This window comes from Colossoma macropomum, unplaced genomic scaffold (genome assembly GCF_904425465.1).
Source record: "Colossoma macropomum unplaced genomic scaffold, Colossoma_macropomum, whole genome shotgun sequence".
Lineage (NCBI taxonomy): Eukaryota > Metazoa > Chordata > Actinopteri > Characiformes > Serrasalmidae > Colossoma > Colossoma macropomum.
In genome coordinates, this window is record NW_023494794.1 from 25,432,813 (window position 1) to 25,576,991 (window position 144,179).

General features: G+C 38.7%; 1 protein-coding gene across 5 annotated transcripts; it reads right to left on the minus strand.

The window, feature by feature from the left end:
* Positions 1-9,657: 9,657 nt before the first annotated feature.
* Positions 9,658-69,239, minus strand: znf618 (zinc finger protein 618). Of its 5 annotated transcripts, none has more exons than XM_036580670.1 (12): positions 69,087-69,239; positions 40,946-41,222; positions 39,051-39,128; positions 37,430-37,477; positions 35,695-35,784; positions 31,764-31,838; positions 28,194-28,283; positions 22,227-22,310; positions 20,022-20,066; positions 19,614-19,691; positions 18,569-18,688; positions 9,658-12,763 (listed from the first exon to the last, which is right to left on the minus strand). In XM_036580670.1, exons 2-12 carry the CDS (start codon positions 41,187-41,189, stop codon positions 11,232-11,234), a joined length of 2,484 nt encoding a protein of 827 aa, XP_036436563.1. In that variant the 5' UTR covers positions 41,190-41,222; positions 69,087-69,239; the 3' UTR covers positions 9,658-11,231. The 5 variants fall into 5 exon arrangements, with proteins under 5 accessions (XP_036436563.1, XP_036436564.1, XP_036436566.1 ...); XM_036580671.1 differs by having other exon boundaries at positions 40,946-41,275; XM_036580673.1 differs by lacking the exon at positions 22,227-22,310.
* Between the last annotated feature and the right edge of the window lie 74,940 nt (positions 69,240-144,179).

Here is a 144,179-nt window from a genome sequence, read left to right on the forward strand (position 1 = left end):
TAATTAGCTGTGTAGATGTTTGCGTGTATTATCATATTTTTGGGACCGATTTGTGACAATGTTAGCACAATGTTCAGGCTTTCTAGCATATATGGAGGGACTGTGTTTGTATTTTCTTTTGTCTTCATTAGAAGAGCTAACTTACTGCTAACTTAAAAAAAAAATAGCAAGAGATATTAGCCTCTCCGAAGTAAACAAAATGAGCTCTGAGCTTCTGAAAGGTGATTAGCTGGCAAGCTGGCATCGGTGTTAGCTAATGTTAGCTGGCTAATTAGCTGTCTTGATATTTGCTTGTATTTTCATAATTCAGACAGAGTGGTAGCAATGTTAGCACAATGTTCAGGCTTTCTAGCGTATGTGAAGTGGCTGTATTTAGCTGTTGAGTCTTAGCAGTACACCGATTTTAGCGGTATTCATAGATAACAAAAAAAAAATATATGAATTGCAATGTATATCGTGCTATTAGCTTCTAAAAGGGTACGTTTAGCTAGCTAGCTGGTATCTGTGTTAGCTAATGTTAGCTGGGTAATTAGCTGTGTTGATATTTGTTTGTATCATCATAATTGTGACTGATTTGTGGCAATGTTAGCACAATGTTCAGGCTTTCTAGCTTGTGGAGGGACTGTGTTTGTGTTTTCGTTTGTCTTCATTAGAAGAGCTAACTTAAAAAATATAGCGAGAGATATTAGCCTCTCTGAAGTAAACAAAATGGGCTCTGAGCTTCTAAAAAGAGATTAGCTGGCAAGCTGGCATCGGTGTTAGCTAATGTTAGCTAGCTAATTAGCTGTCTTGATATTTGCTTGTATTTTCATAATTTAGACAGAGATGTAGCAATGTTAGCACAATGTTCAGGCTTTCTAGCGTATGTGAAGCAGCTGTATTTAGCTGTTGAGTCTTAGCAGTACACAGATTTTAGTGGTATTCATAGATAACAAATACTGAATTAATGTACGTCGTGTTCTTTGCTTCAGAATAAACAGTTCAAAACACACAGAAACTCAATTTTGAGTTTCCTTTCTGGAAAAGTGATTTTTACAACTGTATATTGGCTCTACATTGAATTTTATTAGTGCCATCCAGCACTAAGCTAGCTAGTTTGTTAGACCTAGAAAGATAAAATGAATGAGTTATAACGTAGGTCATGTGGCCAAAACAAGACCATGCCCTTTTTTAGCTGCAGTGTTATAACCTATTATAACTATTTTTAGGTCTGACTGGCCAAAACAAAGCCATAATGCAGGTTCCTCTGGTATGAAACCAGACACCTTACTAAGGAAATAAACCAGGATTATGGCACTGTTTTGGTCAGTCAGACCTGGAGAGGTAAAATAAATTATATTTACAGGTATTAAAAGTCATATAATATAATGATAAACAGTGCCAAAATGTTGGTTCCCTTCCTCAGTAAGGTGTCTAGTTTCAAACATTGCTGAGGAAATGAACCAAAATTATGGCCCTGGTTTGGTCAGTCAAATTTGGAAAATAAACAATAAATTAGTTATGATAATAAAGCTTTTATGACCAAGACAATCCCAGAACGCAGGTTCTTTTCCTCAGTAAGATGTAAACTAAAGATGTGACTAAAACAATGCCAAAATGTTGGTTCATCCCTCAGTAGGGTACCTAGTTTCAAACATTACAGAGGAAATAAACTATCATTATGGAATTATGTTGGTCAGTCAGACTTGGAAAGGTAAAATAAATCAGTTATAACAGGCAATGAATGTCAAATGACCAAAACAATGTCATAAGGCTGCTTTTTTCCTTAGTTTTGAACATTGCTGAGGAAATGAACCAAAACGAAGGCTCCTTTCCTCAGTAAGATGCCTAGTTTCAAACATTAATGAAAAAATGAGCGATCATTACAGGATTGTGTTTGTCAGTCAGACTTGGAAAGGTAAAATAAATCGGTTATGACAGGTAATGAATGTCACATGACCAAAACAATGCCATAAGGCTGGTTTCTTTTCTAAGGTATCTAGTTTCAAACATTGCTGGGGAAATGAACCAAACTTATGGCACTGTTTTGGTCATTCAAATCTGGAAATGTAACACATCAGTTATAACAGGTAATAAATCTTTTATGAGCAACCCTCCCAAAATGAAGGCTCCTTTTCTCAGCAAGGTGCTTGATTCGAAGCATTGCTGAGGAAATGAAGGTGTGTTACGGGATTGTGTTGGTCAGTCAGACTTAGAATGGTAAAATAAATCAGTTATGACAGCTAATGAATGTCAAATGACCAAAACAATGCCATAATGCTGGTTTCTTTTCTCAGTAAAGTGCCTAGTTTTGAACATTACTAAGGAAATGAACGATCATTACAGGACTGTGTTGGTCAGTCAGACTTGGAAAGGCAAAATAAATCAGTTATGACAGCTAATGAATGTCACATGACCAAAACAATACTATAAGGCTGGTTTCTTTTCTCAATAAGGTATCTAGTTTTAAAATTGCTGAGGGATTGAACCAAACTTATGGCACTGTTTTGGTTAGTGAAATCTGGAAATGTAAGAGTTATAAGAGGTAATAAAGCTTTTATGACCAAGACAATCCCAAAATGAAGGTTCTTTTCCTCAGCATGGAGCCTGGTTTGAAACATTGCTGAGGAAATGAAAGTGCGTTATGGGATGGTGTTGGTCAGTCAGACTTGGAAAGGTAAAATAAATCAGTTATAACAGGTAATGAATGTCACATGACCAAAACAATGTCATAAGGCTGCTTTTTTCCTCGGTAGGGTGCCTAGTTTTGAACATTGCTGAGGAAATGAACCAAAATTATGACACTGCTTTGGTCAGTCAAACCTGAAAATGTAACAATAACTTAGTTATAACAGGTAATAAAGCTTTTATGACCAAGACGATCCCAAAATGAAGGCTCCTTTCCTCAGTAAGGTCCCTAGTTTCAAACATTAATGAGGAAGTGAGCGATCATTATATTTGAAGCATTGCTGAGGAAACGAATGTGTGTTACGGGATGGCGTTGGTCAGTCAGACTTGGAAAGGCAAAATAAATCAGTCATAGGAGGTAATGTATGTCAAATGACCAAAACAATGTCATAATGCTGGTTTCTTTCCTGAATAGGTTTCTAGTGTCTTCTTGCTCAATGCACACTAACAGTTCCCTGACAGATGCAGAGATGGCTCAGGGTTGACGGTATGAGGGTTCGGATCTGTTTAAATGAAAATGAATGTTGTCCTGCTGTGGCTGCTAGATTTCCTGTTTTGAAACATGCTCTGTAAAGTTAAACCACACAAAGTGCATCTTATGCTGCCACCTAGTGTCATGTTACCGCAACTGCTAATGCTAAGCGCCAGAGAAAAAACAACCCAAAACTCTTCAATGCAGCTTATGACAGTTGAAGCAGACAATCCAAGCCGGGTTGGTTTAGGTGCCGTTTCTGAGAGGGGGCAATAACGTGACAGGTGTTTTCACGGAACCAACCGGACCGGGACAGGAAGCGATGACCTAGAGGTAAACATGAGGCCCCTACGGTTTGCGGTCGTGCTATTCTGAGCTGGTAATGCAAGTGATGTCACGCATTAACGCAACACCATTACAACAGAATCATTACAACTAATGCATCTCAATGGCTGTTTTGGAGTATAACTGCGCTGTTAGTCATGACGGGGTGAGACGGTGCATATACTTTAGAAAGGGGAGAAAAGCAGTGCCCTCAACTCAAAAGGTTGGAGTGCTTGGCTGTTTTTTTTTTTTCTCTCCCCCAGCGGGAGTGCTTTGCCGTTCCAGGAAAAACAGAGGCGCTCGCCTGACAGAAATGCTATTCACATCTCTGCCGTCCGCCATGCATGAAGCAGAGCAGCTCCAGGCATTTACATGCTGAACGAAAACAAACTGCGCGTCCGGTTTCTGTCGCTTAGCCGTGTGGAAAAACTCACCTCGGGTGCGAGAGAGGCCAAGTTGGGGGCAAGCTGTGCATCAGAGGCTGCCGGTGCGCCTCCCTCTGGAGACTGTGGTGGGATTATTATGCAGGGCCGAGATGCTTGAAGGCTTCTTGGGGCCCCTACGGCCCCCTATCAACAAACCAACACGTTCAAAAGAGAAATGCAGATTTCCAGCAGACGTACAGCCGACATTCAGTTACATTTACATTCTTATCCTTTCAGAGGGTGTATCCTACACTCTTTTAGGGTTCTTAAGCAAAGGGAAAGGTTCTATTTAGAACCATGTGTTCTGTATGGAACTGTTACTTGCTTAAATCGTGCTTTGCATTGTGAAGTCGTTGTTCAGATTGATGGATGGAGTTTTTTGGTTTGAAAATGGTTCTATATAGTACCAGAATGGCTTCTTCTATAGTTATGATCTCAAGCTTGTACCAACAGAAGAACCTTCTTTGGTACTATATAGAACTTTTTTCAAAAAGGTTCTATATAGAAACATATACAACACATTCTTGGTCAATCTGAAGAACCACTTCACCATAAACATGAAATGGTTCTATATACACTCTGAAAAAGATGGTTCTTTAAGGGTTCTTTAGTAAACTAAATGATTCTTTATAGAACCGTGAACACACAACAAAGAACCTTTTGCATGATTAAAGTGTTCTTTGCAAGGTGAAAATAGTTTTATATAGCACCATAAAAGGTTCTTCTCTAGTTACTGTTTCAAGCTTGTACCAATAGAAGAACCCTTTTTGGTGTTATTTAGAAGTTTTCAAAAACGTTCTAAACAGAGTCACACACATCACATTCCAATCAATCTGAAAAACCATTTCGCCATGCAAAGAACCACTTAAGCATGAAATGGTTCTATACATACTTTAAAAAAAAAATGCTTCTTCAAGGGTTCTTTAGGAAAGATGATGGTTCTATATAGAACCATGAACACTGTACCAATATGTACCAATAGAAGAACGCTTTTTGGTGCTATAAATAATTATTTTCAAAAAAGTTCTGTATAGAACCATATACAACACATTCTCCATCAATCTGAAGAACCACTTCACCCTTCAAAGAACCATTTAAGCATGAAATGGTTCTATACACACTCAAAAAATATGGTCCTTCACAAGTTCTTTAGTAAAAAAAAAAAAAAACTAGAACCCTACGTAGAACCATGAACACTCAAAGAACATTCTGCATGCTTACAGGGTTCTTTGCAAGGTGAAAATTGTTCTACATAGCACCAAAAATGGTTCCTCTCCAGTTACCGTGTCAACCTTTTGCCAACAGAACCCTTTTTGGTGCTACAGTATATAGAACCATTTCCAAAAAGGTTCTACATAGAATCATGTACAACACATTCTCTATCAATCTGAAGAACCATTTCGCCATGCAAAGAACCATTTGAGCATGAAATAGTTCTGTGGACACTCTGAAAAAGACGGTTCTTCAAGGGTACTTTAGTAAAGACAATGGTTTTATATAGAACCATGAACACTCAAAGAACCTTTTGCATGTTTAAGTGGTCTTTGCATGGTGGAGATGCTGCTGAATGTGTTGTATATTTTTTAAAATGGTTCTATGTAGCAGAATAAAATGTTCCTCTGTAGTTACTATATCAAGCTTGTTTCAATACAAGAACCCTTTTTGGTGCTAAATAGAACCAGATACAACACATTCTCCATCAGTCTGAAGATTAATAATTCTTATTCTTATTTAGAATCTCAGAAATATTTCCTGAAAAATGAAAGCCTTGGAATTAAATCAGTCTTGACTGGAAGTTAAATAAATGAAGGTGGTCTATGACTTTTACTGCATGTGAGATCATTTAACAATGACATACATAAGAGCATCATAATTGAACACCAATCTCCAGCAACATAATCAAGCTTTTCAGTTACTTTTGCTATAATTCCACTCACAATGATGCATGTGAGCCCTCTAGTGGTCAGAGCCTGGAGCTGCAGCCTCTAAAGTCTGTAGGGGCTATACAGGGCAGCAGACCACAGAGCTTCGGGTGCTGCATGGCTGCGTTAGAGCTGGAAAGTTAAAATAATGACCTAAAAACAGTGCAGAATTTTACATATTTCTTCTTTTTATCAGCTTTTCTCAGTTTTAAATTCTAAAAATGTTCTTTTTTTCTTCTAAGTTTACAAAATTAAAAATCTCAAGTTTTCACTGTGGTCTCAAACCACTTCGTTTCTACGCTCATTGTTCATTTTATCAGCTCCACTTACTATATAGGTGCACTTTGTAGTTCTACAGTTACAGACTGTAGTCCATCTGTTTCTCTGATACTTTGTTACCCTGTTCTTCAGTGGTCAGGACTATTTGGGTGGTGGGTCATCCTCAACACTGCAGTGACACTGATGTGGTGGTGGTGTGTTAGTGTGTGTTGCGCTGTTGCGAGTGAATCAGACACAGCAGTGCTGCTGGAGTTTTTAAACACTGTGTCCACTCACTGTCCACTCTATTAGACACTCCTACCTTGTCAGTCCACCTTGTAGATGTAAAGTCAGAGACGATAGCTCATCTGCTGCTGCACAGTTTGTGTTGGTCATCCTGTAGACCTTCATCAGTGGTCACAGGACGCTTCATCAATGGACTATTCTCAGTCCAGCAGTGACACTGAAGTGTTTAAAAACTCCAGCAGCACTGCTGTGTCTGATCCACTCAGACCAGCGCAACATACACTAACACACCACCACCATATCAGTGTTACTGCAGTGCTGAGAATGATCCACCACCCAAATAGTACCTGCTCTGTGAGGGTCCATGGGGGTCCTGACCACTGAAGAGCAGGGTAAAAGGGGGCTAACAAAGTATGCAGAGAAACAGATGGACTACGGTCATAATGTTATGCCTGATCGGTGTATATATGATTTTTAGTTGCTGTTATTTACATGTGTGATATGGTTTTGTTCTAAACAAACCAGCTTAGTCTTTAATAGATTAAAACTTACCCACTCCGGAGGTGGTGATGGGAACCAGGGGTCGTCGTGTCTACAGCACAAATATAGCCAATTTTTTTACTATCCAAAACCACCAGTGAACCTACATGTCTTCTGAGTTCTCATACATAACGTTGATGGTAAAATAGCAGAAAATATGAAAATACAAGTTTTCATCTGGGGACTATTTTTCCTCACAACACCCTGCATGTATCTCTACACCACGAAAAGATTAATTGTAAAACAATGTCTCAGACAGCAGGCAGCGTATTCACAACGACTGAACGTGATAACAGTGAGGCATTAAACCCTTCAGACGTCTGGTTCCCATCACCACCACTGTGAACAATTCTGACATAATTCTATGTATAATTCTATGGACAACCACACAAAGTCATGATAATGCTCCAGAATCAAGACGCTCACAAAGACAAAGCTCTTGTTTCAGTACTTTTTATTCACACAGTACATACTGTAGCGAGTAGATAGATTCTGAGGACGTTGCACAGCACTGTGTGTACTACTGATAATCAGTAATGAGTTAAAGTTCTATCATCAACCATATATATAGATATATATATATAAAAATAGTGTTGCTAAAAAAGTATAAATTAGACCTAATGCTTGAACAACTTATACACAAAATCATGAGGGGGCAAATAAAATACCAGTTAAAATGAAATGCAATCTGCTATTTGCAGAAAAAAAAAAAGCAAAACGGTGACTCCATAAATAGGAACGAGTATATTTTTCTGTTTTTAAATATTGCAAATGTGAGTATATTGAAGAAAACTCAAACTATGCTGTACAAGAACATCTGTTGTATTACTTTAACAAACATCTCCCGTTTTATCAAACAGCGGAACGTAGGAACCCGAACATGTATTCTCGAGTATGTAAAACCAGAAACCAGAAAATAAAACTCTTCAGAGTGTACCATTTGCTGATGAACTTTATCAAACTGTCCAAAAGTTGAGTATAGAAAAAGAGGTATGACTGGTGACTCTCTCCGAAGCGAGAGAGCAACATTTCTGAGATACTTGCGCCCTCTTGTGGTTACTTAGAAAAGAAAAAGAAACCAAAAAAACAAAAACACAACCAACCGGAATGGACGTCATTAGGCCTGGAGGTCGTGGAAAAGAGATCTAAGCAATACAGAATTAAAGAACAAAAACAAAATGGAACAAAATAAAAAAAACAAAACAAAAACAAACAGAAAAAGTCTTACACTGTCTGCATGCATATCTTTATAAAAGCTCTACTCTTGGAGACAGGAGTGTACAAGGCATTACAAGACACAAACAGAAATGATAAAAGTCTCGCCACAGCAAGCTGTCGGGAAGGTTTCCTGCTTGAAGGCCATTTCATGAGTCAAGTAAGTTCTTCACTTTTGTTTTTTTTTTTATCTGTTACCCTAAAAACACTACAAAGACCACAATGCATCAGGACATGAGTGACGTAGAAAAATTAAACATCCATTTGGTTTGTAAATATTAAAGTTGACCAAAAAAATGTTACTGAAAATTGCCCTGCTTACAACCTGGGACCTTTTTTTGTCTTTAACAAACAGCAAGACAAAACAATAGTGACTATTAATGAAATCCAGTGCATCAGTTACAGAACAATAGTTGATACTTCCAAACAATAATGTAGCTGCCGTCTATCTGAACAGAATTTATTTATCCTGAATTCAAACAACCAAATAAATCTTTTTCTGTCTCCAATTGTTTGACTTTGAATTTTTTTACCTGAGGAACACCTCAGAATACAGAACGGGAAACAGTCAGGCGTCGTGGATTTACTGTGGTGCCATTACTGAAGAAGCAGAACCATTAGTCGTTTACAGCCCTGACTCAAGCCGTCCTTACAGTGAGACAAGCAACCTCTATTAAAGACCACTCCAGTTAGTAACTAAGGGGCAGATTTATTAACGCCACGAGCCATATTTTGGCATTAAAATGCGACTGACGTGAAAATCAGCACACACTCCTCTACACGCTGCACAATTTCTATTCATTTGCGGAGATTAACAAAAAATAGAATATAAAATATGCAATAACTTTTGAACAGGCAACATTTTATGTTTCACTTTTATACCCCCCAGTATGTTAAATTCAGCAAATAAACAGTATTTGTGCATTAAAATTTGTTCTCTGTGGAGGACGTGTTTACTTACTTTCACTCAGATCAACAAAACAAATAATTTGATCAGGAGCACAAACTCCATATGAACTTATCGGAGGGGATTATTATGAATTACCTACTCAGAGTAAATACTGACTGGATCAGACCGCTATTTAATGCCTGTAAAAAGTTTTCATTTTTCCATTTGATTTTTGGACGCTAACGTGCTGCCATTGTCACTCAAGAGGCCCTGATCCAACAAAATGGGAGCCTGTTTCTAACAGTTGGGGAAAAGTTGTCTGTTGTAATCAATGTTTTGACTTACAAAAACTTTGTTTTTTTTTCCCAAAATAATAACTTCTCAAATCAGTTGTACTATCACGAAGTCAGAATCTTGAAGGGGGAAAATCAGTTTACGAAGTCAAAATATTGAGAAATCAGATCATTATTTTTAGACGAAAATTTTTAACCCAAGTCAAAATTGAAACAGGGCTGAATGATTAATCGTTTTTATATCCAAATTGTCATTTTGAAATTTAATTTTAATCATATCAAACATTACCTGACATTAGTCTTAGAAAGTTTTAAGCTGGGAAATTTAGCCTAATAACATGGAGCTTGTGAACTGGCAGTTAAAAAATAACAGCCCTTTAGCCGCTTGCATGAAATATCTTTTAAAAAAAAAAATAAGTTAAATGCTTACAGAGCAAATTTAAATTTGTAAATTTAAAAAGTGCAGACTCTTACACTTAGCGTCCAAAGTTCATTTTACAATTATAGATTTTTCACTTTCCACCTACACATTTTCCTAAAGAGATTTTACACAGCTCACCCAAGTAAAATTTGACCGAAAATTCTGTAATCTCACCAAAATCGCAATATTGGTCAGAAAAATCGCAATTCAGAATTTTCCCTAAATCAGTCAGCCCTATAGCTGCAAGTTAACCACCCCCCACTAGCACCAACTGCCTGCAGACCGTCAGTAATCAGCTCTTCTTTAGTAGAAAGAAGCCAAATTTGGGATCAAAAGTGGCAAATAAGATCAAAATTTCTATTGAAAAGGCAAAAAATTTGCACACACAAACACAGGGCGTCAATATTAGAGTGAAAAGCAGAGTGTTATTCTAGTTCCTGTTCAGTAATGAAAGCACTGGCAATCAGACTGAACCAATCAGAGAGCCGATCTGGGCTAGATTTCCAAAACGGTTCTAAAATTACGTCATTTACTATATAAATACTCCCTACGATGAAACAATTAGCAATGCACGCAAGCCTTCAGGAAACGTCCCCTGATTGTACGTCTGCTCCCAAACCTAAAAACCACAAAAAATATATAAAAGACATAAATAAATTAACGTCACCAAGGATACATAATCTACAGAGCAGTTTGTTATGCGCTGAGTCTGTGGGTGAAAATGTAACCTTTTAATTGTGAGGGATTAACACATTTAGATAATTGATTCCTCATGCATATGCAAGGCAATCAACGTAATCTCATGAAAATGTAAATTAACCAAAATGTGATACTCGGCATCGCCGCTGGTCTGGACCATTAACATACCGATTTGAAGAGGTTATAGATTAAAAACTAATCAGTCAAACGAGTGGAACTGAGCAGCCAAGCAGGTGCTCAGAGTTGAGAACAATGAACTAAAGTAAAAAAAGAGGTATTTTCTGCTTCTAAAATCAATCAACAGCAATTCGAAAGACTTAAAAAAGATCGTTTTCAACTAAGGCAAAGTATGTCCAACGTCCATTTGGTGGAGGGGGGGGCGGGGGAGGAAATGTAATTCAGGTAGGAGGTATAAGAGGTAAGAGGACAGCTGGGGCACTGGAAATTAAAAGCAGGGGAAATAGAAAAAGCAATGAAACATACAGTGTGTCCATGTTTTGGTTTGAAGTAGACGATTCAAGCATTGACAAACGTTCATATCCATGTTTTCGGGCATAGCTTCTTTTTGTTTTGTTTTTTTTTGTCTCATGGCCAGTGGTAAGTTGAGGTTTGAGGTGTATGTAGGCTATATCTCTGCTGGACGAAGTATTGCTCCGTAGCAGACGTCCATGAAAAGAACCCTCCCTTAACGGTGCCTCGTTCATGGACAGAGATCCAGAAACAGGTTTTTGCTCCAGAATAAGCGTTCTAACTACGACATGACAAAAAGCTACAAAGTGATCCTAGAGCAGCGTCTAGATCCACTAGTGTCTCTTTTGTGAACAGTCTATAGAGCCATTGGCTGGTGGCCTTGCACCACCTCAAGCAAAATTGCACTTGAGGAAGACAAGTTTGTTCATCTCCTCGGCAGTGACCTGTCGCTTCTTCTTCATCGCTAAGGTCTGCTCGCAGATGCTGACACATTCGCTGCGGACGCCCACCGCGGGCACTGCCAGTAGCCACAGTGCCAAGCGGGACAACTTGGGGTATCTGTCCATGACTGAGCTCCAGTACTGGAACAGATCACCTGTAGCATGGAAGAGCGGTTCGCCCAGGTACTGGAACAACTCCTTCCGGACTTGCGGCTCCTCGGCTGCACAGGATGACCTGTCCACCCCGCAGTCCATACGGCTGCGCTTTGGACCTGCTGGCCCTTCACCATCCCTCTCATCTCCGGTGATCCCGGACGAGCCCCCACTTCCAGGTTCCCTCATGCTGGCGGCCATGTCGCACGCCCTGGTGATAATCTCCTCGTGCTGATACCCGGGGACAGGTCGCAGCTTGAGCTGTGGGTCCAAGATCATCGCCACTTGATGGACTCTCTCCACCTTGAAGTTCTCCTTTAGTGCTTCCAGAAAGTAGTGACAGAGCTTGCTACCTGCACCTGCTTCTCCAGCCTTGGAAGTGAACAGCTTCTCCAGGCGAATGTAGACGGGCAGTACTTGCTGGAGCGTGGGCCAACGGTCGGCTCCGAGCTCCTGAGCTGCCTGGCGCAATGGTGCTAGCAAGCACGCTAGTGTGCCAAGGAGGTGTTTGTTGAGGCCCTGCAGGAGAGGTGCCGTGCTCTTGCAGCGGCCATACGCTTCACATATTGCCTCAAAGTTCTCGTGGACCTTGAGCAGCGCCTCAGCAGTTGAATCCCAGCACGGCGGTGGCGGAGCCTCATCCGTGGTTTTGCTCTCACGGCTAAAGCTCGTTGTTCCAGCGATGTCGCGGCACGTGGCCAAAAGTTCTCCCAGTTCATGGAGGCCCCTGGCCTGAAGACTACGTCGGCCGAGAACGGCCTGAACAGTGGCTGCCAGCGAGCACCCTGCGCACCGCAAGCTAAGACCGGAACGGCCGCAAAAAGATAACAGTGACAAACGCGGTTCTGTGACGTAGACTGTGCGAATCTCGGACATAACGAACTCTGAGAGGACATTCTGGACCCAGTGGTGTACATGTTCAGGACCTTCTCTTATAGAGGCTTCCTTGAGTCCCAGCACGTAGCGTCGAAGCCGGACCCCTTCGACCTGATACGCGGTAAGCACATAACAGGAGTCCGGTCCTATAGTCTGAGAATGGCAAGTCACGGCAATGCCTAAAGAAGAGTTTGACCCCAGGGCACACGTGACTTTTACTTTGACCTGGTTGTACATGCGAGGAAGCTGCTTTAGGGCCAAGGAGCTCATGTCTCCGAGGGCATCACGAATGGAGTAGGCTCCATGGCGGGAGCCCGTGTCCACCAAAGTCTGGGCCAACTTGAGGAAGTCTTTACTGCTGAGAGCACCGAGGAGACCCAGGTCTGTACACATCATGCGCAGCAAGCGCTCAGCCACCTGCTGCCGCTCCTTCTCTGGCAGCAATCTGTTCTCTGCAAATGAAAAATGATAGAGAAACAGAATCAGGTGTGTTGACAAACGTTTTATCTTTCAGTGGAAGTTTAAACAGAAAAAGGCAAAATGATAGTAAAAGTTCACACAATCTGACTCTTTCATTTTTGAATTGGGCCACTCATATAATCGCTATTTCAGGGAGGATCACGCACCAGTGACATGCCCCAACACACAAATCTGATCTACCTGCGGTGTTCCAGATCTAGATTTAGAACAATGATTATGAGCTAAGCGAGCAGATGTTTAGGAAACTGTTGCTAAGTGCTGATGTCTAGGAAAATAAACATTATTAAATAAACAGAGCTACATTTGTTTTTTCGCAGAATCTGGTAAAAAATCCTTATCAAATGGTGTGGTTAGACCTTCCTAGTTCTCTCCTGAGCTGCAGGAAAACAGTCAAGTGATAACACTTCAGTCCAACATACAGTGGGGTCCAAAAGTCTGAGACCACTCAGAAAGTGTAGGATTTTCATTTAATCAAATTTAAACAAAAAGTTTTAGCGTTTAAAAAAATTAAAACAAAGAAAATGCTAAAACAAGTAAAAGGAAGAAAAATATTTAAGATTCTGCACCGTTTTTAGTCGCAACTTTTCAAATTAAAGCAAATTTGTGACACTGACCATGTTAAGGGCTTTGAACAAAAAAGGTCAGATTTAAAATTTTTTTTTATTTATTTATTTATTATTTTTTTAGACCTACACCTTCCATTCAAGCTCTTGTTCAGACAACTTTCAAGTGCACTTGATCTACTCAGAGACTCTTGTTACTGGTAGTGATCAGCTCGAGCGCACAGTCCTTAATGTAATGCGGGGGAAAAAACTTTCTGAAATTCATGTTACAATTTCAAAGATTTTCCTTTGTTTATTCAGATTATCTTGATAATACAATTTGTTATGAAAATCTTTGTTTAAAAAAAAAAAAATGGAAGCATTAGTGCACTAATGAGCTCTTTTGACCCCTGAAATATTTGTGGCCATTTTTAGATTAAGGCTGGACAATATTTGGCAGCATAGCTAGTCCCAAGGTCACCTTTCATTTTTTGGACTGGATAGTTCAGTCCAATCTTGAAACAGCCAATAAAGAGAGCACATTTGTGTTAAACCCAAGCCAAAATTCAAAAAACAATCCAAGGAATTTATATATAATACCATAATTTTCCGTAAGATTCTAACTGGAATCGAAATTAAACAAATCAGTCATCATACTTGCCTATTCACCACTCAAACCCTGACTGGACCTAATGACTGGTTATTTCAGTGCAGTTTTACTAGCATCAAACAATTAATTTAAAAGGTGAATTAAGCTAAAACTGTGACGGAAGGCAAGAACAGCCCTTGTCGGCACCAGTGGGACCCGAATATAACAAATTCCTGAGAAAAGTATGTAAAGTTTTGTATTTTCAAGTCATTAACATTTTGGGAAACTATGCACATGGTTCTCTGACTGACCTAAAGTATTTAAAAACGTTATAAAACGCTCTGTAAAGATGGCGACTCCTGCAGAGTTACATGTATGCCATAGCCATTAAAATTCCTGAAAATGTTTCCTGCAGATAATGCATGCACCAGATTCATTTAGCCTCCCTGGTCCAATCACTAATAACTGCAGCAAAGACTCCACTAGATGTAGAGCATACTTAAAGTGTACTATTTGCAAGAAAGATGTCAGTTTGGATGTAGTGGAAAGGCAGATGTGGACTCAGTAGGGGGCAGTGACAGTGGAAGAGGAGGGATACACTCAGTCTAGGAGGCATGGTCAACAAGCAGGGAAGATACCATTAGGGTACAGGAAGGCTACAGTATACCCATAATAAAGTGAGGAAAGTGGTGCAGTGGAGCGTGGGGCTAAACCGGGATGGAGGAGATATACTGATTTTGAAAATACACTGATCAGACATAACATTATGACCTTGTTTCTACACTCATTGTCCATTTTATCAGCTCCACTTACTATATAGGTGCACTTTGTAGTTCTACAGTTACAGACTGTAGTCCATCTGTTTCTCTGCATACTTTGTTAGCCCCCTTTTACCCTGTTCTTCAGTGGTCAGGACCCCCATGGACCCTCACAGAGCAGGTACTATTTGGGTGGTGGGTCATTCTCAGCACTGCAGTAACACTGATGTGGTGGTGGTGTGTTAGTGTGTGTTGTGCTGGTATGAGTGGATCAGACTCAGCAGTGCTGCTGGAGTTTTTAAACACGGTGTCCACTCTCTGTCCACTCTATTGGACACTCCTACCTTGTCAGTCCACCTTTTAGATGTAAAGTCAGAGACGATAGCTCATCTGCTGCTGCACAGTTTGTGTTGGTCATCCTCCAGTCCTTCATCAGCGGTCACAGGACGCTGTTGGCTGGATATTTTTGGTTGGTGGACTATTCTCAGTCCAGCAGTGACATTGAGGTGTTTAAAAACTCCAGCAGCACTGCTGTGTCTGATCCACTCAGACCAGCGCAACACACACTAACACACCACCACCATGTCAGTGTTACTGCAGTGCTGAGAATGAAACTTATGAATTGTAAACTTATGAAGTGCTCGTATTACAGGTGTTTCTGATATAAATGGTCAGTGAGTGCAGTTTTCACATGTACCAAAAACAGGTTAGTGTATACAAGGTCAACTTAAGTAGAGCAAAGGGACGTAGACCAGGGTCCAAAAGTGTGGGCGCATGAGTGAAAATGCTTTTATTTTGCATTCTTTTCTAATTTCAAAACTAATTTTTTATTAAATAATATCATTAGCGTAACAATTTGACTGAAAAGTAGAATCTTTTTTGAGTCGACGGTCACTGAGTGAAAAGTAGCCGCTATAAACTCCACAAGTTTGTGTGAGAGCTTCTGATGAGCAGATCAAATCCACCTGGGAGTCCTCTGTACTCGTGCTTCAATGTACTACACGGTTTTTTTTCCAAAAGCATGACTAACATTTTTTTTTTTGTTTTTTTTTAACTGAACATGCAGCATTTCTCCAAAGAGAATGTTGAAACACAAGCATCTGATTTTGTGACTCATGTTATGCTAAGTTTGCCCTTGTGGTGCTCCATACCACAATACATTAAATCCAACTGAACAAGACGTATTATGCTCTATTCGTAATGAAACACAGTTATTTAGTGTTATGGAATTACTGACAATATCAACAGTATTTTCGGAAAAATACACTGTGAAATATTAGGATGTAATTTATGTAAATCACGATTAGTATTGTCATATTGTCCAGTGCCGCATTCAAAAACATTCACACAGTGCTGCTCTAAATTAAATCGGACTAATTTTGTTTTCTTTTACAAAAATACGCACTTGGTCAGAGTTCAGTACTGATATCTACGATAAGAGAAGCACATATGACGATCATAAAATATCGTATTACCCACCTCTTCACAACAATACAAAAAAGTATTTGGACACCTGACCATTACACCTTTATGAGCTTGCTGGACATCCCGCTTTAAACCTGTGAGCATTAATACAGGATTAACCCCCCTTCTTTCCTAGCCTTCTAGGAAGGCTTTTTACAAGATTTTGGAGTGTGTCTGAGGGAATTTGCTCTTTCAGTCTAAAGAGCATTTATGAGATCAGCCACTGATGTTGGACGAGGAGGCCTGGCTCGCAATCAGCGTTTCAGTTCGTTCCAAAGGTGTTCAGTGGGGTTGAGGTCAGGGCTCTGTGCAGGACACTGGAGTTCTTTCGCAGCAAACTCACCCGAGCATGTCTTTATGGAGCTCACTTTGTGCACAGCGGTACAGTCATGCTGGAACAGGATGCTCTAATTTCACAACAACAGCGCTTACAGTTGACTGGGGCAGATCTAGCAGGGCAGAAATTTCATAAACTGACTTGTGGCAGAGGCGGCGTCCTACGACGGAGACACATTTAAAGGCACGGAGCTCTTCAGTACGACCCATTCTTGTCTATGCAGATTGCATGGCTGTGTGTTTAGTTTTACACACTTCTTAGCAGGTGAGGTTCGAAAAACCTGAACTCATACTTCAGGCTTTGTTCATACAGCAGGTAAAAGTGGCCCAAATCCGATCTTTTTCTTCATATGTGACACAGCTGTGTGTCTGTGTGGCAGTGTGAACAGATAAACATACTGAATCTGACATTTTGGCCCAGTCCCATTTCTTCTTTTTACCCCTACCCCTTGTTTTCGAGTGTCGCCCTAAGCCCTTGGAACTGAGTTAGAAGGGGTAGTGGTTAAAAACTTAAGACCTATGAAATGGGACAACCCTCAAAAAAAAAAACCATCGCTTCCTTAACAACCTACTAGCGACCCAGCCCGTCTTCAGTGATAGCAGAGAAGGGAAAGTTCAGTAACCTCGCTGCTGGGCTTCAGTTACATTTAGGGCATCATACGCCTTCAAAGAGGGGGATAAAACAATTATTTATCATCACCCACTCCAATTATTTGGTTATACGAAGTTGAAGTCAGATATTCGCTAGCTTCTTTTTCGAATTTTCCCGTTCCACCTTAAATGGTGCAGCAGTTACATTCTGGTGCTCCTGGCGTCAATACTGCCGGACTATTTAAGGTGGAATGGGAAAGTTAGCTAGCTACTGAGAAATTAGCATGCTATTAGCGATTGTTTTGTGCTTGTTATGAAGAAAACCACCATAATACACTGAAACGACATTAAACGAAAGATAATAGAAAAGTTATCGTATTTTTTTTAACGGAGAAAAGTCTCACATTTGTGGGTTTCTTTGATCGCTCGCGCAGCCATCTTGCTGGTTATTCTTTTTTCTCATAACACTCCGTTTAGAGTGAGCCTCTGAAAAATCTCAGTTTGGAGGGCCACGTAGCCCCAACACTTCGCCCTGCCCCTCTATCTCAACTAAAATTGGGACACCCTTACCCTAGACATGAACGCGCAAAACAGAGGGCTAAGGGCTAAGTGGTAGGGGCGAGGGGTGAAATGGGACTGGGCCTTTAATTCTGACTTGAGACACTTTCATATGTGGGACTGAACTCCGATACATATTCTACATGCGGCAAACGCTCAGTGTTCGGAGAGATTTTGAAAGAAATGGCCGAATGCGGCCGCAGGAGAACGAGGCTGCAGCGTCAAAGAAAAGTCTGAAAGCAACGGTTAAAGAATCCGAGGACGCAAACCAAAGAAGTGACCGCGCCCTTTTTACAGCGAGCTCGAACACATTCTGGGTGATGAGCCCAGCTGTCAGTCAGTGAAGCTTCATGATGGCTCCTGTGAGGCTGGTGAAGATGAAGCTAAACCCTCTGGGAGTGACTGGCGTTCGTTGGCAGTCGTGACTGTTTACCTCTGGATGAGCCGCGTGAAGCATTGTTCTTTTGCGCATGTAGGTCAGTTTAGGAGCTGATCTGTTCAGACTGGTGTCGCATACAGATCACATTTAAAATATATTGCGAACAGCCAAACAAAAAAAAAAAATTGGATTTGGCGAGTAAATCAGATTTGGGCCACTTTTACCTGCTGTGTGAACGTGGCCTAAGAAAAGACTCCACGTATTTTCAGTCATTAAATGCATTCTTGAATTTGTAAACATGGGACAAAATATAGGTTGGCTGTCAATATACAGCCTATTTGCAGGAAACACTGGGTCTCAGACTTCTCAGACACCCCTGTTGCTGGAGAGGGGGGTAAAGTGTGTGGAAACTGGAAAGTTGTCACTGACCATACAGAATGAGGAAGCACAGGCCGAGGAAGTAGAATGCGGTTCAATGACGGACAGACTTGGACATATATGGGCTATACATACAACGGCGGGTGAGGGAGACGGTGACTGAGCACAAAGCATGCACTCACGGTAGGAAGGCATGTGGTTCCTCTGTGCAGGCTGAGGGGATTTCCAGGTCTGCTCCTGAGGCGCTATGGGGGCTTGGCAGGGTTTAGCAGAGTCCTCCTTAGTGTGATTCTCATTATCCGCTGAAAGAAGACAAAACGTTTCACATCATTAAACCTGCTGTACACCTTCTAATTTCACAGCTAACAGAAAAAAACAGTCCATGCTAAAAACCTCACATACAGGACCACATACAGTCGCATGCAAAAGTTTAGGCGCCCCTGGTCGAATGACCTGTTTTGTTGGTTTTCTAAGTAAAAATTTAACCCATACTCTATAGACAACACAGTTTTGCAGATTTTAATTCAGCAATTGTGTATTTGTATTCAATATTTTGAGGAAAAAAAAAAAATGTGGCCTATGCAAAAGTTTTGCACCTTTTTACATGTTTTTCCAATATGTTAAACTCACCAAACAAAGACAAACTGTATATTAAATACTTTTATTTAAGTATATATTTATTTTTAAGGTAAATTTTATGTCGAAGTTTGTTCCATGTAAAGGTTGTGGTAACCTTGTGTGAAAAGAGATTCAGAAAAATCAACAAAACCTTAAAACCAAAATTTACACGGTGTCCAAACTCTTGCATACGACTGTGTGTCCAGATTCCTCAAGTGACCCGAATGAAGAGACCCTCTAAGGTAGATGAACATGCAGAAATGGTAAACTCAACAATGACTGACAGGAGTTCACACTGCCCATGACGTGCCATGCACCGTCCGTTAACGCATTAGGAAATTCCTTTAGACAAATGTCATCTGAGTGGAATGGACGTTAATGACATTCCATGTTCGTGAGATGGCAGTCGTTACACACTCGGTACGCATGCTTCTAAACAAGGTATTATTCTGGATCAGTCTTGCTTTATACCGAGTAACTACAAAAGTCCATAAAGAAAAGAAAAAGGAAAAAAACAAAAAAACAAAACAAAAAAAAAGCTATAATCTTGATCCCGGCTCAGCCCGTTAAGGTACTTAGTGACGGCAGGTCCGGGCGTGGGTGACTCACCGGCATGAGACTGCATGTGCTCCATGAGGTTGCTGTAGAACTGGAACTGAATGCCACAGGATCCACACGTGTAGGCTTCTAGAAGACAAGGCCCACGGTCTCGCTCTTAGAACACAGTGATGCTAATGCTAGCATGCTAACACAGACTAAGGCACTGCCTGCTGCTACAAAAAGTAGGTCACTATCAGGACAGAAGGCTGCTCGTGCTGGCTTCTGGAGAGAGATGGCAGGAGCCGTGCAATGAAACACTAGCGATGAGAATGACGGGGATATAAAATTATCGGCATGCTGATGAGAAAAAAAAGGGGCCCATGCTGATGGGGAAAAAGATGAAGGAGAAAAAAGAAAGGAAAGAAAAAAAAAAAAAGATAATGATGACTGGACTTAAATCACTAAACGCATACTTACTCTGTGATGTGGGGAAGGAGGTGGGCATCATGGGGCTTGTAGTATCTGCAGGTTAAATAAGGACAAAGTTGTGAGGAAACGTTTGTAAACCCTTTGGAATTATGCAGATTTCTGAATTATCTGGATTATCTGGATTGCTCCTAAAATGTGATCTGACCTTTACTTAAGTAAATAAGCACATTTATTATGAGTGCAAGTACAAAAAAAAGGAGCATTTACATTAATAAATTAAGGCAATTTTTTTTTTTGAAGAGGCTGTCAAAGTAATTTCAACTTATTTCAGAGGAAACAAACGCAGCGCAACTGGACCCAAATCTGAGCAGACATGGTAAAAAAAGGGGAAAACACTGTATTTTAGTGAGCCGCTCCATCCAGGCCTGATTGAGTCACATAATGCACCCGATTCAAATGTGTACCTCATTTCCACATGAATAAAATACATTACATCAACACAATCCTGTCCTTTGGCTTATATGGTTTATTCATGTGGAAATGATGTACAGATTTGAATCGAGTACATTCAGTGCATTACCTTTACTTTTCTCCATTATAATGCCTTAAAATGCAGAAAGTTAAACAGGATGTGGACATGCGTCAAAGGTTTCAGGATGTGCTGTGCATAGACTATGAGCAATAACTCATCTCACCGCCTTATTAAAATAATACAGCATGCTATATCTGCCGCTCTAAAGAGGACGACAGAAACCCTCATCCAACAAACGAGCAAATGGCATACGATCAATCTGACTCCCATCACTCCAGCTATGAGTACAACATTTCTATTAATGCAAGACTGCAAATGAGAAAGACACTGGAAACCAAACTATGCCAGGGGTACGTCAAAACAATGGCCTGTTTTCTCAAAATTTGAACTTATTATCTTTATAAATTGCATTTATGTCAAAAATAATGGCTTATTTTCTCATAATATTGACTCACCATCTCGAGGTATTGTTCAAAATATTTCATGAGATATTGCACTTATGTCAAAGCAAAGTCCTGTTTAGTGTGATTATCATTAACCGTGTAGTTTTTAATGCCTTAATTTCTCAAAACAGGGACTTAAGATCAATATATTTCTCTTAGGTTAAAATAACGGCAAATTTGATCAGAATTTGACATTAAGACATATTTGAAAATAATTCTAAAATGGTTATTTTCCTCAAAATATGGACTTATAATAATAAGACATTACTCCTAATATGTCAAAACAAAACATTTTCTAATAATAATATTTTACTTGTTATTAAGGTATTGCACTTATAATGTCAAAATAAAGGCTTATTTTCCCAAATAATGCAATTGTGATCAAAATACTGGTCTTATTATGTCAAAATAAAGATAAGATTTTGACTTACTTAGACATTGCACTTGGTAAGTCAAAATAATACCAAAATAATGGCTTATTTTCTCATAATTTTGACAAGATTTTGACATATTGACAAAATAATGTGTTAAATCTCATTAAAAAGAGAAAAAGTCATTATTTCTAGATAATAAAATAATATTATGAGAAAATAAGTCATTATTTTGTGCTAAAACATTTGACATAAAGCAGCCAGAAACAGAAAAAAGCTACAGATGATTCCTTTTTGTATTTCTCTTTAATTTGATTTCTAATTGCTTTAGACTTAAATAAGCTCAAGTTTGATTTACTTTTTTATATAAATGCTGCGACCAAACAGCAACATTAACAGAAGAAAATCTCAACTTTAATTTCCTCTGTTAACCTTTCTCACCTGCCTGTAAAGCGGTAAAGCACTCCGAGCTGCCACCGCTCTGAAAAGTGCTCTATAAATAAAGTTATTATTATGGTAATTATTATTTTCTTCTCTATCTGGTGGAAATGGGCTTCTACACAGGACAGAATTAGCCCAAGTCCTCAGACGAACTACTCCCTTACCAAACCGTCTAGCGTGCCAAGATAATTCCAGCCACAGGGCTGGACTTTTAATCTCTATGGTCAGCTCTGTAGGAAGGATAACGTGACCACCAATGAAAGAATGAAAACTTACTTAGAAAAAAATTGCAAAAAACTAAATAAATCTCCACCACATTAAATCCGAAAGCGAGCTGCATGTGTGTGTCTGCTGGAGGCTCGGAGGAAAAACCCCGTTCTCCAGCATTTCAACATAACCAAAGTTACAACGTTTCTGAAATTCCTAAAATTCTCAACGTTTCTCAACTCTCAGCAATGTGACTTACCGCTCGAGCTTTGGGAATTGTTGCCGTCTCTGAGGCTTGACTTCCCTGACATTTTGCCCTCCAATTTTAAAGCGTATGAGCTTTCTGCAAAAAACAGAAACAGAAAAGCTTAACCAAGCAGACACGTAGCTTTTTATCACTCTGGCACGATAAAAGCCGTCTGCAATTCCAATGTCAAGGTCAAGGTCAAGTGAGAGACCTTACTTGGCTGCAACATTAAACATTAGTTTCAAAAACTGATATTCTCTATTCTGTATGGATTTTTGGGAATACTTCATTCTATTTTTCTACTGTGGAGGAGAGAGCCGAGCACAACCCACACATTCTGTTTAAATAATCATTTTAAAAGTATCTGAGCAGGATCATTTTTTTGTTAATATAAACAACCTGAACATGCCCACAAATGAAAATGTAAACTCCTTTCCAGCATCTTCCATCTGTAAACAATTCAACTAAACGCAACGTAAATGGAGATGTGATAAAGTATCCCAAAGTTGGGCTAATTGTAGCAGGCCAGAACTGATTTTTGGTAAACTGATGCATAATTATTTCAGTTTTTATCTTGTTTGAACCAGCAAAGTTTTTTGGCAAATAAATACGCTAAATTATTATTTTTTTTATTTGAAAAGAGAAAAATAAGTGAAAAATAAGCTGATACAAATTATTTCTAACCAAAAGCATGACAAAACAAATATACTCTTTACATTATATCTTAAGACCACCATAAAAATACATTTATTTAAAAAAAAACAATATTCTTTATAAAAGAACCTACACAGTAAAATCTCAAGCAGTAATGCGGATATATGCGGACTACACTGTGCTTCGAAGTACTGTGCAAAAGTCAGAGACCACCCTTCATTTTTCTAATTTCCTGTCCAAACTGCCATTACGTACAAGTGAAGAATCTGCTTGCAAAAAAATGCTAAACGCCATCCTTAAAAATAAATAAATAAATTAAAAAAGTTAGTCTTTGCACATTGAACGCTGAATACTTCTCGTCACGTCTCGTTTTAAGCAGAAACAGTCAAACATCACGGCTGCTCTCCAGCAGAACCCAATAAATCCGTTCAGCCAATCAAGGCGCAGTATTCGGGTCAGGTGATGCAACACTGCTGCTGTTTTAGGCAGAATCTCAAACGGATCCCTTCGCCCTACAAAGTGCAGCACGCAGGTCTTAAAATAACGGCTACTGTATCTAAACAGAGCTCAGTGAGTCTAACAGAGAACCACTCTGGACTCGGTCATGTGAGCACAATTCACACTGGACATATTTGGGTGTTACCCTGAATTTACACCGGCAGCGGCGCGACAAAACGGCCAGAGGTCATTCATTTTCAATGAGAGCTGGCGATTTCCGGCGACAGGAGGCGGCGCTAACACTGGCGACGCGAAGTGGGTGGAGTCAGTGACGCAACAAAGTTTAGCGGAGTTTACTTTACGCAAATAAGGAGTGAAGCGATGTGGCGACTACCAATAGGAATTGAGCATTGAGCAGCGTAGTACGCGCTTTATCTCCACCACTGAGAAACATTAGGCTCCGCTTTTGGTTCCTAGATAACTGATCCTACTACAGGTGGAATAATGGCAAATAGACGATAATCGCAAAGACCAAATGGCGTTTTCCTCACAAACTGCCTGCACAGATACAGGGAATAAATAAAAATAAGCTCACATTTCTCACCTGCACTTTTATTTTTATCAGGAATGCATCTGATTTATGCTTGGCGTCAGTGAAACCATGGCAACCAACGGTCCGCTCGAGCTCTGAAACGCCCACAGGCGATGAGCGACCAGCGTTTTGGGCGACAAGAGGCGAGAAGTCACTGCCGTTGTGAATGCAGGGTTAAAGACAGTTGCATAAGTCACTTAGTGCACTATATAGTGAGCAGTGAGGAGTTTGCGATTCAGCCTTATAGATCTTACAGATGTTTAATATTGATGTTAAAGGGCTGTTTTGGTTGCAATTTTCAGCACTTTATCTGCTTGTATTATGCTAACGAACGTTAAATATTACACTTGTATCCATTACATGGCTTGTTTAACATGAAATCACCACTGGAGTCATCTGCTTTGGCCAAATACTAACTTTTGTTGAGTTATTTTTACTTAATCAAAACAACCCAACTGCAGTTTGTTGTTACCTGGAATGCACAAAAAAATATGATTTATGAAAATTCATTAAAATGGAGATGTATATTTAGGCTTATAGGAGACATTTCTAAGGACATGAGATAGAAGATGTGTGCACTTACATAAATAAGGAGATGATCACAGAAAAATAAAGAAAAAATATCAGTTTACAAAAACTGATTAAAGCTACAGAGAAAATGGGACTCCTAACAACCACCTGGACGACCTGGTCGACACCAAAACTGCCCCCATCAGATAAACAGCACTCAAAGCTCTCATCTCTGAGAGAGAGGAGAAAATCAAGCTGCTTCAGATCTGAAAACATCCACAGGTGTTTCTGTCCATCCTTCCACTGTGAGAAGACGACTCAGCGCTGTGGGTCTGAAAGGATGTGTAGCTGATCAAGAAGAACCTCACTGAGAAAACTAGACGGACACATCAAACAAAGAAGCTGAACAATGGACTGACCACCCCAGAGTCCAGGCCTCAACACCACTGAATGTGTTTGGGCTTATTTGGATTGTAAGAAGCAGAAAGCGCAACCAACTTCTAAGGCTACATTCACATTACAAGCCTCATTGCTCAAATCCGATCTGTCTGACATGATGGTTCACACTCGTGGTGCGAGACGAAGGAGAAAAAGGTGAGATGTGTTGCTTTTCCACCGTTTACAGGTTTTAACGTCAGTTCGGTGCTGCTGCCATGGTAACGCTGAATGATGGCGCACGCGCAGTGGGGAAAAAAGCACATGAATTCAGACCTGAGCTTCACATCAAGGTCGCATCGCCACGAATCGGATACGTATCCGATCTAGGACCACATATGAAAGTGGCTCAGGTCGGATTTGAAAAGATCAGATTTGTGTCCACACAGCCCTGAAAACATCAGATCTGAGTCACGTTAGGGCAAAAAAAAATCAGATTTGGGCCACTTCAGCCTGGTAATGTGAACGTAGCCCAAGACTGGCACTGATGAATGATTAGCTTGCACTTAATGGTTGTTTTGAGTGGAAATTCAATAAATGAAGTGTGGATTGACTTTTGCACAGTACAGTACATTTCACTGCACTCAACACTGGCCTCAGATCAACTAGCAAGGTTTTCAAAACACATTTTCAAAGCATGTGATATAACACAAACACATATGATAGACCATAAAAGCTTTCTGCCTACAGCACAACATCCCAACATCCGTCATCCACATACTGCACCTCTTTCCACTCAGCTGTTGCCAACATGTACAGGATTCCAGTTACTACTTTAAACATACATCTGTAATTCAAAGCTAATCGGAATTAGAGTCCTTCAGTAACAATGCAATCTCTCTGACCCACTTCTATGAACGCTCTGTACTTTAAATAGCTCTCCATGTCAGACTCCCTGGCTAAAGTCTTTTGTGAAAGAGTAGGAGATAAATGAGGGAGAGACAGAAGAGGAGACAAAAAAAGGGAGGGAATGTACATTTGGGACTGAGTTTATGAAAGCCACGTTTAAAGGGGAGCTCCATCGATTTCCACATTTCAGCAAAATTAACTGGTTTAGATGTAAACAAAGTCATTCACAGTGGTTTGGTGTGAAATGCTGCGCTCTAGAGAAACTTGTTGAGTCCGAATCGTTCACGGTGGTGGTGATGGGAACCAGACGTCTGAAGAGTTTACTGAACTCTAAAAGCTCCTAAAAGAGTTTTATGCCTGTTTTAAGTTGCGCTTGTGGCTTGAACATATTTTTAAAGCCATTCATGGTGGAAAAGTACATAACAGGGAACTGTAAGGCAAAGAAAATGTGTCTGTTTCAGATTTAGCATTATTTAGCTTTTATCAATATTACTTATAAAAACAGGAGACTCAAATAGATTCACCGCTTATTGCAGAGAGTGAACCCGAAGTGGGAAGCCACCGCTAGGAAATCTCAGGTGGCTGCTCAGGGGTTACTTGGACATTGCTTAGTTATCCCAGGTGGGTGCTAAGGTGTTGCTAGGGCACTGTCATGGTATATCAAGTGGTTGCTAAGGTTTTGCTAGGGCATTGCTATTGTATCCCAGATCTAAGGAGTTGCTAGGGCTTTGCTTTGTTATCCCTGGTGGGTGCTAAGTAGGTTGCTAGGGAATTGCTATGGTATCTCATGTGGTTACTAAGTTGGTTGCTAGGGCATTGCTTTGTTATCCCAGGCGGATGCTAAGTAGGTTGCCAGGGCATTGCTATGGAATCCCAAATGGTTGCTAAGGAGTTGTTAGGGCATTGTTACAGCATCCCAGATGGTTGCTAGGGTGTTGCTAGGGCATTGCTATGGTATCCCAGGTGGTTGCTCAGGTGTTACTTGGACATTGCTGCGTTATCCCAGATGGTTGCTAGGGTGTTGCTGAGCATTGCTATGGCATCCCAGGTGGCTGCTCAGTGTTGCTAGGGCACTGCTATGGCATCCCAGGTAGTTGCTAAGGGGTTGCTAGGGCACTGCTATGGTATTGAAAGTGGTTGCTAAGGTGTTGCTAGGGCATTGCTATGGCATCCCAGGTGGTTGCTAAGGTGTGGGTACATACAAAGTACATTAGTTCTTTATAGGCTCTACAATCCAGCAAAGTGTCGTGGTTTCTCTAGAAAGTCTGTAATTTTTTCACATCAAACACTCTGAATGACTTTGTTTACATCACAATAAATGATTTACGCAGAAACTTTGAAAAACTGGTGCATGTCCCCTTCCAATCCTTTAAAGAGACTGGAGAAAGGGGCAAAGTGTCCATTTTGAGGTTTGATTCACACAGGGCTGGTTTCACAGACGTACATTAAGCCTAGTCTTGGACTAAACTGCAGCGTCAAAGGTCAGTGACTACTGGACATTATTTTAGACCAGGGTTTCATCTCGGTCTGTGAAAACGGCTCCGAGGTTTGACCCTTAGGTATCAGTTTAGTATTAGTTGCTCTTAGATCAAATATAAACGTTATTTATAATGTAACTAAGCAAGTAATTAATCATGTAACTGTGTAATTACACTGAAATAGTACAATAAGAGAGTAATAACGCTTGACTTAAGAGTTAACCTTTTAAACTCCTTGAGACCACCGGTGGCTCCAAAACGCACTTCGTCATATTCTTCACAACTTTCATATTTCATAAGCTACATTCTAAAGGTGGGTGTCGTATGAGAGCTGTAACTGTCTTCTCTCCAGTCTAATAGATGGGTAATGTAATTTAAACCCTTATAATACAAGAAGCTGAACACTTTTTTTTTTCCCTACTGAAAGTCGACCCATTTTTTCCACAAATCTGGGTTATAAACTATAAACAGATGGCGTCTCTTCAGTGATCTGCTCTGTAAAAATGATTTTCATAAAATAATACAAAGAGCGTCTAAGATTTTTGGCTTTCAGCAGTAAATTGTAAGCATATAGCAGTATGTGTGATCATAAAACACATTTTCTCTTAATTTGAGAGGAGCTTTTACAAAAAATAAATAAACAAATAAAAATTTACATTTATTTCATGCAGTTACTGAACAATTTGCCTTACGATTTAGTCATGAAAATTCAGATGGAAAAACCAAAACATGCCCACGAGCATAAGAGATTAAGGAACACGGCTGAGGTAGGACAGTAACAGAAGAGGATATTCCGGAATAACAAAACATTTTCCAGGTAAATGCTCTAAAATCCAGATTTAGATCTTATAAAGGCTTGCAAGGCATTATGGAGAATTTACCAGGAACATCTAAAACTTAAACAATATTTTCTGTTTTTTTGGCAACTCTGTTAAGAAGTGCCACGTTCCGTCTATTGTGTTCCGCTCAATCCAGACTTAGCAGGGAAATCTACACTTGTAATGAAAGGAGTGAAAGCCTTACTCATTGGAGTGTGCAGCGCCACATGCTCCTGATAGGGGTTGAAATATTTGTATTGTTTTCCACAGAATTCACACGTGTAGCTCCCCGTTTCTGCAGAAGACAGCAACACATACTTTAAGCATTTCTACCATTTCAACCATAACACTCTACATGCTCTGCTGCGCCAGGGACGGCGATGCCCACAGATAACAGTGAACGTTATTTACAAACACCTGAAAAGTTTTGCAATGCTGAAAACGCTGAAGGCTGCAAATAAGCCTCAAATAACTCACACAGGGGCAGATTTATTAAAAGAGGCGCTAATTACTGACAGTCTGCAGACACTTTGTGCCGGGGGGCGGTGGGGTGGGGGCAGCCAATTTAGCATGTACCTGCTAAGAACCTTTCTGGAAATTAACACAGGCCCAAATTCATTATGAACATATGACCAATGGAACATAAAGTCCTGTTCTGCTCTCGTCCTTTTGGTATTGAAGCCTGATTTGGCCAAAAAAACGTTCACTCATAATAGCTTTTTTCTCTCCATTTCTGGCAGCAGTGTGTCCATACTGTGACTTTATCACAAAACAATGATTTTTCAGTGATATTTAATCTTAGTGTGTTAAAATAATGACTCATTTTGTTATGATTTTGATGTAATATGTTAAAATAATGTTACCACTACTTGAGCCAGTATAATTATTTAGAAATTTAGTCATTATTTTGTGAAAACAAGTTATATTTTGACATTCTAAGTTCGTTTCATCATATTGATTTAAAATTTGGTGACGACATACAGAAGGCCAACATTTCGTCTATGGTGGACGGGCATCTCTGAGCAACAACACTGGCAGTGTGATAGCACCAATCAGACAAGCTTTTCAGGGCCGCACACTTAATATATACTTCATAAACAGGAGGAAGCGCTTTATTGCAATGATTTTCTAACAGTGTTTCTGCTTTAGGAGGGAAATGCCAATGAGTGCATATACATACGCAAAACAGCAGCAATCGCCACTTTGGCCTTACTGTGGGTGCTACAGTCCCATGTGTTGAATGTATTAAACCACCACAGTTTTCATTGAAACACCAAAATATGGTTTGTTATGGCACCAAATGTCAGTGAATCTGCCCCTGAATGTTTTACTGTGAACATCATATCCAAATCTGAAGACACTGCAGGTGAGTGTTTTGTGTGTTTTGATGGACCACATGTCTGCCTTGACTAATCAAATGTTAAAATATTGCAGGCCAATCAATAAAGAGCTCATACATGTTTATCAGAGGTCCTCTTACAACATTTGTGTCCTTTTACGTATTAAAAACTGTCCTGATTCATTTTGACCTTTTTGCAGCCTCTCTTTACTCCTTAGAATTGAACAGGCTGCCTTTGTTACGGTGCCTTTATAACTGATACGTCGCTGCTGTCGGAAGAAAACCTCCTATCTCCATTTTTTTCATTTTTCAGTTTTTGGCATAATTTGAAAATACCTATTGCTCTTTATACTGTGTGTAAATTTCATGATGAATGGACCGAAAGAAACAACCCAAAATGACTTGGAAAAAAGTCTGGTTCCATTGACTCCCATTAAAAGTAAAGTAGGTTTTTTTCCTTTTCCTGTAAAGTTACCATTTTAGAGACACAAGGTTGTCTTCCGACAACAATGATATGTAAATGAGCTCTGTTGTGATTGGCTGCCCTGCATTACACCCTGTTTAAAAAGCAGTCTCGGCTAAAACGCTCCTTGGCTGCGTCCAGAAACTTATGCTACTGCTCATTCCACCTCCTCCCTTCCTACGGAGGAATCGAGGAGAGGAGGAGGAGGAATGGAGAGAATGAGCAGGAACTGGGGAAATGGGACAGCTGACTCCTTTCAACATTATGGAATTTGACGTCGACCACTGATTAAATGAGCTTATCACAATGTTCACTTGAAAGCACACGCTGAGCTGCTGCACCGACTCGCCTGTTCACGTTTGTGTGGTTTCTACTGCATGTTTTAATGGAGTACAAAATACACAATACAGATAATTACATAAACCTGGAGGAAACAGCAGTTTAAAGAATAGCTGGATTGCTCTGTGATTGTCCGTCTTCTCTGGACGTGCCTGCAGTCATGTCACTATTCTAGGGTTTCAATCACGTGACGTTTCTGTCATGGCCGCCATATTTGGGACCAAATTTCCGGCTTCGCTGCTCCGCATGAATGTAACTACAGGTGAAAGATGGCTAAAATTACTCTCCTTACTTTGCAAGAGAAAAACGTGACCTCAACAAAGTCGACAAAATAGTCTGAGACTCTTATACAGTTTCCTCCTGAACTCCTGATCCCACTTAAACTGGTGGAAAGCTACCAATTTTGTGTTTTCCTGACATTCATATTTATCTCATACTCAGCCCCTCTCCCTGTTCTGGAGGGTCTCTTACAGCATTTCAAAGCACAGAAGCCCACCGGCTCTTCACGTCAGGGTGGGTAAAGGATCCCATGGTGTTGCATAAAGAGGAAAATAGGATCATAAGAGGGTAACGACATCAGCTAATTAACACAGATGAGATCAATGCTCGCCTTTAGATAACTTTAGCTGATGTTATCAGCCGAGAGATGAACAGTCGTCCCCCTAACGGAGCTGCAGACCGCCGGTATAACTTTACTCTCTGTTTCTGATTTAAATGAGGTTTGAATGGAGAAACAAACATTAAATATCAGACTGAATTTCGTGGGCCGGAAAACGACGTTGTGTTTCGACAGACGTGATTCTGTAAGTTTGCTGGTGCAGTTAGTTCAGAGTTCAGCTCCAGTCCTGCAACCCCTCCACTGCATAACTGTGGTTTCCTGGTTAAAATACCTGATATTATTAGCTGAACGAGGTGTGAACAGCAGAGAGGAACACTAAACTGTACAGTGCAGGGGCTCCAAGCCTGGAGCGAAAACACTGAAGATCGTCGTTTTCGGCTTCAGTAGCTTCTTGCAGGCGAATTATTCACAAAGCACATCATGCTAGCGGAGTCACTCAAAATGGCGGGACTATATAGTGTGACGTCACGTGAAACGTGAGAATAAAATCTGTAAAACACTTCCTGGGCAGCATATATTGGTGGATCCTCTGCTTAAAGCGGCTCCTCCGGTACAAGCAGTAACTTGCAGGGTTTCTGGACGCAGCCCTTATAACCTCAACGCGGAGGGCGGAGCTAAACTGCTATAGGCTGAATAGCTGGATATATGCAAATGCACTGGCTTTCATGACATCATAAAAACAGTCAATGCAAATTCAATTCAGCTTAGTGTCCATCTCTGGACTGTTTGGACTGGAGAGCAAAACACTACATATCAAAAACTTAAGAGATCATATGTAAACATTTATTTCCATGATAAAGGCCATTTAATCATCACCACATCAAGGATTCACCAATGTGTTTAATATATTTACAACATATTACATTAGTTACAATACATTACAATTACAATACATTACATTACAATACAATACATTAGATTTATCAAACAACACGCAGCAGTATAATCACAATGCATGTTGTGCTGCCCTACTACACATCTTATAATTAGCATCATCTCCCACACTTTTACTTACTTGGTCCTATTTTCTGAAGCGGCTCAATCTCCTCCTTCACGGGTTCCTCCACAGGAATCACATGATCATAAGGATCTAGAGAGAAGGACAGAAAGCAAAGGAACGGGTGATGAACGGAGGTCAGATGTCAATCAGCATCTCAGCATGTGAAGGCTTTTTGGAAAAATCTTGTCCTCATCAAAGCTTTTTTTCCCCATTTATTACAGGCAACTAAACAACAAAAAGGACTTTCAGACATACTGTGGGGTCCGAATGTCTGAGAATCTGGGATTTTTCCATTTAAACTTTTTTTTTTCTAAAAGTTTCAGAGTTTTGAAAAAAATAAAAATGAAAAGGAAATACTCAAAATTCTGGCCTGTTGCCAGGTCACTATTCAAATTTATGCAAACTTGTGACATTGACCACGTTAAGGCCTTTGAAGAAGAAGGGATTCCACAGACGACTTTCAGGTGGACTTGATCTGCTCATCAGAGGCTTCTGCATGCATTACCATTAAAGCAAAAGGAGGGCGTTCAGCCAAATACCAAGAACTTCTAAAATTGTACTTTCACTCAAATTATTAGACTGCTAATATAATTTGCAATGAAAAAAAGTTTGTATTAAATTAGAAATTAATGCAAAACATGTGCGCTCAGACTTTTGGACCCCACTACTTATCACTGCCTGTCTATGCTAGAATGTCACTGAGTGCAATTCCAACCTCAATGTTGACTGAACTGGGCTGATGCCAGATCAGTTTAAATAACTGGCACGTAATATCAAAGTCTTATCAAAGTCTTATCTAACCCTATAACATTTTTAATTTTTTTTTTGTGCTCCTAGTTCAGCAAATAATCTAGAAAAGTCTACAACAGTCACTTTGACTCACTTTACAGGAAGGTTTTGGTCAAACACAGTGTGGAACACTGAAGTACACTGGCTCTTTCTCCACTCCGGTCAAAGAAAGGAGAGTTTTATTATCTATATTAACTATATTAAGGAACACTGACGTAAGACCCAGTCCGGTATCCATAACGACTAGTTAAGAAAGAAATAAACGGCGAAACAAAACATTCAGAAATACTTGAACAGTGTTGTGAAATTTGGCCATTTTTGTTCTGCGCTCACACAAAAATACTAGGCTGGTCCTTAAAGAAAAGACTGAGCCATGAAGCCTTAAAGAGAAACTACAGCAGTGTTTTCTTTCTAAACAGGTTAATTTTGGTCTTGTGGCCTCATTACATACACATACGTGTCCTGGAAATAATGTTCCACTGACCACTAAATGCAGATGTCTAGGCGGTCCTAATCTTGGGTCAGTATCCTCACCAATCACAAGGCTGATCGGGTTGACCCGCCCACACAGCTTTAACAAAACTGTGATCAACCACACCCCAAAGCGAGATGCGACTGTGTCAGACACTTATGAGAAAGCCAACATCCAAGCAAAAGCTAACCTGCTAACCCAGCAAACATAACTATGCTATGAAGCTCAGCTAGCTCATCTGTCTGCTGTCTGTAGCATGCCTGTTGGAATATTAGACCACGCCCAGACAGTTATTGGTAATGATCAGCAATTTATAAGCCACGTTTTATTATATTTCTATCTTATTATTTTTTTATTCAAACTTTGCTTGATGTTTTATACAACATACAACTTGTTACATACAAACTTTATACATATACATACATACATATATATACATACATATACATACATGTGCGCGCACGCACACACACACACACACACACACACACACACACACACACACACACACACACATATTTTGTCATATTTGCGTAAAGCATGCCGGGTATTATAGGTGAGAACATTCATGGGTGTGGACTGTCAAACTGATCAGGCTGAGGGATCTAAAGCTGCTCCACAGAGTCCTGCACAACATGAATAATAGCATTAGATGGTAGTTTCAGGCTGGAATGTCCCTTTAAAGCTTCAAGGGTATACAGCTCAATATGATCCAACACCGCAACTATTTATATACTGAGGACTCTCAGAGTTTCCTCTTTATGCTTTCTACTCCTACTGCACTGCATGCACTACTGTCATGATTAAGACATCGAGAGCAATCACTCCTATGCTGTTGTAGCTCAGTATAGATGGTCCAGTACAGATGTACACAAGTGCAATAAAACACAGCCTATTAAAATACATATACACACACAGACACAGTTCAAAGTCTGGACACACCCAGCCGTAGAAGAGGCTACTCATACAGTCTCATACAAAGCTATGAAATAACATACAGTGCTGTGATAAGTTTAAAACACCCTTCATTTATTTAAGTTCCAGTCAAAACAGTAATTAAGTACCACTCATTTTTCAGTGTCAGGAAATAATTAAACCATCTAACAGGAAATTAAGTAACTGAATTTAATTAATAAACTTTAAACTAAATGTATACATTTTTCACGACTCAGTGTGTCCACTAACCGCCTTCACCAGACTTTCTATTCTAGTTGGGAGACTCGCTTTGAGTTTTTCAAAGAAATCTGCAATGTTATTTTTCCCACACCTTCAAAGTCTTCAGCTACGTTCACATTACAAGCCTCATTGCTCAAATCCGATTTTCTGCTCAAATCCGATCTCTCTGACACGATGGATCACACTTGTTTAGTTAAGTGACTCAAATCGGTCATTAATGTGACGAACCGGTGACCTTAAATGACCCTCATGAGCTCATCCTACTCAGTAACGTCACGTGAATGAATCACTGCATCATCAACACAAACTAACGAGCAGAACGAGCTTCGCTGAGAAGATAATTAACTCTGATCAGCTCTCAGCTTCATTATTAGAGCGAGACGAAGGAGAAAAAGGTGAGATGTGCTGCTTTTCCACCGTTTACAGGCTTTAACGTCTGTTCGGCGCTGCTGCGCAGTGAAAAGACATGAATTCTGATCTGAGTGTTCACATTAAGGTTGCATGGCCACGAATCGGATACGTATCCGATCTAGGATCACATACGAAAGTGGCTCAGGTCGGATTTGAAAAGATCAGATGTGGGTGTCCACACAGCTCTGAAAACATCAGATCTGAGTCACATTAGGGCAAAAAATCAGATTTGTGCCACTTCAGCCTGGTAATGTGAACGTAGCCTTAGAAGCTGGATATCAAACACATTCAGTGGTGTTGAGGTCTGGACTCTGGGGTGGTCAGTCCATTGTTCAGCTTCTTTGTTTGATGTGTCCGTCTCCTTTTCTCAGTGAGGTTCTTCTTGAACAGCTACACATCCTTTCAGACCCACACCGCTGAGTCGTCTTCTCACAGTGGACAGATGGACAGAAACACCTGTGGATGTTTTCAGATCTGAAGCAGCTTGATTTTCTCCTCTCTCTCAGAGATGAGAGCTTTAAGTGCTGTTTATCTGATGGGGACAGTTTTGGTGTCTACCAGGTCTTCCATGTAAGGTGGTAGAAGCTCCACTTTCTCTGTATCAATCATTTTTTGAACTCTAGTTTTGGAAACTCCTGTTTTTTTCCACTTATTTTCCTTTGACTTTCTCCATTCTTTATGCAAGTGGATTATTTCTAATCTTCTCAGAAATATCTAAAAATAAACAACTTGTACTTAACGGTGTTTTGACTGGAAATGAAACCAATGAAAGCTCTGATTTTGCACAGTAATGCATGTGGAACTGCACAGTGACAAAAAGTGTTAAACCAAAACTTTTTCCCAATCTTAGAGTCTTCAAAGTAGCCCCACTTGGCCCTGATGCAGCTTTACACACTCGTTCACTCAAACAGCTTCAAGTGAAGCCACCTGAGATGCTTCTCCTTCAGGACTGAATAAGATTGAGCATTTGCTGGCTGGTAAAACTACATTTTGAAGGGGGAGGAATGAGAACTGAAGCATGTGCAGGATTTGGCCCAGCAGTCTGAGAGTTCATACCATGTTATAGAGGAGATGAAGACATGTGGGCACATAACTCACCGTCCACGGCGTGCAGGTCCCTGTGTTCTTGGAAGCAGCTGTAGTACTTGTACTTTTTCCCACATATGTCACATGTGTAGCGGAAAGAGTCTGGATTCAAACAGAGACAGTACTGAGTGAGTTCACGTGGCTTCGAGCGGCATCACATTCAAGCTTCCTAAATCATCCTGAAAGTAGCATCGAGTGCTAAAACGATCTTTGACAAAAGTTTTCCCAATGATCAGCTCGGAGTATTAAACCAGATATTTTTAACCCCTTTTAACTGTCGACACAGAATGCAATTTCAGCCCTCGGTTCAGCCTTGAATATTTTTTTTTAATTAAATTTTGATTTTAAAATAGATTTTAAATTATTTTAATCAGATTTTGAATTTAATTCTATTAATAAAAATATCTAATGAGCCACTTTCCATTCAGCTGGTGGGACTGCCGCTAGGAGGACTGCAAAAAGGGGTTAATCCAATTTATCCTAAAATAGATGTGCTGCATGCAGGATTAGCATAAAGCCAACACAACAGCCAATCAGGATGCACGTTCCTGTCTTGCTTGGAGGAACTGCACTGCAGACAAGAAGCTGTACAGGAAATTGGCAAGAGAAGACAAGCCTAAGCAAGGAAGTGGCTGACAAAATGAACATTTTAAAATAAACATGAAAAAAAAAGAAAAAAAAGAGAAATGTACATAAATAAAATAAAAATAATATAAAATATAATCTATTTAACAATATATTTATTCGCAATATTATTAGTTTGTGTTTTTGATAAAATGATACCGTTCCTTAGTGTAACAAAAAAATACAAGTAGGCTTATAATTATTAATAATTAAAAATGATGAATAAAATGTTATGTCCATGCTACAATTATTAATTTTAAGCCTGAACAGTTTCTGTATGGTTTCATACACATTTTATCAACATGACGAACATAACTAGAAGTTATTAAAAAATCTAAAAAAAAAATCTACATTTTGAGGACACGATTTCATTTGATAAAATAAATACGTCATTTTTTAACCTCTTTTTATTCCTCTTTTTGTTTAGACAGGTTTGAAGGTGTTGAATGTTGAGTGCTGAAGGCCCAGAAAAGGTTTAATATCATCCAAAATGTAGATTTTTTTATTTCAATTTCTTTAAAATTGATATTTAGGTTCATTATACAGGGAGATTCACTCGAAAGAGGCCCCGAATATTCTGTAATAAATCTCTAGGACGAAGCAATCTGAACGAAACAAATGTGCAAATGTGCTCCTCAGTATATGGAGCTTCGAACAAGCCAGGATGCCCCTGCGTCGGAGCGCTGTGGCAGGCGCCGAACAGCCATCGCGACGTTTAACCTCTCTAATGCTTGCCGGTACATTCAGGAACATAGAGAGCTGTGTCAAAATGTGTCTGGCAGAAAATAGAGATCACTTCCAGCATCGCATGTAATGCAATCGATTACACATACATCAAGGTATGTAACACATTTTTTTTGGTGCAGATTGATTCATCGTAACGGGATTTACAACAGAATATTCGGGGCCTCTTTCGAGCGAATCTTGCTGTATTAACAGCCGTTTAGTATATTACACCATATGATTCGCATGTTATTTTCATCAAGGTTCAAAACATTATTCAGGCTTAAAATCAAGCATAAAAATCATGCAAAATTATTGACAATATTTTTTGCTTTTTTTGGGTCCTATGGCCCAGGCCCACTTTAAATTAATTAAACTTTAACAACAGAAATGTACTTACTGTTCAGAAGGTGAGGTGTCCCCTCTCCGGCCGGCGTGCCCTCCGTCTCTGTACGGGACAGAAAAAGTGGAATTAGTCTTAACTTCAGGTTGTGAAATATCAGATTTATTAAAAAAAGGAAGCAGTAACAGACTGTGGCCTTCATTAATACAGAGACTGATGTGTACTGAATAAAGATGGAAGGATTTGAGGCAAAAGAACTGAGAGCCATCTGTTATTTCTGGCCAGACGTTTTGGATTAACAGTAAAACAAAAATCAAAAGATAAAAGTTAAGGGGAAGTGGTTCCAGATACTGCCACGCATGCTTAAGTCATGACAAGACACTTTGAGGAGGGTTTATCTTTGTGTGATCTGTCCATAAAACTTAGTTTCAGAACTTTTCTGGCTCATCGGCGCAACTTTCTTCCATGGTATCGCTGCCTTTCTGCTCTTCTTGAAGTCTTTATTCTGTATTAGAAGTTCTGTTTTCTGTAAACGGCAGACTGGCTCTGCACGCTGGACGCTGTTGGGGATTTTATATACAGCATGTTTTCTCTGGTCATGTTTCTATTATTACTTTCAATTCTTTTCCTTGGTTGACCATAACGTTACTCGTTGCAAAGTATACCCCGATCAGGTATAACATTATGACCACATCCTGTCCTTCAGTGGTCAGGACCCCCATGGACCCTCACAGAATAGGTACTATTTGGGTGGTGGATCATTCTCAGCACTGCAGTAACACTGACGTGGTGGTGGTGTGTTAGTGTGGGTTATGCTGGTCTGAGTGGATCAGACACAGCAGTGCTGCTGGAGTTTTTAAACACCTCAGTGTCGCTGCTGGACTGAGAATAGTCCACCAACCAAAAATAGCCAGCCAATAGCGTCCTGTGACCACTGATGAAGGACTAGAGGATGACCAACACAAACTGTGCAGCAGCAGATGAGCTATCGTCTCTGACTTTACATCTACAAGGTGGACCAACAAGGTAGGAGTGTCTAATAGAGTGGACAGTGAGTGGACACAGTGTTTAAAAACTGATCCACTCAGACCAGCACAACACACACTAACACACCACCACCACATCAGTGTTACTGCAGTGCTGAGAATGATCCACCACCCAAATAGTACCTGCTCTGTGAGGGTCCATGGGGGTCCTGACCACTGAAGAACAGGGTAAAAGAGGGCTAACAAAGTATGCAGAGAAACAGATGGACTACAGTCTGTAACTGTAGAACTACAAAGTGCACCTATATAGTAAGTGGAGCTGATAAAATGGACAATGAGTGTAGAAACAAGGACATAATGTTATGCCTGATCGGTGCAAATATCATTTTTCTCCCCTTTTCTATTTTTTTTTTCATTTTAAGTGACTGATTTATCCACGTCCAACTTCTCTGCTGTGGTTCTGACTGATCTTTTTAAACTGCTTAAGTCATACACACAACAGCAATAAAACCACTGACTCTGTGACCTCAAAAACAATGGCGGTAAATGTGAACCGGACAAAGCTTACTCGAAAATAATCCCCAAACAGCACTGCTGCTTTTTTAGGGAAGCAGCCCCTGAGGGGACGGTGCTTTAGAAAATGAGCTGCTTCTTGGAACAGCGCTTTATGTGGAAGTTCACTCTGACTGTACCTCTGTGGGCGCGGACGTGAGTCTGAAAGCAGTTGTAATACTTGTACTTCTTTCCGCATATTCCACAGATGTAGGAGCCTGTGTAGAAAAACAGAACAGCCTTCTGAAAAAACAGCAACACCACACTGCAATGAGCTGATACACGCCTGTTATCTGAATATATGGCTATTTGGAGTCATTCACAAAAGGCTTGTGGTCGTTTTTCAGTTTTTGTCGTAATTCGAAAATGCCTGTTGCCCTTTACGTTGTGTGTGAATTTCATGAAGAATGGACCAAAAGAAACGACCCAAAATGACTTGGAAAAACGTCTGGTTCCATTGACTTACATTAAAAGTAAAGCATGTTTTTTCCTTCTCCTGTAAAATGATCATTTTGGAGATACGAGGTTTTCTTCTGACAACAGCGATATGACTTATTTAATAAAAACAAAGAAAACAAAAACATACAGAAACACATTCTCATGCAGATTTATTACAGTTTTTAAACATTCATTTTTATTATTGCTTAGTTTTTCATTTTAGTTTAATTTTAGCTAGTTTTAAGTGTGCATTAATAGTTTGTCTTGACTTTATTTGTATGTAGGCTACAGTATGTGCTGTGAAATGAAAACGTCCGCAACAACAAAGTGGGGTTGGTAATTCAAGGCAACAAATTGGGTCATTTTTAGTCATTCGCTCCACTTTGGCACTGTTTTTTGTGATTTCATTTAAAAAAACCTGAGGCTACAGACGGCGTTCAGCGTATCCGCAGGAACTTTCCGTTCTGCTTCTGTCGTTTTGCTGTATTTTGCGTATCAAGTGAGATGTTTTTTTCCCCTCCAAGTGTTCTCAACCTTGTAGTGGAGAAGTGTTTGGTGTCTAACCTCCTCTGGATACGTGTAGTGAGTTAATATTACAACCGTCTCTAAACGTTCCTCACAGAAACTGTGAAACAGCTGCAAATGGTCAAAATTCTTACTGTTGATCTGATGCTGCTTAAACTGTTTGAACAGCATTTTAAATCACTATGATGAAGTTCATCATATGATGAACACGGTGATGAGACATTTTATAAGACCGTCATTTTTATTTTTTCAAACAGTTTTTTTAAAGCAGTTAAGGAGCGATTTTTTTTTTTTCACTACTTGTTTTAGTTAACTATAATAACCCTGGTCTCTGATGGCCGCAACTCAGCAGAGGCGTAAATAGAAATATTCTGACCAAAAAGAGGACAAATGAGTTATGGTTTTCTAGAATAATTGTTAGTAGTAGAAACCGAAAACTTCTCATGGTGTGTGTGAGTGTATATGGGGAACCAGCCTTGCTAAGATTGCCGGTTCGATCCCCTGAACCGACAGTACGTGACTGAGGTGCCCTTTAGCAAGGCACCTAACCCCCAACTGCTCCCCGGGCGCTGCGGATAGGGCTGCCCACCACTCCGGGCAAGTGTGCTCACTGCCAGTGTGTTTCACTGCATGGATGGCTTAGATTGTGGTGAAATTTCCCCATTGCGGGACTAATAAGGGTCACTTAATCTATGCATATTATATATATATATATATATACACACATACATACACCCACACGTACGTTTATTAGCTTTAGTAGCCTGTTTTTTCCCGAACAGCCTTTCAGTTTAAATGTTTATTTTATTTTTATATTCATGCACATAGTGAATGGTTTTTTAGTAATTTTATAACAATTTCATACGTATTTTGGTCAGATGTACACTATTTTAATAATAATTAATCACTTCATCGTCGTGATATCAACTTTTTTGAACACTGTATTTTTGGTCCATATTGCGCAGCCTTTGTGACTGTTGATATACGTCCTCATTGAGAGACACTATCCGTTTAAAAATATGGTTATTCGAAGAGTAAAACTCCTGTGCCTAGTTGTTCAGAGGACCCTCACCTTGTGCTTGGGAGTTGCGAGATCCGCCGATGACCACGCAGATTTCGGCCGGCAAGTTGGCCTCGGTGGCTTTGCCGTTGCTGGGTGGGCTGCTGGCCGTGGGACGAGGCTCCGCCTTGACCGAAGCGGCCGTGGCCTTTGGGGAGGTGGTGGGGGCCGTCTGAGTGGGGGTCGTCTCCGTAGGGACAGCGGCCCCGTCCCCTTGATCCCGGCTGGGGGTCGGGACCTCCTGATTGCTGCTCATCGCTCTGCTTCAGTTCAGCCACGACTACACAGGCTGCACACAGGGACAAACAGACCAATGCAGATTTGACACACTTGCTATGAGACCTAAAAAGCAGATAAGAAACAAACGCATGAGCTCAGCAGGGCTGTACAATATATGGCTTGTTACTCATTACTGGCCTTTGCAATACTAATATTGCAGAACACTGCAATACGCAAATGAGTTTACTGTGTGCTGTGACCATTCAGACTAATAATGCACTAAAATGAACAGAATTATCCAAACCACAAGTCTGGACACAAAAATTAAATCAAAAGCTAAAAAATATGACAACAATTTAGGGTTCTCATAAAATACACCTACTAAAATGGCTGTAGCACTTAGGCCAGGGGTCTTTAATTAAAATTCAATAAGGTCCAGTTAGAGAAAATATCCTCAAGCAAAAGTCCAGAACATCATAATGTCTAACTTGATTCAGTGCCATATACTGTTTAGTGAAGTAGCCTAGTAGTTATATCAACATCTTATACAGTCAACAACTGAATATCAAATCAAATAAAGTACAATTCAGTCATATTTCAAGATTTATTGTCAGTTTTCTCTTTTTAGATCACGTCATGTGAAATAACCTCCCTCTGACTCACTTTCTTCCCCGACTGCTGTTTCTCGCCTCGTCCCTCCCCTGTGTGTGCGTCACTCACTCGAGTCTCAGTGCTCATCGTAATGCACAGATCTGATTGGCTGAGTAGCATCACGTGTGATGTTTACAATGCATGCGCTTGGTCTGTGAGTCTCCCGGGCTGCTAAAGCCGTACAGTAAAGGCTAGAAAAGCTAGGCCGATTAAAACGGGACCACCCCATCAGAATTAAATAATTCTCCATAGTTTATCGGTTATAGGTCCAGGTTCGCATAGGACAGCATCTGGGTCTGGACTCGGACCGTGGTCCGCCTATTAGTGACCTCTGATGTAGGCTATAGCATGAGTCGCAAATCCAAATGTCCTCAACAACAGAAAACGGTTGATGATTCAAGGCAATGAATTCCACTGTTTTTTAGTTACTCTCTACACTGTCGTTTGTGATTCTTTTTCAGAGACTTTTTCTTTTTCAGGGACTTTTCTTTCTTTTTCTTTTGGTTGTTTCGCTGTATTTTACATATTGATTTGTTGGATGTTGGAATAAATACAAATGTCTTATCCACGTTTCTCACAGAAACTGAAGTGGTCGCACACGGCCAACATTTTCACTGTTGATCTGTTGCTGCTCGAACTGTTTGAACAGTGTTTTTGAATCACTATTTTTCATTTTTATTAAAATAATTATCAAAGTTTTCACTTCAACGGAGACCTCTTTTATTGTCAGTCAAAACTTGCAGCCATTTTTCTCTTTCGGGCGAAAACAGAGTGCCACTTCTGACCATTTTTGGCGCATCCCTAATCCTGACTACACAACATCACAGATGACCACGCCAAGTTCTTGTGGGTGACTGTTGGCATCAAGACATTATCCTTCCAAAAACACTGCAAGGTACGTTGTAACCCCAACAGGTAGTGACGTAAATCTCACTATGATATCTCATCCTTATCATGCAGCTCTAGTGCATCTCTCAATCTATAATGTAAAACGAAAAGACAGGTCTGTTCTGCCACAGCTACACAAGGCAATTACTGGCAAACACAAGACTCTCTATCGACACGTTGGCCGCAAGACCTAGAGAGAAAATAAATAAATAAAGAAACACATTTAATACACTGGAAGAAGATGAAGACGGGCTCTCTGAGCGCCACACTCATAAAGAGCAAGGCAGCTGTGCCAAGAGCAAATGACAAGAATCAGCAAGTATATTGTACCTTTTCTATGGCTGCATTCAGACATGCACTGAAGTCGACACCCAGGGCTACTGAACCAGCACAATGACACAATATAAACCAAATACAAAGCACTTTACAGTTACACTTAGTGTTTGGCAGGTTCTCTTCTCCAGAACAACTTACAGAAAGTGCTTTGCTGTCTATTTGAAAAACCCATCTATATCGTCCAAGTTGTATCCGAACCTTGTAACCTCTTTATTTGTTTACTTATTCACTCTCTTTGAAACGCTAGCTGCCTTTCAGACTACGTGGGGATACGGTGCACTGAAGTCCTTCTCCTTGTACCATTTTGGAGATGCACGGCTTTTCTTGTTGTTTCAGAGACGATATGCTACTGCAAAAAGGGCAGAGTCTAAGGCTGCGTTCACATTACCAGGCTGAAGTGGCACAAATCAGATTTTTTGCCCTAATGTGACTCAGATCTGATGTTTTCAGAGCTGTGTGGAAACGCAAATCTGATCTTTTCAAATCTGACCTGAGCCACTTTCATATGTGGTCCTATATTGGATATGAATCCGATTCATGGCCACGCGACCTTAATCTGACGCTCAGATCGGAATTCATGTGCTTTTTTCAGATCTGATTTGAAAAAATCTGATCTTTTCAAATTCGACCTGAGCCACTTTCACGGATACATAACCTAGATCGGTTATGTATCCGAATCGTGGCCATGCTGCCTTAATCTACGTTCACATTACAAGCCTCATTGCTTAAATCCGATCTCTCTGACACGATGGTTCACATTCGTTTAGGTAAGCGATTCAAATCTGTCATTAATGTGACGAACCGGCGTCCTGAAATGACCCTCATGCGCTCATCCTACTCAGTAACGTCACGTGAATGAATCACGATCATCATCAGCACAAACTAACGAGCAGAACGAGCTTCGCTGAGAAGATAATTAACTCTGATCAGCTCTCAGCTTCATTATTAGAGCGAGACGAAGGAGAAAAAGGTGAGATGAGCTGCTTTTCCACCATTTACAGGCTTTAACTTCTGTTCAGCGCTGTTGCCATGGTAACGCTGAATGATGGTCACGCGCAGTGGGAAAAAAGCACGAATTCCGTTCTGAGCGTCACATTAAGGTCGCATGGCCACGAATCGGATACGTATCTGATCTAGAACCACAAAATCAAAGTGACTCAGGTCGGAATTGAAAAGAGCAGATTTGTGTGTCCACACAGCCCTGAAAACATCAGATCTGAGTCACGTTAAAATCAGACTTGTGCCACTTCAGCCTGGTAAAGTGAACGTAACCTTAATGCCTTAAATTGGATTTGAGCAATGAGGCTTGTAACGTGAACGCAGCCTATAGACGCATTGTGATTAGTATGACTTCCTTGCTGTCTTCAATGTTGTGTTTCCAAAGTTGTTTATACTTGCACAGCAAATGTTTGCTTATGCTAACTAATGCACAGAGTTTAACATAAAGGGCTCTGGTTAAAGCAAAATAATCTGTATAGATACTGGTTTAACAAACATTCACTGTGGCAAGACTACAATCAAACTAAAATTCGATATTTAACTAATCAGTGCTGCACTGATACCGTATTGTTATAGTAATGTTGATTTGGTGTAAGAACAGCCTTTAGCCTTGATTCAGCCTTTAGAATAGCAGCCCATTAAGTGGGCTACTAGCCCCGCCTGCGGTGAGCCTCCGCTGGTCAGTTGCATCGTGCGCGATGGGGTCTCGCGGCCTGTTGCTTCAATCAAGCTGGAAAAACCTATGAAAGTCGCAGCTACTGAGTGTGAATGACTAACATTTACTGAACTCCAGCGGAGTCTGACGCTCGGAGAGGCAAGTGTGAATAAACAGGATGCACATATGAGGCAAAATGACTTCAGAAATTTGGATGTGAAATAACATTTAGCACAATTTATTGTCGTTCTAGAGAAGCTGCAGGGTGACTACATGAACGCGCCACAGGTTTAATGTGTATATTGTTCATCTCTGTTTTTAACTATTTTGCACAATACAAACATTTTAACATGAAATAAGATGTTATGATTCTTATTACTAACTATATTAGGGTAAATACTATTTATATAGAGTTAAGAAACAAAAGGTTTTTGTAAGCATCTAATATATATGATCCAGCAAGTAAATGCCAAGTTGAGTATGTTTTATTTGTGACACAGATTTTAAAAAATGTGAATGCATATATATTAGTAGGTTTAGTAAAATAAAGATGGGTTGGGCTGAATTGTTATCTAAACTGCACGAACACATTATACCTGTTTTTTTTTGCTAGTGCACCAACACTCAAAGACTTGCTCGACCGAAGAGAAAAGAAAACCAGCAAGATGGCTGCACAAGCGGCCGAAGAAACCCACAATTTGAGTATTTTCGCTGTTAAAAAAATTAAACAACCATTGTATTATTAATTTAACCTCTTGTTGTCCAGGGTATATTTTTCAAATCGTAAGGCAAATTATTCAGTAACTGCATGAAATAAATGCAAATATTTATTTTATTTTTTTTTACAAAAGCTCCCCTCAAATTAACAGAATGTGTTTTATGATCACACATATTTCTATATGCTTACAATTTACTGCTGAAAGCCAAAAATCTTAGACGCTCTTTGTATTTTCTTATAAAAATAATGTTTACACAGCAGATCCCTGAAGAGATGCCATCCGTTTATAGTTCAGCTTCTTTTATTATAAGGGTTTCAAATTACATCACCCATCTATTTGACTGGAAGGAAGACAGTTACAGCTCTCATACGACCCCCACCTTTTGAATGCAGCTTATGAAATATGAAAGTTGAAGATTATGACGAAGTGCATTTTGGAACCACCGGTGGTCTCAAGGAGTTTAAGAGGTTAATTAATAATTATTGTTTCAATTAATTAATTTTATATCGTTTCAATGTATTATGCTCCTTTTCTAAATAAGAAGCATTAAAAATAGATTAATAGCTAAGTAATATCTTTAGTAGTATGCTAATATCTCAGTAGCTAGCTACCTAAATTTCCCGTTTCACCTTAAATAGTCAGTCCTGACGCCTGAAACGGCAGAATGTAACTGCTGCTCCATTTAAGGTGGAACAGAAAACTTGAACGGGACGCTGGCGAAAAGTTGACTTCAGCTTCAGACCACTGAAGAACTGGTGGTGGGTGATAATAAAATTATGGGATTTTTGCCAACGTACTTTAAAGCTTATTCGCCAACTTGACAACAGCTTCAAAAGAATGGATTTTGGAAAGTACAGATTCTACACTTTCAATCCAAACCACATGATTTGAATCTGATGAGTTACTGTTTGCATGTAAAGTTTTGTTCTGCAAAAAGAAAAAACATCCTTTATATTATTGCCATGTTTTTGTCACTTTTTAATCAAAATAAGTACAGACTGAAATCCAAATGCAACTTGAATATAAAAGCAATTCATTGTGTAACAATGTAATAATGATGCAATTACATAATTACACTTAAACAGCATAGAAACATGACAGCAATGACTCTCAAGCAGGGTTTAGAAGACAAAGAGTATGTGCTCCGTTAAAACTTGAATGGAGGTAATAGGTATGGAATGCAACATAAGGCAGTTCAGGCCCCCGTTTAGGGGAATTCCACTAAAATTTCTGCACAATTAAATGGTTAAGACGAAAACAGTCATTCAGAGTGGTTTGGTGTGAAATGCTCTGTTCTAGAGAAACTTAGAGAGTCAGAATTGTTCAGTGGTGGTGATAGGAACCAGACGTCCACCTCTAAAAGCTCCCTCACAGAAAGTTATTACATAAAACAGTGATTAATTTGCTGCATGATTCCTGAAACATTATGTTTTATAGCAGTTTTGAGAAGATCTTGGCCCTTGAATCCTGTTCATGGCAGAGAGATACATTCAGGATGTTGTGAGACAAAATAGCTCCAAATAAAAACATTTTTTTCTATTTTACCGCCATTAATATTCCATATAAAACTCAGAAGACATGTGTGGGTTCACTGGTGGTTTTGGATAGTAAATAAAATGGCTATATTTGTGTTGTAGTCATGGTGACCCCTGGTTCCTATCACCACCACTGTAAAGAAATCTCTACGAAGTCCCTACAAATCAACCATTTCAGACCAAACCACTCTGAAAGACCTCTCAATCAATGAACTATGCGGAAAATTTGGAAAAAAATGGTGGAACAACCCTTTTAAGGGAATAGAGTCCATGTAAATTCATCTGAAGTGATGAAAAATGTTAGCAGCCCTCAGATTAAGCATGACTTGGCCTCTCCAGCCAGAGACGGCGAAGACGTTCTATTTTTATCCCACTTAAAATTCTAGAAAATGATAAATGTGGAATAACCAGAGTGAGCGGACAACGTCCCCCGCACAAAAGCAAGGACGGGTCATCCTTGAAGTGTGTAAAAGATGGGGGGGAAGAAAAGCACTGTGTGTTTCAACTGTACTGTTGCCTAAACACCTGGCATTCGTCCAACCAGCCATGAGTTTTATGTGAGTGTTTTGGTTTCAGTCTTATGAAAGCCAGAGCCGAAAGAAAGGAAAGAGCTGCCTGTTGGAGAACCTGGGGCTACAGAGCCTGGGACCCCATTATGAAAATTAGGACGCCCCAGATGATCTCCTGTCCTTCAGGTCGCCTGACAAAATATTTTGAAACTGCTCTTCAGAGACTGAAAATACATGGAATTCTATATTAGCCAGCCACGAGTAACACATACGCTTTCAAGCACACCGCTGGGAATACAGTGCGGGCCATCAACACAAAATGGTCGGCCTTAAAATGGTAAATACACCATTTTCCCATTCAAGCACTGCATTAGAACACACGGGTGGAATTTAGAGAGCACGCTGCAGGAAAACGCTGACAGCACGCAGCTCCTCGCACTTCACAGAGGAAATTATATGCTGCAAATCTGTGCCGGCTGCTATTTCACATCAAAACTTCTGCAGTTGCCTTTGGTGAAACTGCATCGCTCATCGCAGGACGGAAAATGGCGACACCTCGCACGCCAAATGAGCTGTCAGCCTAAATTTCAGAGGGAGGATGTATTTCAGTGATTTGACCCACTTCTGAAATTATTCGAATAAATTTGCAGTGGCGAGAGGAGCTTTTTTCCCCTCTTTACCAGCACTAGATCACGGACCATTGTGTGCACAGAAGCAGGAGTCGACACTGCCTACTGCCTGCTGCCCCGAGCCCCTGACCACAACACTTTACATTTCTCCCATTAAAAATGCTGGAGCCCACGTGGCCACTTGCCTCGGAGATTTTACTGCATCGTTTGTCCTTTTTAAGCACCCTGTTTGGAAACAGAACTGATCAGACAAATCAGATTTCCACACGTTTCATTAACTTTAGCCACCGTGGCAGCTAAAGTGGTGATGTGGTGATCGTGGTGGTCAATGCTACGGAGCTGATCCGCCGAGAGTCACAGATGTTGTTCCACTGGCTAATATTACTGTATGAAATAAGATCTTAAATAAAATGAGAACGTTTAATGGAGATTAACTGTGAAATGATTTATTCTAAGTAATTCTGGACGTACGTTTGGGCCATTTATCCTGAAACTGACAGTGTAAAGGGCAGCAGCCCATTTTAAATTGAGTAAAAAGTGAAAAATGAAAAGTCGGCGATGCAGGGTTTTGTTCTAACGTCAGTGATGAGTGTGTGAAGGGTTTTGTTCCAAAATGTTAAGTCCAGTATTGAGAATTTGCCACAGAGAACCACTGCTATATTAGGAATAATACCACCGTAATTAAAGAAATAAAAACGTTGTTTATTTTTTTACACTAGGTTTGCGAAAATTTAGTACAATAAAATTAATTCGTGTTATACATGTAAAATGTACACACGTGGAAAAAAATGTATATAAATATAAACAGACTATATATGTAATTACTAAATTACTACATTCACACACACACACACACACACACACACACACACACACACACACACACACGGCAGGGCAGACCACCACAATCACCACCACAACATGGCTGTTTTTCCTGATACTTAAGAAATGTTCTGAACTGTAAATAGTACATATATTCCAGAAACCTGTTTCCATTACTGTGGCCACAACTTCATTTTGGCTGAAAGATTAACTTGCCTCGGTGGTCCGAGTTCATATCTGTCTACTGCATGCAAGGAAACCTGCTGACAAAATCTGGTTGCTGGTCTTAGCTGCAGCTGCTCTGATGAACAGTGGCCAGGCCTGGACGCCCGTTAATACATTGTGTAAGCTTCTTTAGGAGAGCAGCACAGCACCCAGTTGGCAACAAACTCAATACTAACTACAGCCTGAGCAGGAATAGCTAATTGCAACACTGTCATGGTGAAAAGATCCATCAGACTTCTTTCCAGCAGAGGACTGGAAATGATAAGTCGAGCTGCTCCAGTTTTCTTGCACCAGAAATACTTCGCTGGCCTGCATTCAATTACTGCAGCGCCGTCTACAACCGACAATTTGAAAAAGCAATAACGTAAAAACATATTGGAGGGGGGGAAATTTTTCCCCCCCAACTCTCCATTTTTTCCATTAACTGAGATGGCTGAAAAAACAGAAATGTCAGGCCTTAAAATTCCATCCAAATGAGTGGGCAACGCAATAAAGCCTTTTCAATTTATATGCTAATGTTCCCTGAATTAAAATTTAATAACTGGGAGCTATTGAAAAGCAGACTTGAATTATATGAAAATAAATCCTGAAAGAGCGGTCTAAAATTAGAAATTCAGGGCAGCGTCCCTGCCTGCTGCTAAGCCCTGGTATGCACAAGATTAAATTTTTTTTTCCCCCCTCCTTCTTTTTTTTTTGATGCAAATCAAAATTGCTGGAGATAGAGCTAGCAAATCTGTTCCATTGTCGTTTATGGAATCATTAAACCAAAAGGTCTGTGCACACATAAAAATACCAAACTAAATTACAGCTAGTCACGTGACGTCTGGATCTAGCAGACCTACATAAAACTACCCTGAAAGGCAAAAAAAAAAATATATATATTAAAAAAACCTGTTTTTCTCCACTTACCTCCCTTTACACAAACCAGCAAACCAACAACACGCTCAGAAATACTCACTGCACTACAAGCAATGAGAAACATTTAGCTTTTGTTATAAGACGACTTTAACTTTAACGTTACCTGTTCTCTGGGGTGGATATTGTTTAAAACAATACATCCCTGTTGTTGGAACAAAACCTTGTATCTCCAAAATGGTAACTTAAATAAAATAAGAACTTTTAATGGAGGTTAATTGTGAAATAATTTATTCTGAGTAATTCTGGACGTACATTTGGATGTTTTAATTTCACAGCACATGCTGTAATCATTTTAGTAAGTTTATTTTATGAGCACTTTCAATTAATATTATTAAAATAAAAACTAAAACTGAATCTAAATCAAAACTAAAAATGAACAAAAAATAAAAACAAGACAAACTATTAATGCACACTTAAAACTAGCTGAAATTCAACCAAAATGAATAAGTGATAACAAAAATGAACCTTTCAAAACTGTAATAAACCTGTTTGAGACTCTGTATCTTTGTATGTTTTTGTTTTGTTTGTTGTTTGTTTTTATTAAATAAGTTATTCGCTGTTGTCGGAAGAAAACCTCATATCTCCAAAATGGTAACTTTATAGGAGACGGAAAAAACATACTTTACTTTTAATGTAATTCAATGGAACCAGACTTTTCCGCCCCCCCAAGTAATTTTTTGGGCCGTTTCTTTTGGTCCATTCGTCACGAAATTTTGACACGAAGTAAAGAGCAACAGGCATTTTCATTTTTTTTACTCCACTTACCTCCCTTTACACAAACCAGCAAACCAACAACATGCTCGGAAATACTCACTGCACTACAAGCAATGAGAAACATTTAGCTTCTGTTATCTGAACACTTTTAATGTCTGAATATAGAAACATATTCAGAGTCTTTAACAGAAGAACAAACAAAAATAAGCAAAACACAACACTTTCCTGCAAGGAACTATTCATAGGTTTCAGTTTCACCACTCCCTTTCATTTCTGGGCACAAATAGATTCCGCATCATGGCCATCTGAACACCATCAACAGCAGTGTGAAGAGAGTACGTGCAAATGGTTTGGGATTCTAACACACAGACACGGATATTCAAACTCATTTCTGCACCGTTTTTCTTAATTAAGATTTGAAATAAGGCATGTACGGCTGGAAATTAAGAAATATGTTGTGTTTTCTGTGGTTTATAATGTGATTTTACTGCCTTTTTACTTATTTTAACTGACTTGGACTGAAACGACTACAATCCTTTTGCTTTGAGTGACTCTATTCTTAACGTTTATTAACTATGTGTAATATAAACCAGTACCTCATGTGCATTACTCCATGTGAATTTCGGGCAAAATATACTTACAGTGCAAATATCTTAGCTTTTATTTATTTATTAAACAAGGTTAATTACTTGTTAATTCTCTTCTTGTTGGTGCCGTCAGGACAAAACCTTGTATCTCCATTTTTGCCGTTTTTCAGTTTTTGACATAATTTGAAAATGCCTGTTATCCTATACATTGTGTGTAAATTTCATGATGATTGGCCCAAAAGAAATGGCCCAAAATGACTTGGAAAAAATTCTGGTTCCATTGACTTACATTATAAGTAAAGTATGTTTTTTCCTTCTCCTGTAAAGTTACCATTTTGGAGATACAAGGTTTTCTTCTGACAACAGTGATTTGTTTTATTGAAATAAACATTACTGAACATTCAATTTTGTCACTCCAAGTACAATAACAACACTACCAAAACTTTACTGAATGTTTCAGCAGTGACTGTTTCTGGTAGGGACAATTTTAGCTCATTTTGATCAGAACGCAAAAACACAGCCAGTACTATAATGAAAATACAAACATTTACTTAATCGCAGAAAACGTGTTTCGGTAGTGACGATTCTTAATATTTCACACTGAGGAACAGGGATGCAGTCTCACTTCCTGCTCTAAAATGCAGGGGCGTGGCTAAAATAAGGCTCCACCTACAGACTAAAACTTTTGGAAATGACATGAAATCATGGGACAGCAGTTTTTTTACTTTTTTTTAATTAAAACCTTTCTATATATATATATATATATATATATATATATATATATATATATATATATAAAAAATTATAATATTTCTTTTAAATCTAAACCTTTCAACTTTCTTTTTTTTTCCCTTAAATCTTAAAAAAAATTAAGTGAAATTTGTTAGCTTATTACTGTCTCTGTAAATGTTTTGGGTTTACACAGACCATATCATAACCCTTATAAATATGTATGTAAATATCCATAGTTTGAAATAATTTGATTAAAAAAGTCCATATATAAACAAATGGGACAAAATATACTTGGGTGTAGAGCGTATATTTTATCTCTAGTGTGTTTAACATGTTTTTTATTCTGATTTTTTCTAACAGATGTGCACACACTTGTTTAGAGGAACAGGAAAACTCAAAAGCAATTCCACTTATTTAGCTCACAATAACTATGCCATAAAACCACAACACATATTAGCCAAACCAAAAATGAACCAGCTGATCGCACATCAGGAGTGAATATATCAGACAATTCCTTCTGCACATCTCTACTCAAAGCTTCATTCTCAGTTTAAAATCATTAGAAGCGATCAAACGAGAAGCCCTGCACAGCCTAAAAACCCTGCTGAGGAACATAAGGAATTGAGGAAAGTAGAAAAAGATTAACTGCCAAAATGTTTGACAATCTTCTGTTTGAGGTTAACAAGACACCCACATATGCACGTCGCAGCATGTTGGCTATAGACATCAACAGCCTCCTTATAGATGCACTGCCAAAGTAAAACTGCAACCTATATCTTCATTCCGTCAACAAAATTCCTTCCATTTTCTGCATCTTTGCGTAAATTCACCAAACTGTGAAGTATGTGAAATAAGAGATCGAGGCGGATCTGGGGAAATTACTGGGTGCAGGTTAAAACAAGTGCGCTGCTAAAATTACAGCAAACTTGTTTGTCAAAAGGAACTAAAGGAGTAGTTAAAAACAAAAGGCCATAGAGGGCGTTGACACCTTAAACTCCTACATAATCTGGCTTATTATTCAATAACTACTTGTAACAAAGTAAACTGGCTGAGTTATTCTTTAGTTATAGAACTGGGCCTCTTTTCAGAGGTTTCAAAGTTGGAATGGGAATGGGGGTGGAATGGGAATTCCTGTGGGGGTTATAATGTGAAATGGGTCATTGTAGAAAAACTTAACGACTCAAAAGTGGTGATAGGAACCAGACGTCGAAATCTCTACAGCACAAATATAGCCACTCTACTCACTATCCAAAACCACCAGTGAACCTACAGGAGTTTTTATATGTAATGTTGATGGTACATCTGAAATAATACATTTTCTCTGGGATGTATTTTGCCTCACAACGTTCTGAATGTATCTCTCCACCCTGAACAAATATACATCGCTGTTGTCGGATCAAAACCTCATATCTCCAAAATGGTAACTTTACAGGAGAAGGAAAAAACATACTTTACTTATAATGTAAGTCAATGGAACCAGACTTTTTTCCAAGTCATTTTGGGCCGTTTCTTTTAGTCCATTCATCGTGAAATTTTGAAGCAAAAACTGTAAAAATGACAAAAATGGAGGTACAAGGTTTTGTTCCGACAGCAGCGACATGTTTTTTTGCCAAAACCATTTCAAAATTATCACAAAACTCACCAGACCGCATATTTGAAATCATTCAGTGTAATATCTTTCTGTGAGGGAGCTTTCAGAGACACGTCACACGTCTGGTTCCCATCACCACCACTGTAAACAATACTGACTTTCTCTAGAATGGAGTGTTTCCCACCACTTTCAACGATGATTGAATTACAGAGAAATTTGGAAAATGTAGTGGAATTCCCCTTTAACAAGCCACACTTAACTGTCATTTACAACACAGTGACTATAAGGATACAGCCAATCAGCCAGTGAACTGTGCAGGCCTGAATAACCTTATTGTTCCATAAAAAGTGATGAATTGCCCTGGGTTTAGAGAGATTTGGAGATAGTACCACCGACTACAGTATCGCAGGGTATCTGATGGTACTTTTGTAAGTTCCTCAAACTTAATCTTAATCCTCTGAACTCAATGTTCATCCTCTGGCACAACGGCGATCTGTTACGGCCGATAGCAACAGCTGCTAAGCTGCAAGAGGAGGATAACTGATAATGACAGCCTTCACAAAAGGCCTATTAGCTGATGTGCCATGACTAAACGCACTGATAGTCAAATTCTACCCTCAATACATAAAAGATAATTGCGAGCAAGAACAGACAACCAGTATCAACACTACTAAACAGGGCTGCACAATTAATTGATTTTAATAACAAAAATGATTCCTGCCCATAACAATGAACTGCAATACCAGTGTTCTTAGCTAAAGTTAGCTAACTGGCTAATGTAAGCTATCAGCTTTTATTGACTCTGGAGGATTGAATCGCATCATTATGACAGTTTTGGGTTTTTAGCAAAAAATGTGTAGCGTAATTTGTTTTTCTATGTGGACATAAATCCTTTTCTATGCATAATGTGGTGGCCTATGAACCTCTTATTGGCCAGGGTATATTTTGGTTTTCCCCGTCTGAAATTACATGACCAAATCATAAGACAAATTATTCAGTAACTGCATAAATGTAAATTTTTATTTTTTTTTATAAAAGCTCCCCTCAAATGAACAGAATGTGTTGTGATATCATGCACATATTGCTATATGCTTACAATTTACTGCTGAAAGCCAAAAATCTTAGGCGCTTTTTTATAAAAATATTTTTTACAGAGCAGATCACCGAAGAGACGCCATCTGTTTATAGTTTATAGCCCAGATTTGTGAAAAATGGGTCGACTTTCAGTAGGAAAAAAAAAAAATAGTGTTCAGCTTCTTTTATTATAAGGGTTTCAAATTACATCACCCGTCTATTTGAGTGGAAAGAAGACAGTTACAGCTCTCATACGACCCCCACCTTTTTAACGTAACTTATGAAATATAAAAGTTATGAAGAATATGAAGTGCATTTTGGAACCACCAGTGGTCTCAAGGAGTTGAAAAGGTTTGTGAGTAAAGGCCAGTCTTATTTTCACTCATATTTCATTTCATCTCATATTTCAGGAATAAAAAAAAATTACAATCAGAAAGATGTTGCCGTCTTCTGATTTGAAGCAATAAAATAAAATACAAAAAACTATTCGGTTCCACAATTGCTTATATGATCATCATGAATTTAACTGAACACTGCTACTCGCTAACATGTGTCCCTGCGTATCTTACAGCAGTTCACAGTAAAACAAAAAAATGAATTAATAACAAATAAAAAAAAAAAAAATAAAATAAATAAATGAAACTTTATACAAAAAAAAATATAGCCTGCCAGCAGCAATCACTGGGGTCCAAGCACCACAAGCCCAAAGAAGTCTTATGAGGCCCTGATGTTTATTACTTTTTTTTTCCCTAATAATTATTTTCAGACATTTAAAAATATTTCAAGATACAAACCTTATATTGCGGACTAGCACACCTTACTTTTTCAATAACAGTTGAACTTACAATCTTATTAACAGGAGGGAGATATTTGGCGACCCATGGCAGCACTGCACACCGTTGGAGCTTTGACCCCTAATTACATTCTAGCTCACTGCCTCAGCTGCAAACATTGCTAATTTACACATTAACCTTTTTTCACCCTCTGATTAAAGACTATTTAACAATGAAAACAAAATGAAACCAACTTGACCTCTAATTTTCAACTGCATGAATCATGGTTAGCATTAAATGTGCGTAAATAACAGCGCGTTTCACTGTAGGTTTGAACTGACAAATTAACATTACCGTAGTGCGTTTAATGAAACCGTAGAATTCTAATAAAGCAATAAAAATAAATCATTTCTTGCTGAAGCATCTGGCGAAAACCAAGGAAAATGAGAATGTGCATTGAATTTTGGGAATATGTTACAGATTTTATCTTAGTTCTGATTGGTTCACAGTACTGTAACATGGTCTGGACTGGCAGATTATGATCTGTGGCTGTGATTGTGGTGAGGGGACCAAATTTAAAACTCTTCAGATATACACAATAAACAAAACTAACATTTGCATTATTCAAAACAGCGAATTATACTGCAAGATTTGAGAAGTGCTTTGGCGTGAAATGCTCCGTTCTAGAGAAACTGAGTCAGTGTTCACAGCGGTGGTGATAGGAACCAGACGTCTAGAGAACTTATGGAGAACTATACATGTACTGCCTGATGCCAGAGATATTGTTTTAAAAAAAATTTTTTGGGGGGGGCAAAAATGTATTTTTTAAAGCTGTTAATAATGGAACAATACATGCAGAGAGCTGTAAGGCTAACCAGTCTAAAATAGTCTCAAAGAAAACATTTTTGTTCAGATTTCTACACCATTTTACCATCATCAAAACATTTTTTTGCAATGAACCATTTCACATTAAACCACTTTGAATGACTTTATATCTCAACACTTGAATTATGCAGAATTCTTGAAATATTTTGAAACGAATACAGCATTTTACTGGCTGATATTACTGGGTGTTGAAATTTTTAGCTCTGTAAAAACTGCATGGACCACAAAATTTTCATATCAGTTTTTATGATGACATACACCAAAGCTGCCAACAAAGGTGATGGCAAACTTCCCGCATAGTTAAAAACAAAGAAAACTTGGTAAATGTTTGTCCTTCTGGGGTTTATAGCTTTGCAGAGCTGCTTGCTCTCCACTCTTCCCTCCCCTCGCTTTATTTTTCCCCCAGATCCAGCCAACCGAGAGTGAGATTCGAAAACAAAAGGGGTCGGGGGGTTAAAAATTAGCCACTTGCTTCTCTCGTGCTGCCATTAAACGCAGTGGAAAATTACAGGCCCACTGGTGAAACATTATATGGAAAAATACTGAATTTATGTGTTCTGAAACGTGCAGTGGGGGTGGCGCACGGGTGGAGGGAAGAGTTTTGAATATTTCTATGCAAATTCTAAACTTAGGTTGGAGTCAGCAGGCAGAAATAAAAAGGGCTGAACTTTAGGGCAGCTGAAGCAGTGGAATGATCTCTGCTGGTGGCCTGAAAAGAGCAAACCACAAATTACCACCAACACAAATAGATGCCGCGCACAATAATTAGCAGCTATAAGTAGAACGTAGGCAGTGAAAATGGCTGAATATATTTCTGATTTTTCAAGCTAGGGACCAATATTTAGCATCCAATTCAGGGCAGAAAGCTTATTAAGAGACTTTTTAATCAGTCAAAAGTTTGCACACACCTGAAGGAATGTATTCTCTCCATAAAGACGCTGGGATCTAAAGGTTTTGCTGAAATGTCTGAAATTTGTTCCTAAGACAAATATGTTTGTTCCTAAGACTGTTTTCAAAACAAGCTGGAAGCAGCCAACAAATGCCCAGCATATGTGGTGGTACTTCAAGCCTGGTGGAAAGGCATCCCGGGTGGCTCCTCGTGAAGCTTCTTGAGAGAACGCCAAGAGCGTGCAAAGCTGCGGCAAATGCGTTACATATTATATGTAAAATATTTACAGGGCCCGTATCCTACATTTTTCTTGTTTTATTTTTTCCCCTGAGATCCATGTGTGGCTTTATATACCAAAAACAGTCATTATTTTGTTGTTTTATATCACCATTTTCCAAACTCTCTTAGAACTAAAACAGGCTGTACTGATTTGGCTGTCCTGTATTTTGCTTCACTCAAAAAGCTCTCAGAGCTGAAACACCCCTTATAACTTCAGTATAAATGGGCGGATCCAAATCGCAGTGGGATATTTTTTTCCTCTAATTAAGGTGATATTAATCATAATAATGCATTGATATTTCTTCTTTGTCTCAACAACATTCATTCGCATGTACTCTGGTCAAATTACACACGTTGTTGATTTTCTGAGTGCAAATTTTAATCACATAATTTCCATTTATTTGCTGAGTTTAACATACTTGTGAAAAACAAAAACTAAAACATAAAATAAACTGTGCCAAAACTTTTACACAAGCCATATTTTATGTTTTATTTCTTTCCATTTTGTTAAATTCAAGCAAACAAGCAGTAACTGTGCATTAAAACATGCAGAATCTCTCTGTAGAGGAGGTTTTAAGTTCTTTTCACTTTGAAAAATCTACAAAATGTCATTTGACCGGGGTGCACACACTTTTGCATATGGCCGTATATTAGGGCTGATAGATTAATTTGATTCTATGTCGAAATCACAGTTTAATTTTTAAATCACACTCTTGAAAAAGATGGTGAAGTAAAGACAGTGGTTCTATATAAACCCATAAACACTAAAAGACCCATTTCCATGCTTAAACTGTTCTTAAATGATGGGGAATGTGCTGTATATGGTTCTATATAGAACCAAAAGGTGTTCTGATGTCAAGCTTGTAACAATAGAAAAACTTTTTGGTGCTGTATAGAAGCAAAAACAGCACATTCTCCATCAATCTAATGAACCATTTCACCACGCAAAGAACGTGGGTTGTGTAGTGTTTATGGTTCTGTATAGAACCATCTTTACTAAGGAACCCTTGAAGAACCATTGTTTTTAAGTATTTACATTAGCAAAAACATTGAAGCTTTAAGAGGGCAAACTTAATCTAATTAGAGTTTATGAACTGCCTGTAGATAATTTAGACCAATCAGAGGCAACCAAACCTCCATGTGTTGTGACATCACAACCACAGCTTACTGGCAGTTTGGTGCACTACGTTCAGGGGTCGAGCCTCAAGCCAAATAAAAAAAAAAATTTAAAAATTGCAGTCGCAATATTATTCGGAATAATCGCAATTAGATATTTTCCCCAAATCGTTCAGCCCTACCGTATATTATGGAAAAAAAGAAAATTCTTGAAAATGGTCTATAATGCATTTTGAAAAGCAACCTTTCAAATTTCTCCATAATGCTTATCCAACCAGATGTAGACCGAATTTCTACTTTTTATGAGAGTTAATGTATCAGTATTGGCCGATATATATTAAAACATATCGAATATCAGCATCAGTCCACAATTCCCATTTTGGTGCATTCCTAGTTATAAAAACAAGAAAAAATCATTCTTGACTTGAGTTTCCAAACTTGTAACCAGTACTGCATTTTCGATTTCAAGGGCTGTGGCCTCCCAGTAGGTAACAAGATAACACCCTTTTAGATTTCAGTCATATCTTGGAAACGCTAATCAGATATGAAAGCATTTCCAAAAATGGTGAAAATGTGAAGAATATCAAGGTGAATTCAAGTATGTCTTCATGCTTTCACCAGTGAAGCATGAAGGTTCCCACAGGTACAATATTGTGGGTCTGACTTCTAGCAGAAGTATTTAACACATTATGATGTTTTTAGAGAGCCCACATTAGCGAGTCTAGGGCGGGTTTCCAGGACTGATGGAAAAACAAAACAAAACAAAAACTAATGAAATTGAAATAGCTTTTTTACTGCATGCTCAAGCAGACGCTTTGAGGAGCATGAGGCAGAAACTACACGCCGACAGCACCTTCTTTCAAGAAGCGTTGGTTTCTTTTCAACTGTTCCACCCTGAAAACTCGCTTTATCTCTAGTTTTAAAGAGTTTGATAAAAGTGATAGTTACGGTTTTTCATTTTCACCCATATGTTGTCGATCAGCCATGATGGGTTTGGTGTCTGAGGTTTGCTTCTTAAGTTTTGAACTGGAGCTACAAGGTTAATGTAGCTAATAGGGGTGGGAAATTTGACAATACTTTATCGTTATCGTGATAATTTGTCATAAAATGCTGGATAACGTCACTGCTTAAAGAACACCAAGTATGTTTCATTACAAACTGAACATCATTAGGTCTTTTTAACTGGATTAAGTGCAATGCAATTGAACCTTTTCAACTCCTTGAGACCACCGGTGGTTCCAAAACGCACTTCGTCATATTCTTCAGAACTTTCATATTTCATAAGCTACATTCAAAAGGTGGGGGTCGTATGAGAGCTGGAACTGTCTTCTTTCCGGTCAAATAGATGGGTGATGTAATTTGAAACCCTTATAATAAAAGAAGCTGAACTCAATTTTTTTTGTCTACTGAAAGTCGACCCATTTTTCCACAAATCTGGGCTATAAACTATAAACAGATGGCGTCTCTTCAGTGATCTGCTCTGTAAAAATGATTTTCATGAAAAAAATACAAAAAGCATCTAAGATTTTTGGCTTTCAGCAGTAAATTGTAAGCATACAGCAATGTGTGTATGATCATAAAACATTTTCTCTTAATTTGAGGGGAGCTTTTGTAAATAAATAAATAAATAAATAAATAAAACAAAAATGTACATTTATTTCATGCAGTTTCTGAAAAATTTGCCTTAGGATTTGGTCATGTAAATTCAGATGGACAAACAAAATATACCCTGGAGAATAAGAGGTTGGAAACACAATCTCACTGTACTTGCACACTTACTATTATTATTATTATTATTATTAGTAGTAGTAGTAGTAGTAGTATTAGTTAACTGTGTGCCTAAATCATCACTCACTTGACTCAAAAGGTGTTGAGATGTTAAATAAGATCAAATATTTTGGCTTACAGTGTTTGACACAGTAGGACAGTGTTCTCTCTACAAATGCACACAAATATATTAGCATAGCTAAAAACAGTAATAGCATGAAATTTGTGCGAACTTTCATCAATGAAAACTCAAACAAGTTTTCTTTTACCTGACAGTTCAACACAGTCTGAGGGTGTGATTTGCAGCTAGCAGGATGCTAACCAGTGGGCTAAGCTTCCATTACTGGTTCGCTACATAAGCCTCATAGCCTGTTAGCATGCTAAACAGCAAGTATAACCTTCCAAACGTCGTGGCTGAGATAAGAGGAACTGTTTTTTTTGTCCCACGCTATAAATATTTCTTAAAGCAAAGTATTTTTTGCTGGTGTTGCTGAAACTGCTGTTACAATCCTGCTGTCAGGATCTTCGAACAGTCCCTGCTGATCATTAACACCTGACGGTTTTCCGTTCTGATAGGAACTGGCTTAAATGGTAACCATTACAGACCATTCGTTTCCTGTAGGACACTTTTAGATCCCACTAGTAAACCATCACATGCGTCTGGAATCAAAACACCTGTTAAATTGGAATCGGAACACCTGTTAAACTATTAGCAAACCCAAGACACCATATTAATGGTTTCTATGTTTTTCTTCCCAGCAGAGTAGATTCTACAGGGGTCTTTCTACAGGTTGTTAACAGTTGCGATTGCAGGGTTTTTCCTGTTGTCATTTTCAGCCGTTTTCAACCTGGTCGTTGTTACCAAGGTCCTTACAGGAATATCTGTTCACTCAGTGGCCATACTTGCAACACCGCCGGGCAGTTATTTCCAGCCATACAAGACCAGACTCCACCCTAAATCAAAGTAATCGAAACTGAAGGCCAAATTAGTGTCTGAAAAACAGGTCTGAAATCAGTGAGTGAATTTACATACATCAATAATCCGATCATCACCAGATTTCTGCAGTTATTTGATTATTCAAATGGTCATGTAAACAGCACACTCTGATTTCTTAGATCGGAGTAAAGTCTAGAAATCCGATTAAGAAATCTGATAAAGAGAGCTGGATTTTAGCTCAGTAATCAGATTTAGTGCTGTAAACTCTTACTCTGATTTCTTTCGGATTTCTCAGTCTGCATGTATGAAAACAGACAGCGGCACCGGAAATAAGCTTTTGGAGCGACGCTGAACCCAAATACTTTCTCAACGAAATGAATGATTTAAATATTCTTCATCTTCTAGATGATGTTTGTTCATATTTTCAGACAAAGTTATGAGATGTTTTTTTTAGCTGCGGCATGAAGTTTGATGTTTTACATCAAGTTTATGTCACGTCCTCTTCTGTGAGCTTATTGGCTGGCTGTAAAGCAGAAATCCGTACATGTAAACACGTTGATTGGATTACTAACAAAATCTGATTTTCTGCAGTTATCAGATTATTCAGTGCATGTAAACACACTCACTGATAAAATCTGACAAAAACCTCATAAACAGTTTGTAGCGTTTGGCTCAGTAACAAATAAAAGTGGTTCTTCGGGTTTGTTCTACAAACACGCTTTTCCCCACTCACAGTGTAATCAGCAAGCTGATTGGCTGTTTTTAATCGAAGGGCGGGCCTTCCACAGCAAACGCATGCTATGTTGAGTGTTACGAGCTTTCCCATTCATATTACAACCTGTGACCAATTTAACGTCTCTGTTTCTACCAGCTAAATGCACCAATCTGTTTTTTTGTTTGTTCCTAACAAGGCCTTTTGCAACCCAAACACACCCATACATATTATACATATTATACATATTATATATATATATATATATACATATATATATATATATATATATACATATATATATATATATATATATATATATATATATATATATATATATATATATATATATATATACACACACTGTTGATTTTGGATAGTAAATAAAATGCCAATATTTGTACCGTAAACACTGGTTCCTATCACTACCACTGTAAATAAATCAGTCAGCAAGTTTCTCTACAATAAACCATTTCACCACAAACCACTCTGAATGTCCTTATGTACACCTTAATGATTTAATTATGCAGACATAAAAAACTCCCCTTTAACACCAATGAAACAGACAGACTAATTACTTCAAATCATAAACACCCAAGTTTACATCCTGGACTTTTACCTCATATAATTCAACTCAATCTGTTACTTTTTGCTTCGTCAGCCATTTCACTTTGTGCCTCAGGCTGACAGAAAACAAGTTTACTTGCCACAATAGTTCTGAAAGCCAAAGGCCGACAGGCCGGGTAGATGTTTAGCCCACATCAACAGAGCAGGAGGGCGACGCAAAAAAGGACAAAAAAGACATCAGATGAGCACAAAGTTGTGTCAACAATTTGGAATTGCAAACACGGTCGAGCCCCAAGGTCGGTGATAAAATTCAGCTGTCGCAAGTTAGAACGAGCTGAAGGACCAGTTACAACACTGAGCTTAACTGAACTTCACAGGGCCCAAAGCCCACACTTTCCCTTGAGCTCCACTCATAACATTTGTGTGGGTTTATGCACCAAAAGCAGCCCTAACTGATTTTACACAATTCTCTTTATCCTTTAGAGGATCAGCATGCACTAATTTAGCGTGCACTAATTTTAGAGGGGAACTGCAGAGAGGCCTGATGTGAAATGTGCTATTCTAGACAAACTGTTCTCAACAGCGGTGATAGGAACCAGACGTCTGAAGAGTTTACAATAGCGCTGAGAAGGTTTCGGGCTAAAATGCATGTTATTTTTTGATATATTCTTGGTGGAGACATGCATGCAGGGCACTGTAAGGCAAAAGAGCCCCCAAAGAAATCTTTTCATATTTACCACTATTTTACCATTAACAACATTATACAAAAAAAAAACTTGTGTAGGTCCACTGGTGGTTATATATTCATACGTGCACTGTAAACACTGTGACCCCTGGTTTCTATCACCGACACTGTGAATAAGTCTGCAAGTTTATCTACAATAAACCATTTCACATCAAACCACTCTGCACCAATGTTTTCACTTGTGACTTAACTGTGTGGAAATTTTGAAAAATCAGTGGAATTTCCCTTTTGCTGCCATGCCTTTAAGACTGATTAAGTAAATAACCTCAGTCCAGGCTGACAGCAGCCCAGGCTGACACTTTTAAGGCTATAACTTTAGTGCAAATGAGCAGAGCTACAGTGCTGTAGGCTGAGCAGGAGGATACAAACACTGTATTAACTGACGTGTTAAATAACACCAGACTGACTTGTGTTGGCCATTTTAACACTTCGTATCAGATTGTTTTCTGGTTTAACACATTCTGTGTTAGAAGTACCCCAAAATATGTTATGCATAACTGGGTATAGAAATATTTCAACACATTTGGTGCTAAAAGTAACCCGAAATATGGTATTGATAACTGGATATAGCACTATTTCAACACGTTCTGTGTTAAAAGTAACCCAAAATATGTTATTTATAACTGGGTATAGCAATATTCCAACACATTCTGTGCTAAACGTAACCCGAAATATGGTATCGATAACTGCGTATAGGAATATTTAAACACATTCTTTGTTAAAAGTAACCCAAAATATGGTATCGATAACTGAGTACAGAAATATTTCAACACGTTCTGTTACAGCAACCCGAAATGCGCCGCCTCCCACTGAACGCACTGGTGTGTTCAGTTAGAAACAGAATGTGTTATTTTAAGAGTGTGTCTGAATGCACTGGTATTTGTGACATCACAAAGGAATGAATTAAAAATAGGCAGTTTTAAAGCATTTGGCACACTTGTAACTTTAACTTTAATATATATAATAACATATTAAATCAAACTTTAACTGGCAAAATTAAATTAGGAACGTTTGTTTTTTTCCGCAACGTGGGCCCTTTAAATGGCGGAAACCAATTCTGTGACATTTCCTAAGACTCTTTAAGTGCTCACTGCGAACATCTAAGGCGGCGAGCTTTTCAGCTCGAGTCTGAATTCTGCAGCAGCAAAAAGCAGCGGCGAAGCAGTAAAATGCAAATTTTACGGCGGCTCCTTCAAACATGGCGAAATGTAAAGGTCAACACTGAAGCAGCTGAAGTCTCCACCATCTCACTGCTGACAGACAACAATAAAAGAGGAGAGATAAAACGGCCGAAGCTGGAAAACAGATCTGCGTTCGCTGGATCAACGTAAATAGGGGAGAAATCTCTAACGACTGTTCGGCCGACGACGGAGACAAAAAACATAGACGTACATTCAGACAAGCATCTACACTGTTTCCCCATCCTTTGATCTTTTGTTTTGTCTTTGCTACACTCCTAAAAAGATGGTTCTTCAAGGGTTCTATTGGAAAAGAAATGGGTATTTTTAGATTTACAGAACCATGAGTTCTATATAGAACTATTCCATGCTTCAATAGTTGTTTGCACCTTCAGATTGATGGAAAATGTGCCGTTTATGGTTCTATGCAGAACCTTTTTAGAATCTGGATATGATTCTACACAGTACCAAAAAGGGTTCTTCTACACACTTAAAAAACATGGTTCTTCAAGGGTTGTTTAGTAAAGAAAACGGTTCTATATAGAACCATGAACACTCACTGTGAATTAAAAACACTGCAGATCCAGCAGTTTTCACCTCCAAATGCTGTGCACTTAAAAAAGATGGTTCTTTAAGGGTTCTGGAGTAAAGGCAGTGGTTCTATATAGGACCACGAGTTCTGTATAGAACCATTTGCATGCTTTAGTGGTTCTTTGCTTGGAGACAAGTAAGCATTGTGAAATAGTTACGACGTTAAGCTTAACACTAACAATGCATTCTTTTAAAAAAAGATGGTTCTTCAGGGGTTCTTGAGTTCTGTATGGAACCATTTGCATGCTTTAGTGATTCTTTAGTACTTTAGTACTGAAGTAAGCATAGTGAAATAGTTATGATGTTAAGCTTAACACTAACAATAAACTCTTAAAGGTGGTTCCTCAAGGGTTCTTTAGTAAAGAAAACGGTTCTATATAGAGCCATGAACACTCAAAGAACCCTTTGCATGATTAAAGGGTTCTCTGCAAGGTAAAATGGTTCTTGAGATTGATGCATGAGGGTTGAGCATGTGTTGGGTGGTTTCATTATGTAATCATTTTGAAAAGGGTTCTATATAGCACCAAAAATGGTTCTTCTACACGCTTAAAAGGTGGTTCTTCAAGGGTTGTTCAGTAAAGAAAACGGTTCTATATAGAACCATGAACACTCACTGTGAATTAAAAACACTGCAGATCCAGCAGTTTTCACCTCCAAATGCTGTGCACTTAAAAAAGACTTTTTTTTTTTAAGGGTTCTTGAGTAAAGTCAGAGGTTCTGCATAGGATCATGAGTTCTGTACAGAACCATTTGCATGCTTTAGTGGCTTTTTGCTTGGTGAAAAGTAACAATAGTGAAATAGTTACGATGTTAAGCTTAGCACTAACAATACGCTCTTAACAATCATGGTTCTTCAAGGGTTCTTTAGTAAAGAACTCAATTCTATATAGAATCATGAACACTCAAGGAACCCTTTGCATGATTAACGGGTTCTTTGCAAGGTAAAACGGTTCTTCAGATTGATGGAGCATGTGTTGTATGTGGTTTCTTTCTAAAATCATTTTAAAAAGGGTTCTATATAGCACCAAAAATGGTTCCTCTACCGTGATAAGCTTGACATTGTAACAATACCAGAACCCTTTTCAAAAACACTGTGTTGTATATGGTTCTATATACATTCACCAACAATCTGAAGAACCATTTCACGATGCAAAAAAAACCCTTTAATCGTGCAAAGGGTTCTTTGAGTGTTCATGGCTCTATATAGAACCATTTTCTTTACTCCAGAACCCCTAAAGAACCATCTTAAAGAGTGTGATGTTAGTGCTAAGCTTAACATCGTAACTATTTCATTATGCTTACGTTTCACCAAGCAAAGAACCAATAAAGCATGCAAATGGGTCTATACAGAATTCATGGTCCTATATAGAACCACTGACTTTACTCAAGAACCCTTGAGGAACCATCTTTAATAAAAGTGTATTGTTAGTGTTCAGCTTAACTATTTCACTATGCTCACTTTTCACCAAGCAAAGAACCACTAAAGCGTGCATATGGTTCTATACAGAACTCATGGTCCTACACAGAACCACTACTTTTACTCAAGAACCCTTGAAGAACCATTTTCTTTTAAAGAATGCATTGTTAGTGTTAATCTTAACATCGTAACTATTTCACTATGCTTACTTTTCACCAAGCAAAGAACCACTAAAGCACACAAATGGTTCTATACAGAATTCATGGTCCTATACAGAACCACTGACTTTACTCAAGAACCCTTGAAGAACCAATTTTTTATAAAAGTGTATTGTTAGTGTTCAGCTTAACTTCATAAGTATTTCACTATTCTTACTTTTCACCAAGCAAAGAACCACTAAAGCACGCAAATGGTTCTATTTAGAACTCATGGTCACTGCCTTTACTCCAGAACCCTTGAAGAACCATCTTTTTTTAAAAGAGTGTACTGTTAGTTACGATGTTAAGCTTAACACTAAATCACTATGCTCACTTTTCACCAAGCAAAGAACCACTAAAGCATGCAAATGGTTCTGTACAGAACTCATGGTCCTATATAGAACCACTGACTTTACTCAAGAACCCTTGAAGAACCATCTTTTATAAAAGTGTATTGTTAGTGTTACGCTTAACATCATAACTATTTCATTATGCTTACGTTTCACCAAGCAAAGAACCACTAAAGCATGCATATGGGTCTACACATAACGTATGGTCCTACACAGAACCACTACGTTTACTCAAGAACCCCTCAAGAACCATCTTTTTTTAAAGAATGCATTGTTAACGTTAAGATTAACATCATAACTACTTCACTAAGCTTACCTGTCACCAAGCAAAGAACCACTAAAGCATGCAAATGGTTCAACACAGAATTCATGGTCCTATACAGAACCACTGACTTTACTCAAGAACCCTTGAAGAACCATCTTTTATAAAAGTGTATTGTTAGTGTTCAGCTTAACTATTTCACTATGCTCACTTTTCACCAAGCAAAGAACCACTAAAGCATGCAAATGGTTCTGTACAGAACTCATGGTCCTATATAGAACCACTGCCTTTACTCCAGAACCCTTGAAGAACCCTATTTTTTTAAGCGCACAGCATCTGGAGGTGAAAACTGCCAGATCTGCACTGTTTTTAATTCACAATATCTCCTCAGGAAATGAAAGGAAAGGAAGTTCTTTTGTATAAATAAAGAAACAGACGTGTTCTAACATTACCATCGGAGGGAAGTTCTAAATAGCACAGAGCGTCCTTTGTGTTTCACTATTAGCCCATAAATCTAATCAGGCATGTAATATTCATAACAATAAAACAGTGGACGGTTCCCTCACCGCCCTTCAGCACCATGTCTGAATGTGCTACATCTATTTTCAGCATGCTGGACAAGCCGGATTGATCTTTGCAATATTTGCAGGCGAGGAGGAGGAAAAAAAAGAAAAAAAGAAAAAAAAAAAAAATCAATGCAATTGTGCACAGAAGAGCAGATGTGGTGCAGCAGCAGTGCTCATATTTTCACTGTGGTGCATCTAAAGCATCTAATGCATCTGAACAAAATGAAGAAAATGAAGCCTTTTTTTCCTTCAACGTGCTCCAAACAGACGAGCTCGAGCCCTGAAAGGGTGCTGTGCTGCTTTCATTTGGGGTGAACAGACAAAGAATCTGGAAAAAAAAAAGATTTTTTTGCAAAAAAAGAAAAAAAATCTACTGTTGTGAATTTGCAATCAGATTAATTGCAATTTCTTAATTTTCGAGGAATATCTGCCGCCAGAGGGCGCTAATTTCGCAACACAAAAAAAACGAAAACGACATTCAAGCCGGAGGGTGAAATTAATCAAACTAAACCTCGTTTTTTCTTCACAAAGACGAAGCATTTTCTCACAACACGCCTACAGAGGATAAATGTGTCTGCAGAAATGTGACCCGGCGGCTCAAACGCGGATTTAATCGCCGAATAAGAGCCGAATACAGTAGATTTTTTTTGGCCAAACATGGCTGCGTCGCTCTCTTTTCTGTTCCCCTCTTCCTGCCATCGCACAGGCTTTTCATTCCCAACCGACAGAAAAATTCCAACAAAAAAGCCCCGGTTTGGATTTAAAAGCCCTTGGCGGCCACATTTCACTCTCACAACTCACAGCAAACTCGGTTTTAGGGTGTTTTAGGAGCGGAGAGCAAAACGAAGCTCAAGTCAGCTTCTTATTCGCCAGCTTCTTGTTCGAATTTTCCCGTTCCACCTTAAATGGTGCAGCAGTTACATTCTGGCGCCTGAGGCGCCAGAATGTAACTGCTGCACCATTTAAGGTGGAACGGGAAAATTCGAAAAAAAGAAGCTGACTCCAGCTTCAGCTTCGTGGGCAGAAAGCAGAAAAACAGACGGCAGCAACATTAACATTTCGAGGGAAAAAAAAATCAGAACTTTTGCAAAGCTGGAGTTTTTATCTGTCTTATCTTACCCGAGCTGCATCGGCTTTTTCCCCCAAAACAGGAGCAGAAAATCCGGAGGAGCGAGCCGAGGAGGAGCTGCGAGGCGCCAAATGAACAAATCTAATTCAGAAAAAATAGAGGAAAAAAAAAGAAAAAAAAAAAGCGAGGCAGTGCTGCGTCTCCTCCCCAAACCAAACCAAACCCACCCAGGCGCGGGGGTCATGCGGATGAATTTTTTTTCTTCTTTTTTTTCCCTTTTGCAGGGTGTGAAGAAGAGAGAAGAGTCCTCCCACTCGAAATGACGAAACGAGCAAAATCCAAAAAATAAAATAAAAAAATAAAAAAAAAAACAAATTTGTATTTTTTTTTACACCGCAATGTTGGAGGGTGTTTTCGCCCCCCCCCCCCGCTCGCGGTTCCTCCCACAAAGTGCAGTAGCAGGTTTTATTTGGAGGGGGGCGGTTATTTTATGTAATTTTATACACTTAAATTAATAATTCACAACGGCCGGACGGACGGTGGTCGGTGTGTTTTTAGCACTGCGGGCGCGGTGCTCCGCCATTGTAGAGAGAGAGAGGGAGAAAGAGAGAGAGAGAGAGAGAGAGAGAGAGAGAGAGAGAGAGAGAGAGAGAGAGAGAGAGAGAGAGAGAGGGAGAGAGAGAGAGAGCGGGGTGTTTGCTTTAAAAAAAGCACACAACTTCAAAATGAACAAGTTAGGTCATGTTGCAGCGACTGCAGTCCTGAGATGTACACATATACATTTGGGTGTGTGTACTTTTATTATGTATGTATGTATGTATATATATATATATATGATGTATGTATGTATGCATGTATACGTATACACAGCGGGGCAGACAGTGCACACTTGCACAGTTGACGTGTGCAGTAAAAGCGCTTTTACTCTTTTTTTTTCCATGAGGACTTTTATTATTGACTGTTAAACGGCTCCGATTCTCTGTCTCCCTTTGTCATTTAAATAAATAAAGACGCGGTGCTTTGGCGCCCTCTAGCGGTGGATTTGAGATTTGAAAAGAAAAATGAAGATTCGTAAAAATTCCAGAGCGAGAAATGCAAATTTGAGGATTATTCTCTAATTAGCCTGGGAATCACGTCTGTCTGTGTGTGGTGAAGGAAAAATTGTCCATTAATAATTTTTTCATAAAGAAATATACATACATGTATATGCAGATACATTGATATGTGCGTGTATGTATATATATATATATATATATATATATATAGAGAGAGAGAGAGAGAGAGAGAGAGAGAAATCTTTAAAAATGCAATTTGACTTTTACAGAACAAAAGATGTTTACAAAAATAATTATCATCACTTCTATAATAATAAAAGAAGTCCTTGAATAACATCCTTTTATCTTCTGGGCAGATTATTATTATTATTTGCAAAAGTAAACATATAAGCCTAATATAGCTTATAAGTATCTGTCTAATACAGCTCTATATGTCTGCTAAACTCTTATATCCTTATATGCATATTCATAATCAGCCCCTGTACAAAGCCATATCGCTTATATACACCTATCCTCATTTGTTCCACAGGGAAAAGTCCAGAAAATTGAGCAGTAATTTCATCATGAGATCATATGAACGATCATTATTACTGTGGACTAATGAACAGTAACGAGTAAATGTGGTCAGATGTTAAAATCACCCAGTTAATGCAGTTCGATACTTTTCAAAGGGAAGGAAAGAGAAAGAAAAACTTCCGTCTGTCCTCCAAATGAAAAGCGGCTGAATCCTCAGAGCTCCGCAGCAGCGCCGTGCAGCGACGATCCCGTGTGGGATGTAACGGACACCTGCGCCCTCTAGTGTCCACAGCGGCGAAGTGCAGCTGTGAACTGAGAGCAAGGGGGACAGAAATGAATGCAAATGTGGTAAATAAAAAAGTAAGTAAGTAAGTAAGTAAGTAAGTAAGTAAATAAATAAATAAATAAATAAATAGTTTATTATTGTTATCAAAATGCCAATATAATTTAATTTGAAAAAAAAAAAAATCTATTTTAAATACAGTCCTATGCAAAAGTGTAGGGCGCCCCGGTCACATAACATGTTTCTGTTGATTTTTTAATTTTGTTTTTTTTTTTCTTAGGAAAAATAAGTGAACACATCCTCCACAGAAAACACACGTCTGCACATTTTAATACACAATTACTGTTTATTTGTTCAACATAACATGTTGGGGGAAAATTACAATATAAAAATGTGGCCTGTGCAAAAGTTATGGCACATTTTATATTTTACATATTTTACATTTTATTTTTATAAATAACCAGTAGTTGTGTTTTAAAATGTGCAGAAATGTGCTTTCTGTGGAGAAGATGCGATGGGTTTTTAAAAAAACCTTTGCATATGACTGTAAATACAAGTGTAAATAAATAAATAAATATTTTAGCATTAAAAAATAATAATAATATCATTTTATTATTAAATTATTAGGTAATAAAAATACATACACAACACCTACTACCAGCAATAATAAAAAAATACACACACACACACACACACACACACACACACACTCACACCCACCCCTTCTAAGCCGCTCATCCTTCCGGGTCGTGGGGGCAGCTAAAGCCTATCCTAGCAGTCACTGGATGGAAGGCAGGATACACCCTGGATAGGTCTAATAAATAAAATTTAATAAATAAATGAAAATAATTATTATTTTTTAATAATATAACAATGGGTTAATAATACCCTATTATTATTATTATTATTATTATTATTATTATTATTATTATTATTATTGTTGTTGTTGTTGTTGATGATGTTTTTGTTTTCACTGTGTTTGGGTTTAAACTCTGTACACTCTGCTTTATCTCTATAAGCTGCTTCTCTCAGTCACACTTTCTTTTCAGTTTCATTCACATGTTTATTTTCCATTCAATCAAACTACAGACAGCAGTAATAAAGTGCTGTTTGCTCAGTCAGCTGAGTCTATATGTGCTCACTGAGGTGCTAACAGAACACAGTCGGGTTCTGCTGACTTTCCTAAGAAAACATTCGCTCTTCTGTGAATCTGCTGTTTTAATCTCACAGTTTAATCTGTAAATATTGATGCTGATTCAAAATGTTTCAGAATCTGCAGGTTAAACATGTAAATATACATCCACACATTCATCGTCTTCACTATACAAACTAAAACAATCACAGCAAGTTGTTTACATTCTTATAGAGTACACAGTGAACACAGCGTCTTTGTTTCTGATGGTGAGCGAATACATTTAAAGTACAAAAAAAGAGATCAAGCATCGTGAGAACAGTGTGGTGGGTGTTTTACTTTTCATTTTAACATGTATTCCACCTGTTTTCACCAATGGAACAGTGATGTCTCCATTCGAAATACAATAGAACTTACTAATACGAATGTGAATAGTGGAGTTGATGCCTGTACTCTTTAAACAGATGGTTCTTCAAGGGCTCTTAGTAAAGACAAAACACATTTTGTTTGATTAAAGGGATTCTTTGCATGGTGAAAGGGTTCTTCAGGTTGATGGAGAATGCGTTGTAGATGGTTCTATTTTTTAGTGAATAGGGTTCTTGTATTGTTACAAGTTTGATATCATCATTCATCCTCAAAACAATTCTGTATAGAACCACCTACAACGCATTCTCCATCAGTCTGTAGAACCCATTCATGATGCAAAGAACCCTTTAATCAAACAAAATGTGTTCATGCAATGGGTTCTCTAAGTGTTCATGGTTCTATATAGAACCACTGTCTTTACTAAGGAGCCCTTGAAGAGCCATTTTTTTAAGTGTGCACGTATGTAATTAAATTCAAAGCAAAAAAGGCCTCACGTTCTTCAGAAGCATCTCAGGCGGTTCCTCATGAAGCTGCTTGAGAAAAAAAATTGAGAGTGTGTGAAGCTTCATTAAGAGAAAGGGGATCATTTCTAGAAGGATCTAAAATAGAAGACTGTTTGATTTCTATTACACATTTTTGCTCACTGTATAATTTCATACAGGTTATTTGATCGTTTTGATGCTGCTCTGAATGTTTAAGGGAGTAAAAATAATAAGAATCCATCAAGTAGGTGTGTCCAAACTTTTGACTGGCAGAAGAACAAAAGTGTTATATTTTGAAAAAAAGTATAAATCTAGAAAAATGTATTTTGAGAATAAATGGAGGGAGTTAGAAACTACCGCTAATCTTCACCAAGGGTGCAGATAGTTTTAGGCAGCACCGTTATCTCGGAAGGTAAAACTGTCCTGAACTTTGTTTCGTGTCCAGCAGAGGTCACTAGAGCACCATAAAGAAATGTGCAGGCGTCATGCACACAACACATGCAGTGGTGCTTGGAAGTTTGTGAACCCTTTCAAATTTTCTACATTTCTGCATAAATTTGACCTAAAACTCCATCAAATGTTCACAGAAGTCCTAATAGTAGATAAAGAGAACCACATTAAACAAATTTAGACAACAATATTAGACGTGGTATATATATATATATATATATATATATATATATATATATATATGGAATAATATATTTATTATTTGGTCATTTATTTATTGAGGAAAATGATCCAGTATTACGGATCTGTGAGTGGAAAAAGTATGTGGACCTTTAGGATTAGCAGATAATTCGAAGGTGAAATTAAAGTCAGGTGGTTTCAATCAATCGGATGGCAATCAGGTGTGAGGGACCACCCTGTTTTAATTAAAGAACAGGGATTTATCACAGTCTGATCTTCACAACACTCGTTTGTGGAAGTGTATCATGGCAGATTTCTGAAGACCTCAGAAGAAGAGTTGTTGATGCTCATCAGGCTGAAAAAGGTTACAAAACCAAAAGAGTTTGGACTCCACCAATCCAGAGTCAGACAGGTTGTGTACAAATGGAGGAAATTCAAGACCATTGTTACGCTCCCCAGGAGTGGTTGACCAACAAAGGTCACACCGAGAGTAAGGGGTGTAATAGTCCAGGAGGTCACAAAGGAACCCAAGGTAACTTTTAAGCAACTAAAGGCCTCACAGTGGCTAATATTAAAGTTCATGAGTCCACCATCAGGAGAACCCCGAACAAAAATGGTGTGCATGGCAGGGTTGCAAGGAGAAACCACTGCTCTCCAAAAAAAAAAAAACATTGCTGCCCATCTGCAGTTTGCTAAAGATCACATGGACCAGCCAGATGGCCATTGGAACAATGTTTTGTGGATGGATGAGACCAAACTAGATCTTTTTGGTTTAGATGAGAAGCGTCGTGTTTGGAGATATCACTGCATTCCAGCATAAAAACCTTATCCCATCTGTGAAACATGGTGGTGGTAGTATCATGGTATGGAACAATGAACTCCAGCAAATTCTAATGGAAAATGTCAGGACATCTGTCCATGAACTGAAACTCAAGAGAACATGAATCATCCAGCAAGATGACGACCCTAAGCACACAAGTCGTTCTACCAAAGAATGGTTGAAGAAGAATAAAGTTAATGGCCAAGTCCAGGTCATGACCTTAACCCTTTAGAAGGGTTGTGGAAGGACCTGAAGCAGCAGTTCATGGGAGGAAACCGACCAACATAACAGAGTTGAAGCTGTTGTGTACGGAGGAATTGGGCTAAATCTCCACCAAGCTGATGTGCAGGACTAATAAACAGATATCAGAAACGTTCAGTTGCAGTTATTGCTGCACAAGAGCATCACACCAGATACTGAATGCAAAGGTCCACATACTTTTTGCCACTCACAGATACATAATACAGGATCATTTTCCTCAATAAATAAATAATTTTTTTTTGTCTCATTTGTTTAATTTGGTTCTCTTTATCTTCTATTAGTACTTGTGTGAAAATCTGTTGAAGTTTTAGGTCAAATTTAGGCAGAGATATGGAAAATTCTAAAGGGTTCCCAAACTTCCAAACACCACTGTACATGTTTACCAAACTTTTACATGTATTACAGAACTTAATATGATAAATAATAATACGTAATATTATGATTATGCATATAGAGCATTTAAAACTATTCTGTTTAAACGTGTATCCAGAGATTGGTTCCCAAAAAAATAAGAAGTTATAGTAAAGTAATATTTCAGAGCCAGTGTCGAAATCTCAGTTCAATATGTAGAGAAATTTTGATTTATTTTGATGGTTTCTTGATTTATTAGAATGATTTCTGAATTTGATTTATGTAGAATTAAAGACTGCCAAAGAAAGAAAAAGGAAAAAAACGCCTCTGATCTCATGAATTATGAACTAGCCCAACAAAAATAGACACTTCCCTTTTCAGCAGGAATAACTTATTCATATTAGCAGAAATGGAGCATTCACATGTGATGCGTGGATCAGAGTGGCTACTGAATGATTTAGCCCACAGTTTTAGACATATTAGTCCAAGTGAGGTAATCTGTGTGTAATTATGGGGTGAATGACTGTACAGAACCGAGCATGATCTCACTATGTGTGATGTGCGGAGGGGAACTCTCAGAACCTTGTAGACCTTCAGGGAAGAGATTTCTGGTAAAAGATTTCTCATTTTTCTGAATGAACTCATCAGGTTTGCTGTTAAACTCTGCATGTATTGTTGTCACACTCATTTTTAAGTTTTGGTTAAAAACAATGAAGTTAGGATCTTCAAAAACCCAACAGAAAATGGTGTAGTCAGGATTTTATTGTGGTATCTAAGTAGATACAACCGAGCGAACTCTCCCATTGGTTAGGACTTCAGGAGCTGAACTGAAGGCCTCACACATTGGATGAATGTTGACTTTGAAATAATGACTTATTTTCGCTCTGAAATATTGACTTACTATGTTAAAACTATTTTCTCAAATTATTTTTTTTTTGTCAAAATAATGACTTACTTTCTCAATATCTTGATTTATTATATGAAAAATTGTCAAAGAAATCATATAAAAATTTTGGCTAAATCTGTTAAAAAATGAAAATGTTGACTTAAAATGTTGAACTTTCTCAACTTTCTCAAAATGTTAAACTACTTTTTTGAAGCAATAACTTATTTTTTTAAAATATTGACTTATTTTGTCAAAATGTTGACTTATGTCAAAATAATGACTCTTTTCTCATTTTACTTACTCAAAATAACTTAATTTCTTGACAAATTTGATTTTGAAATAATGATTTTTTTTTAAATGAAAACTTATTTTCTCCACTATTTTGACTTAACGCTACGTTTTTGATTTTTTCTATTACGTAAAAACAACTAATTTTCTCAAAATTTTGACTTATTAAAGCTTCTCAAAAGTTTGACTCACTAAGTTGAAATAATGACTTATGTTAGTTTGATGTTTTTGTCAATAGTATTACTTTTATTATTTTAACTAAACATGTCAAAATTTGGATGCACTGCTGCCAGAGGTTTTTTTTCTCTACCTGGAGAGAATGGACTTCCATATGGCACAGGTTTCACACGAGGGACATTAAAGCAAAATTCAAAATCTGTATTACTAAAAAAATAAAAAAAAACAACATATTTTATTTTAATAGCCAGCTTCCTGTTTTTGAGTCCGCTGTTTTGTCTGCTGCCAGATTCCTGGAAGGAGTGTGGCCTCAATAAAAAAATACCACCCAAAACCCCAAGTGTGACGTCATTCACCCCTACAGAGGCCCAGCGGAGTGCTCTGAGGCTCTGAGGAGGAAAGTGGGGGAGAGTTTTGGCCGTTTGGTGGGTGATGAGATGAAACAGAACTGTAGTAAGAATAGCCCTTTTACTCATATGCTCCCAATTAACATTCAGCAATGAAACTCCCACTGAGCTCAGCACTGAGAGCTTTACCAAAGCCAAAAACTCATTGTCTGTGAATTTATGGCATACTGGACTGCAGCAGCAGTGTCCGGGTGGATTATAAAGGTTTCCTTTATTTTAACAAAAGCAAAACATGTGAGGTGTTATCATCTCTATGGAAACCTTTACACAGAATCAAAATAAAAGAAGCCCTGTTGGACCCTGGAGGAGGTTCGTGAGTGATGAGCAATGGAAAAGCGCTGTGACGGGATTGAGATCCGGCTCTTGAAGTGTTCAGTTCCTACTGGAAAATGTTTTGAGGGTCTGTGATTTGGCAGCAGGACAAAAACACCTTGAACTATCGGTGGACTGAGCAAGGGGTCACAGAGGAACAGTGGCATCAAATAAATGTAATAATGTGAGGTAATGTAATGTAATATAAATGCAGTATTGACAGTGCTTCTTTCCCGTGCTCAAGGTCATCTGCAAAAATCAATGAAAATAAACGATGTGCAATGTCATTGCAAAGTTAGCCCTTTATATACACGGTGAAAAATAACTTAAAATGATATGACAGCTTATTACACTGCATCTGTTGAGATAACTCGGCCTGGGGGTTTCCAAAAAAGTTGAGACACTGTGCAAAACGTAAAGAAAAACTGAATGCAATGATATGTAAATCATTTAAGCTATATATTTAAATTAAAATAGTTCAAAAAAGGACGAAGGACACCAATTGCTGTAGTTTTGAAAGTGACATGTTTTCTCATCCTTGCTTAATATAGGATTTCAGCCACTCCACAGATCAGGGGCCCTTTATTATGTTATTCATTTCAAAAAGTGGCAGGTCTGGACTGCAGGCAGGCCAGTTTGGCTCCCACAGCAATGCTGTTGTAATAATGTCCCGAATGCGTTTTGTCATTGTCTTGTTGGAATAATCAAGGCCTTCCTTGAAAAAGACGTCATCTGGATGGCAACGTGTTGCCCTAAAACCAGTATATATCATTCAGCATTAATAGTGCCTTCACAGATGTGCACGTCACCCATGCCATGTGCACTAATGCACCTTTACCATCACAGATTCTGGCTTTTAAGCTATGTGCTGATAACAAGCCAGATGAGGTCCTTTTCCTCTTTAGCCCAGAGGATGCAGTGTCCATGATTTCCAAAAAGAATTTAAAATTTTAATATGTTGGACCACAAAACACTTTTTCACTTCGCTTCAGTCCATCGTAAATGAGCTCAGGCCCAGACAAGTCAGCGGCATTTCTGGATCCTTTTGTATATGGTTTCTTTGTTGCATGGTAAAGTTTTAACTTGCATTTGTGGATGCAGTGACAAACTGGCTGAGAAGCCCAAAGATTACGGCCAGCCAAAATTGGTTTTTGGCCTTGTCTATCACATAGAAAGATTTCTCTGGATCCTCTGAATCTTGTAATGATATTATGTACCATTGACGATGAAATCACCAAGTTCGTTTCTGTTTTATATCGAGAAAAGTTTTTCCTGAATTGTTACCTTAACAAGCTTCAGTTAGTCCAGAACGCTGCAGCCAGAGTGCTCAGCAAAACCAGGAAATTCGACCACATTAGCCCAATTTTGTGTACCTTACATTGGTTGCCAGTTAAATTCCGCATTGAGTACAAAATTCTTCTACTGATGTATAAAGCTTTGAATGGCCTTGATCCTCAGTACCTCAGTGACCTTATTTCCTATTATCAACCGACACGCCCACTTAGATCACAAGGTGCTGCTCATTATTAGTACCCAGAATAAATAGTTACGTGAGGGGGAGGGGCCTTTTCATACAAAGCCCCCCAGCTTTGGAATAGCCTACCAGTCAGTGTTCGGGACTCAGACACAGCCTCCATCTTTAAGTCTAGGCTAAAAACTTACCTGTTTAGTCGAGCCTTTGGTTAATTTGTTTTTCTAACTATGTCCCTCTCATCCCCCCTCCCCTCTGGGAGGCTCTTTTTATACCCAATCATGTTACTGACCTGATGCCAACTATTGGTATGATTGGCTGTCTTGTATTGCGCCTCACTTAAAAGCAGTTCAGACTGAAACACTTTTTGTAACTTCATTGTGAATGGACAGATCTATACTGCTGTTGGCTAAATAGGCATACATATAGCCATGTGCAAAAGTTTAAACACCCCTATCAAATTATGATAAACTCAATTTTATTTTATTATTTTAATGCACCATTAAATGCAACATTTTTTTAAAGTATGTTAAGCAAACAAGTAAATATAGTGAATGAAAATTTGCAGATAAATGTGATATTAAAGTCTCTTACCTGTTGCATTAAGTTATTCTATGTTTAAAAAATCACCAAACATGTAATATTACTGTACAGTATGTAAATGCTTTGTTTTCTGTGACATCACAAAAACAATATATTCAAACCGGGTTTAGTTTCTACATATGGATTGTATTGACTGCATATTTTGAAATATTAACAATGTTTACATTCTCCATAAACTCTTTTATTTTTAAAGGGGTACGTTTTCCATGATACAGGCCCTTCAAGTGCTGAAGAAGTAGACTTTCTAAAAATACAATCCAGAGATTCTCCATCTCAGCACATTCTGGTTCCGGTAAATATATCAAGAGAGGTTGAGTTTGGGCCATTTCTCTCCACCTCTCCACAGGTCAACTGAAAATTCTCAGAAAAGTCCAGGCATTGGCCCAGAGTCCTCTGGGAAGAATGTTCTCTCATAAAAAAAACAAGCACATCTTTTCTCAGGAGGTCTGGCAATAATAATAGAACTGAATATACCTGCTGTAGGCTGACAGAACTTCAACAGGGGTCTCTATATTATTATTGCCATCCCAGGAGACCCTTTAATTTTAGAGATGTCCTGTTTTTTAGCTTGGAAAGTTATATAATTTGTCATTTTTTTCCTTAAACATCCATCCAAGAGACAAAGCCAGTGTTGATTTAATAGAGCCTGGAGAAGAATTACATCTGGAGTCAATTAACACCTGCTAAAAACTGCTCAAGTGTTCAGAACTGAAATTAAATTAATAACCTCATGTACTGTTCACTGTTTGTCTTCACGTTGTCAATGAGACATTGACCCAAACAGGAAAGCTTTAAAGGGAAACTCTACCGATTTCTCAAAAGTTCACAAACAAAGTTATTCAGAGTGGTTTGATGTGAAACAGCTCATTGTAGAGAAACTTGACTTTCTTCACAGTGGTGGTGATAGGAACCAGGGGTCATATCTATAACACAAATATAGCCATTTATTTAATATCCAAAACCACCAGTGAACATGTTTGTATCTTCTAAGTTTTTATACGTAATGTTGAGGATGGCAACATAGTGGAAAATCTGAAAAAATAAGTTTTCTTTATGGACTATTTTGCCTAACAACACCCCGCATGTATCTCTCCACCATTGATATTGTTAAAAAAGGGATGTTTTAGATTAAAACTTTCTCAAAACTATTGTACAACAATGTCTCAGATATCAAACAGTATATTCATAACTATTTCATGTAATAACTTTCTGTGAGGGAGCTTTTAGAGGTGGACGTCTGGTTCCTATCACCACCACAGTGACTCTAAGTTTCTGTAGAACCGAGCATTTCACACCAAACTACTCTGAATGACTTCGTTTACATCTTAACGGCTTCATTATGCAGACATTTTACCATGTTTTTGTCATTTTTGCAGGCTTGAACCTGTCAATACAGAATGTAGAAATGTAGTTTACGGTGCATGTGAATGTAATTACAATGTAATTACAGAATTACATATAAATAGTTAAGCAAAATGACAACCACAATAGAAGTCTTCTGCGGGTTACTGTAGAATGTGAGCCATATTTTGCTTTCAAATACTGTATAATACAACTGTGCTTGTATTCTCCATGTGGTCCCCAAAGAAGATAAAATAATGAGCAAAAGTTTAGGAACCCCAATCGAATTCCATGTTTTGTTGACTTTCTAAGGGAATAAATGCACATCCTCTGCAGACAGCACACTTTTTAATTTTTGTTAATTACTGTTTATTTGCTGAATTTAACACATAACATATGGCCTATGCAAAGTTATGGCACCTTATATATTTTATTCTTTATTTTTTTCCAATATGTTAAATAAAAATGTAAAACACAAATAGAAATTGTTATGAAAAATGGCACATATGAGCAACCAGGAGCAGCCAAACCCTGGTATACGATTGTATCTTAAATAAACTTTAACATAATCGCTCTTAAATCTGCAATGCCTAAAAAGGCCCACAACAGTGTTCTCATTATGAATTTGAGACTTTTCCTCTATGCAAATCCAACATAAATCATATTCAGTGAATTACTGAATGTGCGAGTGCTCCACTGCGCTAATAAAATGTCCTTTAAAAGGTCCTGCAATTAAAAATAGAGCAGGATACTAGAATTAATGAGCTGCTGAATGTTCTGCAATAAGAATAGAACAAATTCCAGGATGGATTATTTTATCGCCATTAACCAAATTTCAAACCGAATAAGAAGCTGCATAGACGGGCGTTTATAAATATTCATGCACGTCTCCCTCCTGTTCCACCGTTGTATAAAAACATAGACACAACGTCAAGGCGCCAATTACAGGGAGGGGGCTATGGAAGGGGGGTCAAGAAGCATTGCGTTGTTACCCCCACAACTAAAGAAGTGGGGGATGATGCCCTCCCAATCCTAGTGCAAAGCTCGAGAAAAGTAACAGTAGTAAAACTCATAGAACTCATAGTTCTTTCTCCATAACACAGGGTTGCCAGATTCACGGTTTTACAAATCTGTCTAGTTTGAAAGTGCAGTGCGGGTGGAAATGACATAGTCGTGGGCTACAGACTGTTTAGTAAGAGTGATATGAGTTGATAGAAGATCTGTTAGGTGTAGAGGTTACTTTAACAAATATGTTGTGTTTTTTACTGTTTCAAATGTTTATGTTTGGACACATGTTGGGTCAGTTTCAGCTTCTTTTTTATACAATTTAAATAGGCCCAACGTTTTATTATACATTTTTATAGCCTAAGAAAAGCTCAGCTAGTCTGCATTGAAGTGCCTGTAGTTCCTGAATAATAAGCCTCAATAAGCCTGGGATTTTAAAGGGTTAAAGTATTTATTTGAGCTGAATGAAACTAGTTAATTTACTTGCTACCATATAATTTTGTTAGGCTGAACTGATGAACCATTTTTACTGTGTAAAAATAAGAGCACAAAACAAATCCACCCTCAATAAACAATCAATAATTCATATTTTCATTACGTTAAATTCAGCAGTTAAACAGGGAATTAAACTGTACAGCAGTGTCTTCTCTGTAGAGGATGTGTTAACTTATTTTTACTTAGAAAAACAGCAAAAACATGTCATTTGTCACCAAATTTTTGCACAACAATGCATAAATGATATCTGCTCTGATTGGCTGCCCTGTATTGTTCCTCATTCAATAAGCAGCCAGCTACTTAAACACTCCTTATAACTTCAATCTGAAGGGACGAGGCTAAGTAAATGTGAGTGTCCAAAGAAAACCATGTATCTCCATTTTTGTTGATTTTTTACTTTTCTACATCATGTCAACACACCAGCTGTCCTTTACTTTGTGTGAGCATTTCATGGTGAAGGGACCAATAGAAATGCTCTAAAATCACTTGGAATAAAATCTGTTTACATTTACTTACATTGACAGGTAAAAGTGTTTTTGCCTTCTCCTGTAAAGTTACTATTTTTGGATTGCACTGAAATGTAAATTAAATGATTTTTGTGACATCACTAAAATAACAAACCCAAAACAACCTGGCTTATTTGCTGTCTGTGGCCAGTATGGACTTGGGAGTCAACAGTAGGTCTTGAAACAGTGTTAAGAGGCTACATCAAACTGTTCTGTTTACAAAAAAGTGGGGAAAATTTGCTTTTCTGTGATATTCTTTAAACCCTTATGAAGCCATAGGACCAAAACTTTATTACACACTTCTATAACCTAAGAATAGCTCTATTAGTTTGCATCGAATTCCCTGTAGTTAGTGAATAATAAACCAATGAAATAAGCTTAAAATGTTAAGGTGTTAAATCTAGCGCCCTCTAGGATTTGTCCTGTATACTGTTGACATCACCAAAGTGCCGAGGAGGACCACAGGTCTTAGGGCACCGTTAGGATGGGCCACATGTAGCACAGTTCATCAGAGGACAGGCAGCACTTCTGTTGTTGCTCTGAAGGTCCCTGTTTCCCTCCATCAGAGCAAGCTTTGAAAACCTGAGGCCAAAAGTTCAAGGCATGCGAGGCCGAGTCTTGTGTGTTTGGAGTGTGCAGTGGCCGTGGCGAGAGGTGAAGTGAACTCATTAAAGCCAGGGTCAACTGGAGTTCATATCTGGTGCTGAAAGTGCTGAAGGTGCATCACACTCATCTAACAGCACTCCAGTGAGGTCACTGCAAAAACAGGTCAAGAGGGTGTTGAAAGAAACGAGGTGTGATGTTCAATTTCATGTCTTTCAGTGCACGGCACATGGCTTTTATAACATAACTCACCCTGACCTCCACAGAGTCCAGGGCTTCATCGAGCTTCAGCCTCAGAGAACAACAGGTGGACATGACTCTCTTTTTCAAGGTCAATCAAAGTATAACATTCCTGTCAATAACTTTAGGTCAGTGACGATTGTGGTTTGCCACAAAGAGTTTTTTGGAGCTAACCACTGGGTTCCTTAAAGAACCATTCTGTAAATGAGATGTGAGAACATTTTGTTAAAGTTTACAGAACCTTCAGAAAAGGTGTCTGTACTGATTAATGGTTTGTCCAGTCTAAGAACCGGAAAAGGAACCAGAGCAACTTACAAAAGTGCTTTGTTGACCACTTAGAGAATATATCATATATTGTTACAAAAGGTTCTTCAAGAGTTCGTTAGGAAAGGGAATGGTTCTATAGAGAACCATGAACACTCAGAGACTCCTTTGCATGATTAAACTTCTTCAGATTGATGGAGAATGTGCTGTGGATGGTTCTATACAGAACCTTTTTGAAAAGGGTTCTACATAGCACCAAAAAGGGTTCTGGTACTGTTACAATGTCAAGCTTATAACAGCAGAAGAACCCTTTTGGTGCTATGTAGAACCACTTTCAAAAAGGTTCTGTACAGAACCATCTACAACACATTCTCCCCCTTAATCTGAAGAACCCTTTCACAATGTAAAGAACCCTTTAATCATAAAAGGGGTTCTCTGAAAGTCATAAAGGTGGCACATGCCACAATAACATATATACTAACATATTTAAGTACTGTTGATATTCACCTTCTATGCATGTTTGTTCCTTTATATGCTAAATTGGAGCAACTTATGTTGCACTGAAGTTAACTTAAGCAATTGTTAAGACACAAGTTCTACTACATTCAAAACATATTTTAAATATGTACTTTTGTGTGTAGCTGATATGATACCCATATTTGATTACTAATTTGAGTTATAATGCAATTAACATGTACTAAAATAAACTAAAGCATACATTAAAAGTCATTGTTAATGACAATTAAATATACGTTTGTTTAAGTGGGCTTCAGTATATTGGGAAATACCACTTAAGTGTGTTTTTTTACAGCATAATGAAGTATAATTTAAAGTTTGTCACTTTACAGAAAAATATATTTTAGGCGAATTTCCATAAATTACTTGAAATAAAAAGCATACTTTTAATAGTTTCTATATACTTTAAGTATTCTTACGTCTACTATTGTTCTTTGTACTTAAGTATGCTTCTTTTTCACAAGAGGTGACCAAGTTATCAGACAACAATATGCTGCTCAGTGATTCAGAGACAAAGAGACAAACATTTTGATATAGATGAGGCCCAAGCAGCTCTATTGGTACTTAAGTGCAATTAGCTACTACTGTTTTTTAGCTGTGTGATGTATTTTTGGCCATGTTTGTAGATAACCGTGTGTCATACAGTGTCAGAAACCACATAAGAAAGTCTATTAGTGATAACTTAGCAACTTGAGTCAGTGTGCATGATGCTGACTCATGGGAATCAGCTTTTATTACGTGTTAACTATGTTAGCCTCCAGTGTATGCTTGGCTGATTGGCTACATTTGGGTTATGGAGAAAAAACAGTCTCAGAAACAGCATTGGCAGCAATAGACAGATGCACCCCCTACTAAAAACTCATCCCCCCACACTTTCCCAGAGCATTTACCAGAACATACTCATTCAACTACTAGAGAAGAATTTCATCACTTCCAGCATCGCATTTCTTATGTAAGATGTAATTTTGATGAGGATTTATCTCTGAAGCATCTCCCAGATGTTTGCAGTGCTGAGCAGAGAGTGTGAGCGAGTTTGAGGAGGCTTTAAAAATATTGACTGAGGTAATAAGAAAGGGCAGACTCAGAAGTGTCTATTGATCCACGTCTGTTAGGCCTGTGTCTCTGCCTTTGTGACCCCCCCTCTGTCTCTCGGCCTCCTGTTAAACTCCCACTGTGGCCAGTGGTGAGGTCATCACAGTTCTGAGGGCCGGAAGGTCGGTTCTAAGAGTAAAGCAGGAAATGAGGGCGTGTGGGCCGACTGTGGCAGCAGTCTGAAGGAGTGGATAGAGAACACTGAGTCATTATTCTTAACACGTTATATTACTAGACATTTTCAATTAAAACCAAAAAAAGTGCCAGTGTTTGTTTTCCTACACTTCCCAGACGGAAATGTAAGGGAAAAAACCTCAGGTAGACAGAGACAAATTCGTCGAAAAAGGAAAGAGAAAAAAACATGACTTTTTGGTTATTGAGGTTAAGATTATGGTAAGTCTTAGAAAACTCATATTACATAAAGGTATGAGAAATATTATTACATATAAGTGCTTACATTTGTAATTACACATGGGGCATACTCTACTAATACATAGGTATATACATAAAATAAAATTTAAGGGACATACTATTATTGTATATAGGTACTTACACATAAATAAAACTGGTAACACTTTCTATGAATGTCACCTTTGTAAGCATCTATAAACACATTCATAACATGTTATAATGCATTCATAAGGCATTATAAACATGGCTATAAATATTTATAAAAATGCATTATAAGTTATAGCCATGCTTATTATGCATTATGAGTTGTTAAAATAATACATTATAAATACTGATCATAACAAATTATAAGAGCTCATAAGTCGTATTTGTCCGCTCTAAGTAAAGTGAAGCGTACTGTACTAAAGCCTCCTCCAGTGTTAAGAGTGAGGCTTCAAGTTGAAGTATTTACTGAAGGATTTACTGAAACACTAAAACATTCACAATAAAGCACATTACAGGCTTCAAATGTCAGAGTTTAAACTAGAGCTGCCATCAGTGTTTTACCCAATGTGGGAAAGGTAATGTACACCACCGTTAGCTTGGTATTTATCTTTACTTTACGCTCTCCAAGCTGGGACTGACTTCTTTGGCACTGAGAGTATAACATGTTATCAACACTACTTATAATGCATTATATTAACAATTCATAATGTATAATTAACATGGCTATAAAGTGTAATTCAGTGTAATTCATTTTATAAATGTTTATAATCATGTTTATAATGCCGTATGAAGGCATTATAACATGTTATAAATGTGTTTATAGATGCTTACAAATGTGACATTCATAGAAAGTGTTAACATAAAACTATATATATATATATATATATATATATATATATATATATATATATATATAGCATATGGAACATAATATTACATATGGACACTTATATTGTCACTGTGCAAAATAAAACTCTTTACATTATTGTATTAAAATTAAGGATGGTTTTGTTCTCTCTTGTAAAGTTACCACATTTACTACATTGGAGATATATGCTTATCTCTGGACAGCAACAATATAATACATGACAAAAATGTCATTACATTCACAGACACTTATATAATACACGTCGCTGCTGTCAGAACAAAACCCCATATCTCCAAAACTTTACAGGAGAAGGAAAAAACATACTTTACTTTTAATGTAAGTCAATGGAACAAGACAATTTTCCAAGCCATTTTTGGTGACTTCTTTTGGCCCTTTCATCATGAAATTTTCACAGAATGTAAAGTACAGCAAGTATTTTCAAATTATGTCAAAAACTGAAAAAAGGACAAAAATTGAGATGCGAAGTTTTGTTCTGACAGCAGTGATATGTGGCATTGTGTTATTATATAAAGGTACTCACTTGTATTTAATACATATAAAACATATGATTTATTACATGAGATGCATAAACATACTTCAGACGTAGTCTTTCATAGTGGTTTCATGTGAAACGGTACGTTGTAAAGAAACAAACTGGCTCTGATGTATTTAGGGTCATAGTGATAAGACCCAGGGGTCACCATGTCTGCAACTATAGCCATTTCATTTACTACCCAAAACCACCAGTGAACCTACCTGTCTTTTGAGTTTTTATATGCAAAAATATATCTTTGGAGACTATTTTGCTGAACAATTTCATGTAATAACCTTCTGTTAAGGAAACCTTTAGAGGCAGTAAACTCTTCAGACATCTGGTTCCTATCACCACCACTGTGAACAATTTTCTCTAGAATGGCTCATTTCACACCAAACCACTTGGAATAACTGTCATCTCAAATAATTATGTCAACTAAAAATGTTGAAAATCAGCAAAATAATGACCAACTAAACAAAGTGTTACCAAATCAAGTCTTTTTTTTTTTTAAATATGTGTTTTTAAACGTATTATTTTGTTTTATTATGTAGTTCATCATTTTTATTAACATTTTTTGTCCTGTTTCTCTCAGCTGCTCTGTAAGTGGGAGTTTTCCATCAATGTATTCTGAGCCTGAATGAATGCTAATCAGTCATATTCATAAGCATCATCACACCATGTCAAATCTAAATAGGCTCCTTTGAATGCTAGCAAACGCATGCGCTCCTGCACCTCTCGCAAGTCAAAGCAGTCGTCTCTTCTGAAGAGGTACAGAGAACATTTCGTCTTGTACGCTGCAACATAACCAAACTCTTATGACTGTCCTTGCAGTAGCACCTCCTGTGCTTACTGACTGAGTGCAATTTGCTGACATCATCAACAGTGTTTAACAACAGGCCGAGAGCGCTCGGAAGAAAGGAATAATGAGCGAGCGGCCTTCTTCTTCAGCATCAGAAGACCCTGCTGTAGCGTTACGGGCCCTCGCAGCATCATCTCAGCGCACTAATGGGGAGATGATTGGATCTCATTTTGTGCCAAGCATTCAGTTTATGTCATCACATAATTAAAAGGGTTGCATAACATTATTATGACATGCTGAGAATGAAATGGGTGGTGTGTTTTAACGGCAGCTGAAATAGAGCATCTGTATATAGGCCTACACACACTCTCCCTGTCTGAAAACACACACTCAGCTGCTCTAACACACTCTGCGGTGACCTGGCTGAGAGGCGCTGAGTTTAGAAGGTGGACAGAAGGCTTACCTCTGTTCTGCCCTCCATTCTCTGGGTCAATATTTGTCTTCTTCTCAGGCCATTGTGCCCTTTCTGTCTCCTTTACACCTTCCGTCAACCAGTGAGAAGAATGAAAACCCAACTGGACGTGCAGTGGGTGGTGTAGTCTCTTCAGATGGACCTCGATCAACCACAACCTTAATTCTACAGTTGTATGAAAACTTTGATCACCCCTGATCCAATTATTTCAAAATTCAAATAGAATATGTTAAAATATAAACTTAAACTTGACTAATTTCTTCAAATTTTGTTTGTGTTTTTGACCATTTTGACAGTTTTTTTTTTCAGTTGAAATAAAAATCTTAAAACCTATTACACTTGTATAAAGATAAATATAATGCTTGTACCTATACTTCTTATTCCACCACAGTCAGTATATATTCTGTAGGCAAATGTTTTTGGACACTCCTCTTATGTCAATATCATATAAGTATGCCTACCTTAGCAACCGCCTAGGATTCCGTAGCAATGGCCAAACAACGCCTTAACAATCACCTGGAATACCATAGCAAAGGCCTAATAACACCTTAGCAATCACCTGGAATACCATAGCAATGGCCTAACAACACCTTAGCAACCACCTGGAATACCACAGCAATGGCCTTGCGACACTTTAACAACCACCTGGAATACCATAGCAATACCCTAACAATACCTTAACAACCACCTGGAATACCATAGCAATGGCCTAACATGGCATTGACAGCCACCTGGAATACCATAGCAATGGCCTAACAACACCTTAACAACCACCTGGAATACCATAGCAATGGCCTAACAACACCTTAACAACCACCTGGAATACCATAGCAATGGCCTAACAACACCTTAACCACCACCTGGGGTTCCAAAGCAATGGCTTAACTACACCAGCAACAGCCTAGCAACACCTCAGCAACCACCTAACAGTTACAAAGCAACACTTTAACAAGCTGGAATAACTTAACAAACTTATACCAAAACCATAGGAGCTACTAGGAGTTACTATACACTGACCAGCCACTTCTTGCTTGTTTCTACGCTCATTGTCCATTTTATCAGCTCCACTTACTAAATAGGTGCACTTTGTAGTTCTACAGTTACAGACTGTAGTCCATCTGTTTCTCTGCATACTTTGTTAGCCCCCTTTTACCCTGTTCTTCAGGGTACAAGGGGGCTAACGTGGTGGTGGTGTGTGAGTATGTGTTGCGCTGGTATGAGTGGATCAGACACTTCAGTGCCAAAACAGATGGACTACAGTCTGTAATTGTAGAACTACAAAATGCACTTCTATGCTAAGTGGAGCTGTGAGTGTAGAAAGAGGTGGTTTCAATAAAGTTGACGGTGTTCTGCAACAGCTTTAAGTTTTAAAGTGTTATTAAAGTTTTACATATTTTAACTGAAAGAAAAATGCAAAAATGAACCTCACTGCTCACTAAATGTGGCTCTCTTTTCAGTCTTCGACGAGTTTGCATACATGTATACAGTTAGGAAGGAGTATTTAATTAAGAAGTATTTATGCTCCACATGCAATGTCGAAATTGTGAAAGTGCCCTTCAGGCTTTAGCTGTGATGGCCCAGCTGTCTGCTCCAAACACATGGCCACCGGGCTGCAGTGTTTGTCTGGGCCTCTAGCCTGCAGTGGCACGAACCTAAGCTCATCCTTCTCTCTACAGAAAAAGAGATTTCCGCTGCATTTTTCACGGCTGGGAAAACGAAAGCATCCGCCATCCGTTTTTAGCAACGGCAGCTAGTCAACACCTCAGCCTGCCAAAAGAGCTAAATCCTCTTTAGTGCGACGGGGTGTGAGCCCAGATACATCCCTACAGGCTGCTATCTAAAACACGTACAGCAGACAAACTGCAGCAAGCCAAGCTTCTTGCTAATCACCGTACCACAGTAAACAACAATGAAATGCCATTTCCGTGCTAAACTGCTCTGCATGCAGTTCTGATTGTGTTGAGAAACATTGTTTTCTCTCTCAGAACCAGAGCCAGTGCATATTACATACCCTGCCATGACCCGAATAGATAACATGCTACACAAGCAAGATATTATAATGAATGGCCAAATAAGGGGGGTGTGTGAATACAATGGGGTCAGATGAGGGAGCTTCTCATGGAAAATTAATGGTAAATTTGATTTAATCATTAGAAATCTGGGGTTTATGTAGTTTTGCTGCGCATTACATTCACATTACATAATTATTACAATGTAATTACATGATTACTTTAATACTTATATTGTTAAAGGTGAAAACAAACTTTTTTTTATTAGATTTGTCCATAATTTAATCATTAAGAGATAAGCAAAGTAATTCAGAGTGGGCCTATGGGAAATACTCTGTTGTAAATTCAGAATTGTTCACAGTGGTCATGGTAGGAACCAGACGTCTGAAAAGTTTAATGTCTCTAAAGGTCCCTCACAGGAAGTTATAACATGAAATAGGTACAGAAGGACGGATGGATTTGCATGTTATTTTTTCTATGTGATAACAAATTGTGTTCATTTGTTTTCTTGAGATCTCATTATATTTATCATTATCGCAACAGCACAAATGTTGTTTTCCCAAGATCTCAAGTCATTCATATTATTATCACAACTTAATGGCATCGTTTTATCTAGATAATTTTCATTATTTTGTGATAATGACGTAAATATCTCAAGATAACAAACGAAAATAATGAAACATGCCAATCCATGGCTCTTTAGGGCTTTACAGTGCCTGATGTCTGAAAGTTTTGTGATAAGATTTCAGCCTAATGTAATCTCTATGTTTATTCAATATTTGAATTATGAACGATTTATAAATTGGAATTCCTCCTTGTATATAATAAATTCAATTTACATTCTGCATTAACAGATTAGAGTTTGAGCTTCCAACACTCTTCTGTTTGTTTTGATGACAATGTGGGCAATGGTTTTTTCTTTCCTCAAACTTTTTATTAAATTCAACTGATATCAATAAAATATCTACACTTTGTAGAAAGTTTAGAATCTGCATTTTGATTTCACTGAGAAATAAATCATATAAAATTACACCATGTTTCGTTATGACTACCACTTTAATGCAATACTATAAGTAGACCTCATAACCACCGATCTACAACCACACTCATGATCATAGGGTCGTCACTGTAAACTCCTGATGCATGCACTTTCCCTTCTCTCGGTGCTTCTGTTCTTGATCTTTGTCAGATGTGACGTGCTCACCTACTCACATCCTGCGTTGCATCATTATTAGTTTCAGCTCAGCAGGCATAATTAGGCTGATTCAGGCCTGTTACGCACAGATGCATATCAGCAATAAAAATCAACAGTGAAAAAAGTAATGTATTGACTTTACCCGATTAAAACAAGCTTCATGTATTACACATTTATTTCCAAATGTAATTACCCGGAAAATACAGGTTATGACAACATTAATGACAGATTGACAGTCTGCAGAACAAGAAGAAAGAAGCTTGAAAAGATGTTCCAATGATGATGATGAACATGATGTGTCTCTACAAAGAAAGATCAGTATTGCCGATGCTCTGGTCCTTCCTGCAGTTCTTTATGGGTGTAAAAAATGAGTCATTAAAAAGTAAGACAGGAAAAATATTGATGCTTTTAACCTATGTCATTGGGGAAGAGTACCTTGGATGGTGAAAATTCGTAAACATTGCCTTTCCCCTGTTGCATATGGGTTTCAGTTGCTGAGCAGCTGCACACAAGCCTAAGGCCCAATCCCATTTTGCCCCTTGCCCCTACCAATTAGCCCTCAATTTTGTGCATTCATGCCTAGGGGGTAGGGTGTCCCACTTTTGTTGAGATAGAGGGGCACGGCAAAGTGTTAGGGCTACATGCCCCTCCAAACAGAAGTTTTTCAGTGGCACACTCTAAACAGAGTGTCATGAGAAAAAAAGAAAAAACGTCAAGATGGCTATGCAACCAACTAAAGAAACCCACAAATGTGAGTATTTAAAGTATAGCACCATTTAAGGTGGAACACCTCCAAAGAATTAGGAGTGGGCGATAATAAATAATTGCCCCTCTTTGAAGGCATTTGATGCCCTAAATGTAACTAAAGCCCAGCAGTGAGGAGCTGAACTTTACCCTCCTCTGCTGTCACTGCAGACTGGCAAGGTTGCCTACAGAGCTCTGCTAGTAGCCCGTTAATGAGGTAATGTTCTAGGTTTGTCTGATTATGTAGGGAACTACTTCAACCACTACCTAAATTACAAGGGGGAAGTTTTAGTTTTATAACCTAAGAATAGATCAACAAGGGGGAAGCTTTTACTTTTATAACCTAAGAATAGATCAACCATTTTGCATTGAAGTCCTTGTACTTACTGAATAATAAGCCTTCATACGTAATAAGCCTGAGATTTTAATGGGGTTAAATGCTTCCAACTTTGTGGCAGCACTTTGGGGAAGACCCTTTACTGTTCTAGTATGACTGAGCCCCTGCGCACAAAGCAAGGACATAAAAGCATGGTTTGACAAGTTTGGTGTAGGAGGAACTCCAGTGGCCTGCACAGAGCCCTGACCTCAACCCCACCAAACCTCTTTTGGAAAAGAATTGGAACTTGCAAGCCAGGCCTTCTTGTCCAACATCAGTGTCTGACCTCACAAATGCTCTTTTGGCTGAATCCGCACAAAGTCCAACAGACACACTCCAAAATCTTGTAGAAAGCTTCCCAGAGGAGTGGAAGCTGTTATAGCTGCAAAGGGGGACCAACTCCATATTAATGCTCATGGTTTTGTAATTTGTCATAAGAAGAGACACCTGGACCAGCCAACAAGAAGTCTGAAGACTCAAAATGAAGACAGGATATTCTTGAGAAACACTACCCATCTGGTCACCCAGAGCTGGAACCGACTTGACAGGACCTAATAATAAGAATTTCATTTCCCAAAGACTTCAAAAGCTGGCAAGACATCTTTAAACCTTTAATGGGCAGTGCAGCTCAAACGTGGTATCAACAGCCAAGATCTTCAGCTCAATGTCAGCATGCACTGAGCTCACTGAACGCTAGCTTAGTGCTTGCTTAGTGCTGTCTTCACCCAAAATCCCAAACACGAGACTCTGACGCAGCTGGCTTGAGTCAGGCTAATGGAAGACGTCTGACTAGCCAGAGGGAAAAGCCTGGAGGGGATTTGAGAGAAACGTGAGCATTGGGAAGCCGTTCACAAGTCAAGATGAGGATTGAGAAGCAACCGAATCAAGGAAAGAGCAAGAGATGTATTTATAGATGTAATTAAAAGACTGTAACTGGCACGCAAGACTTAACTTCCCAAAAATGGCCATTGGCCTGTAGAGTTTGCTTTGTGAAAGTTTTGTAAAGCCTGCTTTCATTTCAAATTTGTTTTGGCTCACTTTTTTCTTTTCAATTAATGGAATTATCCCTGCAAATGTATTGTTAGCATGAGGCAGCTATGTGAGTATGTTTGGAATCAACATTAACCTTCATGTTCATTGAAATCTCTTCATTGGTATGAAGAGCAGGTGTTGCCTAAAAAGTGATTTGGAAGTTAACTACTGTTAAAAGCACATATTAATGTCTTTTGGCCCAAAAGTGGTTTAACCCTACAGCACTGAGCATGCATGTCCTCTCTGGCCAGACTGAAACGTATTAGCAGAGCTTTCTGTGGTCTACAGTGATTTCTATCACTGTGTAAAACATTCCTAAAGCTTCCATTATTGTTGAGTACACTGATATATATATATATATATATATATATGTATATATTTTTTTTTTTGAATAAGATTGATCAGTAAGGTTGGTTTATCCCGATTATCGACTAAACGGGACTAATGTTTTAAGAGAAATGCCAAAAAACGACATTTCTATATTTGAAATATAACTAATTAAAGTATTTTTCTGTAAAGGAACAGAACCAGCCAGACGCTCGTGGTGAAAATGAGAAATGAGGCTTTACTTAGAAAGGGCTTGGCAATTCAGGCAGTGGTCAAATCCAATAAGGCCAAAATACAGGAAAAGACAGGCATAACAAACAATTTCAGGCAACCAGATCAGAAAGGGCAATGGCAAAAAGGCAAAGTCAAAAAGTCCAAAAACACAATCAGGATACACAGAAGGCAAAATACAGACAGAAACGATTAGTAGCTCCATGTAGAGAAGCAATACCTCACAATTATTCTGTGCTAATTATATATTCAAAACTACATCTAGTCATATGACATGCATTACACTTGTAACTGGTTAGTATTCGGGTGAACTGGAGCATTGATTAGTGGATTGTGGAAGTTCATGCATCATGTGATCTCCCAGAGAGTTCTAGGAAGACTTTACGGACGGGATGTGTGACATTTACAAATTGCCATACAGTTCTAAGCAAGTGCTGTTACACCAATTATGGGAATTAAGCTTTTGGGTCTACAAAGAAAGTAAACACAAAATTACATGTACATTTTTTTCATGCTTATGAGTGGCATAAGTGTATGACAATTTGCCTTAACTTCAAAAAATTGTGGATTTGATGCCAGCCTTGGCCGGGAGGCTGACAGAGGATCAAAAGATCCACAAAGTTCTAACTAGTGGGTGTGAATTGGTTAAATGTTGAGAAAATTTAAGTAAAAGAGAAGATTTTTTTTCTGTAATTCTCTTTACAGAAGTAACTGTTATTTTACAGTTTTTTTAATATACACTATTTTTTAGATTACAATTTTAAGCATTCTTTTAAATTTGTGGTCAATTTTTTGACAGTTTTTTATAGTGATGGTCGAACTGGAAATGATTAAACTGGGTAAAACCAAAAAAAAAAAAAGGAAAAACGAAAACTGTTACATTTCCTCCGCTTACTATGTTCAGTTTTTTAAAACCAACAAAGGAAAACACACTTTTTTTAATTCAAGACCTCAAAAAGCAGATGTCCCCAAACTTTGTGTCAAAAGCAAAAGACAGATGTCCCCTTCTGTCTCAAAAGCTAAATCCACAGGGAAGACTCTGCTGAGCTATTTCACACTTCTGTACATTAACGATGCTGATATGAACAATGTGAAACAACTTGTACTTACATTAACCTTTAATAACAGCACTTCTAAATCTGGGAAATTTCATTCCGTCTTGGATACGATTCTTGTATGTAATACGGAATGACTAAATGTCAGGTCAGCTAAAGAAGAGCTTGGCATGGTTTTAATTCGCAACCGATTTTTTCCGGCCAGGCAGATGGGGCCACGCGGCCATTATCGCGAAATGTCAGACCAATCTCCACTCAATCTGCTGCAATCACATGCAAGTCAGCTGAACCCAGTGCCCCAGGAGCCGCTCATGTTTGCTTTTATTTTTAGCAAGGCCCCGAAAATAGACGCCCTGTGATGCACGTCTCTGAAAAAGCAATAAATTCAGTTTGGGCTCAGTGCGGCGAGAGTTACAAGAAGAGAGAAGGAGGAATGTCTTCGACCGGAGGCGGCAAAGCTGAGCAGAGGCTGAGCTTAGCTTAGCGAGCTATTATAGGAAACAAGGTTGATACTGACTCAAGTCTACAACCCATGATTTGTAGGATCTTTTATGGAGAGAAACACTGGAAGACGGTTGCTGATGTTTTCAGTGAGTTAGGAAGAAATAAAAAGATAGTAGAAATGCTTAACAAACTGCTAATTCATTTTCTTTTTATTGCTAACTGTGACGCGTGAAGGAAATTCAATTCATTACCATCAAGGTACATAAAACAGCCTTAACATTGAAACTACCTCCTTGTTTCTACGCTCATTGTCCATTTTATCAGCTCCACTTACTATATAGGTGCACTTCGTAGTTCTACAGTTACAGACTGTAGTCCATCTGTTTCTCTGCATACTTTGTTAGCCTCCTTTTACCCTGTTCTTTAGTGGGCCCATGGACCCTCACAGAGCAGGTACTATTTGGTGGATCATTCTCAGCACTGCAATAACACTGACGTGGTGGTGTTGTGTTAGTATGTGTTGTGCTGGTAGGAGTGGATCAGCCACACAGTGTCATATGAATAGAGAACTAGCTTGTGCAAGTGAAATGAGTGTGTAATTAGCATATTGTTGACATACATCGGAAAGACATTTTCAATAAGAAAAACATTGAAGATACTGATAGAATGCGGAACTATTTTGTACAAGTGCTAGCAGACGTGCTTGTTGACATTCACTGAAACCTGAAATATGACTACAAACATATTTTCAACAAGCTCAGCCTACAAAATGGTAAAAATGTAGAAATCATATGCAAAATGCTGAAGTTTGAAAGTTGGTATTAATAGCGACAGTGCCATGAATAAAGACGTAGCATGTTCAAGTGCAAGGCTAGGTGACGAACAAGGAATTTCCCTGATAACAAGAGGACAGTGGACCACTGTTGGCCCGCTGATGGCGGAGCTGGTGGTCCACTGTCGTTTTGCTCAGCGTTTTCTGGGCGGTCCACCAGCGGTTAAGAGGAGTGTTACATAAAATGTCACTTATTGTCGCTGATTTTCCACTCACAGTCCAATTTACTGATTTTTCCTTCCTTCTTTTCTTTAGTTATACTTTGTAAATTAGATTAGTAAATAATTTTAATCCAGCACAGCTTTAGGAACAACATTTACTATTAAATCATTTTATATTCGGCCCAATCATTATTTTTTTTCTTTCGGTTGTTTGTAAAATTTGTATAAGTTCATTTTCTAAAATAAAAGTCTCTGTACATGTATTATCTGTTTGAGGAGATTAAAAACAAGCTGGCGCTTGTATGCATGACAATAATCTGGGTGGTCTGAGGGTGGACCAGCAGTGGCAAACAGTCACTGGGGTGCTGACCTTATCAAGCTAGTGGACCGATGTATGCTTGCTGTCTGGGTAGCATCTTGTTGAGATGGTAAAAATGTAGAAAGCCTATGCAAACTACTGAAATTGCTGTTTAATGTTAATAGTAACAGTGTTGTGCTATGAATGAACTAGCGCAAGTGCTAGGCTAGGAAAGGAATGGCGAATTAGCATTTTGTTGACATGCAAAATGTTTATTTCTAATGGTGACGGTGTTGTGCCACGAATGAAGAACAAGCTAGTTTGTACAAATGCTAGGAAACCGTGGAAGAACATGGATTTAGCACTGTGTTAACGTTCACTGAAAACTGGACAATGGCTACCAGCAAGTTAGCAAAAGGTCTACGCAAACCTCTGAAATGTTCTGTTTATCGTTAAAATTAAAAAAGTGAGCCATGAATAAAGCACAAGCTTTTGCAACTGCTAAGCTAAATAAAAGATGCTGATCCATACGAAAATCTGAATTATGCCAATATATGGTTGTCATGTATCAGCATATGTTGATTTCCCTTATATCCAACTTGTATTAGCCTTATATAGACCTATATGTGACATGTATGTCAACTTATTTAGGTACCATATACAAACATATATGTGCAACACATATGTAACAACATATAATAGACACCATTATTCATATATGGATGGCGTACATTACTCATATATGTTAGCTTTATGTTATAAAAACAAGGTTTTTATGCTTCTTTGTTTGTTTCACATACTCCATAATGAAGTGAAAATGAGTATAATAGCTACATAACTACACTCTGAAAATATACATATGTAAGCTATGCAGTAAAATCATTTAAACATGAAATTAAGTTTTGCTCCCAGATACATTTGAATAATATATATATATATATATATATATATATATATATATATATATATATATATATATATATATATATATATAAAATTTATTTTTTTGCTGTTTATGACATAATTTGAAAATGCCTGTTCCTCTTTACATTGTATGTAAATTTCATGAAGAATGGACAAAAAGAAACGGCCTTGGAAAAATGTCTGGTTCCATTGACTTACATTAAAAGTAAAGTAGTTTTTTTCCTTCTCCTGTAAAGTTATAATTTTGGAGATACAAGGTTTTCTTCCAACAACAGTGTATATATGTACATATATATATATATATATATATATATATATATATATATATATATATATATATATATATATATATATATATATATATATATATACACAACGGCACTTTGATGTATTCATTGTGTTCAACCACATAGCAGTCATATATGTATGATCCATATATTATGCATATATGTCCAACATTTGATACGTGCATATATGTCCACTACATATATGTTCTCTTTTTTAAGATATAGGCTATATATATGCTATATGTACATATATGGCCATTTATCAGAATTAGCATACACTTTTAAAATCTAAAAGTCTGTTTATTTATAACATAGACACTGTGACGTCACGAATGAGGAACTAGTTTGTGCAAATGCTCGGAGGCTGTTGAAGAATGTGGGTTTAACATTCATTAAAAACTGAAAAACCACTCCCAACAAGCTTTCAGCATGTTATAAAACGTAAAAATGTAGAAGTGCTGTGCAAACTGCAAACATCTAAAGCTTTCTGTTTATTGTTAATAGCATCAGTGCTATGAATGAAGATGTGCATGTGCGAATGCAAAGCTAGGAGACGAATGAGGAATTAGCATCTTGTTGAATCTGGCACAGGACAAACGTGTCGTTTTCTCGCTAAAGCTGGTGGGATTATAATGCAGCACCAGTGTGTGTGTGCGTGTGGGATGTGTGTGTGGGTGTGTTGCAGACAGGGTCTCACATTCAGACAGAACTGGCGTCCACACAACACACACACAGCCGGAGTGGAAGGCATGTCTTACGCACCTGTTACTTCCCTCACGCGGGGGTGTGAAGGGGCCGTGGGCGCACGGGACAGTTTCCATGCCTTCTTCACGGACGGAAACCCTGTCCAGCATTGGCAGGGTTGAATCCACAGGTCAAAGGTCAAAACTCTGTAAACGTATGGCTGAGGAATTCAAGATCAGGGTCATTAAGCTCATTTGTGAAGACAGTCTGTAGTGGACAATAATTTCAGTCAGATATGAAGGAGTGAAATGTATGTAGATTAAATACACAACTAAATTAAAGTTCAATAAACAGATTAACAATTACAGCAATTAAAAAACTTTTTAAAAACGATGGTTGGCTTAACACCGTTTGACCATTTCATGATGAAGAGGCCAATAAAAATGGTTAGAACTGACTAAGATCTAAAAAAAATCTCATTACATTAAAGGGCTCATCATGAGGAAAACCAAATTTTCCTCACCTTTAAGAAATAAATGAGTTTGACATGCACTGTGAAAAATGGCTCATCAGTTCAATCTAAAAAAATCAATTCATGTAATAACAAGCAATTGAACTAGTCTAATTCAACTCAAAATTACTTTTATGAAAAGAATCATTCATTCAAAGTATTTATTTAGGTTGAGTACACCTAGTTGATTTACTACTGAAATATTTTTTAGGTTGAACTGATGAGCCATTTTTGACAGTGCACTTTGTAGATAATCAATTTGTGGAAAATAAACTGCCAAATAAGCCAGTTTGAATTGTCACAAAATGCAGACATTTATTATTTTCACCTATTCATCGTAGAGCAGCTTAGCTCTGCCCATTCACCCTGAAGTTATAAGGAATGTTTCATCCCGCAGTGCTCTACGAACGAGACATATTACGGGATGGCCAATCAGAACAAGGTCATTTACATATTGTTGCTGTCTGAACCTTTTATCCATGCTTTTTGGTCTTTACAATGTGCTAAACCTTCATGAATGAACAAAATGAATGAATGGACAAAAATTAACTTGCATGTTTTTCCTTCTCCTGTAAAGTTTATATTTTGGAGACAAAGACAAAGTTCTGTTATGATAACAACGGTATCGTAGCCTCAAAGGCACAGTAACAAAAAATATCCTGCTTATGAAATATGAAATACGACTGTGTACACAAAAACAAAAGAGGTCTCAGGAGAAAATGACCAAAAAAGTAGAACATGAGCACTTTAAAGTATGTTAAATGCGTATGCATATAAAGTTTTACTATTACATTTTAGACTCAGAATCAATTTTATTTACACTGTAAAAATGGCTCATCAGATCAACCTAAAACATTACTGCATGAAGTAACAAGCATTTAAACCAGTTTCAAAGAATCAGTCATGCAAAGTATTTATTAAGGTTGAATAAAATTAGTTAATTTACTTGTTACCACAAGTCATTTTTTAGGTTGAACTGACGAGCCCTTTTTTACGGTAACTTTACAGAAGACGGAAAACATTTTTAGCTTTAAATGGAAATTAACCATTTTTTTTTCCCCAAATCATTTTGACACATTTCTATTCGTCCGCTCGTCATGAAATCTGAGCACATTGTAAAGGACAGTTTTCAAATGACATAAAAAAGTAAAAAATCTGCAAAAATAGACAGAAGGTTTGGTTCTGACAGTTATATGTTGAAAAGATTTGTCGAGTCTTTTCACATTCACACATGAATGAAGTGCTCTGGAGTCAGTCTGCCAGGTGGACTGGGTGATGGGCAGCGTGGGTAGGCCTGGCCTGACCTGAGGCCTACATTATAGCTCCACCACATAAAGAGGACACACGACGGTTGAACATCCAGTTTGCCTTCACTGGGGTTCTCCATTGAGAGATATTGGTGTGATATTGATGAGCTGAACATGAAGCAGATCTACACATGACTCACAGCCCAATTCTACACATGCTAATCACATTAGTCATACTGTTTACTGTGGCTTTTGGAATTCTTCATTCAAAAGCTGGCCGGTGGATGCCTTTCCAGTTAAAATTGTTCTGGATGGATGAAGCATTTGCTGTAAATTGGTTGCAGGTTTGTCCTACAACAGGATACTTACCCTGCAATGCTCAGCTTTGACCACTAGGGGGGAATGGCACCCTGCTAGAGTTAACTCGCAGGATGCAGTGTTTTCTGCCCTTTTTTTTTTTCCTTTCTTGACTCACTTTCTCTCACGTCCTGAATGGATTGGATTGTGTTTTAGCTAAACAGCCAAACTAACTGAGCTGAGCTCCAACCTAAGCAGCCTTGTTAAAACCATTACAAAAAGCTATTCCATGTATAAAGTGGTTCTTTTCCCTTGAATCTATGTGCACTACAATAAGCATAACAGTTTCAAGTACAAGTTTCAAGCTGCCAAGTTGTCCTGTTGGTGGTCAGTCAGTCCAAAACAATTTATCCAGTTAGCCGTATCTGTTAGCGATGTTAGCACCTGGTAAAACTGTCAAGAGTGTGTTTGAATGAGTGCAGATGCAGTTCCTCGAGTCTAGTGGACTCGCAAAGCTGCAGATGGTCTTAGCTGAAGACATAGCATTCACGGTTGCCAGATATTTCCAGCTGTGAAGGGTCAGCCAAGGTTTTTTTGAGTGGAGGACTGGGGCCTGAACCAAACCACTACAGTCATGGAGTGTGTAATTCCAACAAAGAGGACCAAAAGGGGACAAAGAATGTAGGGAAACCAAGGGGAATGAAGAATGTGGAGAGGGAAGTTAGCTTAATTCAAACAAGAGCACTTATTTGAAGGCCTCATTCTTTGCATTTGTACTAATTTGAAATTATGTTGTGCTATATGAGCAGCTTTAGTTGCTCTGCCTGCACATAAATGGAACATCTGTTTTCTGTTTATCTGTTATCTGTTTTTATCTTTTGCAAACTAAGCTGGCCACAAATATGGCAGTTCTACTCTGATTGGCTAATCTGTGCAGCCATATGAGCGCAATTCTACAGATTTTTGCAAACAGCCAGATAATGAAGCGTGAATTCCTCATTGTGAAGAACACATTTCCAGTGTTCCAGAGTCCAGTGGTGGCATGTTTTACACCACTTCAGCTGTCACTTGGCATTGTGCTTGGTGATCTTCGGCTTGTGTGCAACTGCTCGGCCAGGAAAACCCATTTTGTGGAGCTCCTGATGCACTGTTCTTGTGCTGATGTTGCTTCCAGAGGCTGTTTAGAGCTCTGTAGTGGGTCAACAGAAGATGGGCGATTTTTACAAGCTACTTCTACTCCTAGCCTGAGTGTGCGTGGTCTACTGCTTTGTGGCTGAGCTGAGCTCCTAGATCAGAGGTCTTTAATTAAAATTCAGTAAGGTCCAGTCAAACAAAATTTCCTCAACTAAAGGTCCGGAACATCATAATGTCTATGATTCAGTGCCATACACTGTATACTGAAGTAGTAGTTATATCAACATTTTATGTAGTCAACAACTGAATGTCGAATCAAATTAAATACAATTCAGTCATATTTCAACAGCATTTATTGTCAGTTTTCTCTTTTTAGAGCACGACATGTAAAATAATCTGGCTCAGTTTCTTCTCCAACTCCTATGTCTCGTTTTGTCCCTCCTCTGTGTGTGCGCCACTCACTCGAGTCTCAGTGCTCATCGTAATGCACAGATCTGATTGGCTGAGTAGCGTCACGTGTGATTTTTACAACGCATGCGATTGGTCTGTGAGTTTCCCAGGCCGCTAAAGCCGTACCATAAATGCTAGAAAAGTTACGGCAATTAAAACAGGACCACCCGGTCGAAATTAAATAATTCTCCTTAGTTATCGGTTACAGGCCCAGGTCTGCATAGGACAGCGTCTGGATCCGGACTCAGACCGCGGTCCGCTTATTAGTGACCCCTGTCCTAGATGATTCCATTTCACAATGATAGCACTTACGGTTGGCAAGGGCAGACCTAGCAGGGAAGAACATTTCACAAACTCACTTGTGCCATCCTATGCCATTTCCACTTTTAAAGTCACCTGTTAGCTGAAACACTTGATCATAATAATTAGGAGGGATGTCCACATACTTTTGGCTGTATATGTCCTTAAACCAAACCATTAAAAAGGTCTAACTGATGTCACCTAGTCGCAATTCTCACTTCTAAGGCAGCGCAAACATTTGCATGGCACTTACAAGAGCTTTTTTGAGAAACCCACCACCCTTCATGCAGTGCTGTTGATTTAGCATGGGCTCTGAGAGCTTAGCTGGAACAAAGTGCTCTCTGAAATTGTTGCTATATTCTGCTAGAGAACCTGGAAAGGCTCCTTCACACACATGCACACACACCCAGCAGCGAGAAATGGGGTTATGTAACAGGAACCCCTTCTGGAATAGGTCTACTAGAAAATAATCAAGCGACACTCACTTAATGGGGTTAGTGGCAGAAAAAATGAGCCATTAGTGCCAAAATATTGACTTTCTTGAAGTCACTCATTAGAAGTTTTAGCTTCATGTATTCAGCAAGGAATCATTTAACAGTGGATTTTTAATATCACAGCCGTATCTATATTGGATCATCTGCATGCGTAATATTTTCATCGAAAATTTGACAGGGAAGAGATGTATAGATTAAGTGAATTAAAAATATAATAGGCATTTTGTATGAGTGTAGAGCAATCAGTGGGGAGGTTCACCAAGATAACAGACCATGCAAAGCAGCTGTGATATTTAGGAGCTTTTTAAGTAACCTTGACCAGATTATTCCAGACCTTTTCCTTTATAAGAGGATTAAGGTAGCTAAATTAATAAGGATACGTGTGTAACCATGACAGTGAACTACATTACCTACAAATTACAGCTAAAAGCACAACTGAATAAAGAACCTTCAGCAAGAGGAGTGCTCAGATATTCTGGATTATCCAGTTATTTTCAAAGTCCATTTAAGGTCTAATAATAATATTGATTGTGACAATGATATTTACACCAATCAGGCATAGCATTATGACCACTTCCTTGTTTCTAAGCTCATTGTCCATTTTATCAGCTCCACTTACTATATAGGTGCACTTTGTAGTTCTACAGTTACAGACTGTAGTCCATGTGTTTCTCTGTGTACTTTGTTAGCCCCCTTTTACCCTGTTCTTCAGTGGTCAGGACCCCCATGGACCCTCACAGAGCAGGTACTATTTGGGTGGTGGATCATTCTCAGCACTGCAGTAACACTGACGTGGTGGTGGTGTGTTAGTGTGTGTTGTGCTGGTTTGAGTGGATCAGACACAGCAGTGCTGCTGGAGGTTTTAAACACCTCAGTGTCACTGCTGGACTGAGAATAGTCCACCATCCAAAAATAGCCAGCCAACAGCGTCCTGTGGGCAGCATCCTGTGACCACTGATGAAGGACTAGAGGATGACCAACACAAACTGTGCAGCAGCAGATGAGCTATCATCTCTGACTTAACACCTACAAGGTGGACTGACAAGGTAAGAGTGTCTAATAGAGTGGACAGTGAGTGGACACAGTGTATAAAAACTCCAGCAACACTGCTGTGTCTGATCCACTCATACCAGCACAACACACACTTACACACCACCACCACATCAGTGTTACTGCAGTGCTGAGAATGATCCACCACCCAAATAGTACCTCCTCTGTGAGGGTCCATGGGGGTCCTGACCACTGAAGAACAGGGTAAAAGGGGGCTAACAAAGTACACAGAGAAACAGATGGACTACAGTCAGTAACTGTAGAACTACAAAGTGCACCTATATAGTAAGTGGAGCTGATAAAATGGACAATGAGCGTAGAAACAAGGAGGTGGTCATAATGTTATGCCTGATCTGTAGATACTGAAGCTCACAACAAATCAGGCACATATATATCTGCCTATGCCTTTTGAGGTTCTGCTCAGAGTTGCTGATTGATGGCTGTGATATGTATGATTTATCCAGTAACACTGCGAAAACCGCGACTGGAAACCAAGGGAAGTGAAGTCAGGATGGGGATGTGAGATTTGGGCACTGCAGTGGCACTGACACTGCTTCAACAGCAACAAAATGTTTAGTTAAACAATGCCTCTGGAAATGCTCTTTTCTAGTTGGGTAATATCCCTCTTCCACACATTAATTCAAATCTTGCATTAATTCAAATCTACGTTTTTGTCTTTGGTATGAGAAATAAGTAGCACTTATCTCTTGTGAAGCTGGGCAATTTTTCAGATTTACAACTTGAAATTTTTCAGAGGTGTCCCAGGCATTACTACATTTGCTAGGCCATGAACGACCAACTGGGTGAACCAATTTGCTACAGCGCCACCCTGAGGCAGACCAGTGCTGCATCTCTAGTTATTTAAGAATATCAAAGACAGAAAATCACTGAAGGGTGAAAGACCTAAACAATGGCCTTTCCCTGAATGTGTATTTGAGCTTTTATTTTCCCCAACAAGCAGCATAACATCATGTATTTATTATCAGGGACCCCCTAGAAATTGATTTTGAAATATTCAGAGGGTCCATGGGGTCAATTTGGAGGACCTCAAACCCCCAAGACCCCCTGTATTTCACACTGAGACCCCAGTGCAAAAACAATTATTCACCCCCCATATAAAATTTCCCTGAAATTAAAAATAGACAATACTAATTTGCTGGTTGTTGCTAAATGTTAACCAAGATGGTGCTTTAAAGGTGTTTAATGGTTAAAATACACTATTAACCCCTTAAATGGTCAGTACCCACCAGTGGTCACAAAGTTTTATAACACACTCCTATAACCTAAGAGTAGCTCAGCTAGTTTGCATTGAATTCCCTGTAGGATAATAAGCCTTAGTATGTAATAAGCCTGGGAATTTAAGGGGTTATCATTACCCATAAGTCATTGACCCCTAAGTAACAATATAAGTGTACAGTAAAGATTTTAGGGCCCTAGCCCACATTACAGGCCCATGCCCCCTGGACCATGGACCCCAGTGCGATGGCCCCGCCTGCACTGCCTGTAGTTACGCCACTCAAGCATTAGGCGCACTGCCATCGCATGTAAGTCATTACATATGCATCCACCTGTCCCAAATAATTTACTCATGTCCCTTCTGATTTAAAAGCCTTTTCATATTTTGCCCGAAAAAAAAAAATTACATAACAAGCCTTAAGTGTTCTTGCGCTGAGTTTTTAGGTCACGAGGAACACCATTAAAGAAAGTGCAGGGCCTCGCCCACGCTGAAACAGATCAGGTAAGATGAAATTAAAGCCATCCGTCAGGAATTCGCTCCTGTGAGGCTTGGCCAGGAAATGGAACCTGAACGCTGACATTTTCCAAATGATGTGACTATAATTGGAATCCTATTAGTGCAGCGTTCAAAGATACACTTCCCTCTAGAGCTCCAGGCTGGTGGCTTTTCAAAGGGGAAGTGTGACTCTGATGTAATGCTTGCGTATGGAATGCTTCATGCAAGAGGGTCAGCCCGCAAGGCCCACAAGAATGTCATGTAACTTTTATTGAGCTGGCGACATTTCTGGCTCATGACACGAGGGTTTTTGTCACACTCTCCCTGACACACTGCATGCGGTCACTGCTCGTTCAGGTTGGTAGGCCTCTGTGACCTGAATTAAGGTTATGTCAGCGCTGCATAAATGAAAAAGCTGTTGTGTCATTTATGCATTTACAATTCATTACAGGCTATGAAAGAAGACTGAAAGGCTCTATTTAGTATTTCTCTATTTAGTATTTCAACTCAGTGCCTCTTTTTCTTAGGCCTTGCCCACACAAGTACAAATTTGCTGTGTAAAAGTCAGAGACCACTATTCCAGTCAAAGCGCCAATTAAATATAAGTTATTTATTTATCAGATATTATCAGAGATGTTTCTGATAAGATAATCCACTTGCATAAGAAAGGAGAAAGTCAAAGGAAAATAAAGGGAGTTTCCAAAACTGGAATTTTTTGGGGAAAAAAAAAGCTACAGAGAAAATGGGACTCCTAACAACCACCTGCAACATCTGGTAGACCACCAAAGCTGTCCCCATCAGATAGACAGCACTTAAAGCTTTCATCTTTGAGAAAGAGGAGAAAATCAAGCTCCACTCGTGCTTTATATATGAAAAAGTCCTGTTGTTCTTAGAACAATGGACTGCCCACCCCATGGTCCAGACCTCGACATCAGGATAAGTTGGATCGTGAAAAGCAAGCAACTTCTAAGACTGAACTTTGGAGGTGTGGAAAAATCTCCCTACAGATTTCTTTGATAAAATGAGTCTTCAGAAAATTATGGAATACTTAATATTAAATACTGAAACATTAGATTTTTTATTCAGTTGTTGAAATGTCTGTACAACTTTCTGTTAAATATATGTGTTTACCTTTTTTTTCCCTGATGCTGATTTTTTTTTCTGGATTTTGGCCTTCCATCCACACTGAAACAGCACTAAAAAATGCATCATCTACCTGAAAATGCTCACCTGATTGGGGACAGATTTGAAAATGTCACTGTGGAATGAGGATAAAATGGAGATTTTAAAAAATTAGGTTTATTATTCTGTGTCTGGCCTCTGATTGTTACATGATTCCACCTCCAACATATTTAAAATGGATACTTATTACCTTCCTTCTTTTACAATTCAACATAGTGAGGTACAACATACATGCCGCGTTCATGTGTTCAGTTCAAAAGCGCTGCTGCAGGGAAGGCCTCTGCAAAGCTGTTAATGATGCTTTTTTACCACTTAGCTTAGCCACCGTCGCTAGTATGCTCCCCAACAGACTGCTTGCTGGGAACGGCGTACACATCCTATCATCTCGGCATTTCAGTGGGGATGGAAAGCTTTTCAACACAAACACAGCAGTTTCAAATGTATTAGTGTGGACAAAGCCTTGTTTTTCCTGTCCTCCTAGTTTTATTCATTCTACAGGAAAACAGCCTTGGGTTTGGCGTAATGCTCTAATCCTTGTTGCCCCAGCACCGTCTCATATTCTCTTATCTTTCTTTTTGTTTCCTTTCGCTTCTTCTCCTTGTCCTTCATTTTTGTTAAGTTGTTTTCATATCGTGTCCTACTTTGGTGTTTATTATTCCTGGAATTGGTCAGTTTTTTCATGCTTAGCATGTGTCTACCCTGGACAACATATGGTTTATTGTTTGCCTGTTTGCCTTGATCATCCTGAAAAAGGCTGTTAAGTTGACTTTATTAAAATGTGACTTTCCTAAAGTCAGGCTGGCTGAGCCGTGTCTGGAGCCGCTGTAAAATACTCATAGATATATGCACGACTGTGACCGCCTACAATTGAATTCTGTATTAATGCACCAAGTCACTAAAAGCCTTTATGCTTTTAGTGACGCTATGTTATCTGTGGACTGTTCTGCTGATCACACAGCAGAACCATGTACATCCATGTGCATCTGCCAGTACATGGACCACCAGTGTAATGGTAAATGAAGTAAGAACTTCAACTAAGCTAAACATCTGTTAGAAAAAAACAGATGTTTACAGATGTTACAAACATAGTTGGGATTTTTTTGGTATAGAAAAAAATGAAAATATGACAAAAATGGATAAAAATGGAAAGAGTTTTGTTCCGTCCGTAAAGATATGTTGTGTTTTATTTGCTAACTGTGCTGGGTGACCAGCTAAACCAGCATCAGCTCTGAATTCCATAGCTGGCTCAACAAGCTAAAAGATAGCCAACAGGCTAGACAACTCCTCCATAAATATTGTATTGTTTTGAATTTCAATACTTACTATACCATTCACTGTAAAACTGCAATATAAAATGATACTTAAAGGTTTTACACACTTTAAATGTCTATCGTAAACAGGACTAACCCTAGTGTAGTAAAATAAATGTGTGGCACTGTTAGCATGATGCTAACAAAGGAAATTGCTTTAAGATGTGAGTGGAAATTAGCTTTATCATTGTACTGACTGCTTATAACATTAATATTTCTGCATTAAACACTAATATATTATGATGTTCTATGACAAAATTGAAAGATTCATGAAAAAACTGCAAAATGCAGTGATGGTAGACTGAAAGTTGTTATCCTGCTTTAGTTTTAGAACAGCCTACTTAAAACAACTGTGATAATGCTTTCCTTGAATCCGTCTACACGACACTGAGTGCATTTACAATGATCTGATCATAATCTGAATTTCTGCAGTTATCTGATTATTTAAATGGTCATGTAAACAGCACAATCTGATTTCTTAGATCGGAGAAAGGTCTAGAAATCCGATTAAGAAATCAGCTAAATAGAGCTGGATTTAGCTCAGTAATCAGATTTCTCAGTGCATGTAAACACTTACTCTGATTTCTTTCGGATTTTTCAGTCTGTGCATGAGCGAAACAGATAGTGGTACCGGAAATATGCAAGCAGCGTCGCCGTGAGACACATCAAAACACTTTTGGAGTGATGATGACACCAAGTACATGCTTAAAATCAAGGATTTAAATATTCTTCATCTTCTAGATGACGTATGTTCATATAGTCAGGTAAATGGTTGTTTAAAAAAAAGCTGTGGCATGAAGTTTTACATTACATGTACATCACGGCTTCTTCTGTGACTAGGTTCAAAGCAGAAATCCGATTGCTGCATGACTCGTGTACAGCCAGAGTTTTCACAATATCTGATTACCCAAGTGCATGTAAACACACTGATCAGATTACTGAAAAATCTGATTTTCTGCAGTTGTTGTATTATTAAATTCATGTCAATGCAATCATTGATACAACCATACCATAAAAATGTCATGGCAAATGTCATATGCCATCTTGAGTTGTCATGACAGATATTGTCCAGTAAGTTATGAACAGTGTCATGTTAGCATGGTGATGGTGTCATAGTGTTTGATGCCGGATTGCTAATTAGAATAGATCTAGCAAAAAGTAGCATGTGACATACAAGTCATCATTACATCAAAAGTTGTGTCATCTGTCATGATAATTAATGTAATGGTAACATGACACGGTCATATTACTGAACATAATCTGTCATGACAGCAAATAACAGCTCACATAGCATTTACAGCAGGGTTCAAGTAAAGTGTTACCCACTTATTAGTGGATAAATTGCTTATTTTGATTATTATTAGTAAGAAGATATAATATTTATTGAAAAAGTTCTACTTCATCATGCATTGTTATTGCCATTTTATAAAAGCAATGAGGCACTTGAGCCGATTTGCTTTAATTAATGTGTCAAGTTAATAAAGTACTTTGCAGAGTGTAAGAATTGTGCATTGTGATTATTTATGAAAAAAAATATAAACATTGTTGTATTTTATTATACTGTATGCATTCACACTTTTATGAAGGCAATAATCCACTCAATGTTGTGTGAGTGGTTTTACTCCACTTTGTATCATACCTAACAGCCCTTAATTGGGGTAAAACCACTGTAATGCACAGCCTGTGGTGACTCATTGCTTTATTCTGTAAAGCGCACTGTGCTGCTAAGTGAGCTCCAAAACTCCCAAAGCTTCAAACTGCCTCCCAAGAAACACAACATTCCTCATTGCTGCGTAATTTGAAGAGCAAATCAATGACAGACTCTTTCCCTGCCAGGCCCACCTTGCCCTTTCAACCTCGTGAGAAATAGGCTTATGAAATCGGTGGTATTAAACTTTTATTCCAAGCCCAGCATCCTCCGGGAACAAACAATGTACGGCAGGGTGCAGCGGATTGCAAACAGTCCATTTGAGAGGGAACAAAAGCCTGGCTTGTTCTTTTTTACCCCCCTAGAAGCTCCCAAAATATCTCTGCAAAAAAATAAAACAAATTCCAAGTTACATAACGGATGACACTGGCTGTGAGGAGAGCGGCATAAATGCCTGATTTCAAACGCCTGATGCAGGGCGGTGGCGAAAAGGCTTGCCAAGCTCAACAGCAGAAGTAGGGCAGGTTTGTGATAGTTCATCAAGTTTCCACATGTCTTCACTTACAGCAGGTCCTCTTTGTCCTTAAATCTGGCTTTTCAAATGTCTAAAACTGACGTGTCTGAGTGAAACTGGCATGTGATCCTTCAAGTGATATTCTCTCCATTTTCCAATTCCATCCGTAACCCAAGAAGCACAAAGGATTCACAGAAAGTATGTTAGGTTTCTTCAGAGGATAAAAAAAGGGTAAAAAAGCAGAAGAAAATAATCAATTCCAAACCCATGACATGCTCATTGCTTCACTATAAACAGGCTCCACCTCACATTCTCTACCCAGGGCTTCTCTGAATTTTCACTGTCGGAGTAACAAAAGGAGTGATTCCAAACATTGCGTTTACATCCCATTTGATTGACAGGTTCAAAATCTTTTCTGCTCTTTAACTCTATAGAACCAAGCATCTCGCTGGCAGTCCGTTCTGAGAACTTGCCAATGGCTTATTAAACTTGTTTAAATGTGCAGCAAGATAAGTTAATTCACCTCAATTCAATTCAACTGAATTTACATTGTTATTACACATATCACTGCTGTCGGATCAAAACCTTGTATCTCCAAAAGGATAAATGTTTTTAACGGAAATAAATGGAGAAATAATTTTTTCCAAGTCATCTTGGAGCACTTCTGTTGGTCCGTTCATCATGAAAAGTGTAATAAAACATAAACGGCTCTTGCTTTTTTAAATTAGGTCAAAAAATGGAAAATGGAGCTCCGAAATTTTGTCCCCACAGCAGTGATATACTGTGGTACAGTAGGGGCTGCACGACTTCAGTTGACAGTTGCGTTATGAAAGCCGAGTCTACGTCGACTTTAAAAATCAGTGACAAAGCCAAACTCAACAGGCCAGTAGAGCATACTATGCCCTTTCCAACGAGCCCTGGATCTTTGCATTGCTAGCATTGCTAACCTTCAGGGAACCGGAGATACAGTCCCCGAAATCTCACTAATTTGTATCCGACTTAGATGAACTCTAGGCAGCCTTGCCGACGTGCTTGCCCGCAGCAGAGGTCTCGAGAGCCAGAGAAATTTAGAGCAGAGTAACTTGGTGAAAATAAAAGTTATTGACTTCACACATTGCAGGATTACATGCCCCCTTTCCAACAACACAAAACTTTTTATAGTATTACTGTTTTGTGTCTGTCCTCTTATCCGGTGTCGACCAGAGGAGGATGGGTTCCCCTTTTGAGTCTGGTTCCTCTCAAGGTTTCTTCCTCCTGTTGAGGGAGTTTTTCCTTGCCACTGTCGCCAAGGCTTGCTCACTGGGGGCGTGGACCCGGATTCTTTGTAAAGCTGCTTTGTGACAACATCTGTTGTAAAAGGCGCTATATAAATAAATTTGACTTGACTTGACTTTGGGAAACTGGAGATTACGAAGTTCAATATCTGATCGTTGAAGCACTGTAGATCAGCAGAGAACTGTTGGAACAAAGCCAAACTCTACAGTAGAGTATAACATGCCCTTTCCAATGAGCCCTGGATTGTACTGCTAGCCTTCAGGAAGCCAGAGATACAGACCCTGAAATCACCAGGCTCCTCACCTGTTGTCTTCTCTGAGGCATCCATGTTGTTAATGTAATAATCACATGATCAGATTGCATTAACTAGACACCAAGATTAAAGCATCATTGCCAAGCAGTAAAGCCGACAAGTCGACTAGTCAACTAGCTTGTGAAACCCCTATGGTAAAGTATTATGGTATGAAACGGCCCCCCTCGTCACTGGGGTGGTACCCTCAAGGGTGCATCTCAGTACCTTAGTCAGGGAACATAATTGTACCATAATCCACTGAAATGATATTTTCTAAGTTGTATTGACTCCACACACCCCGTCTCGTCTCCAGGACTTTTATTTTAATATTCTAAACAATAACATTTGAAAAGGTACAAATACAAACTTTTCACCTGGAAAAACTTATTTAAGCTTCACAGTTGGACCTTAAAACCACTGTTGTACCTTTGAGGGAACATTTACATTGTTTGTACCTTGATGAATGAAAAATGTACCTGCACAGAACCTTTATTTCTAATAGTGTGTGTATACATATTACAGCGCATGTCTGTCCACACTGGTCAGTGTGAAACATATCAGCATGTAGAACATGTGCTTCTATGTTTCCTATCAATAAAAGATGCATGAGGCTTCCTTTATTACTGGATGCACTGTGATTTTTTTGTGAAGTGTTTGAACTCATCAGTTTATCAGAACAACTATAAAACAGTTGCGTGACTTATAGAACAAGGTAGGTGTTTCTAATAAAGTGGCCAGTGAGTGAAAGTACAAGGTAGGTGTTTCTAATAAACTGGCCAGTGAGTGTAAGTACAAGGTAGGTGTTTCTGATAAAGGGACCACTGAGTGGAAGTAGATGATAGGTGTTTCTAATAAAGTGGCCAGTGAGTGGAAGTAGAAGGTAGGTGTTTCTGATAAGGTGGATGGTGAGTGCATAAATGGCTCACATAATGGAGTAAGTCTACACTAACTGAATGTGGGAACTCCACCACAGTACCACATGTTTAAAGGCTTGTGCAGCGTCCACCATCAGGAGAAGAAACCAAGCCAGATATTCAGTGCTTGCTCATGTGTTATCAGTTAGACTGGAGCAGTCTGATCTTACATAGTACTGCCATGATAGGCTTCAGATGTTTGGGATGGTTTTCCTAAAATAAAACAATTAGAAATGACCTGGCACTCCTACTCTTATTTAACCCTTAGAAGTGACACTTGTTGCCACCAAAGGGAAAAGCATGGTATCACTTTATATAAAACATCTCTAAGTAGTAGCACATGAAAACAAGTGGAGAGTTTTTTGCATTGGGCCTAGATTCACTGAATGACAGGGGTCCCAATATTTCACCTTGAGGCACACCACCATCTCACTTGAGAGCTCTTGATGATTTGCTGTTAATTCTGTTTCACTGATTTGACTAATCAGGCCCCATTCACTTTGAAACATTGTAAAATTTTGCTGGTCAACATTTTTAAAGCTTTTTTAGCATGTTATGAGTTGAGGACAAGAGCTTTCGCATACATTATCAAGATTAAGGTTTTGTTTTTTTCTGAGAACGGAGCTCACCGTTTCAGCTGAAAGACCTTACACTGTGCAGATTCAATTTTCAGTCCGTACCACATTTGTGTTGATAAGTAGTAGAAGAGATATTTTTTTATGATCTGAATTTGATGATAAGTTATTATTGTGTCTATAGTCTTGTTGTGTAGAAAGAAGAAGTATCCTTTACATTTTTCCCACATTTTTTATCATTTGTCAAGTTTGGAACAAAAGGAAGAAGTCAAAAATGCAGGTCAATACAAAATGTGAATGTAATTACTTTGTAACTAAGTGTGATTAATTATGTTATTACATAATTACAATTAAATAGTACAGCAAAACAACCGTAAAAACTAATGATAGCACAGAATGTGAGTGAACTGAAAATGATTCACCTTCAAATACTGTATACAAATATGTATATTTGGCAAGTTATTTTTTATGGAAAGTAAAGGCATTTTTGTCATTTTTCGAATAAAAATCTTAACTTCAGACTTAATGCTGTTCAAGCAGAATGTAACTCAAATGTAATTGATGTATTACTGACATATCGTTGCTGTAAGAAAACTTTGTATCTCCATTTTTGTCATTTTTCAGTTTTTGACATAATTTGAAAATGCATGTTGCTCTTTACACTGTGTGTAAATTTCATGAAGAAAGGACCAAAAAAAAGGCACAAATAATTTAGAAAAGATTCTGGTTTCCATTGACTTACATTAAAAGTAATGAAGTTTTTTCCTTCTCCTGTAAAGTTACCATTTTGGAGATACAAGGTTTTCTGATAACAACAATGTGTAATTAAATATATAACTATGTAAGTACACCCAGTACAGCAGTGAGGACAGCAATAACGGTTGAAATGACAATCTAACAGGTCTATCTATGCTTGAACGTTTTTGATGATTCATACCTGATAAACTAAAATGCTGTTATCACTTCATCATGACTTGCATATAACAAAGGCAGGATATTCTACAAACATCGATGTTGGGCAACGCTGAACACTTTTCTTAATCACGCTGTTTACAGGGCCTTTTACTGGCCAGAGTAAATATTTACAAGCATGTAAACAAACCGCTGGCGAGGTCCGCGCTTAAGAGCACAGCAGCCTATGAATATTCATCAGTGCTACGTAAGCTTTTCCCTCCACTGCATCAGAGGAGGAGGAGAACGGAGAGGAGTTAAAAATAGAGTTGACCTATCAAACACCAAGGAGAGCAAGACCAACTGAGGAAAATCAATAAGTCTACTTAGACAGATGAGTGAGAGAGATAAGTAATGAGCATGTCTCTCTCTCACACACACACCCCCTCTCTCTGTGTCTCTCTCACCCCTCCTCTCTTTCTCTCTCTCGCACCCTCTTTCACTCCCTTTGTCTCTTCTTTTTTCTTTTTCGCTCTCTCTCCCTTCCCCTCTCTCTCTGTCTCATGCTCTTTTACTGTCCCTGTGTGTGTCTCTCTCTTCTGTTTCTTTCTATTTCTATTTCTATCTATCTATCTATCTATCTATCTATCTATCTATCTATCTATCTATCTATCCTTTCTTTATTTCTCTCTCTCTCACTGTTTGTTTTTTTCTCTCTATCTCTCCCTCTGCATACCTATCTCATTCTCTCTGTCTCTCTCTCTCTGTCTCACTTTCTCTCTCTCTCTCTCTCTTTCGCTCTCCTTTTCTCTCTCCCCACATGCATCTGACTCTTCTCTCTCTCTCTCTCTTACTCTCTCTTCTTTTCTCTCTCCCAACCTGCATCTGACTCTCCTCTCTCTCTCTCTCTCTCTCTCTCTCTCTCTCTCTCTCTCTCTATCCCTTTCCTTTTCTCTCTCCCAACCTGCATCTGACTCTCCTCTCTCTCTCTCTCTCTCTCTCTCTCTATCTCTCTCTCTATCTCTCTCTCTCCCTATCTTCTATCTACATCTGACTCCTTCGCTCTGTGTCTCTCGCACACACTCCTTCTCTGTCTCTCTCCCTGTCCATCTGCATCTGCACCCTTTCTCTTTCCTTCTCTCTTACCTTCTCTCTGTCCCTCTCTCTCTCTCTCACACACACACATACACTCTTTCTGTCTCTCCCACTCTCTCTGCATCTGTCTCTGTATCTGACTCCTCTCTCTCTCTGTCTTGCTCTCTCGCTCTCTTCATCTCTCACTCACACACACTTCACCACCCTGCATGTTGTGTAATACTCCTTCCTCTGGAAATAGAGCTTTAATTCAGGCCCACATTTCATTTCCTTATCTAACATATTTATGAATAGCAAACATTGAAAACTGGTGAAAAGAACATTAAATAATAGGAAATAATAACAATCCTAAATGGCCTCAAAGGCGCACTCAGAACAAGGAAATGCTTCTAGATCTTTGCTATTCAGCTCCAATCTTCTGAATGTCCAGCGAGGAAGCAATGTTCTCTGGCAATCTGTCATCATCACACCAATTTACAAAGCTGCAGATCCTGCCGATGTGGCCGATTACATGAGCACCAGTTTCGTCCCAATTACACCAAAGGTGGCAGCAAAGGTAGCAGCCAAACAACTAATATCCTGCCCACACCGTAGATAATCATTAGATGTCTAGCGTTATTGCTTTCTTTTTTCTATTTGAACATAACTATGTAATTACATATTTAGGATCAATAGTGTCATTTAATCAATTGCATGTATTTCTGATTTCCATTCAGCATTATTGTCAGTATATTATCAATGTCAAGCCATGACAAACACTATTTGTTTATTCTTTCTGCCAAATAAAATATATAGACAACAAATGATCATCACATTCAAATCATGATATCTACTTTTCTACTTACAAGGAAACTGTGATATGTATTGAATAATAATAAGCTTAGAGAAAGCAGTTATTACATAAAATTACAGCTTAGGTGTTTCAAAGTGAATGGGGCCTAACCAAGTCCAATCAATGAAGAAGAATTAACAAAAAATAATGAATAGCTGTTGAGTGATATGATGGTGTGCCTCAAGGTGAAATACTGGGTCCCTTGTCATTCACAAAATCTAGGCCAGTTACAGACAAAATAGCTGAGTAGTTAGGGTACGCTGTGACAGAAAACTGTTTTACAGCTACTATCATTGATAGATTAATGAGGCGAGGTCAAAACATTTCCAAAGTATGTCATTACTAAATGTCAAATAAGATTTATTCTGTGGTTAAATGTGAGATGATCTTGCTGAATATGTATTCTTTGACCTTCATTCATGGTTCACATTGTGTCTTAATCTGGCCAGAAGTTAACATCACAGTAATGAAACCATTTCACAAGCTATATAAACAAACCGTGAAAGTACTGGCCATAAAAACAATAAACTGTCCCTGCTATACTGATTGAGAAACACAATTCAGCATGCTGTGACCCAACTGCTATTTCATGGCCTTGCACAACCAAGCGAATGTGGCTATGAATGAACGTTGGCATGAACCAGTCAGCATGATATCACTTTCGTATTGCAAACCCTCTTAGATTTCAGTCTACAAAGTGAATCGTTTTCAAGCACATTCCAGGACAACAGGCATATCCACCAAGACTGAACAGCTGTCTTTCATAATCAGGAGACTGTTTGACTTCTTTTATGTTGGTTAAATAAGATAAGTTACAATAAACAAAGTTACTGTTTGTGACAAGAGTATACAATTTATATTTGTGTACATTCACAGTCCACTTTATAAGAAAAACCTACCTTGTACTTCCACCCACTGGCCACTTTATTACAAACACCGACCTTGTGTTTCCACTCACTGGCCACTTTATTAGAAACACATACCTTGCACTTCCACTCACTGGCCACTTTATTAGATACACCTAGCTTGTAATTCCATTCATTGGCCACTTTATTAGAAACACATACCTTGCACTTCCACTCACTGGCCACTTTACCGGAAACACCTACCTTGTACTTCCACTTGCTGGCCACTTTATTAGAAACACATACCTTGTACTTCCTCTTACTGGCCACTTTATTGGAAACATCTACCTTCAACTTCCACCCACTGGCCACTGTAATAGAAACCCCTACCTTGTATTTCCACTCAGTGGCCACTTTATTAGAAACACCTACCTTGTACTTCCACTCGCTGGCCACTTTATTAGAAACACATACCTTGTACTTCCAATCACTGGCCACTTTTTTGGAAACATCTACCTTCAACTTCCACCCACTGGCCACTTTATTAGAAACACCTACCTTGCATTTCCACTCAGTGGCCACTTTATTAGAAACACCTACCTTTTACTTCCACTTAGTGGCCACTTTACTAGAAACACCTTGTACTTCCATTTAAAGGCCACTTTATTAGAAACACCTACCTTGTACTTACACTCATTGGCCACTTTATTAGAAACACCTACCTTGTACTTCCACTTAGTGGCCACTTTTTTAGAATCACCTACCTTGTACTTACACTCATTGGCCATTTTATTAGAAACACCTACCTACCCTAGGTCTACTATTAAAGTATCCAATTGCTGCTTCATTAACCCCTGTGTATCCCATTCGTCACTGGTCAGTTTCTGACCAAAGGACTACTGCTGTCCAAATATTATAGGTGGTGGTCATTTCTCAGCACAGCAGCATGGTAGTGTGCAGTGCTGGTATGAGTGTTTCAGACACAGGGTTGTTGCTAGAGTTTTTACACACATCAATGTCAGTGCTAGGTTGAGAATGGACCACCACCCAAAAAAATGAAATAAATAAATCCTGCCATGAGTGGCTTTGTGGTCAGAAACTGACCTTTGAAGGATTACAGGATGGCTAACACAAACTATGCATCAACAGATGAGCTGTAGTCTCTACTGTACACCAGCATGGTGAAGCTATAAGAGAAGGGTCTCTAATAAAGTGACCACTTCTGTGTAACATGTACAACTGCTGACAGCGACACTGTTTATTGTGTGAACCATAATAGGGAAATGTTTAATCGTGCAAATGGTGCTTGACAAGTAAACAAAATATAAAAAATAAATAAATACTATAAATAAATGTGTTCAAAAGTCAGTTGTTTTAACTGAAAGTTAAATAAATGAATGGTGGTCTCTGAGTTTTACACAGACCTGTCTGTTGCTGTCAGTTAGTCTGTCTGTATTTCTCCATATCCAGTGCTGTTTGCATCTATACAGTGTCTGTATGAACAGATGTAATTTGCAAGTGTGCTCTATAATTACAATGAATTACAGAGAATTATTATGGATTACAGCATGTGTGAATGTCTCTCTTCCTTTCAGAGTATTTGTAGGCTGGAGGAATGAGTCAGAAACAAGGTCACACTGACTCTAAAGATTTCCCATAGTAAGTTTTCTTCCGCTCGACACAGATAAGTTCAAAGCTGAACATTGAAAAATCCATGCGTTTTGGAGAGAGCTGGAGAGACAAAGAGCGTCCTAAACGCCCTTGATTGACTAGTCTGTGGACTTCTCCCTGGACTTTTATTCTTCTGGGGTGTGTGTGTGTGTGTGTGTGTGTGTGTGTGAGTGTGCATGCGTATAGAGTCGCTGTTATGAAACACTGCAGCACATAGTTATTCATGGAGCCTCCTCTCTCCTGTCTGCGCCTGTGTCCCAGTAATCCTGCACCAAGCACCCAAAATGCACACAGGCGGCATTCTGAACATTCACATTATACAATCTCAATACATAACACACTGTTTCCTACCAGAAACCATTAGCTTAAAGGAAGATCGTAATGTTTTTCAGCCTAATTATGTTGGTTTGACCAAGATAACTCTCTGTTCTTCATTTTATTATTCTATGTTTCTTGAACCGTTACAATTTTGGGGCTAGAGCCACAAAACTGTGCAGGATCATAGAACCTATACAGTAATAGTGAGCTTTCAGGACTGATCCATGTACAGCTTTCATTCAAACACATTTTATTTGAAATGGTCTACTGTAGATGATTAGTAAACTCTTAACAGATTATCAGTAACACATCAACAACATATCAGTGAAGTAGCAGTAATGAAGCATCTGAATACAGTGAAGTAAACATCTTGTAGATGTTGATACGTTACTTACATAAAGTAGATGTTTTGTTAATATGTTACTTCCATTATGCAAAACCTCACCTAACCAACCTTACACAAAACCTAACCCTCACCCTGGCCCTAATCCTAACCCTAACCTTAAACTCAACCCTAACCCTCACCCTGGCCCTAATCCTAACCCTAACCTTAAACTCAATCCTAATCCTCACCCTGGCCCTAATCCTAACCCTAACCTTGACTTCAACCCAAACCCTAATCCTAACCCTCATATGTTTTGGACCTGACACTGAGAGTCTATTGAGTGTTTGTTTCATCTAAAAAAGAGCACTGAAAATAAAGGGTCACCTTTTTTTCCTATATGAAATGAATGGCATAAGGTTGAGATGCTTCCATTACTTCTCAACATTAGCCAAAAATGGGTCGGGGTGCGGCAAACACTAGACCACAAACATCATAACCAGCTCTGTTCATTAACGCAATTACCACACCAATATGTGCTTTTTTGTTTTTGTTTTTGTCTGAATCACAGCGTTGGTGGCTCAGCAGCTGTTTTCTGTTAGCGCATCTTTTGTGGGGTCCACATCACCCATAAAAGTAACAACCCTCGAAGGAATCGCTGCCTGAAATGAGTTAAGAATTAGCCAGAAATAAGGCCTCTTCTCTCCTCCGTCAGATGTCTTTTCACTCACGGATGACGTCAGGATCGATATGAAAGCTGGTAAACAGCATCTGAATCGCAAGTGCCTTTATGTGGCCTGGCCATTGCCAAAAAAGGGCCTGCAGAGTCTGTCCCATTTGAGCCGCGGTAAATATTAATCTTTCATTTGTAGATGACTCACGGGTCCACTCCGTCCACAGAGGCCATCGGGTTCCAGCAGACAAAAAAAAGAAGGTGTGAGGAAAACAAGGCGAGCAGAAACAGCTAGACTCTGCAAAAGTGATGCCATTATTGATTCACGGGTTGAGTGAGTTCCAAGAATCGAGAAGACTCACACAGACACAACCACGTACACACAAGCTAACACATGACAACAGAAACCAGACCTGATAATCACCACTCCTCTCGCTCTAACCCCTCGTGCCTCCGTCGACAGGGTCCAGTGACTGGCCCCGTGGTGTGGACTGTCCATCATAGTGTAATGGAATAAAGGGCTAGGCCTTATGAGGCACAAGCCTATAAAGCATACAGTGCTGTGAAAAAGTATTTGCTTGAATGTTTTAGATCATCAAACTCCTAAGTAACCCAAGTAATCACAAAATGCTGTTTTTAAATGACGATTTCATTTATTGAAGGAAAATGCTGTTGAGCCCTACCTGCCCCGTGTGAAAAAGTAACTGCCCCCTTAGCTACTAAATCAACTAATTAACGCAATTTAACTGACAATTGGGTTCGATTTCACTAGCCACACACAGGCATGATTACTGCCAGACCTGTTGACTCTAAGCATCACTTAAATAGGACCTGTCTGGCTGTGAATCAGGGTCGAAGGGCTCAAAAAGCAGCACATGATGCCACCGCATTCCACCGTGCGAACATCATAAGAACAGTGAAACATGGTGGTGGTAGTGTTATTGTCTGGGGCTGCTTTGCTTCTGCAGCACCTGGACGACTTGTCGTAATGGAACCAGGAATTCTGCTCTCTATCAGAAAATCCTGTCCCCCCGTCAGTTTGTGACCTAAAGCGCATTTGGGTTATGCAGAAGGACAATGATCTGAAGCACACAAGTGAGTCCACCTCTGAATGGCTCAAAAAGAAACAAAATTAAGGTTTTGGAGTAGCCGTCTCCAATTCCATTTCAAGACCTTAAACGGTCAGTTTATGGTCAAAAACTTTGCAAAGTAGCCAAATTAAAACAATTCTGCAAAGAACAGTGTCGAGTGTGTCTTGGAGAGACGAATGCATTTACAGTGCTGTAACATACAGCTCAAATGTCCACCTCCTGAAGTGATTTAAGTGATCAGATTTGTATTAGTTTTAAATGCGTCTTGGGTGGGTTTACATTTGCATTTTAAACGAATTGGCCTCATCCAAATATAATGCTGATACTCAAGACACTGAGATGACCGGGTATAAATGGCGTCTTATAGGCTCCACACAACTTGAGACAAGCGTAATGATTTAGGCATGCAATTAGCACAATGCTAACTTGTGGCTACATCACTTGCTAGCTACATTAGCATCATAGCTCCAGGGCAAAACTAAAGAAGCCAACTTCAGACACCAAACATGTCTTGGCTGATCAACTACATTAAGTCCAGTAGGGAAAATTGTCAATTTCTTTTTTTTTAATTGAATCAATAAGAAGAAGATTCCCAACTTCTGTGGTTATTCCGCCAACTACATGGAAATAACTGACTTCTTTTTGACCTCATCTCCCTTTCCAAACACATTAGGGCTAATTACAGGGTGGTCATTTTGTATGGAAATCAAGGCTGCAATTTATGCTGATTTCATAAGTATTCAGGGTCACTGCATTAATATTTGGTTAAAAGCATTTTTTCCACAGCTGTGAACTTTTTTCTGAAAGTGCTTTCCAACTTTGTGGCTCTGCAAGGCTGCCGAATACTGCAGTTTTGAGTTATGCAACCCATTCTCAAAGGGCCTCGGGTCAGGATGATGATAGTGGCTGGTTCTTCCAGTTCTGTTGCCTTTTCACTTCTTAAACCACTGCTTTGATGCTTGGGCCCTGTGCTTAGGATGCTGAAAGGTCATTTTTTGAACCAACTGTCATTTCAGAAAAAGGAGAAGTTGAAAAGAAACATGATTTTCTGCTATGTACCTGAATAGTTTTCAGTTCTCCTTTTGGTCTTCAAACTCAATAACCTGAATGCATCTCAGCAGATTGCACTAGCACACTGCACTGTACTGGTGGTTCAATGGACCGGGTCATCTGTCAAAAATCAATTTATTAACCAAGAATATAAACATATACAAGCATTTCTCTTGGGTTTTTTATGGATTTTCCACATTCAGTGACTCTTCTCAATAATTGTCGATGTAAATAGATTTCTAAGACCTTTATTCCCTTATTGTAGACTGAAGGTCACTGGCCTCTTTATTAGGTACACCTTTCTTGTCCACTTACCATATAAGTGTGCTTTGCTGTTGTACGTTTAGCTGGGTGTCCATCTGTTAATTTGTTAGCCATTATTTCACCCTGTTCTTCAACGGTCATAACCCCCACAGGACCACCACAGAGCAGGTACTATTTGGGTGGTGGATCATTCTCAGCACTGCAGTGACACTGATGTGGTGGTGTTGTGGTAGTGTGTGTTGTGCTGGTACGAGTGGATCAGACACAGCAGTGCTGCTGGAGATTTTAAACACTGTGTCCACTCACTGTCCACTCTATTAGACACTCCTAATTTGTCAGTCCACCTTGTAGATGTAAAGTCAGAGACGATAGCTCATCTGCTGCTGCAGTTTGTGTTGATCATCCTTTTTGTTTATTTAGTGGTCACAGGACGCTGTTGGCTGGATATTTTTGGTTGGTGGACTATTCTCAGTCCAGCAGTGACACTGAAGTGTTTAAAAGCTCCAGCAGCACTGCTGTGTCTGATCCACTCAGACCAGCACAACACACACTAACACACCACCACCACGTCAGTGTTACTGCAGTGCTGAGAATGATCCACCACCCAAATAGTACCTGCTCTGTGAGCGTCCATGGGGGTCCTGACCACTGAAGAACAGGGTAAAAGGGGGCTAACAAAGTATCAGAGAAACAGATGGACTACAGTCTGTAACTGTAGAACTACAAAGTGACTCTATATGGCAAGTGGAGCTGATAAATTAGACATTGAATGTACACACAAAGGTAGGAGCTAATAATGAGGTGGCCGATTAATGTATACACATACAACAGACCGTACACAAATAATCGAATAATTACATTAGGATGTGCAATGGGCGTACTGAAGCACATGTACAGTGTATACATAACGAGGCTCCCTTAGGCCTCCTCCCGGCTGCAGCACAGACTCACCCCATTTCACATAAAGAGAGCCAGCAGTGTGCTAATCTAATAATGTTAGTTATTAGGAAGAATATTTTACTTGATTATATTAATTAAATAAGTCCATTTCCATTTCACCATTGGAATGGCCATTGGGAGGCTGCAGAAAGAGGCTATGAAAAGGCTACCAAATGATGTGCCTATCTCAAACCCTAAACATAAATCAAAGTGAGATTATTTCACTGCATTGCTATCTTCAACAAAAAAATTCCTACTACAGGGTGATTCAAAAAGATTTGTCCGATTTCAAAATGATTTATTTCACATGTAAATCATTACAGAACAATGCAGTAAACTGTAAATGGTTTAAGTTGAGCATAAAGTTTATTATGTAATTTTACAAGAGCTCAATATAAACCTCCTCCAACTGTACGGACAACATCAACACCATAGTCAAACTTATCCCATACTCGATTGAGCATGTCGGGTGTCGCTGCACTCACGGCTCTTTCAGTGCGATTTCGGAGATCATCCAGTGTTGTGGAATCAACGCCGAACGCTCTGAGATGTTGGAGGTTCACTGCCCACGAAAATCATGTCGCACAGTTATGACGGATTCACTCTTATTGAAGTGGAGAACGCAAAACGTTTTCTTCTCAGGGGTCTCATCTCCTGGCCAGGGGGGATGGGAGCCATTTTCTGGTGATGGTCAGAAACTCTATATACCCCCTCTTTCAATTGGATTGTGATTGGTTCCTAGGCACTTCACAGTTGTAAAAATATGGCGCTTTGAAATTGGATGAAGCGTTCTTTCCTGTATATTCAACATGAGCTCTCGACTGTACAGTGATTCTGGTATTAAAACTATTTGGTATGCATCTGGCCCCTAGCCTTAGGACGATTTTTGAATGGTATCCCCAACTTATGTGAGCAGACTGCGGCCCCCCCCAGCCCCAGCTTCCCCACAAATCACCCACACACTCCCCAGGGCCTGTCCCCACAGTGTGTGATAAAGTCCCACTCTTAGAAAATGCTTGGTGCTTCCCCTCATCAGCCTATTTGCAGCTCACCGAAGATTATGTGGCCGTCATATGAGCCTCGCTCGATCACATGTGGGTGGTGGACATGCAATGGCATGTGTCTGACCGTGATGATGGAGTCGAGGAGAAAAAGAGGTCAAATAGTCTTTGGAGTTCAAATATTAACGCTAACATGCAGGTCTGCAGTTTGACCTTTGATCTTAGTATCCTGGGGCTATGAGTGGGTGCAAGAAGGCATGATGATGTCATCAATGTTATCTCCAAAAGAGTGCCTTTATAGGAGGAAGAAAAGCATTTGTTAATATTTTTCGAGACAAAAGAAAAGTTTGATTTTACAAATGCCATATAAATGGCAGCTTGGATTTTCAAATATTAATATTCAGATATTAAATATTAAATACTAAACCTCATACAAACAAGCAAACAACTCTGACTTAGAGCTTACAGTACTGTACAAAAGTCAAAGACCACACTTATTTAATTTCCAGGCAAAAAAATAAAGGCATTTCAGTAAATTTGTTCATTTTTCAGTGTCAAGAAAAAAAGTAGAAAAGAAATTAACAGAAAATTTCAACAACTAAATATAATCTCAGATTTTTAAGTATTTATTGTGTCCACTCTTTACCTTTATTAGAGCGTCAATTCTTTTCAGGAGACTCGCTTTCAGCTTCTCGAAGAAATCTGTAGACACACCTCCAAAGTTCAGTCTTAGAAGTTGGTTGATCATTTTATGAAGTAATCAAACACATTCAGTGATGTTGAGGGTCTGGACTCTGGGGTGGTCAGTCCAATGTTCAGCTTTTTTGTATGGTGTGTCCATCTCCTTTTCTCAGTGAGGTTCTTATTGACAGCTACACATCCTTTCAGACCCACAGCGCTGAGTCGTCTTCTCTCAGTGGAAGGACAGAAGATCTGAAGCAGCTTGATTTTCTCCTCTCTCTCAAAGATGTAAGCTCTAAGTGCTGTTTATCTGATGGGGGCAGTTTTGGTGTCTACCAGGTCTTCCAGGTGGTTGTTAGGAGCCACATTTTCTCTGTAGCTTTTGACTGAAGTGCCCAGCAATCATCAAAAGGCCCAAAGTTTTATTACACACTTCTGTAATGTAAGAATATCTCAGCCAGTTTGCACTGAAGTCCCTGTAGTTACTCAATAATATGCCTTAGTATGTAATAAGCCTGGGATGTTAAGTGCTTAATCACTTGAACTCCAAGTTTTTGGAAACTTTGTTTTATAACAAAGTATTTCTAGTACAACAGCAGCAAACAACTTTGGTCACCACTCAGAGTGATGTAGAACATAAAGACATCATTGAAAAGGTTCATTAACTACCCAAAACAATGTGGAAGTTATGTAAAGTGGTTCAAAGCAGAATAAATAATCCCAAATGTAACATATTGTGAAACACTCACAAAACTTGGCTAACTGCAGCAGTGAGGGATAAAACATTCGTTTTAAGCCTGAAAGAGGGCAGGAGAGCAGTGCTGTGATCTTTCCCTCAACCAAAAATGATCAACACAGTGCCAGAGAGAGGATCGCAAAAGAGCTGACTGCTTTTGAGGTTTTTTCGGAATAGAGGAGCCTGAGGATGGTTGGCACGGTTTCTGTTCTCTGTAGTATACACTCAGTGTGCCATGTCTTAGGATAAACCAACTAAATAAAAGCATCACATTTCAGACAAAAAACAGACACAGTGAATGTTAGAAAGTTGTTAGTTTCTCATTATAAACAGAAAGCTCTGGTCCTGAAATCTGATTGGCTGAGCCACGTTGGAAGCCATTATATAATACTCGATGTATGCACACCTATGACCACCTCACAACAACTGAACTCAGTATTACTGCGCCGCATCGTGAAAAATCCTTGTGCCGTCAATAGAGTGATCTTTGACTCTAATGCTGCTCACATGGACCACCAAGCGTGCTAATGAAGTAAGAACCTGTTTTCTGTTTAAACTGAGGGACTGACTACGAACCCCTGCTGGTGACATCACGTATAAATAGAAATGATACATAGCCACAACTTAGTAAGGCATGGGAATGAGACAATTAAGTCATGGCTACGACTTAATAAAGTGTGGGAACGAGATCCTAATGCGTGGCCATGACTTAGTAAAGCGTAGGAATGAGATAACCTTGAACACAGATTAATAAGGTATAATCTCATTCCCACGCCTTACTAAGTTGTGGCCACTCATTATCTCGTTCCAATGTCTTACTAAGCCATGGCTACGCATTAGGATCTCGTTCCCATACCTTACTAAGTCATGGCCATGACTTAATTATCTCGTTCCCATGCCTTATTAAGTTATGGCCGTGCATTAGGATCTCATTCCCATGCCTTACAAAGCCATGGCCACGCATCAAGATCTCGTTCCCACACCTTACTAAGTCATAGGATCTATTGGGGTGCAGGATCCAGTAAAGTCCTATGTAGTGCACTATGTAGGGAGCAGGAAGCCATTTCAGATTCAACCCTAGTCATTAGCTTGGTGCTAAATAAGACTTGTGGTGGTAATTTGGTGACCAAAATACTTTTAATGCAAAGGCTTTTGCATTAAACAGTGCTGTGTTATTATATGTTCATTATTATATGGCAAAAAGATAAAAAGTTAATGAAAAGGCCACAATATACAATGATGGGCAAACAAAGGTTCTACAGTCTAGGGTTGCTTGGCAACAACTCCATATTCTAAAGGAACTACATTTCCTGATGAATACTTGTTTATGTAGTTTATTGTTAATAATAACAAATTCTTTACTGAAAAATTGTATAATTTTGCATATTTTATGTACATTTAAATGTTACTACGTAATTACATAATTAATTACATAGTTACATAATTATGTTCTCATTCAATTTACATTCTGTATTGACAGATTTAAGACTGCACTTCTGATTCTTTAACCTTATAAGTTTAGCATCATCACTGCTATAGTAATCAAATGTAACTCCATAATTGCATAAATAACTACATATTTACTTACCTAATCAGTTACATTTACATAAAATTTAAATTCCTTATTGACTGCGTCGAGTCTGCATTCAACTTTTTTCTGCTTGTTTTGGATTCAAGAAGTGACAAACATGAAAAATGTTTTTTTTTTCTTTCTGTGAAATAAGATTCAACAAAATTTTCATCAAGTTGAAATCATAAGAAAATATCTCCTCTTCTAGACTCTTAAAAAAAGATGTTTTTTCAAGGTTTCTTAAGTAAAGAAAATGGTTCTATATAGACCCAGGAACACTCAAAGAACCCTTTGCATAATTAAAAGGTTCTTTGCATGGTGAAAGGATTTCTTCAGATTAACGGAAAATATGCTGTAAATGGTTCTATAGAGAACCTTTTTGCAAATGGTTCTATATGGCAACAAAAAGAGTCTTTCTATTGTTATAACATCAAGATAACAATAGAAGAACCATTGGTGCTATATAGAACCCTTTTCAAAAAGACTCTATATAGAACCAGCACATTCTCCATCAATCTGAAGACTTGTGGGCTGCGGTAGTACTCCTAGGGGTCTTTTGACCATCAAAATGCCCCTTCTTGGGGAGACTGGTTGGCACAGGCAAACATACATTCAGCTACGTTAAGGTCATTATGTCGTTTCCAGGGACCAGAGATTGTTAATGAAAGTCCGGAAACAACAAGAAGAATAAATGCTTGCCTGGAAATTCTGTTAAATGGGATTCTCAGTAGAAACAACAGACGCCACAGAAGTGGAGCATCCATGAAAAGCTTGCGGCCTTCTCTCGAGGAACGCAATGCAGGCCATTAAGCTCCACAGCTGCATGGCTTCAAGGACAAAACCAGTTGCTCATTACTGGTTGCTGAGGAAGCAGTGACACATACCTCTCATAACTGAGTATGCAGTGTGGAATTCACTCGTGGTGTCGTATAACCCCACGTTCATTGTCTTTGCAGAAGAAATTTGCAATCGGGGGCCCAACGCATGATAGCAGAACCCAAAAATACTCCCATAATAGCATTAGCAGAATGACTATAATGAATGGGTGGGTGAGTGCGTGTGTATACGGAATGAGGCCATCGTTTTTTGACCACTAAGAAAGATGAAGTGACGGAATCTACCGTAGAGTTATAAAAGAACCCAATTAAAGTGAAAGCAGACTATTCTAATAAGAAATGGTGTTTTGACTGGTGTCAGATGAGCAATTATAGCCGGAAATCTCATCACGCTCCTGATCTGATGAGGAAAAATGGGGAAAGAAAATGGAAATATAATGTTACTCAGTGTTTGCTAAGTTTGGAAGCAAGGCTGGAATTTTGTTTTTCAAACACAACCAATCCTGTGACAGACCGAGCTAAATATAGTAGAGACAGAATAATAGAATTGTTTTCCTGTAATCCTGCTCTAGTTGACCATCTGGATGACAAAAATGGCAAAAAGATGGTAATCCCACTCCTTATTTAGTATCACTGCACATGACTGGATTTTGTAGTGTTCTAACTGCCGGTTTAATCCGGCTTTCAGGTCTCATGCTGTAAAACAAGCAAACAGAAGCCAAATATAAGCCACAGACTTTTAATTTCTTATCTGAGATAAATGTGAATGATTATACATGACTTACACTCACATGCAAGTTGAGTCATACACATAACCTTTTAAAAAAACATGAAAATAGAACTGGTGCTAGTTTACATTAACAGGCCCACATCCTTCTTTTCTTTTCTGTTCTTATCTTTGCTTATGACTTATGACATTTGTGCTTTTTATACCTAATATAGTTCTTTCTATCTCTTTCTATTCCTTTCTTTATAGAACAGTGGTTCCCAACCACTATCCTGTGCCTTGCCTGCTCCCAAAACACTTGATCCGACTTATCAATAGTTATTTCTCCCTCTTAGGTTCACTTAATGTACCAAAATCAATCATAATTTTATGTTTACACATTTTCAAACATCTCTATTTTCTATAATTAAAACAAGCTACTGTGCATTTGAGATTGATTTATGTACATGGCCTCTGTTCTGATTGGCTGCTCTATATTGTGGTCCATTCAAAAACAGTCCGGCCTGAAATGCTTACAAGTTCACTATTTATAGATATGATCAAGTCGAACAGGCAGATTAATGTAAATGCATTCCTTTTCATGACATCACAAAAACATATTCAAAATATGCTGGTTTTGTGGCTTAGTGTCCACCTATGGACAGTATAGGCTGGAGAGTGAGAGGCATGGATTTACATACTACATCAAAGCATTTTTATTACAAAAATGATAAAGTGGGCTTACTATGATACGGACCCTTTAATTAACAGTTCAAATGGGTGCATTATAACAGGAAAACTCCTAAGGGGCAAGTTGGATTGGGGACCATGGGTTGGAAACCAAAGACAGGTTGTTGTCTTTAGGACTGATATTTGTATGTAAAATAGCTCTATTTTGATTGGCTACCCTGTTCTATGCCTAATTTAAAAAGCAGTCCAGGGTGAAACACTCCTTTTAATTTGAGCATGAGTGGGCGGAGCTAGGCTGAATATATTATACATTTCAATTGTAAGTAATGTGCAAATGTAAAGACCTAATAAAGAACCTCCACATATATGAGTTCTAAAAAAAATGAAAGTTTTTTTCTAGAACCAGAGATGGATTCCTGATTAGATTACTGATTGGACCACTGGGGGACTTTGTCCAGAGGTCTCTGACTGGCCTGCTAGAAAAACTAACACAGACTAGCATGCCTGGTCACCAACAATACCAGCATTTGTTTTGCATGCCGGTGTGCTCGCCAACCAGCATGACCATGCTGGGTGACCAGCTAAACAAGTACCAGACCAGCACTAGACTAGCACACAACAGCTTTGAATGCAGGCTGGTTGTGCTGTTTTTGCAGCACATTAGATGAGTTAATAATCTTTTAATATGTACAAATGACTAAATAAATGAAGGCATGTTATTGGTTCTCAGGCCCCTCAAGTTGTTTATGATTATTTTTGACTCATGGGTTTTGTTGTTGCCATTAAGATGGAATGTTTTAGACAAGGCATACCCAGGGGCGTTTGTCTTCTGAGCCAAAAGTGGCAGGGACAAAGTGATTTGTGGTGGGCCAAGGGCCAGAAAACCAAAACAATATGCAAATAAAGTAGGTAGTTGGGTTTCAAATTGAGTTTTTATTAATGTATTGAAAGACACTATACCAGTGTTCACCAACCTTGGTCTTTAAGATCTTCTTTCCAGTTGTGTTCCAACTTCCATCTAGTCCAACTTCCTTCTGATCCAGCCAATCAGGAACTTCTGAAGATGTTAATTAGCTGCAGCAGGTGTGGTAGATGGTGTGGATGGAACTAAAAGGTAGATCTTCAGTACCATTTTGGTGACCACTGCATTACACTACACTTTCTTAATAAAGTACTAATATAGTGTTTGATTATAGTATAAAATTATACTTTTCACTCAGTTTTTAATCTTTTCATTTTGTTATTCATTACTATAGCAAGCCTTCAAAGACTCTTGAACCCAGGGGCCTTGCAAAGACCATTATCCATCCCTGCCAAGAACCCCACATTCAAGTCAAGCAGCATTTGGGATCCTTTTATTAGGTCACCTTTAGTTCTACTTGAGTCATTACTTCATTGACGTAACAGTGCTTTTGCTCGAGAATGGCTATGGGCTATGCAAGCCACGTCTGTTACACAAACATCAGCGAAACTCAGCCTGACCAGAACGAAAGCCATTTGTTTTTGAAATGGGGGGGAGGGGGGTAAAAAAAAAGAGGGCTCTGGGTTTGAGTTAAGTGCATGAATGCTCGGCGGAGCGTCTTGCCGATGCACTGGGTTAATCTTTGTCTCCTGGGGAAAACAGCCAGCTTTTAGATGCTGTGCCAAACGACCCGAAACGTGTGACTACATTATATCACTGTTGATTTAAGGCACCCAGAGCCGCTTTTAGCTCCCTGAGTGGACCGCGTTAGAGACAGAGATGGGAAAAACCAACTCGAATTAGCCTGCAGCACTTTGCGATGGTTTTAATGGCAGTTGGTCAAACCATTTCTAACCCCAGTGTTTACTTACAAGACAGAACATCCTATTTGCTCTTCTTTGACAGGGTCCAAAGCACTTTTGCCTGGGTCATTTCTGCTCTAAAGCACCCCTCCTCCTACATCCAAGGCCACCATTCTACTGCCCAAAGCAGCCAGCCATTCAAAGAACTAATAATTTAAAAAAGCACAATGAGATAAAACACACTTGCACAGCTGTGTTATGCAACTGTATGACGTGGAATCACAAGAGAGGGAACAGGGCGCATTCCCTGTGAGTCAGACTCGTCCGGAGAGGGAGAAACCCTGGCAGGTCATCTAGCATCCATGTTCATGTTTTAAGTGAATGCTAACATATGGGGTTACTGGGCTAACTAAGATGCTACATTAGAGGGATCTGGTGCCAGCCAATCAATTTAATTCAAATGCATTATATGTATATCGCTTTTTTCAGAAGAAAACCTTGTACCTCAATTTTATATATATATATATATATATATATATATATATGTGTGTGTGTGTCCAGAAGTGTCCGGGCACTTCCAGTAAGTGAATTTGACACAGGCTAACAGATGCATTCAATTGCAAACATACAGATTTTATTATCTGCATAGAAAATCACACTGCCAATTGAAGGCTAGTGGGGTATAAAGAGGTCTGATGAGCATGAAATGGAAGACCAAAACCTGACCTGTATCTGTGACTCTGAGACCTGACCTGATTAGGCCTGACTGGTACTGCTAGATTTGAGGCCTGCACCCGACCCAAACCCGCTCACAGGCACTAACAGTGATGGTTTATCAAGATTATCAAGGCTCCAGTTTAAGAACAACATTTCTCAACAAGTGATTGAAAGAATTCTAGGTATTTGACCCCCTATGGTGCATAGTATTATTATTTAGTTATTACAACATACTGAATACAATCTCATCTGAAATGGACTGATACAGAGTGGAAACTTGTGTTTTTGGTCTTTTGAGCCAACCTTTCAGATTGTTTAGAGAAATAATGGACATCCTGCTCTCCAGTCCAGAGAATAAAAGGATAGGTTGTTACCGGTATAAAGTTCAGAAGTCAGAGGGGTGTATTATTGGGTACTTTGTACATCTGTGACGGCACCATTTATGCTAAAAGATATTAAAATACAGGTCAAAGTGGAGTTTCAAGTCACTAATAACTGAACAATAATAAACCTACATTTGATATAATGGAAATGTCTGACCTTTCCCATGTCGTTTAAGCTAGAGGTATATGAGGTCATTTTAATGCAATTCAAAAAGCTGAAATAGGTCACTCGCCATTCGCACGTCTCCCGGATGGAAGATGTCTATACTTTGCTGACAGACAGCAGTGATCTGTACGTCCAGTCCAGTCTCTTGACAGTAATGGAATGTCATTTGTTCAGTATCACCACAGCACAGCAGATGCTCTGATTTATGGACGAAGGCTTGGAAAAAGAGTTAATAAAAGCTATGCTGACAATGGTATAGTATCCTGTGGATGAATTCCAGCCTCCTTTCAAAGAACAGCGGATGATGGAAAGCAAACAGGAGTGAGATGAAAGCAGATAGAGCAGACATTAGTCTTGATGTCTGGCCATGGACCAGCTGCAGTCTGGCGGCCTGCTGCTATGCTACAGCATACTCTATTTAAAGGGGAATTCACCAGTGAATCTACACGTCTTCTGAGTTTTTCTATGTAATGTTGATGATGGTAAAATCTAAAAATCTAAATCTAAAAAAAATTAAGTTTTCTTTAGGGACTATTTTTCCTTACAAAGTCCACATTCATGTTGCCATTTGGTTCCCTAAAGAGCTTTTCAGTGGTTCGTACTTGAACCCCTTAAAATCCCAGGCTTATTACATGCTGAGGCTTATTATTCAGTAACTACATGGACTTCAATACAAACTGCCTGAGCTATTTTAAGGTAACCGAAGAGTCTTTTTAATATTTAATGAACCTCCACATGTAAAAGTTCTGTACCATTAAAAAGTTTGCTCATAGAAGACTACAGGACAAAGCCATGAATTGTTATTAAGAGTATAGTCCAGTCTGTCCACTCCATGGCCTTCTTGGCAATGTCCCTCAGCAGTTACTTCCATTCAAACCCAAGCAACTGAAATGGAGAGAGCTATAAACCCCAATCTGATGGCCATTCTAACGTTTCAAAAGGTGAATTTTAAATCAGTAGTTAAATCTGACGCAAAAGATGTGAATAATTTGTGGTCTTTGTCTCGAAACACAAAATGAGACAAAAATTAAAATGCATATATTCAGAACAAGAGGTAAAGAGGTAAAGTTTTGAGGATAACAAATTCCCTTATGGCCAGAGCCGGAGGTCAGCAGGCATTTGACTTTTCCAAGTACTGGTGCAATGCCCTACCAATTTTGGAGTTCAGGAGGCTTATATTAAAAAAAACTTTACTCTTCATAAACTACATAGTCCACAAACACAAACAGTCTAATTCAGTGGCAGAACCAATCAAAATTTCAATTTCATGTTCAGGGAAAAATAACATTTGGTAACAAATTGTTACTTGAACCTTGTTACAGAACATTGACATAACCATTCCATAAACATATTGCTGTTGTTGGAAGAAAACCTTGTATCTCCACTTTTGATGTTTTTTAGTTTTTGACATAATTTGAAAATACCCATGGTCTTATATATTGTGTGTCAATTTCATGATGAATAAAAATGACCCAAAATGACTTGGAAAAAAAGTCTGGTTCCATTGACTTACATTAAAAATAAAGTAGGTTTTTTCCTTTTCCTGTAAAGTTATCATTTTGGAGATACGAAGTTTTCTTCTGACAGCAGCGATATATGAGTTGTCAATGGAGACTATTTACTGTAAATGTAATAACAAATGTCATAATGTTTGATGTCATGATGGCTAGAGTATGGTCAGCATGTGACATAAGCAGTCATAACATCAAAATTACTGGTAATGGTAACATGAGACTGTCATATAACTGAACATCATCTGTCATCACAACTCATGTCTAAATGTAAGAACATGATAGACCTTCTTTTTCCCAGTTATGTCTTTATTGGCTTTGATTATTAAAAAAAAAGTGGGACTTCCTGTAATGTAGCTCTCATGTTGAGAGTTCTGAGCTATCTCATTCAAATTTCATCCAATAAACTAATCTTCACCTCTGAAAATGTCTCTGTCCACTCAGCTGGCATCAGCCATATATTTTGGGTCCAAGAGGATTGTTGGATTACGCTGTCTGATTGTCCAAAATGTGAGTGACACACTTTGGCAATAAGCAAGCGTGTCTACAGTGGACATTTTGACCAGATGGTCAACAAAAGCAGGATTACAGGAAAAACAATTCTATTATTTTGTCTCTCATTTGATTTACTATATTTAGCTCAGTCTGACTCAGGATTGGTAACATTCAAAAAACCCCTAATTTTCCAGCTTTCCAGCCAAACTAAGCAGAAGATTAACAACAATATAGTTCCACTGTGTCATGAGGGCATGACTTCTCATTTAAGGGTGCATATCATGGAAAACACAAAAAATAAATGAAAATGTGGTGCGATATTGGATCATTTTCCTTAACCCTCTATTGCATGAATTATTACTTAAAGATGATAAAAAAAATGTTTTTTGTTGTTTATGATTGCTTAAATAATGGAAATATTTGAAAAAAAGATATTTATTTTTTTTTAAAGTGGGGTATTTGGTAAATTGTTGCCATATGGCAACAAGGCCCAATTATACCGCACCATAAAATCTAAAAAAAAGCACCACAAAATCTATTTTTTTCTAAAAACTTAGAGAAAAACTTTTTATTAAAAAACAATATCAAACAAATCCAACTTATACTTAGTAAAAACTACGACACAATGTTCACAAGTATTGTAAATTAATACATTTTCAATTGGTATTTGGAATATATGGTAATAACAACATCATACTAAGAATTCCTGGTCATGTGATGTCTTAAATCATTTGTCCTTTCAAAGTAAAAGACCCTTATTCCACAATTAAATAGGAAAACACAGATTTTAGATTACTGCTTTTTAATAAAATTGAGATAAAGTAATTGTTGCCACATGGCAACACCGTGCAATAGAGGGTTAATAAAAAAATGACAGAGTCTAATATTTTGTCTCATTTGTTTAATTTGCTTCTCTTTATCTACTGTTAGGACTTGTGTGAAAAACTGCTGAAGTTTTACGGCCAAATTTATGCAGAAATATAGAAACTTGTAAAGAGTTAACACATTTTCAAGCACCTACGACTGGGATTGAGGTTTAAATAACAGCTGTGTCATGTGCTGTCCTTGGGAGGGTCCTTGAGACTTCAACTGGCTGGGTTCCTTTTTACCGAAACACCAGCTGACCTTCACCTTTGCTAATAATGTGGACAGGGATCTATAACACATGGAGCTGGCTATGAATATGAGCAAAGTTAGTTAATGATCATCTCCCGTTTGGCTTTAAATAGAAGCTGGAAAATACACGCCCTGTCATTTGAAACTGGTCCCTCTTTAAGTAGGAATATGTAGGAATATACTGTAAAGGAATCACACAGGGAAAAAAAAGTTTCTGAGCTCAAAGAAGCAAATCCGTACAACCTTGCTCCAGGCATTCGTGTAGAAAGGCAGCAAGGATCGATGTAGGATGTTTCTTTCACTCTGTCTCTTTCTCTTCATCTTATCTAGCAGGTGGGTGTGTTTGGAACCAAGTCTGTTATCAGCAGTGAAGGAGAGGAAAAAGCAGAGGGCTGCTAGGAACAGACACAAATAACCAGCGCGTTACAGATATTGGAGAAATGTATGAGAGCAAAGCATGTGGCTGACCACAGCAAAGGTAATGAGTCAATAGCAGCCATGTGGTTTCAATTGATCTTTCCATGCTCCACCCACAAACACATTCAGCCCATTCAACCTAATGAGAAACTGTACTCAGAGTTTTTTCAAAATACATATGAATATGAACAGTTAGACTGCATTATAAATTATACATGATATTTATTATACTTGTGTGAAACTTTGCACTGTTAGGACAGATCATCAATCTAACATTAGCATGGAGCCAAATTCACTGTCACTTTTCCAGCCTGCCGCACTGTTAAGCCAAGGACTGGTTAATACTTTAGAGGTTTGGTTTAATCCTACACTATACTTTAGTGATGCTCTTCCTCAAAGGGTGCTGGAGACTCAAGTCACTGGTTGTCCTATGCTTAATTGGATCTCTTGGAGGGCTACTAAATGCTACTAGTGTTATCCCATGAAATGATTCCTACTATAGAGATTTTACTGTTTTTTGGGGGGAATTTTCCCCAATTTTCTCCACAATTTAGTTGTATCCAATTCCACCCACTAGTTAAGACTCCCCCAATCACAAGATACCACCAGTGCTAGGAGGGCGAAGGCTAACACAGGCTTCCTCTGAGATCTGTGAAGCACCACCACATCTTTTTGAACTGCCGCTCTCACAACGTCATTGGACAGCCGAACACACTCAGAGAAAAGCGCCAACCACCAGATCTGTTACGTCAGCTAACAGATGCCTGTGCTGAGTGAATGGGAGGCATCCTATCCACCCAGAGAGCGAGGCCAACTGTGTTCTCTTAGACTTCCAGCCACGGATGGCTGTAGCATCACCAGGGATCAAACTCGTGATCTCCTGATGAGTGACCATTAGATGGTTGCACCACTCGGGAGCCCTGAGGTTTTATTGTATTACTTTAAAGTCTAGTCCAATGAAAGGAGGGGACCTTATGTGATGTTCCTCAGTCAGGGTGCTGGAAATGACTCAAGTATGACTGTTATAAAAGGGTTAATCGATTCTCTTGGAGGTTAAATGTTAGGGTTCATTTATATCTTAAATAGGTTGATCTTCCTCAATTAGGATGCTGAAAAAGCTTCTTCTTATTCTATGCTGTTCATTTTAGATTTTATTTATGTAGAGCACCTTAGTTTGCCTTTGTTTAGCTCATGAAACTTGCCTGGTCTAAATTTAAATGGCTACAATTCAACTTTGTAGCATAGAAATTCAAACTAGAAATTAAGCAACAACTTAAATTCATTAGGTTGAATTGTTGAATTTTTACCATCCTTCTGTAATGCTTGTCCAACCTACCAAATTCTGTCATATTAAAGGTGCAGTGTGTAAGATTTAAGAGGATCTATAAGCAGAGATACAAAAACCATGTTTTTATTTGTGTATAGTCACGTGTGACTATGAATCATTGTGTTTTCGTTAGCTTAGAATGAGCCCTTCATTTATACATAGGGAGTGGGTCGTCTTCCAACAGAGGCTGCTATGTTGTGCTGCCATTTCTACAGCAGCCCAGAACGGACAAACCAGACACTGCCTGTAAAGAGCCAGCTTGAATTGCTTTAATTTGATGGTGCTGTAGCTCCAGTTGGAAGACGTAGAAAGAAGAAGAATCAGTGGTTCCTGCCAGTGCTGGCTAACCATTTTGTGTTCTGAGAAGTTTGAGACCCCAAACTTTGACGAATGGAGGGTCATACTTATTATTTAGCACAAGAAAATCAAGGAAAGGTGAATCCTCATCATCTAAGAAATCAGGACAGAAAACCTGACAGCCACTATATGAACTTGGACTTGCTATATATAAGTGAGGGGGTGGGGTTAGTCTGAGTGAGTGTACCTGGTTAGCCCTAGCCATACCATATAAATCTTATCTGGTGCCAAAAAGCATTTTCTCTATAGATTTCCATTCAAAATGACCTTCTTTCAAATATTTTATATATTACAAACTTTGTTTTGGTCTTAATTTCATTTTATTGCACTCATTCTTTCTTTAAAAAGGAACAAAACAGTTTTTTTTTACTTGTCTTTTAACTTTGTGGTCACTGCTCATACTGTGGTCAGCCAGTCAGTGTTGCAAATACATGTGTTCTCTGTTTAGGGATACTTTTTTACACAGTTTGCTTGGATGGTGTCATCAGCTAATCATGACTGTTAACACATCAATTATCTTTTTCATTTTTAGGGATTTTCACCCAGTTTTTTCCCCAAGTCAGTAGTGTCCAATTCTAGCCGCTAGTAAGCTCTAGTGTGGTCAGTCATGTAAAATTTGATATTGGAAGAGCGTCCCTAAAAAGCCATGACAACAGGGTATGTGCACCACTGAGCAAATCCCATTGAAATGAATAGGGCTAATCCTAATGACTGTCTCCAGATCCTACCTCCATCGTTTTCATCTTAAATTGGGAGCTGTTTTGGAGCTGAGATCAGCTTAAGAAATCACCCTGCACAGCCCCACAACCTGCTGTGCTAAATGGCCATTGGCTTACTGGCTGATTTCCAAGAGTTCATCTCATGCCCAGGAAGATCCCCATTTTGCTGTAAGGCCTGCCTAAAAGCACATAAATTATAGATGTCCTTACGAATGGCTAGCATTAGAGGGGTAATCAGAGGCCACTGAAATGCCTGTGCATCCAATCCTGTGATTACTGAGTCACTGATTAAACTGTCTATTGAGCTGGATAAGTAACTAATGCGACATATCCAAGGAGACCAAGTTATTGGGTTTCACATGATACCCACTTATGTAGGCCAACGGCATAAAGGGGGAGTCATTTGCTTATTCTTTAAACTCATTGACCTCAGTTATATTTTCAATCCATTATCATACATCTTTCAGCAGTGTCTGCTGTTGCAATGTACAACCAAGACACACGCTTGCAGTATAGTCCAGATCATTGCTGCAAAAACCTGTATATTGACCTTCAATGTAAGTCAATGTACAGAAAATTTGGACTATTCATCACAATTTTTTTTACATGATGTAGAGGACAGCTGCTCAAATGATGCAAAAAATAAATAAATGGGGATTTTGTTCAGTTTTTTTTACAACCCCGTTTCCCAAAAAGTTGGGACACAAAATGTAATAAAAACAAAATTCAATGATATGCAGATCGTTTAAACCCTATATTTAATTGAAAATAGTACAAAGACAAAAATCAAATGTTGAAACTGAGAAAGTTTATTGTTTTTTGAAAAATGTATGCCAGTTTTGAATTTAATGCCAACAACATGTTCCAAAAAAGTTGGGACGGGGGCCTGTTTACCACTGTGTTTCATTACCTCTGCTTTTAACAACACTCTGTAAGCATTTGGGACCTGAGGAGACACTGCTGTAGTTTTGAAAGTGAAATGTTTCAGCTGCTCATCAGTTCAGGGTCTCCTTTGTCGTGTTTTTCATTTAATAATGTGCCAAATGTTATCAGTGGATGGCAGGTCTGGACTGCAGGCAGGTCAGTTTAGCGCCTGGATGCTTTTAATATGGAGCCATGCTGTTGTAATACATGCAGAATGTGGTTTTACATTGTCTTGCTGAAATAATTAAGGCCTTCCCTGAAAAAGACGTTGTCTGGATGGCAGCATATGTTGTCAAAACATGTAGGTATCGTTCAGCTTTAATGGTGCCTTCACAGATGTGCATGTCACCCATGCCATGTGCACTAATGCACCCCAATACCATCATGAATACTGGCTTTAGAACTGTGCACTGATAACAAGCTAAATGCTCTTTTGCCCGGAGGACACAGCGTCCATGATTTCCAAAAAGAATTTCAAATGTTGATTCATTGAGCCACAGGACACTTTTCCACTTCTTCTCTGTTTTAAATGAGCTTGGGCCCAGAGAAGGTGGCAGCATTCCTGGGTCCTGTTTTATATGCTTTCTTCTTTGCATTTAAGAGTTTTAATTAGCATTTGTGGATGCAGCACCAAACTGTTTTCACAGACAGTGGTTTTCAGAAGTTTTCTCAGCCCATGCAGGGATTTCTACTTCAGAATCATGTCTGCTTTTAATGCAGTGCCGCCTGAGGGTCTTTCATATAGAGATTTCTCCAGATTCTCTGAATCTTTTAATGTTATGATCTACTGTAGGTGATGAAAAGCAAAAGTTCTTTGCTATTTTATATTGAGAAACTCCATTGTTGAGTTGTTGCACTATTTGATTGTGCAGTCTTTCACAGAGTGATGAACCCCTCCCCATCTTTACTTCTGAAAGACTTTTTATACCCAATCATGATACTGACCTATTGAAAAACAATACAATTTCTCAGTTTGAACATTTCTCATATTAACATTTGATATGTTGTCTTTGAAACATTTTCAATGAAATATAGGGCTTAAATGATCTGCACATCATTGCATTTTGTTTTTATTTACATTTTTCACAGTGTCCAAACTTTTTCAGAAATGGGATTGTATTTTGGACAGTGATGATATACTAACATACCTTTTCCTTATTTTTGTAATATATGTTTTTATTGGAAGATGGCATTCAGGAGAAACATGGAACCAAACTTTTTTTCTTCAAACTAGCTTACAGGAAAAATAAGAAATTGTTCTTACTTATTATTTATTGTAACGTAATATGGTGGTAATATGGTTGAAAACAATGTCCTTAGGTGCCCAAGATGTCTACACAGTACACTGGAAATGGTGCAATACTGGTGTATGTTAAGAGTCTAGTGTGTATATATTTTTTATAAACTTTTAACATATTTTTCTATTCAAGTAATAATGTGATAATGTGATGTGAAAATAAACATGATTTGATTTGAAGTGATTCAGGAAAGCACAGTTTAGTGCAGCCAAATGACTTTTAATTTGTAATGTGATACAGTATTTTCAGTATGTTTAACAGAGCTTTATGGCAAGTTAATCCAGAATAAAGAACACTAGAGATGTTGTGCAAGTGAGCTGATAAAGGAATCAGAATTTGAACTTAATTTTTGACAGTGGATGATTTTATGATATCATATTATTTTACATTATTTTTCACTTTGATTATTGTCACTTTGCAAACTGGTGCTATCATTAAAAAGTAAGCTTTTATTTGGCACGTTGGGTGTTTTGGACAAAATTCTGTTGGATTTGGAGCCGTTTTGGAGTGATGATTCATGTCAGGTTAGGACAGATTTTTGTCAGTTTCAGTTTGGGTTCAGACTCAAAGCGTGATGCTGTGGTTCAGGTCAATTTGGAAATTTTTAATTTTTCAGCTTGTATTCAGGTTCGGATCAAAATCAGCCTGATTAAAGCTCTAATCGAACATCCATCTCGAGGAAGTGTTTTGTCCATTTTTATAGGCGTGTGATGATTTCTTGTTGCCCTTTACATGCTGGTCATTTTTAGGTATAGTCATGTGCAAAAGTTTGGGCGCCCCTGGTTAAATGACGTTTTGCTGATTTTCTGAATGAAAAAAAAAAAATAATTTAATGCACAATTACTGTTTATTTGCTGAATGTGAGCATATTGTGAACATAAAATACGGCCTGTGCAAAAGTTATGGCACTTTTTTTTTATTTTCTGTTTTTTTCTAACATGTTAAACTTAGCAGTATGAAAACTTGCAGAAAAGTGCCATATTCAAGTTTGTTTCCTTTAGAGGATATGTTTCCCAGCCTCTTAAGCCTCATTGCATCCTAACTGGCCATTTCTAAGTTGAGAATTCTTTTTAACATGGATATACAAATAAGCTTCTGCGAAGGTAGAAGCATGTGAGGCGGCCAAGAAATACAGAACTGTAACAATCAATTACTGTGAAAACTCAGGCAAAGATTCTTGCCGCATACAATCAGCTGTGCCTGCCCTGTTTTTTTCCGGAATAATCACTCAGCTCTGCTCTGTTCTGACGTAGTTTAGCGTCACCTTTTTGCACCAATACCTTCCCTTCCTGCCTTCTCCACTCTCCCAGAGCCAGCTATGGTTTCACACCAGAAGCCTAAAATAGAAACATGGGGTTTGTGGGAATGGGGAGGAGGAGGATGAGGTTGGGGGGGGTTGGTTATAGAAAGGGAGACTATCCATGTATTCCCACAAAGCCTTGTCTCAGCTCCATTTAAAAGGGATTAGGTGGGAAAACGTTGGCCGGGCCACACGACACCTTCCGTTCAGCCTCTGCGGAGATCATTTGCTCACGTCTCGAGGCTTTCGGGACGTTTTCCCTCCAGGTGGCAGAGCAGGGATGCGATAACACCTTCTGCTGTTATGAAATAATGATGAGATATGAAAAAAAAGAATAGTGAAATGGCGCAATGGCAATTTGAGACAGCAGTATGTGGTGCTGCCTTAAGCATTTCATTACCTTGAATGAAGGTAATTTAATAAAGGACAAATGCAGAAACAATGGCCCAGTTGTCGTGAAGCACCTTGGCGGTTATGTAATGAACTTTATTGAAAGTGTGGTGAGTAATTTGAGTTAGATTAATTACTACACGGCTTGATAGGTTTCCTCTCTCATCTTTTTCAGTGATGTTTATGCTGTGCTTAAAATAGAGCATCTTATTTTCACTCTATTTAAAGCTTGGAACAGAAGTGAATGGGGGATTTATTTGCAATGTTGTCTGAGAGGGGCAGACAGGTTAGATTAGAACACATCTTGAAATGTTCTTATTTGTTAGTTTGTGCTCAAATCCATTCTCTTTAATGAGCTTGGGCATGTTTTCCACTATTACATCTACCTGATGGACATTATTACAGATTTTCTGTGCTGAATTTGTACATAAAGTACATGTAAGTACTTCCAGTTCTATTAAGACTTTTCTCAAATGCAGTCACTTTTATTACTTTAAATGGGCATCCTGGCCTAAAGCTAGCATTTCATAAGCATAATTTCCATTGCACATTCAAAAACAAGAACTGGGAACCAGCAGAACTTATGGTTCTAGTTATAATTCATTTTCCACTTAATTTTGAGTCTGCTGGAACCATCATAAAAACTGCAAATAATGATTTTTTGTTCTTGATCTTTTTGGTCTTTTTATGCCACTCTAAAGCATCTAACTTGGCAAATTAGCTACCTTCCTAGTTATAGTTAGCTTACCTTATTGACTATTATGAAACAAATGATGGACTGCCCTGATGCCCTGTTATGCACTCACATCTACAATTGCACATAGTCTTTAGAATCAAGCAAAGTTTATGTTTTTCATTGTTGACAGTGAACATATGAGCAAAAACACTCTGGAGGCTTTCATGAATGCTAGATGCTCAATCCTGGTCCTGGAGATCTGCCACCCTGCAGAGTTTAGCTCCAACCCTCATCTTCCACCCCTTATCCAGGTAATGAAGGCCTTCAGGGGCATCTGAATATCAGAGCCAGGTGTGTTAGATCTGAACTCTCCAGGGTGGTAGGTCTCCAGGACTGGCATAGGGTACTCCGGCATTAGTGTTAGTTCCCTACTAGCTTAGTTTAGTCTTTAGAAAGTAATAACTCTAAAATAATTGACACATCATCATATCATTCTAGTTTACATTATGCTGAATTTGCTGGTAATGTAACAGTGCTTGGTGACCATCATCATCTGCAATTCTGAAGAATTTGATAAGTTGTTGTTTGCTTTTGCTGAAAGTGTTACTAAATACAGAGGAGAACAGTTCTTGTCTGTTAGTTCTTGTCAAACTAGAAGCTTTGCTACTGAAGCAAT

Excerpts from the sequence above, each read along its gene's own strand:
- znf618 (XM_036580670.1), bottom strand. The coding sequence starts at position 41,189 with ATGAGCAGCAATCAGGAGGTCCCGACCCCCAGCCGGGATCAAGGGGAC. Across the intron at positions 35,785-37,429 it reads GACACCTCACCTTCTGAACA|ACTCTTTCCGCTACACATGT; the intron begins GTAAGTACATTT and ends GTTTGAATCCAG. Across the intron at positions 19,692-20,021 it reads CTCCTTCCCCACATCACAGA|AAGCCTACACGTGTGGATCC; the intron begins GTAAGTATGCGT and ends CTTGTCTTCTAG.